The following is a 113,849-nucleotide window of genomic DNA, read 5'->3' as shown; positions in this document are numbered from 1 at the left end:
GGTTATTTTTATTTATTTATTTATTTATTTATTTACTTATTTACTTATTTACTTATTTACTTATTTATTTATTTATTTATTTATTTATTTATTTATTTATTTATTTATTTATTTATTTATTTATTTATTTATTTATTTATTTATTTATTTATTTATTTAGCACTTGGAACTTTTAGTACATAAATATACTACCTATAACACTATACTGAACATATTATGAACAGCAACTGGGCTATCTCGGCTTGACAAGTTCTGACAGATAAAATAGTTCAGACAATCACTTAAAATAGATAATTCTGATTCTGAACTCGGTAGAACGAAGAAATTGCTACCGCAAGGTGAAGCAATTTCATTTTTAACGATAGAACATAGATTTCCAAATGGGCATAAAGTATTTCAAGTTGAGAGCAGAGCACGGGCGGAATTGGGTGCGACATGTTTAAGTGCCGAACTATAAAAAGCTTGTCCAGGTCAGTAACTCAGTTAAAGTCGGATTGAAGGGTTTGAAAATGTAGGGCACATGTCTCTCCGAGACGGCGATTTGGTAGAAAACGTCTGTGCAGATTTAGAATCGTGTTTAATATTGGACATACGAATCAAATGTTTTCATTGCACAAGAATAAGTATTAAGTATATATATTATTATAAGTAACCTTAATTATAAATAATATTATAAAAAAAAAAATTATATAAATTAATAAAAATAAAAAAAAAAAAAATTAAAATTATATATATTGTAAATAGACGTAATATTTAGTTTTCTTTTTTCATAATTATATTCTAAGCACAATTTTCTTAGGGAAAATAATGAATGCATCACTTATATAAAAGATATCACATTTAAAGATAAATATAAAACTTAAATTAGTTTTCTTAATAAACTTAAAAATATTCTATTAATAAAAGATTATTTTTATTAATAGCTTGTTAGTAAAAAAAGTTCGTAATATTTAGTAAATACTAATAATTATTAGCAAATATATTATTGGCAATGTATACAGTATGAATTATAAATAAACGAATATGATTGTATTTGCACCTGCCTGTATAGAGCTAAAGGTCAATTATTAATTCAAAGGCTGGCATATAAAACTTCGTTCCGAATAAATGCCAGTATAGTTTGTAAGTCTTGTCAGGTACAAAAATTGTACTGAAGCGAAACGAACTAGACAGTGATTCTGCTAAATTCAATCTGTGGAACTTTTCTTGCTTGTTCTGAACAAGTTGCTTCTTGATTTAGACGTTGAACAAGCTTTAATTAAACGCAGGTTGTAATTATGGATCACATTGTTTAATTGTTAAACACTGAAATGCCTTGTTAATTAATATAGTCTATTGCTTTAATTTTGAAACAGATTGTTGCTTTATTTTATTTCGCCTTATAAAATTACACGGCAATTTTTTGCTCCGACGTATTTATAACCTGGCTTTTATATAGCTCAAGGTGCTATGTATTTATTTACAAAGTAGGAAAATTATTTTGTTACATACACATAATAAGAATACATTCAGAAACTTGTTTATTTGTAAAAAGGTACATATTTATGTAGTCGTGTGATAAATTCTCTTGAGTGAAACATTTCTATTACACTTGTCGTACTGTTCTCACTTTGTTAGCGCTTCAAGGAAACCCAAAATTGCTTGTGGAAATCCATAATGACCTTTGCGCATTGCTGTCTACTTAGGAAATGGAAACGGAGCACACTCAATAGAGGACAATGCTATCGTATAATGTTAAACTATACTTTGACTATTAAGTTTGAAACAAAAGCAAGTCGTACTGTAAGTTAAGTCTCCTCCCACGGTAGCTATCGGCTTTCACAAATAAAGAAATACTATTATTTGCAATACGAATGTAAGTAAATTATTGATAAACGTTTTCTTTATTTTAACAATTCATATATGAACACTATATTGTACATAATATATAACATTAACAAAACTTGAACTTTGATACTTACGTAGGTAATTTAATATCGTTTTTTTATCAAGAAGTTTTAATTTTTAAAATTATAAAATGAAGTGTTTTCGTATTTCTCGGCAGCACAAATTCGAAATAAGAAAAAAAAGCTCATTAAATCATCGACTACCTCGCGGCTACCTTTCAGCGTTTGTGTCCAACGTTTGCCCTTATGAATGTTGCATGATATTGTTTGCATTCGTATCGGACAGACGGTCGTCGGCCCTGATATCCGTTTAATATGATAATCCGCATGCAAACAAGCGGCGGATTGCCCGGCTAAATTATTTATGCACCCCGCCCTGTGGGTGATGGTTTCACTTGTCAGAGAGGCTTGACTTTTATTGAACCCTAGAATTTTGGGTTGACAGGTGAGAAGTTTATAAAGTTTTCACGAATAAAAGCACGTATAAATCATTTACGTAAATTCGTGGCGTTGAAGCCTGCATATGTAACTGACTGACCGAAAGCCCACATCAAAGGATTAAGTTTGCATTAATTATTTTGGGACCCCGTTTTTAATAAGGTAAATTGGATTTGTAGAATATTTATGTTTTCAAATTAAGAAGTGCGATTGATAAAATAAATTTAATGTATGTGACCTTTAAATATGTCGGTTGAAATGTGTTTTTAAGTATACATTTTTTAAAAGATAACTAAACATAAAAGTGTAATGAAGTTGGAGCTACATTTTTGCTTGTTGTAAAAATATAGAATTTCTTAATTTAAATTATTTGAAGCAGATTAAACAATAGAGGATTAAAACGTTGAATGTCTTATTACAAAATTAATGTATATTAGAAATAGGTGAAGACGCAAGCCTTGGCTTAGGAGGATAGTAGTAATCAATTTCGAAGTAATTGAATCTGGTCAGGCGGATGCATCATCCCAGATCCCGTTTAGTCGGTAGGGACGTCTTAATGAAATAATGTTCGCTGTAATTTGATTGTACGTCTGCAATGTTGCCTCGACCAATGGATATTGATCGGATATTGTCTAAGAGATATGTAAATCTTTATGCATATAGAGAACAATCGTTGGTAAACGTACCAACGTTTAAAATTACAAGGTCACTAACGAGTGACCTTGTAATTTTAAACGACTTGGGAATAAAGTATCCCACGATGTATATTATTTTGTTAAAACTTTAGTTGTCTCGTATAATATATTACACATCGGTTTAAAGGGTGAGTGAACCAATTTAACAGGAAAGTGACATCATAGATCCCATGGTTGGTGGTGTGATGGCGATGTAAGGAATGGTTAAAATCCTTTACATCGCCAATGTCTGTGGGCAGATATTTTCCCGTCCGTCAGCCTATATTATAATAAAGAAAGATATGCACTGTGCAGGTACAGTAAAAGTACCCCCGACTTCCTCTTTTTCTAAGATTTTTTATTTAAAAATGATTTTTTCAGTAGCACAATCGTTGACACTGTAATTACCCTAGATTTCCAAAAGCATCAAATTATGAACAATTTAAATTTTCTAATCATTGAAATATTAGCTGTGTGCCATCAAACATCGTATAAAAGTCAATAAACTAAATACCGAACTAAGAGTCAGAATCTTAATATCGTTAACACTTAAATGATTTAGCTAGTATCGTGTTGTAAAATATTTCCCGAATGTTGGTGTCTTGCAGACGGTTGGCTCTGAAGTCTGTCGAAAATTTATCTTGCAGTGCTATACACAATGCCCTACCTCGGGATGTTTGTTAATATTATAAAATAACAATCTAAGTTACATAAACAGAATAAATTATATTGTTTATAACATTTAAATACTAATAAAATTTAAAAGAATATTATTAGTTTTATAATAAAAAAAGTGTTTTATTGCATCATAGTAATTGATGATACAAATGCTTTCCGCGATGCGTTTATTATTATTGTGTATCCGTAACGAATACATATAACACATATCAACCACTGATGTATGTAGTATAAATATGTATATATGATAATGTATAAAACCAAAACAAATCGGTTAAAAAAACCGTAACGTAAAAATAATAGATAAAATGCAGCAAAATTATACCAATCTCTTGCACGTTACGTATGCTAAACTTCCAGAATGTTCCAAGGTTTTCTTGTAAGATTTACAAAAACTCCTTTAAGAGATTTAAGAAGGATATTTATTCTTTCATGATGCACCGCTGCGGTTTTCTTTACGTTGCTATATACTCCACATTTATCTTCAAACTAACCGTTTCAATTTTTTTAGGTTTCGTCGTAGCGTACATAAAAAATACTTTTAAAACTCTAATTAAGAAAAGTAGCGCTGCTATCGCTATTAAAGTCTGGATATTAGACACCAGTAGCGTAGTGATACATGATTTATAAATACGTTTTTGTTTTCTTTTTATCGATGAAAACTTTATTACTTCATTACATTCTTGCAGGAAGTGACCAGGACGCAAGAAGTGTCTTATTCTCATTTCGAAATAATAAAATATTTTCGAAGCCAAAAATTACCAAACCTTTGACTACCATCATTTTAATTATGCATATATTAAACGTTTAACTAAATCTATGACTATCGGTTTTCCTACAAATAATGACTAATCTTTTAATATTTGCGTTATGTATTTTGGCAATTATTATTTAAGGATCTTTGCCAGAGATGCTGTCTTATGGACTTCAGATATAAGTACATAGATATAGTTACAATTTCCTAATAGTACATATATAACGAACTTGCTGTAAGAGTCTTGTATACGCCCGTCTGTGTATCTACCACTTACTCCTCATAATCTGTCGCCAAACAGCAACTTAGTATTGTATGTTGGTAAGTTTAGTGCCCAAGGTTGGCGGTGCATTGGTGATGTAAAGAATGGTTAAAATTTGTAATGGCGCCAATGTTTTTGTTCAGCCAATTGTTGGTGTTAATAGAGTATGATAATAGTGATTTTCTATATTTAAATATCAAGAATTAATATAAATATACTCTAACTTATTAGAATAAGTGATTCAAGGAAACTTTATGAAATAAAGATAGTCAAACATATTGGAACACATTTGGGCCACAGATGACCCAGATGATCATGATGATGTTGAGGTAATTACAAGGTCATCAGTGCCCAAACAATTTGGATGGGCTGTGTTAAAGATTTTATATTCCACCAACCCACACAATTACACTGGCTGACTCAAGTTTAAAGAATGGTTCATACTACAATAGGTACAATAATACAAAATTTATTCGTGTTTTTGGCGATAGAACAATTAACAATCTAAGCGAATGATATCTACTCAGTCGCTTTTACGCAAAGCCAAATTTGTTCACACATTAACATTATTTAAAAAGCAATATTATCTGTATTATTTCTACATCGTACAGTATTAGTATTCAGTTATATTTTCAATGCAATGATTAATTTCCTATAGTATGTATTTTTTCCTAATGTGTCAAACTCGTCAAAGTGAAAGATATTGATGCATTGAATCTCCGTCTAAATTGCATTGCTCGTTGGAACAAACTTAAGCATCTCCAAGGATTTGAATCCAACATGATTGCATGAAAATGCAATATGTAAAAATGTTTCTCAGAAACGAGTTTTTTGTTTTATTTTCGCTGAAAACTTAATACAGTAGGTCCTTATAATAACATTTTATGTTAATGAGGACGTAGCGACAAAAAAACAAGCTTGTCTGGTTTACGAATAACAGGCGAATCCACTTTCATTTTTTTCCCCAACTTCCGGCGCCTCGCTATTGTTCGCGTTGAAGAGTTGTTGTTTTATTTCAAAAATCATTCACTTTAAAAGTATCCTAAATGCATTATACTCATTATTTTTATACCAAATTCGTTACATTAATTTTGAAAACTTTAATTTCATTTTCGTTAGTACAAATTCGGGTAGTGATTAGTTCCAATGTTGTTGTTCTTCTTTTGGATGTCAAAATAAATCAATCAATCATTTAACGGAAGAAAAAAAATAGTATGTACTCACCCACTACCACCCACACAACAATATTTGATTTAAATTAAGTATTGATAAAAAAATACCTCAGGTATTGTTATTAAGAAAACATACATATTGTATTAATTAAATCACTGCCAGAAACGATTACAATTTCACGAAAATTACATGTCAATTAGAAAGGGTATTTATAATTAATTACTGGAATATAATGTAAATACCGTATTGCTTAGTAATTCAAATAATTTTGATGACACATCTGTTTTTTTTTATAATAACAAGATAAAAAGATCGAAGGATAAATTTTAATTATATCAATTGAGGTGAAATTTAAATTTATTATCAGCTAAGTGAACAATGATTGCATTCAGAGGCGTCGTGTAATTATGATATATTACATATTGTGTAATTAAAACATTGCATGTAAAAAATATGCAAGATTCGCATCAAATTACTAGTCTATTACGTAAGCTCCTTCTATATACCATTAATTTACTTGAATAAATTTTGATGTAACGTGTCTCTACCAGCTAATATTTGAATAACATTACAATTAACTTAAAATGTTATTAAGATTAAAATTGAAGAATCTTATTCAACATATAAACAGTCTAATTGATGTCAAAAATCTACCAAAAGTTTGGAAAGAAACATCGCAGATCTGAGAAAAACTGACCTACCTACGTACATAAGAAATCCTCAGATATGAAAAAGTAATTAATAACTTTTTGGATCATGGCAATGATATATAAATAAATACTCCTTTACATTAATAATAAGTAAATAATGTTATATAAACCGGCTTTACTTATCTTTTGCGAAAGTTTTCATTTTAATAAATACAAATCAATTCAAAGGAAACGATATTTAAATATGCTGTTACAAGCAGTTTTGAGTTGTAATTTTATAATATCAATTAGCAAACAAAAAGCGGACACTAGATCGCAATGTTAATTAGACCGAGAATTCTCTGTAAGAAACTTAGCAGTTATTCTTTTAAACGGATTATTTATTTCAGATACATGTTCTCATTAGTTTTAACTAATTAAGCAGACTTTTATAATATAACATTTAAGATTTTTTCTGAGCTGAGATGGCCCATTGGTTAGAACGCGTGCATCTTAACCGATGATTGCGGGTTCAAACCCAGGCGCTTGTCTGGTTGGTGCTTACAACTATATTATATGTGCTTAATTTGTGTTTATAATTCATCTCGTGCTCGGCGGTGAAGGAAAAAATCTTGAGGAAAATTAGACATATGCAGGTTGCATGTGTCTAATTTCATCGAAATTCTGCAACACGTGCATTCTACCAACCCGCATTAGAACAGCGTGGTGGAATATGTTCCAAACCCTCTCCTTAATGGAAGAGGAGGCCTTATCCCAGCAGTGGGAAATTTACAGGCTGTTACTTTACTTATTTAAGATTTTTTTGGTTTATATGAATGTAATAATTATACAGTACTTCTTATCTTAGACGATTCATATATATTTTGATAATAATAATTTACTTTACTATCAAATCGTGGTTTACGTACTCTTCTTGAATTGATATTGACTTTTGTTTCAAGCAAATTTTGTTGTCTTTTAGAGATCGCTCTCTAGCCGGAATACTATACGTGTATCATAAATAATTTTATGCAACTTACATTGTAATATTCATCTCTGTTGTATATTCTTAAGAATATTATTAAAATTTAACACAAAAAAATATTCGAGTAACCTTCGTGTTAATAGGCAGTAAATATTAAGAGAAACGTTGTAGGCAGCTGCCGATTGTGCCATCAACTCTCGGTCACAGACGGCGACCTTCGGAGAAAGCGTGACGTTTGATCGCTTGGTTATGAACTATGGAGTTATCAAATCAAGTATGCTTATTTCTTTTAAAAATTGCTTTATAATTATGTAAAAGAAAGTCTTCTACGATGTTGTGATACCTAACTTTGACACGTGCTAAATCTCTATTTCAACTTTTTTGAATAATATGTCCTTTGGTGGTAGGGCTTTGTGCAATACAAAGCTGAACCGTTTAAATATACAGGCTGTTGATGTAAGGAATGGTTATTGCTTCGGACAGCACCATTTTCTGAGTGGGCGTTGACCATTAGGTTCCATTTGCATTTTACGTCCGTCTAATTACATAATAAAAAAATAGATGCACTGTATATTGACAAACGTTATAAATTTTATAAGTTAATATAATCATTAATATTATTTAAACAATCCATAACATTAATATTACAATTAATTTTAATGAATGACTATATTATATTCCAAACATGTTAACTCAAAACACCATCCAAACTCGTTCAATTGCCCTGACTTATGTTAGGAGGATCGTTTCATTTTTTGCTTAGAGAAACTGAATTTTGAGTTAATGGGGAGATGCTTCTAGCATTATTGCTAGCATTCATCGTGGTTCCGACCTCCCACTATTTTAGTCCTCTTCTTCATTTTAGATTAGTAGCTTATTCTATAACACCTCTCCAATGCGGCTTGATTGTTGTACAAGTGAGAGAATTTTACTTCTCCGAGCACGAAATTACCCATAAATACAAATAATCCTCATTAAATTTCAGTAATACTTTTCCGGGTTTGAACCTAGAGACCTCGATAAAGATTCAGATGTTAAGAATAATTATACTAGTCCTTAATATAAATCTTTATTAATATTATAAATGTGAAAACAACTCTATCTATTTGTATGTCTGTCGTTCTTTCACGATCAAACCGCTCAACCGAATTTGATGAAATTTTGTATGAAGCAAACTTGAACTCCTAGAAAGGGCTACGTTTTTTGCCTAGCACATGACAACCATCAACCTAAAACGCCAGCGAAGCCGCGGGCGACTACTAGTATTATATAAAAATGAATCGTATTTGTTATTGTTTATGAGAAAGTCGTAATACGACAGTTAAGACAAATCGATTTGAATGAAAGTTATATCTGCGAAGCCTACCGCAATGCATGATGTAACAGTATCCGTGTTCTTTGTAGACTAGTGGGAGGCGCCGGCGCCGCGCGGCCTTGGAGAAAGTGTAACTTGTATATTGCGTTTCACCTACAGCCTTTATCTTTGTTTTTCAATCATAAATCTAACGTGACACCCAAATATCTGCCGGACTCATGTAGATTTTAATCGAATGAGCGCAAAATATTTAATGACCGTTACGGTCAAGTTTCAAGAAAATTATTATAAGCTTATGAGTTGTGATGAACAAATACTTTATTTGACGTTATCTATTTAAATAATCTAATTAAATTGGAGTGTCTGTATGTATGGATGTGTACACGGTACATAATTGTACCAAAATAACTGTCTGTCCGTCTGTCTGTCTGTTTATTCCGGCTAATATCTGGAACGGCTGAACCAAGTTTGAAGGGACTTTTACTAGCAGATAACTGATGTAAGGAGTATAAGCTGTTTTTTTATTTTAGAATAATATATAAAAAAAAACAGTTTATTTTAAATACACACGAAGTCGGAGGTAATAAATAATAAAGAATGTTTTCAACTGAGGACTGTGTTTAATCTGGGTATTAGGTATTGGTATCAAAGCATGCCTAGGGATCTATTTCTTTATGAACAACATACATACATACTCTGATAGTGTCCGATTTCGAACTGAAAGCTTGGAGCAATTTATTTGCCCAGATGTTGCTAATGGACACGACAAAACATAATGACTATCATAAACTAAAGAGAAGACTAAACGCTACATAGATATTTCGCTAGAGGACGCTACCTATGATATTTGTAAGATGAATTTAATAAATGCAGAAGTTTCTCAGTTTGTTACGTCATTACGCCAAAAGCGCTGAACCGATTTAGAGGAAATTTGTTATTGATATTTTTTTATTAACCCCTTGAGAGAGTAAAATGGGAAGGGGGTGAAGGTTTGTGAGCTATATACAAATTTTTATAATTTTCACGTAAGTGAATCTCAGTTCTAGCTACTATTCTATAATGAATTGTGATAACACTGAAGTTAAAAATATAAAGATTTATCGACATTTTGTTATTTAAGCAATTGAATTATTTATACACTTAAAAATAATAAAATCTCATGTAAGTTGATACAAAATAACGAATATAGCCCTAGAAGTAATCGTAAATGCGACTCTAACAATTCCCAGCTATTTATTATGAAGCTTTATAAACTTAATGTCAAAGCCAACTACTGTTAGAAATTCAAATAATAAAATGTTAAAAAATTCTAATAAATATTTATTTGCATGATTAAGCAATGTTTTACAGTGTCGGATATTAAAATTTCATACTCTCTGCCGCAGCTTGAGCATATTATATAAGCGCTTCCGAGATTATTTTTTTTAATAATTTCCGCGGCACAAGTAACTGTTCTATACGGTGTCTGTGCAAAAAGTTCTTAAGCATCTATCTAGATATTAATTTCGTGACTAATTATCAAGTTTTATACATAACCAGTTCATTAAACTATTTACATGTTATTGCATGTTTATATTGCAGAATGATCAAAATGTAAAATAAGTTTTTTTTTAAACATTTTAAATATGAAAGTGAAATAGTACTTTCTTTACTGATTTCATTAAAAATACTTAGGAAAGTTTTAAAATGTAATTATTACGATTATGAAAACATCCAAAACATAATATACCTGGTTCTATATCAAGCATATATACAAAGGCATATATTTTTTAACTATTGGGTCTCCCGCGAAAGGAAAGGAAATTCCTAACCTATGACAGGTTTTATTTGCAATTAACTCGTCAACATTGGGCGCCAAAATTACGAAACCTATTTTAAATGTAAAATAGTATACATATCTTCAGTCAGAATTAGAGTTTGTCGAAAACATGTTACTTTAATTTTGGTGTCGTTTTTTTTTTTCTTATACTGCTCTCCCGTCTCTTCCGTAGTACTGCTCTCTAACCAGCCAGTAACTTTTTTCCGCTCTCTAAAATAAATTCTTTGGTAAATTATAACAGTAAATTGCTATAAAGAATCCTCATTCATTTTCTGCACATCTACAGCTGGAGTTTTTCAAAATGAGGCCATAACCGATTTTTAGATATACGGCTATCGTCCTTTAATCACTTCGACAAAAAACGGCTTACGCTATTTATATATAAGATTTATTATGTCTGTTGTACATAGTCCTTCACAAGTACCGTCGCTATATACATAGACGTTTGCAACGTAGGGAGGTGGATTTATTGCCGGCCTTGTAGGCACCTTTAAGCTCGATATTTGAAATACACCATATTTATTACGTATTTATAATATTTTATATCTGTTTCAATCGTAGGAGTAAAAATGTACAGGCAACTTTGACATGGAATTAAAAAATCAGGTCAAGATCTAAATTATGTTTTGGTATTCACCATGCGTCTTATATAAATGTGAGCGAAATTCTCATTGGAACTTCGTAAGTAAATACAAATGTTTTCGTAGTATATGAGACAGCAGAGGAATGTATAAATCTTAGAAGGTTAAAGGTACATATTTATTTAAGAAATTATAATTTAGTACAAAATTCACTTCGGAAAATATACATAAAATATTTATGTACCATGAATACATAAATAATTATGTACATAATGTTTTCCGAACTGATTTGTGGCATGGCGGTCGATCTCAGGATAAATATGCCAATTAGAGAATAACTACGTGCGCAAACGCAAGGGCACTTTCTAAGTCAAGCAAACAGTCTAAGGGTACCACTGATGAGCTGAGGTCTCATCACCCTCTGATTGAACTTTGTAGTTTATGTAACCACGTTACCCCAATGCGATTAATGTACGCATGGAGGTATTTTAATGATGTTTTCCTTCATTGTCGAACACTAGAAAAATTATCAACTCAAGTACATATAAATACAGTAGTGGTGACCTGGACTTAAGTCCTCAATCATCAGTCAGATGACCGCGGTCCAACTTCTGGGCCATCTTGGATTTCCATTCCTTTATTATCAAATCTGATGGGACGGCAAATCTAACACGACTGAAGGGAGAGCTTTCTGTAATAAAGGTTTGTAAATTATTACCGACTACTAGACTTAGGAATGCTGAGAGTTTTTTGACGGAATTAGCATCCTAGATTAAGCAGTAGTATAAAATAGCTACCGGTCGAACTAGGAGGATGAGTAAATATCGGGGATTTTATTCTTTATGTTAAACAAAGACAACAAGTATAGTCATATATTTAAAAAAAATTCCTAGAGGAACAGATAATACTATTTAAAGGAGATGATCTAAGATTATTTGAACTACATAACGATGTATATTCATATGTATGTATAAGCAGTTTACATGCACATATTTTTTATAAAAATTATTGTTAGTTATTAAAAATTTTGGACGCATTTTAAATGAGATACAACTCATTATATTATACTTGACTGTAAACATTTTTTTGAAAATGATTTACATTATATTATGTAAATATAATTAAGTATTCAAAATGTGTCAGTAAAAAATGCGGAAACATAAGTTATTTATTATAAAAATATAAATAAGAACAACATAAATATTAATTTTATAATGTAACTAAATTTATTGAATTACTTATAAAATATTAGAAGTCATTTACTTATGACTATATTAATGTAATGATGCCTTTATTTTGTTGTTTATGTTGATGTTTATCTGTTTCCTTTTATAGATACAATTTACCTTTGATTGGTTAAACTAACCAATTACTTAATGGTTTTGATCATACAACAATGAAAAATGCAATTTAGCAAATTTTTATTAACTATGAAAAACAATTTTACATTCATTTCTATGAGTGGAAACACTCAACGGTATAATTAAATAATATTTCGTTCCGTCGACGAATTTTATTTAATTAAACTTTATTACGTACGCGTTACGTTTTTCTTCGTAACATTTTAATAGATTATTTATATAACATATATTTTTTTACATTTATATCGTTAAAAAGTTTATTATGCGAATAAAACATGAAGTTCAAAAGATAGCTATAAAAACGTTATAGCTATCGCAACGTCAGCGAGGGAAATCAGTTCGGACATGATTATTATATAATTCACTTTAACGCCTCATACACACATAAGTAAAAGGGATAATAAAATATCCGTGCTGTGATGCAAATAAACCGCCATGAAAGAAATCGTAAAAGCAAGTGGTGAACAAAAGATTAGAGTCGGAACAGTATGAGTTAAGTCGAGCGAATTCGAATGTTACGTAATAGAAGAAAGTACTCAAGCGAATCACGATACAAAGTAACACGTACGTTGTTTAACAAGCCTTTATTATGTAGAGAGCGATTAAATAAACGTTACATAGGATTATTATGTTGATTGCAGTATCAAGTAAAAGAATAATTATAGGTAAATCTAACTCGTGTAATTACTTCGGCCGAAGTAAAACTATGCATACCCCGGACGTTGATGTATTCCAACTTCTCCTGTCAGTAAACTGCTGGTAATTATATTAGTAGAGCAATCTGTCTTCGAAGTTTCAACTAAAAGCGTACAAACAATGTAGTACCGCTTTTCAGTAAACAGAACAACGGTGCAATTATTTCAGGCTATATATTACTGATGTATTTGGTAAATTGATAGCTTAAAATAAATGTAGAGTTAATTTTTGTTTTGTCTCTATTATACCAGCTGCATTATTTTGTATCTCGTTGACATGTTCTATAAGTGTTTTAATACAATAATGATTAGTTGCAGTGTATTGATTAATATTACATGTAATTTTATATTGTAAGGTGTTGTAAGAGTACAGACAGTCTAATAATTGTATAATCCAATACTTAATTATTGTACAGTTCAGGAGTTTATTTTTATATAATAAGTGAACTTATTTTGAAATGAAGTAAAATTTAGTTAATGTGTGGTTTAGGTAGAGGTGGTGGCGGGTGGCGGGTGGCAGGAGAGGCGCGGCAGCGGAGCGCAGTGGCGAGATGAGCGCGCCGCTGTCCGCGGCCGAGGCACTCTCAGCTCTACTGTGGCAGCCTTACGATTGCCGCTCGCCGCCCCTCTTGCGCTCCCGCACCGATGGCGCTCTTGCAAGCGTGTACGTCGTCGGCGCGGGGGACGAGGCGCACACGCTCCAGTCGCCAAACGGCGGTCGTCATGCGCGCGCGTCGTACCGCGCGAATACTCCCCGTCACGAGATGCGGCTGCCAGTACCGGCGCCCGCTCCTCTGCGTAAGTCGGACTCGGTCTCGGTGCGTGTGCCCGGCGAGCCGAGCCGATCGAACGAGTGCAATGTGAACATAGTGCAGGTGCAAGATGCGCCACCAGGTCCCAACGTGAACAGTGAGGTGCAGACGGAGAGAGAAAGGAGTGTAGCGAGCGCGGAATGCCAGACGGAGGAGCCTGCGCGGCGGCGGCGAGCGCGGCGTGCGCGGGCGCCTCGCGTGCCCGATCTGCTAGAGAGTGTCCCGCCGCCGCCGTACAGCACGCTGCCGCCGCCCATGCACCCGGTGCCGGTGGCTGTACCACCACCACCCGCGCCCATCGTGGCGCCTCTTCCTCCACCAGTGCATCGGTTTCCGTTCCAACCTATACCTCTCAGGTGCAGTTTTTTAAACACTAAAGTTCTTAGCATATGCATTAATTATCGAAGAGATAATGAAAGAAAGTATTGAGTCATCAAAGTCTATACAAATCGGTCACATATCGTTACAAAATACTCGACTCTCAACACCTACACAAAAACAAAAGATTCTTCAAGTAGATACTAACACAATAACAATAGACCATAAATGTTCCGCCATTTATGGAGCGATCGACTGTAAATAGAAACGCCTCTTTATTTTGCTTAGTCGGTCATGTTAACATGCGGATTCGGAGAAAGGCAAGAAGCGATACATATGTTGCAGTACCCGCTACTCATATAAAGACATTTCGACAAAAGTAGCGAAATGATTTGCAATCTTTGTGAATAAAACATAAATAACGTATAATGTAAACAAAACGTTTAACATCTCTGTGAGCGCCTTCGTAGCATCGCCCGTTGAAGTCTTTTGTTTTTGTTTATCTGTTCTTTATTCGTTATCATTGTTTGTTATAAAACACGTCGACAATGTAATTTATGAAATATCATTTTCGTTACGGCATCATGTATATAATGTATAATCATTACGTTTGTACGATGCATACTCAAATAAAATATTATACTAACGAACCTGTTAACATTACGAATTCAAGTTGCGAACAGAAAGTTACGGTGAAAACAGGAGCAAAATCCGCGCCGACCTTGGCTATGAAAGCTACCGAATACGTGCGCCGTCATTTTTGATGTATATGCAAACTACGCCAAAATAGAAAACAATAATTTTGAATGAATAATATTAAAAAGATTTGGGAATTTTTCGTCAAAAATGGATTAAGTTCTTGTTCCTAATATTTTTTGTAAAATATACTTTGATTTCGTTTAGTGAGTCGACCTTGTTATGTACGACTATTGTCTAATAAACATATTTACCAAACAAGGCCATTCACCAGATGCTCTAGTAATATTACAACATTTTAATGACTTGTGACGCATATTCATTTCCTCACTTAAGTAATTGTGATACATTGTAATTATTTACGTTCTTGTTTTGTTTTAAACTACATATTTATTACAAGAATATTAAACGCAAGCTTGTCACCTGAAAACTCTCAATTTAAACTGAGTGAAATTGCGAAGCGCAGGAACTTGTTTAAAAATATGATATAGTAAAACCTTCACTGAAACATGCTGCGTCTTCTGGTACATGTAATGTACATTTTGGTTTTGAAGTTTCATCTGATAAGCACAACAAAAAAGTTTGCACTGTTTTTATTATAGATTTTTTCAAAACAGTTACTACGTGTTTTACCACAATAAGTTTTTATTCGTTTCCAATTTAAGTAAATAAAAAAAAATAGCAAAGCGTGCTAGTAAACTAATGATTTATCAGTGAAGTGGGTTATAAAGAAAAGAATGTGTCTGTAAATGTAGTAATGTACATAATTAAACAGGTTTAGTGAAGTGATAATGCAGCAAGCGGTAGTGGTTGGGACTGGTTTCAGAACACATGGTGGAAAGCGGCTTTTTAGAACATGGAGTGCATTTAGACCTCATTTTTCTTTCTTTCAATATTTTTACTATAATGATAAAATTGAACAAGCGCTCAAAAATATAAAACATTAATATATTTTAAAATAACAAGTCATAAAATGAGTCTCCCTATGAAATGCACCATATTTTGGTGCATTCAATCTTTCTAGGAAATGCACTCATTTCAAAACACGAATTATCTAAACTTTTATGATAGAGATAAAAAAAATACCACCATTATAAACTAAAATTCAAAGTTAAATTAATTGAAAAGGTTATCAGGTACGTTGTACCTGAACGTTATCATTATCGGAGCGAGTATCATCGTGTATTAAAAGTATTGCTCCGAATAAGTGCGTGAGAACAGTGCGACACGGCTCTGCAAGTTTTTACTCTCGACTTTATTGAGACGAGCGTCGACGTGGAAAGTAGCGCGGCCTTTTTACTCGGTTCACTTTAACAGATGTCAGGTTTTAAGTTGATACAGTATCCGTTGAAGTACTAATAACAATATAAAAGATAAACATTTAAGCACCTTATAATGTTCTAATAACTCTTAATGTTAATACAAATGACGATAACATTGTTTATTCGTTATTTTTGATTTGATAAATATATGATTGAATATATTATAGTTAATAGCAATCCTCGGAACCATCCGGTAATTGTGTAAACAAAACTTGTTTTGTATAAATATATAATTAACATGGTGTTACATAATTTTGATTTATTATTGATTTTGAACAATAAATAAAACAATAATAAACATGTTTTGTATAACACTTCAACTTCAAATGCAGCTTAGGAACGTGATATGTCGCAAGTTTGTAATTTTATAAGTGTCGGTTAATCAGAGGACAGTTTATAACATAGGATTTGATTGTTAAGCAAGAATACTGTGCTTCTTTCATGTCCCACTTAATGTCGAGGTCCGTGTAGGTCGGTCTTGTGACACAGAAAACTCGATAGTCGGATGTGCAATGTGCGTGTGTGCTTGTGTGTCGTACGGGCAGTGCGTAAGCGCAAACGGCGTTTAAGTCCAATATTAACTTTGAACAAGTCATATTCTAGTACGATTTATTGTATTACTGTAATTATCTTTGAAGATAAATTTCTAAAATATTAATTATTGAAATTTTATTTTGAAGTCTTGAGCGAGATATTGTGATACATATCATATGTTTATAGTACACATAAGTATATGAATATGGTTAAAATCTGGATAGATAATATACAACAAAAAATGCACTTCACACAATTATGTGGTACTCAATTATTGCATTTTCATCCGAGTAACATATACTTGCTAGGTTTTAAATCAAGAAGAAGAATTAGGTAAAATCGACTTTCTTTATTTATTATTTCAATAAACATATATATCAGTTTCTACGTGTTATGTGTAGGTTAGTTATGTTAAAGTTTAGCTAATGTATAACGTAATGCTTCACGCTTCTTAAATTTATATTGTTAAATAATATCTCATCTATTAATTATTTTTATGTATACTTATTTTAATTTTATTAACCAGCGTTTTAAATTATAAAAGTATTTATTTTTGAAACGTATTATATTTTGAGATTAATTTTATTAGTGAGTGAGCATAGTTAGACAAGCATAGCAGTTGTCACGAATAGGTGTTTCGAAATATAATCAGTGGTTTTCTCTAAGTATGTTTTGCCCAAGTATATATATATATATATGTATAGAATTATAGATATATATAAGAGGTTGTTTGATTTCCTAATATTTTTTCGAAAAATAATCAACATTAAACAGTTTTTATACAAATGCATTTACAAATCTTAATTTAAAAAAGTGTGTAATAAGTAATTCATATTACTGTTATCATTGGTACCTACTAGTAATTGTATTATGCTTACATTCAATTGAAATAAATAATTGAACAATTGACACAGTATATTTTGTATTTTGTGTATATTTTTTAATTATAATGATTTCATATTTCGAAGTGTGATATGTAACACGATAAGTAATGAATATTCTCTCATTATAAAGTATAATAGTAACAAAGGCTGTGTAATGTTTTGCAAGATGCGCTAGCGCACGTCAGTCAACAGTCTTGCCCTCGAAACGTTTTATCGGTCAATATCGCTGTTTTGCGCAACATCGCTTGTAAAATTTTATAGCACATTCGACTCCATGTGAAGAAATCGAATTTTGATGTTAAGATAGCATGTAATTAGTATTTTGAATGAAATTTCTAACCAATTACTTTTGAATGACACATATATATAAGTAATGGCAGTTAGTATATGAATATTAATCAATTAAAATAATGTATTAATTTCACTTGCCACGAAATTCCTCGTTGAACACCTCGCTATAAGAACTGGATTTATTAATAATATTTTCTTTTACTGCTAAATTATCAATATAATATACGTTCTTATTAAAATTTATAGCCTTCCAAAAAACCCGTTAAGTGTACCGTCTGTTTGGAGCGCAAATCCCCCGTTTATTTATCGAGACCGGTTCGTCATTCCATGTGCTTCTATTCCAAGACTCCACACTTCCTTGAATGCTAAATGTACAAATATACTCGCACCTCGGACGCCGTTGGCTCGCTGCCAACATCCTAATGGCCGGGACTAGCGCCAAAGCCACCAGAAAATCTTCTATATCGGAAACTAAACTTGTATCTGAAGTGGATGGACTTGTTAAAAGTCGTTAATTTTAATTTAACAAACTGCTGTGCTTTTATGGGAACGCTCGTTATCAATGTTTTAATATTTATCGTAATTAAGTTGTTACGTAATAGTTACTTTAACGCCTTTTATGGAAATTCAATTTGATATTATTTATAAATAACAAAGTTTGATTGCGTGTGAATAACGTCAAGTGGCTGGATGAATCCTTATAAAATGAGTCTAAAGATCAGATACGTAAATAAATAAATAACCCTTTTTACTTTGCAATAAATAACATATATTTCTTAAATTTAATTTATGCGAGTAGTTGTTCATAGTATATTAGTTCATAAAATCAAAGCGTTAAATAAATTTATTTTGCATTAAACCTTATACTAAGTATGTAGATTACAAAAAGAACCGCATTTTGAATTAAGTGTAGTCATATATTGTGAAGATTTATATTTTAAAAGTGTTAAGTAAATCTTTTAAAACGTCCGGTTTTCTAAAGGTATAATATATATTGATTGATTTTAAAAAAAAAAAAAACTAATACAAAGAAATAAACTAATTCGCTGAACCTTACGGGTTTTCTTGTGTAATCGTAGAAGGTTTCACAGAATACTTAAAGAATCCATGAGCGAATAAATACAATATAAAATCCATGACCAACATTTACAACATTTTTTGTTGGTTGTTGAGCCATTGTGAGGTAAAAAGAAAAATACAATAACAATACTTTGCTATACTGATCCTTACACCAACAAAACTTCTACATAGAATGATGTCCGAAAGACTTACCTATAGCGGCCTTATGAGATATCTTCCAGGTTAGTGGAACATAGAAAACTAGGGAGCAAGAGTGTGCTCGTTATTTTACAGCATTGAAATAAATGTTAAGATACCATCGGTTCGGAAAGTAAATTATGCCGAGAAGAACCGACAAGAAATTCAGTAGTTACTTATTTTCAGCTCTATGGAATTTATGTTTATATAGTAAATACAAATTCAGAATAATATGATATCGAAAAGATATACATTTCTTAAATCGTTCACATCGGAATTTATAAGCATTTGTCAAAGAGAAATTGGTACAACTAACTAAAAGATTTCCCAACAAACTATGAGCTTTCCAAATATTAGTATTCGCTTAATATCATCATAATTCTGTTTGTTTCTCGTATTGTGGTTAGGATTCGAGCACGAGATTGCACATGAGTCGTAATTCGAAGCCAATTACGAGTGCCCTGATCCTCGCGGCGCTGACAATCCAATTTGCGAGCATTGTCTGACTGTCCGCGGCACAAGTACTATACGAACCCTAAAACTGAATACGAATATAAAATTTGCAGCTCTATGACTGTAGCTGTCATAGGTATTTACAAATCATCCTAATACAACAAAAATAAAATTTACATCACGTATAAAACATGTTATCATGCTAAATTATGTTGTTAAAATATTCTATTACTAAACGTATGTCATAGATTACGAGTTTTGCAATTTTAATACATTGCGATATTCTAATGCGGGTTGGCGGATGTGTTAGAACTTCTTAGAAGACAGATTTCCTAACGACAGACGTTTCGCTTTACTGCAGCGCACCGGTTTAATTACGGACACAGATTAACAAATTGAATGGCGCAGGTACTTGTCCATTTTCAACCCACCTTTTGTTAAGATTCATTTCTGCTATCCCCGAACCTTTTCTACAATATCTCTATAAAGTGCAACTTAAATAAATATTGTAACATTCAAAACCTCGCAATAGTATATTCATATTACACGTTTTGTGCCGCGTTGATGTACGTGGTTTTACTGATATTTAGTAATACAAATGTATTACGCAAAGCCACACATTTTAAGTTTCAATTAAAGCTTGTTTGTTATTTGTGAAATAAATTGTAATTTATATTTATATATGTACAATACTAAACTCCACACGTAGACATATAAATATTGATGGTACTATGCTAAACACGTATACCATTGTTGCTTAAGTTAATTCAAATATACACTGCAACTAAAATTATATTATTATTTATAAATACTATTTATATATAAGACTAATCTCTAGTTTCAGAAAGCTCATTTGAGCTTTATTTGTATAGTCAATGGACAGTGACACAATGGCAATCCATGATGCGTTCGATATTTAGTTAATATGATTTAGCAGCTAAATTTTAGCTCATCAGAAATTGCATTTCAGTAACTAATAATTGTAAATTCACAAATTTCCCATTAGGCACTGAAGGCTTGATACAAATACTTTTGTATGAATTTGATTATTTTGTCATTTAACTGTAGATAAATTAACGTTTAATAATTATTATGTTACTATGTATATGAATAATCACAAAATAGTACTCATACATGGGATATTTTATGTTAGTATTTCATTCAAATGTACATACATTACTTTCTCTCGATTTTAGTGCGTCATTATTTGTTACAATTTGCGCGCCACTTATTGTCTGTGTTGATGGTACTGTTACCGCTTTACGCTCGCGTCAACATCAACTATACAAAGTTTCAACTAAATTGGTTGAACGATACGCGAATGCATAGATTACGAACAAAAACATGCACATCTATAAATAACAAAAAACATGCGCTTGTCGTACGCACGTCAATGCTCAAATTTAAGGCCGTTGAAACTGTGAAATGCAACTATTGTATACTAAAACTTTTTTTCAAAATTCGCTACATGTACTTGTATAAGTTTTATTCCTATAATGTGTTTAGTCATATTTTCGGAAACGAATTACAAAAAAACGTCCCCTCGTTAATCATCATCGATACATGAGATTTAACATGTATTTGCAATCAATGCTATCCTTATTGTGACACAAAATAGAACTATTAATTTAGGGGCGTTATTTTTTGCTCAGTTGACAGTCATTTTATAAAAACGAGACAAAATCAAGACATCAATGTGATATGTCTGTACAATATTGTTGAGTGACCCTCATACAGTATCAAAGACGTCGTCTTGCCGTTTGAATCACTTTATGCAATCACCGTACTTGTTTCGTCGGGATTTTAGCAGATAAGATCATTGCCGTTTGCAACTGTATATAATGTTCTTTAGTACCACGATTATCTTATCATTTGCAATTAAAGTTATTCTTAATATCCGGTTGCAATTTACCAGCTTATGTAATTGTTTATTAAGTGTTGCTTTGTTATTATTTATCTGACAATGAATTTTTTTTATTTATTGCCGTGAAATACACGTGAAACATATTCGAAAGTCGCGACATCGAATTACATTACATTTTTTTGTTTAAAATTCTTCCTATTCTTAGTAGATAGATTATTGATGAGAAAACATAGCTGAAAGATATTCTTTTTTCTGTAATAAGATTAAATACTTTCATTTAATAGAAGAGGCATTTACCTAACGGTATGACTGTGGTAACGCTGGAAACATATTACTGTTTATGCCTACTTTTCTTTCTTGTATTATGTTAGAAGTGTTTATGTATATCGGCGTGTAATTTGAAATAGTCTCCAATATAGATATAATGAGTAATTGCATTGAACTGATGAGGCCATGTGGAGAGATAATGATGTATGTTGTAATTGAATTAATTAAGGTTAGTTTAATTTATGATTCAGTGATAGAAATGGATCGTATAATCTATTTTAGAGATAATTAAAGAGTTAATTATTTAAAATAAATTATAAATGGAAAACAAATTTCAACTCCATTAAAGTATTTAGAAAGTTTAAAAGTATTTGGAAACAATTTTTGTCTACATTTTAATCAATTTTTTGCTATTTTATGGAGTTCATAATGTTATTTCGTGTCATATAAGATGACTTGGGATTCCCATGTGTGATATAGTGATTATATATCACCTTACCATACTCAAAATACACTTGTGTAAGATATGTAGAAGTGTACAATCTTACACGACTGGAGATCAGGTACGAAAAATGCACTTTCAATTTTCGAACTCCAAACTCTTAGAGATAATTGATTGACAATAAAACTAATTTATTACATTCTAACTGGCAATCAATTAACAGCAAACGTTGAAATAAAAAAGAAAAAAAAATGGTAAAAATTAAAAAAAATATTAAATAGCGCGCAGGCTCTCGTATACACGCGCTCTCCCACTTTTCGCGGCGGTGGCGGCAGTGCGGCCAAATCAATCGCACATCGACGCTTTCGAGAGCGTCAGCGCGTGGTCTCCTAATGTACGCACTGAGCTTCGCCTAGCGTGTGCAGCACGCAAGACCGGCACGGCAGGTATAAAATTTGCGCTAACAGCTAGACACAAACGCGTTATGATACATTACGAGTAATTGATTATATTACGTACACTAACTGAATCCAATTCGCTTAAAACATAGCCGATTGGTTTAAAGTTTGAAGCCCATCGAGATGACTTAAAAATGAGATGTTAAAAAAATAAATTTGACAGTTGCTGTAAATTTTCATATTCTTTTTCTGTTCTTTTACATCTATAGCGTTCGAGAAACTGTATTTGTACAATTTTGCGGACGATTGCATCTTTCGAAAACCAAACATTACGACAAAGTAATAACTTTTAAGTGTTTTGAGCAAATAGTTATTTGTAACCTGAATGATGAAACTTTACTATTTATTGCTTGTTATATGTAGATACGGAGACTGTTCTATAAATTGCTTAAATTAAAGCGTTATATTAATGAGATAAGCAATATTAATTGTATTTCAGACATCCCATTACTGTGATCATTTTTCGTAGAATATTACTTTTCATATGTAGGTGTGTTATAAAGTGTATGTTTATTTTAACACTGAAACCGGATTAGGATTACTCATTGGTTATTGAATATTTTGATATTTTGCAACAAAAGTATTACAATATAAAATCGAACTTTGAAAATTTAAAAACTTCGACCACTTATAAAAAATGTTTTGTTACCTTCCCTCGCAGGCCCCGAAACGTTCATTACTTGTTATTTTCAATACAACCTTTTTGTAATAATTTTACCCGTATTTGCAAAAAAGTGTATTATCTACGTTCAAAGGTTCATACAAAATGATGAAAAATATATAAAATAAATCTCTGTAAACATATAATATGGACACAAGACAATGAGCGATATACATATAATTAATGTACTAAATTAAATTGTAATTTCAAAACTAGCACAATATTATTATTGGATCATAACAAAATACATATCTGTCAGTATGAGGCAATGATGTTTTAGTAAACAGATATGTCATTAACGCGCAAAAAGTGAAGACTAGAAAACGTCCTAATTGGGACGTTTGCGTTTAGTCGTTTTCATCATAATTATGCCAGTAATACCTTATAATACATCATAATTATGTAGTAATACGTTTTGCGTAATTAAAACATCTAGTTATCCCTTTTACTTATTGTTTTTTATCAAGCTATCCTTTTTACTTGTAACGAAATGTAAAATTAACGGTCCCCGGCGCGGCACACTTTTTTCTGTTGTTTAGTATAGGTATAACATATCTGTTTATTAGAATATACACCAGTCATTGGCATGACGTACAAAATATTTGTTTTTTTTATTCAATACATTTGTAATATGTTCTATACTTAAATAAAAAATTGAGAGCTCATCGTTTAGTAGTGATTTGCTATTTTGATATTGCGATTAAGAAACAAAACCAATGCTGTCAGAAAATGTCAACGTAACAAATTTCGTGTCTGCCAATAGCATTACTTTTAAGTGTGTATTGCTTATAAAATATTCCCTGTAATAATAGTGTGCGACACGCACAAGAAAATGTCTGTTTCATAGCATCGCTTGTAAAAATAACTCCGTGTCGTTGGCCTGTAACATGCAATATGGACATTACGTGAAAATAAAAGGGATTGCCGTCTTTAAAACTTTCGTTTGCTTGCAACATCCATCTGAAAATAAGATACTTATGTTATTTTTTTTCAATTTTCCTTAACTTACATAACATGAGCTTCATCTGTGAATAGATAAATGGTTTATCTTAACGTGCAAACGTGCTAATAAAAGCCCCGGTATATTAGAGAAACTTATAACTAGGTGGGCAACCGTCGAGGCATCACGGTAGCATACGCAAGCGATCCCGAAGAGATCAAGTGGGAACAGCTGATTTTTTAGTAGGTTTCAACTAAATGTGGGGAAACGCGTAAATACGATTTCGAGCGAGGTAAAATATTCAGCTAGAATATTGCCTTAAATAATAAAGCTATTATGAAATAGCGTTAAAGATAAACTTAGACGATAATTGCACAGCTTAATAATACTTGTGTTAACGTTCAATGAACGTAGTTATTTGCGTTTGCACCGTGATTCGAGATAAATCCTCTTAGCCTTTCTAATCGAAAACTATGATATTCAATTAACTGTACCAGAGATTGTTGCAGTTTAATAAAATCGCAACTATATACCGAACAATGCTATACATGAGATTACGTAATTCCGACGGGTTAACAGATACGTGAATACTCGTACGTAACACACAATACTTTTGGTATTATTCAGTCAACAAATAGCATGTTACACAATAACATTTAACACTTTCGTTTGTTATCTAAGTAAGGTTCTTTAACAAAACCATACGCTTGTCATGGATTCCGACCGGATTACTAATGTTAAACATTTAATGTGACCTCTTTAAACCGTTATGAAATATTTATTTTCTTCTATTACAAATCAATATCGTTTAAATAAAGAACATGTCATTATTAAAATTTTAATTGTCTGATATTTCTCTGTAAAAATAAAAGAGACTTTTTTGTAATGCCTAACTATACCTAACTGTAGAAAAAAATGTTCAGATTTTAATTGTTTTTGGAATTAACGTATCCAATTATATAAATAAACTATATTTTCATAACATAGGTACATAGATAAGCGAAGGAGTAAATGGGCGTTATATACTCGAGCTATAAGAAATGTTAATCATTTCTTACAGTCTTGATAAGCCAACCTTAAGAACTGGGTTTTCATGACCTTTGTGTTTCCCTAAAATTAGCTCACTCACTCTTCCAATCGGATCACAATACTATTTATTGCTGCTTGGAGTTAGGTTATGAGAGAGTACGGTACCAAACAGTATACTATGTTGTTACTAACTTACGCATTTAATACGTTCACACAAATCCTTAAATATAATACACATGCCTGTCTAATTAGATTTAGGACTCCGAAAAGGCCTAGAATGAAGATTATTTTCAATTATAGTTCGATTATTCTGCTTGATATGATAACAGTAGTTGAATACACAAGCATTTTAAATATACAAATTAATTATCCTAGCAAAATCTCCTTTTGAAAATAATGATTAATATAATTATCATATGAGGAATTGTGTAAAATGGGATCGCTAATTTTTGTTTTGTGTCTATGTGCATGCACAATTGTGTTATATTATATTGACTAAAGATGGCGCGCTCCTCTACGCTAAATTATCGAAACGAAAAATGAAACAGCCCACCTGCCACCCGTGGAGGCAATAATATGCTTCTATGCCTAATATTTACTACGAGAGAGAATACCAGTCTGCTTTTCTTTAACATGTTTTTCTTTGAGTATAATTAATTTTTTTCGAGCAAAATATTCTGGTATCATTCACCATTTACTCTGGATACTGCAATAAGTATAACACGTATCCCTTTGTGCCTGTAATAATAATCTCTAATCAAGGTCACTTACCTTTTAACCAGACCATAACATTACAAAGTACTGATGTTTATGGTAGGCTAAGATAAGTGAATGATGGCAATCAAAATGGGTCACCACATAACTAACCACTAGGTGAATAAAAAGTTGCTACATTATTAATATAATCAGTTTAAGAATATAAAATAAATTTACACTTTTTCTAGTGTCACGATTATTATTTTATATAAATAGTTTTAACTTGACAATATTCAGTATATGATACTGGCAAGAATCCGGCTGCTTGATATTTAGATTTGTGACCTCGTTGAAACTATCCGAGCTCGCGCACTTTGCGTTGAAAATTGCATATAACTATATTCTTTAAAAATATGTACATAGAGCTCACAATAGTGTGTAATGAGGATCCAAATACGACCAACGAGAACCGCTTCTCGAGCCGATTACAATTTGACGTGTGCAATTTGTACCTATTACGAAATGTATATTTCGTTTATGCACTTGCAATTCTTGCTAATGATCAATTGTTGGGACATATAACAGTTGTTACCATGTCCACGACCGTCTATTTATAACAGTGTTATAATTGTTCAAGGTTAAGTTTATATGCCAACATTGCACAACGCCGAAAGCCGGAACTTAGAACCTAATCAGGGTACTTTACTATAATACGATAATTTTTTACTTCTGCAATCCCAAGAGATATTAAAATTATAGGTATATAAAGGTTGCATAAAATATTATATCTTATACTTCAAGATTAATAATGCTTACTGTACGAGATTTTATTTACACTTAATTGTCTTTTTTCGTCCAATTTTTAAACTCGCGATTCACCTCGTGAAGGCATGAATTTTGTAATACTTCTTAAATGCTTGGATACTTTAGTTTTTTAGCAACTATTCTATGTGATAACCATTCAATGTCAGTAAACATCTCACTAGTCTTGTATAAATATTTAGTGAAAAAAAATATGACTATTTAGACATGTGTGAAGTAAACATTATTAAGTAATAAACTTTTTTGTACTCAATGTTAGTAAGCGGGCTGGTAAATGGGCTACTAATGGTAAGTTGTCGCCAACGCCTATAGATATTAGCGTTGTGAGACACATAAACCATTCTTTTCATCGTCAATGCGTTGCTATCGTAGAGAGCTAACATGATGTCCTTGTAAAAAAATATAGTAGTTGACTTTTAAATTATATTTTTTTAATTGTTCAGAATACTTTTAATATTATTCAATGATTGTGTGTTTTATTTTAAAGGGTGAGTGGGTCAATGTTATTACAGGCATTAGAGACATATTATTTTTCATAGCAGACAGCGTGTACCAAGTTGACCTTTTGCTTGGAGGCAGGTATTCAATATGTTAAAAAAAAGAAAAAGGTACGATCATAAATATGAACCAATACAAAGTAACCTTTCTGATTTTATCTATAAAAACTAGTTTCAAAATTAAGCGTTCTTTAACGTAGCTTAATCAAGTAAGATGTAGTACTTTATTGAAAGTAATATTCGTGTAACGGAATGCTCAGTGAAGACTGGGATGAATGGGACGTGCATCTAGATATAGCATCGCTATTGAGTCGTTGCAAATAAATCGTAAACGTTATACATCCGAGCTTCATAAAGCGCGACGAGTTCAAACGACATTATTCAGAATCCAATCGCTTTCCACTTTTAAGTCGAGTACAATATGATTTATTTTTAAACGTTAATGGATTCTCCTTTCTCAAAACAATATATTATTTTTAAAATATTTTTTAAAAAATAAAAATAGAATCATCATCGTTCAATATTCGAATTACAAAATATCAATTTTGTTTTTTAATATTATATACTTGTATTATTCAAACATTAGACCAAACCAATGTAGATGAAACTGATACCAGATAATTCAGAACGTTTCCGAATATACTCCGGTTTCAGCATATAAAAAATGATTATGTAACCCTCTACTTTAAAGTTAATTTTGACAGGGTGAGTGAAAATTTTAATGTGATTTATAACATACTATTACTTGTTATCGCTCGAGTCTTAGTTTGGTGATTGTCATGAATTAGATAAAATAAGTAATAAGTAGCCAATGTGCTTTCATGGAGCTCAAGCTCGCTTCAAAGTAAATTTCATGAAATTCGGTTCATTGGTTTGGTCGTGAAAAGCGACAGACAGACAGACAGAGCTACTTTTGCATTTATGAAAATAATATAGATTTATATCTAACTAAACAACAACAACAACAAACAACAACAGCCTGTAAATTCCCACTGCTGGGCTAAAGGCCTCCTCTCCCTTTGAGGAGAAGGTTTGGAACATATTCCACCACGCTGTTTCAATGCGGGTTGGTGGAATGCACATGTGGCCTATGAAGTTTGTCACATGCAGGTTTCCTCACGATGTTTTCCTTCCTTGAGCACGAAAAGAATTATAAAGACAAATTAAGCACAACAGCGGTGCTTGCCTGGGTTTGAACCCGCAATCATCGGTTAAGATGCACGCGTTCTAACCACTGGGCCATCTCGACTCTGACTCTAACTTAACACCACAAGATAATTGAAATAATTATAATTTTAATTCTATTTAATGAAAAAGAAACGCTATAGACTATAAATCAAATTCATATTAGACAAATAATAGTTATGCCAGTCGTAATACAACTTTGATGTAGATATTGAATGGGGAAACGGAGGAGCGTCGTTGATAATTTATGTTCTCACTTCATTAGTGCTTTACTGGCTTTGTATACAAATGGTATATTATTGGGAACATACCTTGCAACGGAAAAACATAAGTCTAGATGAGAGTGCATAATTTTTTTCTCGAAATTTGAGTCATTTTTAATTACATTTTGTATTGTCTGTAATATGTAATATATTTATAAGTAATTAGCTTAGTTTACTATATTTAACATTGTATAAAATCTAATCAAATTTAAGCCATTTAGTCAATTCAATATATAATAATTTCACTTATTTTATTATTGTTGTCAAATTAAAGACTACAACGGTGTGTAAGATAAGTTATCATGATAGAGAAGAATACTGGCCCCTTGGCGTGGTGTTGTATAGCTTATAATCTTTTAATATTAGTAAAAATAAATAAAATACATGATTATTAATAAAGTTAAATTAAATAATAAAAACAACACTAATAATATTTTATTTGTCTTTAAAGTTTTAAGTTACCTAATAAAATAATATGATTAAACATGAGCATGTATTTTTTCGTATTTTATATTATCATTAAAAAATTGTCTAAGTAAGCGTATAGGTATACTATACTGTGAATGATTATACGTCACTGACAGTATAAACAACAATGGAGTTTTATTATTGCCAGCAATTGCTTGGTACAGCTTGTGGAAACTAAACACAATATCCACGAAACAGCCCTCCCATAGAGCATTGTACGACGCGCTTGATTTATGTTCATAATTATCTGCGGGGGACGAATTATCTAAATGTAATGTTTGGGGATACAAATTACGGCTATTGTTTCTCATTGAACATTTAACAATACACTTATTTATTTAATTACAAAATTTCCCACACATTTCTAATAAAATATATCAATTTAATTTTTTCGCTCGTGTGTGTGCCTGCCCTAGCTTTTACATTATTCGTTAATCCTATTCCTCTTTCAAATAAATAAATAAATTACTGCTTCGGTCGTACTAGTACCAGGCGCTTCTAAGTTCAAATACTGAATCGCAAATAAGTTGAAGTGTCCGCTCGGCAATAGTGTTGGATCATTTTCCTGTATAACTTTGACAGTGTTCCTGTGTTTACACACAGTGCACTTTAATATGTCCTGTGTAATTGACTAGGCTTTGAGATTGGCTACAGCTGTCGAAACCCAGGTCATTGTTAGCTCAGATTACTCTTATTCATTATTAGAACGATTAACGGCTAATTACCAAAATTATGTTTTTAATTATATTTATTATATATAAGTTACTAGCGACCCGCCCCGGCTTCTAAATATACAACAGAATATCTTGATATGCAACATTCATTGCTTTATTGTAATGTGACTGCATTTAAAAAATGTAATGTCATCGAAAATAATTATTTAGATGATTTTTGAGAGGTTAAGAGATCGACATAGACCATCGCGAATTTTTTTGTAGTCCCTACCAGGGTGTAAAATATTGTATAACAGTACATTACTTTGATATATATTTTAGAGTTCAGCTAGCGTATGAGCTCAAATAAAAAAATGAGTTAATTTCCACTACATTATAAACTTCTAAAATTATCAGTGTTCCTCTTATATATTATGCATATAAACATTCCTCTTGAAACACTTATCTATTAAAAGAAACCGCATCAAAATCCGTTGCATAGTTTTAAAGATCTCAGCATACACAGGATCAGACAAACAGCGGGAAGCGACTTTGTTTTATTCTATGTATAATGTATTGATTTTAAAATGTTTGTAAAGTGAGTTGTAAAGGTTAGATATCAAAATTTTCTTTCACTAAAAATGTGGTGAAAACGTTTCAAAAGGTATTACAGCATCATTAGCAACGAGTGGGTAATATGCCGGGGGCGGAACGTTCCTGTATCGATTGCTACTTAAACCGCAAGCGTTCGGAATTAATTAACTTTTGTGGATTTTAAATGTTCAAGTGTATTCAAGTTCAGAATTCAATTAACGAGTGAGTTTCATTGAAATCTAAATTATCTAGCGGCACAAAGTCATTTAAATCCTTTACGTCGAATACGAAACAAAGCTGTGTTTAATTATACTTTGTCGTACGTTTTTTTTAGCAAATATTTAATAAGATTGGAAGAAGAAATGGATTTTATTTATTTTAAGCAAAATAAAATTAAACAAAAGATACTTTTACAATTTTTTAATATTTTGTGCTTTCAAGAGCTAAAAACAACACACTTACGTTATAGATAAAGTTCGAAATATAAAGACTAGAAGTCTAGTAGCAGTGCAATTAGTTGGAGAATCCTTCATTCATAGCTTACGTGCTTGCAATTTTAATCCTACTCCATCGTATGAGTCGACAAGACATTACAATATAATTATTTTCCAATTCAATTTAATCAGCAAATTAATTTTCCAATAATATTAATCCTTTGCCATTAGCCAATGTTATTAAATGTGTCGATTCATTTATTTAAAATTATTTACAGTAATTATGACGGCCCAGTAATTTATTTTTTTATAAACGCCTCGAAATAGTGCTAGCATACACAAATATAAGTAAAATAAAATAAAAGAAAAGCTTAATAAGGCATATAATATTACTGATTTTATTTACGAGCTATTATTGAAAGACAAATTTAGCTAAATAAAAAGCAATTCCTAAATAAGTTTATATATGTAGTTTAAATAAATCAATAGTTAGGTGACGTTTTGCGGGTATCTGTATCGTATCCTTTGTATACGTGAAAGCCTCAAGCTGCAAGATTTATTAGCGTCGATTTCTTTTTTTTTATTTTATTACATGTTAGATATACCTATTAGATGTATACAATGTTACGTTTCCATATAATTGAGGATTAAAATAACTTTGAATATTGCGACAAAGGAATAATTATTATATGCATTATTTATTCATATTTCTCCATTAAAATATTTAGATAGTATTTATGAAATCATCACAATTTATAAATATATTTTCAAAATACTTGATATTGTTTAAAAGAAAAGATTGATATTTCGTAAAAATATATGAAATATTAAAGTTTTAAAACTACGTATGGCGAAACTGTACTGAATGCAATAACACCATTGCAACTGTACACGGTATCATAACAACGACGCGTCTTAAGCCGAGCAATAGAAAGTAGCTTGCCTTCTTTGCCATTCTTCATTCAACCAAACCGAACAGGTTACGGTCTCGCTTAACACACACAGACATCATCAGATACAATCTATAAACTTTGTACTCACACAAGCAAACCGATACGAACTTGCGGGTACGCAGGTCAGCTCGACGCATCTTTTTTATACGAACTGGTTTTCGTGAGCGTAACAAAGACTGAGTCAGAGCGGGGTGTTTTGTAAGAATTATAGAATGACTTTTTGCTCCATTTTCATTTAACTCACTGGGTCGTTGAATTGATATTTTGCTTGAAGGGTCTTTATATATTTGTTGTTTTTCTTTTGTAATTTGCTTCATATTGTACTACGATCTCCTCAAGAGGAAAGGATTCGGAGAAAATGTTTCCAAATATAAAGCTTTGTGAAATTATACACCATGTTGTTTTAATGAGAGAATAATGACAAGAAAACAAATAACTGACTTGAAAATTCAGTATTGGTGTATGTAGGATGCTTTTCAATCATTAAATTGTTCTAAACATATTGAAACTCCCACACGTAGGTAACAATTTAGTGACAACCTTTACATGTTCCCTTACGATACAACAGCTAATAAATATATCGACAATTTAAACATCGGGATCAGTGATTTATTGTATTGAGAACACGTGTGCCGTGGTCCGTATCTTTGACAAGGGCCTTCTACCTGCTATAGATTTACCCTCGAAAGTTGAGACATAACAAAACCGTATTCAAAACGAGATTTCTCATTGAAGTTCGGTTGCCTGCCTAATTAGTTTCCCGATCGAGGTGTGACCTATATTACAGTGTTAATTACTCTTTGAAAACTATTGCATCGGTTCGATTTTACAATGCATATTTAATGACTTTTCAGACTAAACCGGAATATTTTATAATTAAAACGATCTGGAGGAGTAACTTTATTTTGTTGTTAATAGTTGTTACACTTTACAATTACTGAAATAAGTTTTATTAGTAAAATAAAATTTATAAGCAACCCGATTATGGATTTACCTAAATGTAATGTGTTTGAGAGTAATTATTAATTTATATATTATTGTGTATATATATATATATATATATATTATGAGTGAAATGGTTGTAATATTGTTGGTTTGTAAAGGTCTAGGTTAAGTATTTGTGACATTCAAAGGAATCCTTCCTAAACTTGATTTGTATCATCTTTGTCCGTTCACGTTATTGTATCGCATCCCAATCTCGGATATTTATTGTGTAATCACAATGCTCGTCTACCTGGTATCTATGAAACCGTGCCATCCGTACCTAATATTGTACGTAGGAAATTTTCTTTTGTTAATTTTGCCTTTTGAGTTGTCAAGAAGTAAAAAATGTATTGCTGCAACATTAAATAACACATAATTCGAATATTTTTAAAACTAAATCTAAGCCTATTCTATACGATAATATAATATATTACCTTTATTAAAGAAATTTTATACATTCTTTTAAACTTGAGCTTCACGTTGCTGACATATGCTTATGAGCAATAAAACATACTTCGATGAACTTCTTTTCCTTTCATATTTTATACTAAAACGTATGATAGAAAGAGATGGATGATGTAAGCACAAAATGACTCGTGGGAAACGATGGTAACAAGGTTTCTGTCCTTCCTTTCGCTAGTCTTTGATTAGCCTTTGTTCTCTGGATGCGTATATTTTCGTTTTGTGAATGTAACATAATATTCACGACACGTATTGTATACGATTTTGGACGTATACTTAAGTATCTAATCTTAAACACAGATAAAATATACAATTTAAAAGTAAATTGCATTTTTTTTTAATTAATTTAAGCTGACACGTGTTAATTAGCAGCACTAACATCAAACAGCGATCACGAGTTATAAATCATATAATATAATTTTTTTATGTAATACAAACCTCGAAAATGCGAATATCATTTTTATATAAACTAATATATAATAATAATTAATTATGATATAACAAAAAAAAATGTTATTTGTTATGTAAATAGTTGTTAGTGTATTTCGTAATACGTCAGTGAATAGATGGGCTTTACTTTGCGTGACGAACACGCGTCGCTGGATTTAAAACATTCGCGGTATTATTACTTTATTCAAAGAAAAGTTAAATTAAAAAGTCAGTCAGTAAATCTCCATTTTATCAGAATGGAAATTGAAAGAGTAAAAGGTAAAAGATTAAACATTGTTGAACGGTATACAAAGCCTCGTTCTGGCTGATAGAATGTCATCCCAAGTCAAAGCTTAGATATTGCAAGAGCCGGGTAAGGGTAATTCTGTATTAACCTAACCCATTAATAAAACCGGTTAGGGATTTAAAAAGACGTATGGTTCTGGGAAACCACCTAAATAGCGAAAGCATTCCCCAGGAGGATTGATGTAAGTGAGGCAGCCATCATATCTGGAAAATTATTTTCTTCGTATTTCGATGTAATATATTGCGCTGAATTCAAATAAATGGGATATAGAAAAGTGACAGATGATGACGATTATATGTTTGACATGAAGGAACATAAGCAATTCAAATATCTTAAAGCTTTTGCCGAAGAATTTTTTATGATCATTTCATAAAAACAAATACCTTTTTAAAAACTTCCCTTATATCAATAATGTTATGGCCAAACATCATTGTCATGATATGATCACAATGGTTACAATTACATGAACTTCATAAAAGGCATGATATTGTATCATGGAAAAGCTTAAGCATACGGTGCCTCAATTCCTTCTTACCCTTACAAGTACAATTAAAAATACTTTGGTACACTATAATTTAGGATAAAAAGATTATAGTTACTTATCACTAGGACATGATTTCGTTTTATTTTTAACAGAACTTTGAGGATATAATCATAAAAATTTTCGCAAGTTAAAATTCAATATTGAAATGTTCTGTGACAATTTCAGAATAAGTTTTTCAACTTTTAATAGGAGTAGCGACGCGCACCGATCCGGAAAGTCTGGCACAGCCAAGTGCCAATACGCAACCAAACTCTTCCGCACTGTCTTCGTACCCTTTGCATATATTTTCATACATAAACTTGTTTCACATACTGAATAAATAACACCTAATCCGTTCCAATATTGTCGTCTGGTCTTATAAAATGTTTATAGTGTACTCTGAACATTTTTCATACAAGTTATAGTTTCCATTCACAAATGTCTGTCGAGGGCTAACTATCTAAAAGCTCGGTAGCAAATATTGTGCAACAGTGCGATTCAAAGGCTGCAAACTGTCCGCTTACCCGCATCCGATGTTGTACAGTCAATGAACTCTTTATACCGTATTTATGCTCGTAGTAGCGATCATTACGTGCTTAATTCGTTTTACTTACATTTGTAATTACGCTTGCAGTAAACGACTCCAAATTTACATTTAAATTTTAACGCGTACTATTCACTGTTACATTTTTACAGTCGATTAAAACACGGCCAACAGTATGTTACTAACAAGATTGTTGCCTCTGTGATCCGTGGCATTTGTATTAACATTTCAAACTGACGCTTTTTTTATAATGATAAATATCTATAGGTACATACATATAACAAAATTGGAGGGTAGGGAGGCTCTTTGTAATATTAAAATAACCGGTTTTTACTACATGCATATGCAATATATACGGTACATTTACCGAAATAACATTTTTTTACAATTTTGATCTGTCTTTCAGTATGTTACGGCTAAAATGACTGGACCGATTTTGACGGGACTTTACTGGCAAAGAGCTGATGAAGTAAGGAGTAACTTGGCTTACTTACTACCTACTTTTATTTTAGAATTATGTATAAAATTTCAGCACGCACGAAGTCGCGGGCACAGCTAGTAAATATATAAGTTAGAACTGATCGGAATATGATTGATTATAAACATACAATTTATCATTATTCAATTTGATATGCTGTTATCTAATTACATTAATACAAAAATTTAAGTTTTTAATTATAATTCATTTTGTTGTTGCTATGGTAACCAACAACGTCGGGGGTCTATTCAGAACAGTTGATTGGTATAATTTTCGAACATGGCCGAGAAACAAAGGTAATAAAATGGAGGTATATGATCGACTTGGATAATTGGAGTTGTGTGTTTCGGGGTACCTAACCGGTGTTACGCACCCGATGATGTTCAAAACGCTACTAGCTATATATGTAAACTGGTGATTACTCGCTATAAGTAATTTATTTCTGTACAACATGAGTGTATAACAATTTTAAACTGTGCTCGTGCTTGTGTTAACCCACATTGACGCCCATTAAACTTTACTAAAAAAGTATAGACAAATTTAGCCTTTAAGCTTACGTTACGTACGTTTGCTCAGAATGCTCTTATGAGCACGTTCTCACTAACACTGAGCTATAGTATTGAGAAACCTCATCATTACCTTGGCTTAATTCTGCTACTTAATACTTTTCGATGTTATGCAGTTTTTTTGTGTAAAAATTAAAGAAGCTTCATTAAACAGCAGCCGAGCAGTTGGCAATCGTTCGATTTTTGAATAGCATCTGGTCCGTTACGGTATCGCAAATAGCTTCGAAGTGTTCTGTAGCGTGAGATATCTATCGTGAGAAAGCGTTGAAGAATGTCGACTCAAGTAATACAGAGGCATTATTAAAAGTGAGAGCATTCAATCACATTAAGGTTGAACTCACGAAACGGTCGGTGTTTCACACGAAACTTACCAAAATTACCTCTTTTTTGGTTGCTTCTCAGAACTCCTGCCTTATTTTAAACTGGTTTATTGGAGTTTGCTAAAACGATAGTCAGATGTGTGGTTCTGTAAGAATTCACTTAATATATCATGACGACCTCCATGGTCGAGTGGTGTGTACACCGGTTTTCATGGGTACGCCACTCTGAGGTCCCGGGTTCGATTCCCGGCCGAGTCGATGTAGATTACCATTAGTTTTCTATGTTGTCTTGGGTCTGGGTGTTTGTGGTACCGTCGTTACTTCTGATTTCCATAACACAAGTGCTTCAGCTACTTACATTGGGATCAGAGTAATGTATGTGATGTTGTCTCACATTTATTATATCTCACTTGTAAAATTTTGATAAACAACTTACTATAATACGTGTATCCTTTAATTTTTATAGTTAACGTCTCATACCACATTCTAACATTTCACGTTCCTGCTCTGCGGTGAGTGGTGAACTCCTTCTTACAAAATAAATATATCTACAGTTCTTATTTGCATTAAGTGTCGATTGGTTTGAATAACTATTAAATTTTCATTTTCTACTTCTTGATATTTATCATATAACATTACGTTTAGAAAGCTCTCGCAAATTACTATGAATGTCTAGGCTGGTATTAAGGAAATCATTTGTATTGTAAGAGAAGAAACACATTAAAATGATTTTATTGAACTTACTTCTCTAAGTACTGTTTTCATATCTTGATCATTTTAAGACTCTTAAGTAGTTCGTACTCATAAGTTAAACTAATTGTAATGAGGCAATAAAAAAATAATCTTCAAAAAGTATTTATTTATATCGCTGTAAAATAATAAAAAGTCACAACGAATACTATCCTTTTATTTTATCTGTGCAAATGTCAAACTGACTCAATATTTAAATTCAACGTAAACATATACGACCTTATAATCCCGAGGAATAGTTTTAAAATTTGTATCCGCACGTTCAAAGTCCAAACAAATTCACGGGCACAGCTCCGTGAGTAATAAATATGAAGCAATATCAATCGTGTTAATTAAAAATCAGCAGACCATCTAGCCAGTCAGTATTTCCAGTATGATAAACAAATTCAAATTGGAAACTTGTCCTGTATTTCGAGGTTCGTTATGCCCTGTGGCTGGGTAATTTCACCAGTGTGCTAATTTCACCATTTTCCATCTAGGTAATCACGGCAAAATATCAATTCTTGATAATTACCAACGTAATCAGAATATACAGGATATCAAGCGTGATTTTACATTGTGATAAACATACTCGATGGACTTTAATCATTTCTCTATTAAATAATTATTACCAATATAACACATAATAATTTAACATACTAATTAATCATTATTACTAAATTTTGATGACTTGTATTAGAGAATAGAACTTTTGCAATATGTTAAAAATAATTATAATACATTACTGTAATTATTACTGTTTAAATATTTTATTATATTTTCTATATGTTATTAGTTAATGTATTTAAAATGACACTAATTTATTTTTATTGTTGCAGGTAATTTATTTTTTACTTAGTAAATGGTGAGCGAAAATCTCTGTTCTATATAATAAAGAGTTTTTATTCATTGAAAACCGCAACAATAGTATCGTTGTTAGCATAGATTTTCTCTGCAAGAACGACGGCCGTTAAAAGGCCGTAATGTGGCGCAGTGACTTCGTTTCCTTCAAAGGCCTCTCGCTTGGCTCGAGCTTTTATAAAAATTGAACAGCCTAATATTCAAGGACCTATTTTGCAATTGCATGCGCCTTTTCCTTGGTAATATAAACGCTCGGTAAGTAAAACACAATACAATGAATTACTTAATCATTGTAAATTACTTCATAGTTACTTATTACGTAGTCGGCATTTGTTTTTGTGTAAAATTATTTCCAAATGCTCGCTAGATATCTATGTTAAAAGTGATCCTGTGAAGCTCGCTGAAAAGACTGAGTTACCCCTGGTTTTAGTGGGGTATTCCGGAGTACTAAGGCGTAGTCCTGGATACCGGCGGGTCCCACATACCTTCTCATTTTCGTGGGGGAATAGCGTAATGACAAGAGTCACAAATATAAAAATAAGTAATAGATTTTACTATACATATAATTTCATGCTGTACATTATGCCCATCCCGTTTTCGTACGGGTAAAATTGATATAAATTCCTCTGATCTCTGACATTTAAAGTTCAATTTACCTAAAATATTTTCGACGTTATTAAATAAAATTGTGTTCCAAATTTCAATTTTCTAAACTCGGTAGTTTTGACTGTTCGTCGAATTTCAATCGAATATTCGGAAAAATCAATTTTATAATAATCGTTACTAATATTATAAATGCCAAAATACAAAAGAGACCACCGACTTTTTTAAAGAACCGATATTTTTAAAATATGGTGTGAAGCAAGCTTAAACTTCAAGGAAGGACTTAGCTCTTTATATCTAATACAGGTCAACCAACCTCTATAGATCATTTTATAAGGACATTTAATAGGTAATAAATAGTAGGTACTAAAAAAGTAGAGCCACACTATATATGTCGAATTAAAATAATTACAGACTCAAATAAACAAACATATTATTAGAGTAGATTACTGTATTATTAAGTTAATACGTTGATGTCTTTAGGGTATTCATTTTGTTGGATTATTTCGCGATGATATGATTAAAGTAAAAGTTTCAAAAGCCATACTCTATCGTGTTTATCACCTATAAATACCGTGACCTGGTTCAAAATAACTCGCTCTTAGTGATCAAGCTTCATAATACGGGTCTGTATGTCATCTATAGTTCATGTGGATCTAAGTAATCATTTGAGTGTTATGAAGTGGAATGAATTAGGGTTCTCACTTCTAAAGGTTACAGAACTCGACTCTGACCTTTTACGTTATAAAGTCGTTGGCTAAAATAAGCGACTAATGTCTCATATTATATTATTAATAACTAGAAGTAATCTGTGTTCTCTCGCGTTTTAGGGTTTAGGGTTCGGTATAAAAGTAGCTGATGTCCTTCATTGGCGTTTGATGAAATTTTGTATGAATTTCAAATTTTATCAACTTGGTAAAGTGGTTTGGCTGTGAAAGAGTAACAGAGAGGTAGATAGACCTCCTTTTGCATTGTGTTTTATAATATTTGCGCGCGTAAAGCCTCAAGTTTAGCTAGAATTATAATAAATTAAGCGCAGCAGAAATTATTTATTATATTATATACATTATCTCAATGAAAATCTTGAGTTTATAAATACGTACAATTGAGCTTATACTTATGTTTTGTAAGTACATAAAATCTCCTGGTGATGATAATGTAAGAAAAATATCATAAGAAAAACTGCATATGAGAATTCTGCCATTCTGTTATTGACCTGCATTAAAACCGAACGGTCGTATCAGCCAACAATTCAAACAAAGGAAAAAGGGCTTTACCCACTAGTAGGACAGTCTTGGTTAATATTATTGGATCTATAGTTACTTTGTTGTCATACTCATACGGGAATGCAATCGGCGACTATTTACATTTAAATCACGTAATGTTTCGGAAGGTATCAGTAGAATAACAAAACAACAACAATATCCAAATTGCATTTGTGTTTATCATTTATGATGCATACAGTTTGAATAAGTTAACATTAGTAATAATAAGAAATATACATATATTCTGCACGCACAAACAAAAGCAAAAAGTGGAAGACTTAAGGCAAGTGCCGAGATAGCCCAGTGGGTAGAACGCGTTTATATCAACCGACGATTGCGGGTTCAAACCCAAACAAGCACCACTGTATATTGATGTGCTTAATTTGTGTGTTACAATTCATCTCGTACTCTGCGGTAAAGGAAAACATCGTGAGGAAACCTGCATGTGTCCAATTTCATATAAATTCTGCAACATGTATGTCGTATTCTACCAACCCGCTGTTCCAACAGCGTGGTGGAATATGTTCCAAACATTTTAAAAGGGAGAGGAGGCCTTCGCCTAGCAGTAGGAAATTTACAGGCTGCTGTGATTGTTGTTGTTATTGTTGTTGTAAGGCATTCGATATTAAAGAAACATTGGTCGTATTGCTCTTCTTCATCTCTTAGTAGTGATCTCTTCATTCAATTGTATCAATTATTTATTTTTTTTAATATACAACGATATATCTTATGGCATGGCGTTAAGGAAAACAGTCAAATCATGGAAATTTCACATGGAAATCGCCTCGAAGGATTATAGCAACTGATATATAATTAGATGGGAATTATTTCCTAACTCATTATTTTTAATATTGTTTTTAAAGATTATTTGTAAAGTCTGATTCAGATTAACTATGCTTTATATCTTCGTCTCGTCTTAAGTCTTAAGACTTCGACTATTTCTCGATAGAGTTACACTGTAAAAGATCTATAAGAAACGAGCCGACTTCATTATCTTGTATAGAGATCTTAGGTCTTTCAAATTAAAGACTTAAATAAGTTTCGTTAATAATATATTATTACAATTAATAGTTGTGTCTTCGATGTATGAAGCCAGAGTGCATGCCGTTATCCAGCCAAAGTAGTCGCTGTGATTGGCCAACGATTTTGATTGGTTATCGCAGATTTAGTCAAATTAACATCTAATAATCAAAATATTAATTAATTTAATGAAAACCTACATAGTTATTAATAATACTGTTTTAAATTGATTCATTTAATGAATTTGCGAAATCAAAGCAATTTTAAGAAATATATTGTCACAATATACAAATAACTACGCTATGCAAATAGCTACGCTGGACACTTGTCAAATAATATACTACTCTACTAGAGTGCGTATACGCACTATAGTCAATGGCCAACTGTTAATAACTAAATTTTTCGTTACGGTTCTCAGTATAATATATACATATAAATAAACAAATCATAAAGATTTTGTTAGGATTGGGATGAGTATATTAAAAGAGGTTGAACCCACAACTTATATTAGCCTGACGCGATATCCGCACATCGTTGACGCTTCATGTTGTTATTAAAGCATTGTCATTTGCATACAGTTTCAATTATCCGCCAGCTTACGTAATAATTATTAATTTACATTATTACAGCTGATACTGTGTTATCGTAGCATTGTTTATGTGCATAAGGAAATAAATGATGTAAGCAGTATTTGTGTTCGATGGAAACAGTGTCTTAGGACATTGACATAAGATTGACAGTCTTAAAACATTATTAGATAGTTCATTCATTTACTGAAGCCGCTATAATCAGAATTATGTTCTAATTAAAGGTATCTATGTCTGTACGTTTGTTACCTCATCACGACTAAACCCCTAAGCCGACCGTTATAAAATTTAACGCAGATGCCAAATAGAAAAAGAAGTTGAGATAGTAAAAAAAATTATTACTATATATAATTTGATAATACATCTACTTACTATACTTTGAACTGAAAACAGTTCTTGATAAAAGTATCTTTATTTATGAAACAAAACTGTTCCACTTAACTACTTACGCCCACTTAGGTTACTTTCAAAGTTTCGATAACAACTTCGCCGACATTCAAAACGACATTTTCTCACCAATTTTTCACCAGTGATACTTCGTCAATTCAATTTCCAAGTTGTTTTTTCGTATTTACGTCTTCTGTCATTGTGACAAGCATGTTAATCAGGGGTTTTACGAAAACAGAACTTGTAACTATTGCAAATAACAAAAAGTCTTTGAAACAATTTTTAAATTCAATAATCTGCCAAATTTTATAATGGTCATCCTTAATATGACTCATGTGTTGTCCTGTTTACCTATATGGTCATAAGCGATAACCGATCAACATTCGCCGTATAATAACGTAATTTGCTTTGTGTAAAACGGTTGGTTAAGCACAATAGTTTCCAATATCGTTAATTAAATTGTAGCTAATTGCTAAACTGTACTGTAGACAAATAAATATTTTGATGGTTTTATTATTATAACTACCTGTAGCAAAAGTATTTGATGCATCTGTCACTATTACTTTTAGTCAAGACAAACTCATCCGAGGAGATCACTTACGAACCAGTTATTATTAGAAAACGAAAAAGATCGAATACCTTCTTCAAATACCTTCATGGAAGAAGTTAGACAAATTGTAAGGTATTTAGGAAGCAAGTAATGATTAATGTTTTTTTTATACAGTAATGCAGAGGTGAATGATTTCTTTTAAGCATGTTGCTTAGTAGGATGATATTAAAATATATCAACAGATTGTGATAGCAAAGCCATACGGACAAATTACTTTTTTTATTCTTTTTAATATAATGATAAATTTCATAGTATGACATGATCTATTCAGATGTTTAAAAGCGGGGGCAGGAGTCTTACGCGATACAAAACGTAGCACTTTCCATGACAATAAGAAAGCATAAAGCTGCTTCCACAATGAGATGCGGCAGAGAAGCGCAGTCACGTACGAGTTGACGGTTTATCCCACTTTCCAGTTTTCATCGCGTGAATAATAAATAATAAAATACATTTCAGTTCAACTCAATCCAACTTTGGTATTCTCTCTGAATTTACTCGTGGAAAATTTTTCACGAAGTTTCAAACTGACATAAAGTGGAGGCAAGTTGTTCATTTATCTCGTGAAATGATCTTGTATTCCGGATAATAAATAAATGTATTCGACTCGCTCCCTACCTCTAGACGTGATTAAATAATATACGTTTCAGTCATATAAATAATGGAGGACCTGTTATTCTAATCAGTTGACGGTAAGAAGTGGAACAAACCCCGAATCCCTGTCATTAAAGCAAATCAAGCCTACGTTTGGGATTCAAAATGTGTGCCCCGCGGGGCTGCGGCTCAATTACGTCCCATGTACCTGGGAAATAGTCGATCCATTGCCTCTACACAAACATAATGTATAAATTCTACGAAAACCAGCATCGTCATCAACTTGTGTCCAATAGTAAACAAATGAGAAAAAATATTAACAGATATATAAATGCATCATCAATAGAAATAACTCTAAGATGATTATTTGTTTATGTTTCGTCGTAATTGATTATTATAAATAACAATTGCAAACAATATTTAATAGTGGGAACTGTTTGCGTTTTATTTATTATCATTTTAATGTTGTGTCTAAACTAAAATTATGTATGTAAACCAGACAAACAATATTTCATAACTATATTTCTAGGTTTTTATTAATATCTTAATTAAAGAGATACTATTTTAACGTTCAGTCTTAAAAGCATTTTTATAAGATTATAAATAGAACTACCTAACACTATATTTTAATATAGACTCAGAGAACCCCTCAATTGTAATTATAAAATAAATACACCAATCATTTTTAATCACATATTCTCTTATAGACACCACTAAATATATTATTATCATCTATATATAATATTGTATGTAATATAATTTCTTGTTCATTTATATATTTTCTGGCATGTTTTATTGGTACATGTTAAGCCAAGTCATGTCACAAAGTCCTTGTAACTTTATGTAAAGTACATTACATTACGGGGACTATTTCGCATAAAACTTCTTAGCGTTAGTTCCCAGTACTGACTAGATCTCATCAATGGAATTCCACAATGTCTTATGATACGGTACAATGCTTTATATATCCGTAAATAGCGAATATATTCTTGATGTTACTTTTCCAGACGGCTCCAATACATATTCGACTAGGACTGTGAATATTTTACACGTCAACGTAAACGACTGGGGCCCGAGATCCAAGCGTTTGCGTAAGGCGTCTCGGTAAATCCCGTGAGATCCAATTTTCGCAGCCTACTCCTTCGTGCCTACCGAAGCTTGCAGATACACGTTTTATGTTTCTCGCATTTTGATTCACTTTTGCCGCAATAAAAGAACTGAGATTTTGGCTTTTGAAGATTGTTACACTATTTTAGCCTGCCCTAGCGGTTTTATTTATCAGGCTAAAAGCTTGCAGAATTCTTTAATAAGTCTGCGGAGGCGTTTGTTCGGTCTAAGTTTCGAAGTGGTAATATTATGCCGGATTTGCTTCGTCGTAACGATATGAAAATTCAGAGAATTTTATTAAAATTTTGCTAAGAAATGAAATAAAATGTCAGGCTAATCTTTGATAAGAAAAAATTTATGAATATTACGTCTTGATTGTTTATTATTGTTTTCCTGCTTGTGGAATTGAAGTTGAAATTGTTTACGTGAATTAAAACATGGCCGAAAATCTAAACTATCCCAACAAACATTATGGACATCAAAATGAGTTACTTAATTGTTTGTTTGTTATAATGATCATTACATTTTTGGATATAGAAAAAGTTTTAGGGGTACTCTTTGTCAGCTATGATACTTGGTCCTGCCCACTCCCAACCGTCATATTTTCAGAACAATTAAATATTTAAAGTTTTAACATAAAACCTTCGGCACTTCCTTGTATTATTTAATCTGTGTGATTATTACATAAATCAAGGGAGGCAATTTACCCACGGTGTTTATTAAAAATTTGATGTTGTGATATTACACGGATGCAAAATAATTGTTTATTATATCGCAATTGGCCTTCATTGCTAACATTGGATCATATTACCGCCTTGCTGATGGATATCTTATTTTTGTTGAGTAACGCACAATTTTCCCGTTTGATTGTTTCGATACGTTTCGAGTTTATTATTGCTGTAATCAAGTTACTGGCTGGTTAAAATTAATTCTTGTACCTTTCAATAAGGTTACTATATAAATTTACGATTTTATTTTAAATTAAATTTAGATGAGACGAATGATCATTTGCAATAATGTTAGCTATCTTAAAATTAGTTTGTATGTATTCAAACGAAATATATAAAATTCGAATTTTAAAATTATTTATTTTCTAAAATAATATATGTTTTTAGTAACGTCTTTGGAAACAGAGTAACAATAAATATTTTTGTTCTTTTTTTGAAATCCCATATAAAACGTCGTTATTTGACACATATCATTGTGTTAGTGTAACGTAAAATAAAATAATGTACTGGCTTATGAGTGAGTATGAATTGAATCAGCTGCATACAGTTTCCGGCATGCGGTGTGAATCCATTATGACAGTAAACATCATTATTACGGACTACGGACGTCTATGATTCTCGAAATCAACGCGTGTATGTTAGATCACATTTGTTTTGAATAGTCTCGATTCAATTCAATCGAAGTACATAACTATACTCTGTGTCATTTTTGTCTTTGTACCATTAAAAATGTCACGGTGAATACACTCTGTATTATTAAAGAAAACCAATTAATCTATTCTAATATTATAAAAATGAAAGTAACTCTGTCTGTGTGTCGATCTTTCACGACCAAACCGCTGAAGCGAATTTTATGAAATTTTGTATGAAGCAAACTTGAACTCTAAGAAAGGACAACGGCTATTTTTTTCGCCTGACACATAACAACCAACACTAAAAGGCGAGCGAGAGTTATATAATATAATACATGAAATTAAAATATTAAGTAAAATATTTTCCTTATTATTATTATAATTATATAAAGTAACTAAGCATTTATTATATGGTGCATGCGCACAAGAAGCAACACGGAGGGTGCATACAGGCATACTAGACCGTAATGTCGTTTGACGTCACGACACAAGTGTCGATCAGATTAACAAGACACTTCAATAGGTGTTGCACAAACAAAGATAGGTTAATAAATTGTAAGAATTCTAGAATCTATAGGTTCGACAAAATGATACAAACTATTTCCGTAAAGTTGGATGAGCATATAACAGATTCAATGCCAAATTCACTTACCATCGATGAATATCGAGTCAGTTAGTTATAGCATAGGTGTATTTTGTGTAACAAAGCCGGCAGCTGTTTTATCGTCGGAAGCCATGCGTTTATTGTTGGCACGTTGGCACAAACTGGTCCATATTAAATAACACATTATGAGCTCATATATATTGCTAGGGGTTTTACGTTAATCGCCGTGATTGTGTAAATATTAGAATCGTATTACATTTGCTCTGTTAAATTCATTTATGAAGTATCATATTTTAATGTGCTATTTTCTTCTTTCATGTTCATGCATTAAATAATTTACTAGCATTAACTAACCAATGTTAGTTTTGTTGTTTATTTATTTCGTTTAAAAAATAAAACTTCTTTGAACGGGACGATTGTATGAAGTTACAAATCCTACAGCTGCTCGCTTAAAAAGTATATTTCGGTAATTTGTTGCTTATTGCCTTACAAAACGAAGTCTCCTACAAATTTTTACTCTCCGTCTTATATTTAAAGTTCTACATTGATAGTCGGTCAGTTGGCACATTTTGAATATAGCAATTTGAGCCGAGATGGCCCAGTGGTTAGAACGCGTTCATCTTAACCGATGATTGCGTGCGTGTGCTTAATTTGTCTTTATAATTCATCTCGTGCTCAGCGGTGAAGGAAAACATCGTGAGGAAACCTGCATGTGAAAAATTTCATAGAAATTCTGCCACATGTGTATTCCACCAACCCGCATTGGAACAGCGTGGTGGAATATGTTCCAAACCTTCTCCTCAAAGGGAGAGGAGGCCTTTAGCCAGCAGTGGGAATTTACAGGCTGTTGTTGTTGTTGTTGTTGAATATAGTCCAGGAATTGCCTTCCATAAATTTTAGCTTGGATGACTGGTAACATGTTCTCCCTTTTGCTTGCAACGAAGAAGTGGAGCCTCAACGCTTGATAAATGCCGTCTCTATCTCTATCTACAACGTTTAAAGCTTATTCTACATCGCAGCTCAATTGCGAAATGTCATCCGTGCTTACAATTGTAATAAGTATTTCTTATTTCATCTTTTATAACTATTACGTTCTCTCTGCTTCGTTGGTGCTGTGGCATCAGATCCCAAGGTCCATGGTCTAATTTGAAATTTTTCGACATTTTGGCGGCTATTTTCTAATGGTTGTTATGACACAATAATGAGATAATAATAATCTTTTATACGACTATTATTAACTCTACGATCGCCTGTAATTATTGAATAAGATTTCATCTAATATAATATTAATATTCAATACAATTAAATTTTAATGAAAAATACTCTAACTCTTATAACTGGCAACTTTCATGCCGATTCGAAGATCTCTTTAATAATATTTAGATTTGAAATAAGAATGAATTTATCGACACATTCCTTTTTAAGCCGTCATCAATATACCTATGTATTTTTAACAATACAAACTATCATCGTAATACAAGGAAATAAGATTAAAGATGATTGTTTTTTTTTTACTTTAAATTGTAATAGGTATACATTTATTTCTTAATATTTAAAAACAATTAGTTACAACGTAATTCAAATCTAGCGTACGGCGGTTATAAAGCGGTTTAGTAATATTATCATAGTGAAAGGCAACCATGAAGCAAGCGACCTAGCTCCGTAGATCCAACGTCATCTATATTTATGCCGCACGGATTTCATTACTGACTTCTCTATTATAAAAGTTCTTTTTATACGGTACAGGTATTTCGCGAAAATATATTTTCATGTTGATGGCATAAATCTTGTTTTTATTCATAAACCGTGTTGAATTTCATTCTCTATGCTTTTAGTTTTGTTAAGAAGAAATACGATTTATTTTCGTTTATCCTAAAGTACTTATAATGGACCTTTAATTTATAACGATGAATCGAATGCGAATTTAAACAATTCTAGTACAATTTAAGAAGATTCTAAAGTCAGACGTTTTAAAAAGTACGACGAAAATATTCGGTAAAGTTACTCTCACAGGTCTAATCACGAAGCAATCATGCAAAACGTTAAGCAAAAAGCGTGAAATCGTTATATTTTTAAAGTCTGAGTAATATTCATGGAAGTGTACGGGTTTGCGCTTTTGTTCATTATCAACGATATATTATATTTGGTACTCATAATATAATTGTTGATTGACAAATTCAATATGGTTCTAAGTTAACTTGGAACTCTTTCCACAAATAATACGTATAGCTGACTATCTATAGTATCGTAAACTCATTGATGTCTCGTACTAATAATAAAAGTATAAAAAAGATTCTTAATCTTATCTAAGGATGTATTGTAACAAAACTCTGTGCGTTTCACGAGATTTCTTTGGGAAATTAAGTTCCAAAAATCCTCGCAAAAGATTGCCATGATTTGTTGGCTTTGACCGCCTCTACACAATACGCCATTCTTTTATAACTTAGTCTACAAGTCACAAAAGTATTCAACGAACATCGCAATAGGGAAACTTTTAGCGGAAAATACGAGCCAAGTTTCTGGCTTTACCTTGTCTGGCGAAAAAAAAAATTCAAGTTAGTCCCGTCGGGCGGCCTCCCAGACACGATAAAATTTACATGTTTCGCTTTCAGCCTATATTTTATTTTAAAAGGGTGAAATAAGATGGCATTACGTAAAGAGAATATTCAATTAGAGACTGCTTTCAGATTTATGCAATAGAAAGGGAGCCATTCGAACCTATTTTTTCTCCGAGCGCTCTTTGTGTTGTTCTCTACTTCGTTTTATGCCGCATTTTTAAGCAGACCCTACAGACTTTACGGATCTTTTTACTTTATTTCACAAAGTACTAATCACCGTCGTTTTTAACCGAAAATAATAAAATTTAATTTCAAATTACGTTCTTAAATTTGCTTTATCACCTCTTGGCTTGTATTTAATAACAACGATTTTATTTCAGTGAAAGCACTTATAGCAGAATAATCTTAACCTAAATTATAGGTACTCATAGCGGTTTGCCGTTTTTGATGTCTTTGCTCGTGAACCCGTTAAATCTTTTATCGGCAGTTAGGCTGAGCGCAGCCACGAGAGCCTCGTTTATATTTCACGAAACCTAGTTGAAAATTTGCTTTAAACTTCCATCGAATATATTGCGAGCGAGCCACGATTTGGTGAAGTAATAAACTTTTAAGTTGAAATACCAAAATATAAAATTTTGTCACCTTTAGTTTTTAATTGGACTGACCTTATTTTATATTCATAAAAATATTTTACAAATAAGGCTGACGAATTTGAGGCAATGTGAATACCTTCGTTAGTACTGTAAGTGTATAAATTTGTAGATTTTTTTATTTATTAATATATTCGTATATTCAAAACTCGTTAAAAGGTTTCTTTGTGTCGAAACTAGCGAGTACCAGCTTGTTTATTTTATTAGTATTTAAGAATAAGTCGTAGCTTTTGTTTAATTTCAAATAAACAAACAAAAATGAGCAAATTGGTTTCGCAATGTGTGAAAAATATTTATATATTATTTGTACTGTAATAAATAACAATCATTATTTAAAATGAACGCGCCATTAGTATGAGATCTTCGATCTTAATAGGTTCTTTGTGCTTGTAACACTGGCTCACTAATTATTTAATGCGTAAAGCAGCAATACAAATTTATATGAAAGATTAATGATGAGTTGGCAATACGAGACAGGCTTGCGTAAAGTTCTATTAGCAGTAATGAATTGTGCGTAGTCATATATATATTTAAGGTCAAAAAATACCTATTTCATTTATCTCGGTCACCATGTGTGTTATCGACACCTTTTTTAATGTATGAGCTTGGCAGGTGTCATGTCACACATTGTTCGTTGAATGCCCAAATCACCGTTACGATACCAATTTATTTTTATTTAAAGAAATATTAATTAATTACTATTTTCATGACCGAAATACCGTATAGACCGAATGTCATAATGTATCATAGTTATTTATTCTAATGAAAAAATTTAAATATAGAATAACAATTTCTCAAAATGCTACAAGTGTATTTTTTAATTTATTGTTTAAAACTACAAAGTAATAGATAATATTAATAAGAATAGAAAAATCAACAATTAATGGAAGATGTATAATTCTTAAATAATTAATTCGTAGAAACTTTTATTTCAATTTTTTTAGTAGTTCTGAATTCTGCTACGATCTCAAAAATTAAGAAATATAAATGAACTAAGTCTATGTCTATAGCTATACTGATTACTTATCCTATTGCGAAAGTTCTATAATATAAAATGATTAAAAACTTAAAATATTTGTTGTTATATATAAATATCATATAACACTATCAGAAATGTCTACTTAGTCTTATTTCATAAAATATTTGACAAAGAGCTAGAGTTCTTCATGTCTATTTTATTTATAGATATAAATTATATTCATGAGTTATATAGTTATAAGAAAGTTTCCCTTCAGAATACTCCAAATAGAATCATATTTTTCTCGGGGATATTACGTATGATATATGAAGTAGGTGTATTAAATTGAAGGTGATTTATCCTAATGACATTTCTGAACTAGGCAGTCGCTGTAAATCGTAGAGTTGATCCCGTAGTATAAATATTATGAAACGGCGCACAAACATGCCGGAGCGTAGCGCACCGCGGGCGCAAACAAATTATCGCCGACGACTTGAACTTGTCATTTGTTTACTGAAATATGTTTATTCTCGAATTATTGAGACTGGTGTTAGTTCTAGTTTGAGTTATAAGACAAATTGTTTATAAATTCTATTTAATCAGTTAAATATAGACAGTAACAATTTCGTACTGTAGTGCTGCTTATTTTTTTTATGTTATAGGTTGGCGGACGAGCATATGGACCACCTGATGGTAAGTGGTCACCATCACCCATAGACAATGACGCTGTAAGATATATTAACTATTCCTTACATCGTCAATGTGCCACCAACCTTGGGAACTAAGATGTTATGTCCCTTGTGCCTGTAGTTACAGGCTCACTCACCCTTCAAACCGGAACATAACAATAATGAGTACTGTTATTTGGCGGTAGAATAACTATTAGTAATTTGAATTTCACCTCAATTGATATAATTAAAATTTATCCTTCGATCTTTTTATCACCGTTATTGTAAAAAAAAGTAGATGTGTCATCAAAATTATTTGAATTACTGAGCAATACGGTATTTACATTATATTCCAAGAATTAATTATAAATACCCTTTCTAATTGACATGTAATTTTGGTGAAATTTTATTCGTTTTATGGCAGTGATTTAATTAATATAATATGTATGTTTTTTATGGTATAGGTTGGCGGACGAGCATATGGGCCAGCTGATGGTAAGTGGTCACCATCCATAGACAATGACGCTGTAAGAAATATTAACTATTCTTTACATCATCAATGTGCCCCAACCTTGGGAAATAAAATGTTATGTCCCTTGTGCCTGTAGTTACAGGCTCACTCACCCTTCAAAACGGAACACAATAATACTGAGTACTGTTATTTGGCGGTAGAATAACTGATGAGTGGTTGGTACCTACCCAGACGGGCTTGCACAAAGCCCTACCACCAAGTCATATTCATTTATATATTTACTCGTATCTATAGGTAAGTGTAGAAAGTAATCTGAAATAGCGAAAAGACTAAATTGCTATAGATACAGCCTTCATTTTGAGAAGAAGGTTTTGGTATTTATTCCATTACTCAGCTCCAATGCTAATCGGTGGATACTCGTATAGCATATTCCCATGGCACGTAAGTTTCCTGACGCCTTTTTACTTTACCACCGTGTAATATTAACGTAGATACTTCTTTACTAGGATAGGTTATCTCGAAAGAGCTAATTAAGTAATTGAAAGTTGTTTAGAGAAAGATACTTTAAATACAATCGGTTTATCAAATTGAAATATTTAATCCGATGCAATGGTTTTAATTTTATTCGAATATCAATTTGATAGATCCATTAATTACATTAACGCTGAAAAACCAAACATAAAACAGTCGAAATAATTTAACTAGATTGATTTATTTACTCAGATACATATCTATCTTTTAATCGTGCAATTAATTATTATCATTTTATATAAATGAACTGTTGATTTACATTTTAATTCGTTTACATAATTACTATATTTTTCCTACGAATTAATTCGATAAAAACCGTGAGTTTTAATATTTAAATAAAAAAAATTAAGTGAAAGAATCTATTTATAGATTCAAAATCGATTTTGTGAAAAAACAAGTAGTATAGAGCTGTGTATTCATTTTCGATAGCGGCATAACTTTAAACCAATTAATTAAAAAAAAAAACTTCACAAATGGAATCAATTTTGTATTTTTTGCTGTCTTTACTACTTTAGTATGCACGAACGCCTCCACACATATTAATGCAAGCAGATAATAATTTATCGTGGTGGTTTCTCTATATAAGACTAACTCTATGGACATTCATCTAACTGGCAACGATCTCGTACAATGACGATTCATAAGTGCTTATGAGCAGCTATTTTGATAAATTGTTTGAATTAAGAATTTATTCGTAAATCATACGGTAAAAGGGTACAAATGTAGCAGTAATTTAATGATAATAGGAACTTAAATGTATTACTTGCGTATATCGTAATAGTATTTTGGGGAGCGACCGCATAAGCGCAGAGTCGCGATGTGACGCGGCACATGTGGTTTTAATGGAGTGCACTAAAGCAGAGGTGCTCTATTCTCTTAGGACTCATTCACACTACCGTCGAGTCAGATTGATGTGTTAAAAATATCAAGAAGTTTCCAAGCAATATTGTTATTACAATAAATCATCATAAGGGGTTTTTTATTTTTATTTCCTTCGACCTCCCTGGTCGAGCGTACACCAGTTTTCATGGGTACGCCGCTCTGAGGTCCCGGGTTCGATTCCCGACCGAGTCGATGTAGAAAATTCATTAGTTTTCTATGTTGTCTTGGGTCTGGGTTGCGACGGTATCACAAAACGTCGTTACTTCTGATTTTCCATAACACAAGTGCTGTAGCTACTTACATTGGGATCAGATTAATATATTTGATGTTGTCGCAAATACTCGTGGTGTTCCTATAGATATTAGCCTTATACAAAATATTAAACAACTCTGACATTGGGAACTAAGATATAATGTCCCTTGTGGCTGTCAAACATACCAGAACACAACTATGAAACCTAAGTATTTAAACGAACGAAACTTGTAAACACATTCGTTTGGCGATAAAAAATAGACTGGTTTGTTCAAAAACTTTTAAATTTAGAACGAATTCTATAACCGTAAACTATTAAAAAATGTTTTTATAACAAACTATCATCACTATAAACGCACCCTTAGTGAGTCCTTTATGAAGTACCGCGGGAACTGGAATGGGCGTAAGTAACATCGCTAAGAGAATGGCTAAAGAAACTCGACGAAGAACGAATTTATAACGTTGTCTACGGAAAGTACATTAACAAGTACTGATATCAACGAGTGCCTGTTTACATCTAAAGAATGAGATAACGCCATTGTAACTTGCGACACTAATTATTTTATGTTTTTGTTGCAGTTTCTTCCTTTATAAGTTTTTCTAAGAAAAATATTTTTATTGTAAGAAATATTTCTCATTGAAACTTATTTTTTAATAAACGAGTCGGGATGTAGCTTTCGGTAGAAATGGTATTCTACTCTTAGTTTTAAATTAAACAGCACGTTGTCGTGCTTTATTTCATCGGTGGAGAAAACATGGCGTACCATGCCTGTCTGATGTACATCAACCAAACTGCATTAGAGCAGCGTGGTGCAATCAGCTCCAACCATTGATTGAAAAATTTACGGGCTTTACTTTTGAACATACTTCTAGAATTAAATCTTTTTTCAAGTATTCCATGCAGTATAATCCAATAACGTTTGGAGTGAAGCCATTCGTAAATGAAATATATCTGGCGAACAAAGGCCGAGCGTATAACGTGCCAGTCAGTTGTGTAATACCTATTCCTATTCACCTGTCACGTTGCACCGAAAAAAAACCTCATTGGATTCGATTAGCGTAATGAAAAGCAGAAAAATAAAGTCGTCCGAAACGAATCTAGCCACACGAGCGACTTTGGAATGGTGCGCGTTTTAATCAGACATTCCGAAATACATTTTTTTAAGGCCTCCGAGCGGAATGGCCTCCTCTTAATTTTTTCCCCGGCTAAATTTATGGACCTTTATTCGCTGAGGCACCTAACAGGTAACTGGTGTTATTAAAAATGTTAAAAATGATATGAAATTTTCCAAATATTTAAATTGTTTTCGTAACAATGGTAAATTTTTAATATTACTTTCACACATTTATAAATATTATCTCGTTTTTTTAGCGTACGTCAAATTAGGACTATATTTCGGTACAACATTATTATCAAAGCCAAATAAAAAAAGAAATGCGGGAATATATGTTAGGTTACGTTTTGTTATTTTTATTTTTTTAATATATAAAATAAATACATAAAACCCAACCTACCCTAGCATTCGAAGATTTTTGTGCCGCTTCACGTATACGTAAATACCGATATTTCTTAAAAACAAATCTACGAAGGATTATTCTTATACACATTCGGTTTTTTAAAATATGTATATATTTAACCTTATTGAAAGTCCCCGCAGCTTGTTTTAAAGCTACTCCTTTTTTTATTTAATTAACGTCTACTAAAACTACTAAAGTATGTCTCTGCTCTGATGCTTACTACTAGTGTCTAGCAAGACACTAGTAGTAAGCATTTTGATATACTAAATACACTATCCCGTTTATTAGTTCAGCAACAGGCTTTAAAATTAGCGATCTATGGAGCAAGATTAATTTTATACTAAACTTTGTTTTCATTATGTCAACTCTACAATAGCTGCCTCGTCTATTGTTCAAAGTTATATAAATTATGATAGTAATCTATTCACTATGACGGCTTAAACTTATTTGTCTTCGATTGAACTATGACCTGATAACAATACAGTTTCAACGAAGTCACAGTACAATATTTATATAAACTAAATAGACAATAGGCGCTAATTGTCAAATAAATTCAAATCTACGCAGACAGAATAAATATATCAATTTATTTTGACACTTAAATAAACACAGTGTTGCCATAAAAATGACGTAAATAAATTCAATATTCAATAACTTGAAATAATGTTTACGTTCGAAAGATTTATTATCTTAAAAGAAAAAGTATTTTCTACAGCATAACTAAGAAAACATTTTTCGTATTAAGAATATTATTTCGAACTACAATAATAAATATTTGTTAAATGAAAGTAGAAATACTGTAATATTATAAAACGAAGCGTTTGGAATATCTACTCGTTGGAATGACAGAAATAAATCACTGAAAACATCTAGATAGATAGTCTGCGTCCCGGTTTTAAGCACAGCCATTTTTTCCCGGAAAATAAATAAAATACATCTCTGAAAATAAATTACATTGTCAACGCGAATGGAACTGGACAATAGTTGTTTAATTGATATAAAAAAAATGTTGCGGAAGCGTTCTTTTACTGGATCATGATGAAAAATGTTATTGTAGCAAATTTTCATTGAATCCTAGCCTAGAAAAAAGGGCTCTCCTTATCTTTAAGGATAAGATTTGAATTTTATTCCACCACAGTGTAGTCTATCCACCAGATGGTGATGTCTTCTTAACTTTTTTGACGGCTCACTGGCCATAGGAAGGGTAATACGTTGCTCAAGCTTTTGCAAAAACACACACGTGCATTCTCCGTTCCCTCATAAACCCATGTAACCACGTAAACCCAATATTTTTTTCATCTAGTAGACTAGACTAAAACCCAGGGCCATGCACCCTGGGTTTTAGTCTACGGCCTTATATGCTACATACAGGATTAACGATATAGTCATATACCCTGGTTATATAAAACTTGTGAGGTGGTTTCTGATATGTATATGATCTCGATGTATTAACTACTGTAAAATAAAATATACGCAAGATATTTCGACAACACGTGTTTCTCAACTTTTTCTCAAAATTTTACTTTATGTTCAAAAACAATAATTAAATAACTTACATTTATTTTCAACATTAAAAGTAAAAACAATATACAAAATATACATATTTGAACAAATCAAGTCGCTTTAACCGTCTGAATTTTAACTAAGTTCAAACCGTTAACTAATTTTAATCCTGGGGCGAGGCGACTAACGACCGGATATTTTTGGTTAAAGTTGTTTCGACGACACTAAAAAGATAATTATATTGGTACGTTCGTGCTCTCTTAACTTATGGGACGCTCCGACTTTATCGACAAAGTAAAATATTACTAGATGAAAGTACTCGTGTTGAAGAACAGAACAGATAAAGTATTATTATTCTAAACTTATTATTGATATTTGAATGATGTATCAACTTTTTAGTTAGTTAATAGTTAAGTTTCAACAAAAACAAAAATCAATGTCTGAAATTATTAGCTATAAATATAATAAATCTATTATTACGACGATAACAAAACAGACTATTATATCATTCATTTTAAAATTCTAAAATTGAATATTTTCTGTGGAACGTCAGATATGTAACAAACGTCTGTGCAGCATTGAGAAATTTCCAACTCCTCTTGAACTTGCCTAATTGTACAGGCGAGTGACGGGCATCGCCTCTTGTATCACAACTCGGGTTTATTCATTAAATATATTTTCCAGCTAAGTACTAATTTGTTTGCGCTTTTATTTATGCAAGGGAAGCAAGCTGTGCAGATGTTTATATTGTTCACTGTTCCCAGATGGTATTTCTTAATTGAATATCGTCGAATTTTTAATTTAATTTCGTAAAATAATACGTTTTAAATATTCCGTTACCGAGGATCAGATATGATACTTGAAAAATTTTCACGTGAACTGCTTTACATTTAAAATAAAATAAACATTTATACCGAAACATAAACAGATTTAAAATTATTAAGATAATAAAATTTTCGCTTTTATAACATAAAATGTATTTTCGTATCATTTTTTAATATTTATGCAAGATTAAAACTGAAAGCGTTACTATAAAACTTTTAAGTTTCGAGTATATCTATAAAACAATGTGTAAGATCCAAGAGATGGTTAATTAAATATATATTATGAATTAATTAATCAAGCTAACAAAAGACCTGAATATATTATAAGTTAGCACTTTGTTAACTGGATACAAAGTAATTAACTGTGAAGTCGTTTCTTACGAGTTTAAACTTGCTCTGGGTAACACCGGAGAAATTTATAACTCTGACAATTTTATATGCTACTAAAAAAATATACTTAATTATTCATTGATTTGATCTCCTCGTGTTCTCATTTGTTTAAGAGCACTAAGACTTTCTTATATATGCCATACTTGTTTATTTATGAATAAGTGAGTGTGATATAGTTCTAAATAATTTTATAGTGAATTGTAGAAATGTATAAGACTTATTTCGTTCAATGAATTTATAGCACATAAGTATAGATATTAAGATTGAAATTTTATTGCCACTAAATTGCTATTTCCATTCCGTTCTTAAAGCTGCCGACGATCTTTAATTGATTTTGCGCGAAGTCGATGTTAAACAAACTGCAATTTCTAAAAGCGAATTGTGTTTATGTATCTGTGATAGGATTTTCATACAGGGTTTAATTAAAATTATTCACATTACAAAAACATTTTTTTTATTGAGTTTAATATCAATATACAAATAAATCAATCGATTTTTTTTTATATATTAATTCTATAGGTATATATATGCAACTAACCTTTGTATATTTTATTATTTCATTATTATTGACGCTTTGAACCAACTTCTGGAGAGATATACTGTAAGAACTCACTTCGAAATTCGAACGTAATTTTTTGAAAACCTTTGATTAATTTTTTTTTTGTGTATAACCTATCGTTATATTCAATTTTGCAAATTGCTTTCTAACAAATCATGATTGTATTTGTGTGAGTTTCGAATTTGTCCTGACGGAATAGCGCTGCAGTTTTATTTGTCCTAGATATAAATATTGATTAGAAAAAATAAAAACTTTTTGTACGTTTCAATAAATGAAACATTTTATTGGCAGTAGTATTGATAATTCAAAATGGATGTAGCGACAGTGTGGTTGCGTTCAATATAAATTCAGCCGTAGTTGGTAAATGTGTCATGGCGATAGGACGAGGCTATCGTGTGCTAATAGAATAATCGTATTGTGCACATGATTACTGAACTCGTATTAGATTAGCCGGTATCTAGCTGTCCATTTATTTGTATCCATGTGATTACATAAACAAAACTTTTTACTGGATTATCAATAACTTTTAGGAAGAAATTATAGAGAAGCATCCTAATTAATACATCACTGATGTTGTTTCGATGGGTTTAATCATAAGTGTGGCTTTGGATTTAAAGATCTATTTAGTCATGAAAGTACACCCCTCCACGTGTAATTAATTATGTTATAAAAAAACTTAACAACTTTTATCTATATTTCTTTGCTGTCCATACCTTTACGCACACTAAGACATATTGTACGCACGCGTCACTTACACAAATACAGGATGATAATAATTTTACATGGCGTTGCGCGCCTTCGTTAGTGAATAGATTTATACCTGTGAGTTAAGCTAGATTTATATCGCCAGTATTAGTTCAAGAACGACAAGATAGAAAAAAAAAAACAATATAAACCGTAAAATATAATGATTTCTTATCGTTATGTTTGATGAATGTCGAATTGTATGTAACTTTCGCCGCTCGTTATATTATTTCTTAAATTGTTTATTGCATTATAACATCTGCTAAATTGACTGCTGTATTAACCGTTAATATTAAACGGTACAATAAGTAAGTTTAAGGTGAGATTTTTGGAAGTAGTGAAGGTAAAGATAAATTATCACTATAGAGCAGAGTTTATAAAATTGTAAATAATAAAATCAATAATTATGATACATGACGAATTTTGATGAAACTTTTTGTAAAAAAATATCAAATTTAAAAAATCTCGCCGTGAGTATACATCTACTTGTCAATTGAGAGGGGATTGAAATATATTTAAAAAAGAAAAAAAAAAATATTTTTCACGAATAAAAAATGTGAGGTTCGATGTTATTATATATAATGGCTGTAATGGAGAGCTGAGATGGTCCAGTGGTTAGAACGCGTGCATCTCATCCGATGATTGCGGGTTCAAACCCAGGTAAGCACCACTATATATATGTGCTTAATTTGTGTTATAATTCATCTCGAGCTCAGCGGTGATGGAAAACATCGTAAGGAAACCTGCATATGTCTAATTTCATCGAAATTCTGCCACATGTGCAATCCACCAATCCGCATTGGAACAGCGTGGTGGAATATGTTCTAAACCTTCTCCTTAATGGAAGAGGAGGCCTTATCCCAGCAGTGGGAAATTTACAGGCTCTTACTTTACTTCATATATAATGGGGAGTTACTTTTGTATGACACTAGAAGCGTTTTTTCTACTACTGTAATATATGATTTCAAATTCGAAACTGTATATGTCATGATATGTAAAACGAACTAATCAAATAATAGAATATATAAGAAGTATGTGACAGAGACTTCGCGAAGCTATCACCAATTATCATATAGGTTGATATTATCAATAAAAACACGATGAGATACCATTGACACGATAAAAACCGGTTATTTCATTGCACTACATAAATACTATATAAGTATATTTTACGAAAATTCGATAAATAATTTTTAATAGCGTTTTTAATTAAGATATGTGACACGGTGAACCGATGGTGATCTGTGTCACGCGAAACTGGGTTACTGGATATAATTAACGAGATATTTTCTTGTTTATCCGACAAATATATCAAAAATAATATATATTTCGGAGAAGTGATGTATTATGTTGTCTTATTAACATCGATATCGAGTCCTTTCAAAGAGGCTGGTGTGGTAAACGAGTTGTTTAATAATTTTAATTGCTTGTATGTAGAAGACCTAGAAGCACGAAAACCTAAATGCTTTGATGTGTGTCGTCTCCAGCGGCACGTCTATTCTGTACTGAGTGTATTAATTCTTTTAAGAACGTGTTAACGATCTTTACACATATAACATACTCAACGTATACCTGCAAAATTTACTTAAGAACTAAAGCTTACGTTTTTTTTTCCTATCATGTTAACTACATGATCTGACGATGATGATTTCTCATAGTCAACTACAATAGCATGCAGATCAGGCGCATAAACAGCTATAAGAGGTTTCAGAGATATTTCATTGGATCCGTGATCTGTTTTTAGTTCAATTACAGTAGGTACATTATGTATAGATAGGTTGATATGAAATGAACCAGCTGTACTATTAAGTAAGAGCCTGTTAGTATCCCACTTCTGGTAAAACTTACTCCTCAAATTTTCGAGCTTACTCCACCAAGCTGTTTCAATTCGGGTTGTTGGAATTATAAACATAAATTCAGTGGTGCTTGCGTAAAGAACTCGGGATCATTGGTTCATTCACGCCTTGTAACCACTGGGACTTCATGGCTTTTGTATTATGTACAGTCGGGAAAAGAAAAGATTCGTCACCTTAAGGTCTATTTTCATGTGCTCAGTATGAGCGATAATCTGCTTTACCAATCGAGAATGACATATTGCGTCGCAATGATTGGATGTTTAGACTCAAAAGGTACTAAGATTATAAGACTAGATAAAGGAATGGATTTGAAAACTGACGAAGGTTTTCTTACTCTGACTGTACTTGCATGCATAATTTTACGTTACAGCGAGAAAATCTATAAAAACTGTATAAGTAAATTGAATTAACCGTTCTCTTGATCGTTACGTATTATTCTCTTTCAACACTTCCCATAACCTTCACAACAAATATACCATGACAAATGGCTTGGGTTTTACAACTGTCCTCTTTAGACGTAATCATTTATTCTTTGTGAAACCAAGATTTGAGCATTTAAAATTTTTTTTATTATTATTAATAGTCGTCGAAGTAGATTAAATACGAATTGTGATTAAAATATATTTCATTTAATAATATCAAAACCAATCGTCTTTTTTAATACATTATTTCTTTATTTATCTCTGTATTCTATAACGTCGTATGTTTTATTTTCTTAGAGAATTAGTTAAAAAACATAAAAATATGTTATTATATATTTACTATTTAATAAACTATAAATGCGTATTAATTAATTATTAGCTCTGGTAATTAAATGTTATGATACTAAAAAAAAAAAAAATTGTTAAGTTAATCATATTATTTACGTAGTATAAACAAATATACGTATTATATATAATTGCATTTCTTTCAATGTATACAATTGTATATAATAGATACAATCATTTTCCTTTAATTAAAATCGCTCTGTTTGTTTATGAAAATTACTGATGTCATGAGTCAATATAAACGACGTGACACTATTTGATCCTCGTTCTCATGCTTTGAGCACATTCAATGTACTCATTGAATGACCTTTGATCCTAAATGAATATACATACATACATACGAATTCGTATTTATACACTTTATAAATATTCAATCTTTATAAAGTGTATATTTAATTCATATTAGTCATACGATTTTTGATACACATATTCGAAGTAAAAACTTTTTCCAACAGATTTTTTTCATTTTGTAGCTAACAGATTTACAGTACAAAGGCTTCGATAGGATGTCGTGATTCAATTTTAGCTGTTTTTTTTATTTAATTCAACAAAGTAAGAGTCTGTAAAATTTCCACTCTTGGGCTAAAGTCTCCTCTCTCCATAAGAGATTGCGAAGCGTTGGATAGGCATGTGTTAAATTTTATCTGACACATGGGGTTATCCTCGCGGTGTTTTCCTTCACTACCGAGCACGAGATGAATTATAAATACATACAAACACAACACAATTCAGCTGTTATCTAGTAATGAACCGGAAACCTTCGTAGACTTCATGATTTCGGATTTCATGTCAATATGACTTAAAATAGCTACATACATATTATTGCACTTTTGAATACGCAGACGTATCATTTTAAAGGTATCAAAAACAATGTGCTAGTTGCTTTGCTCATTACATAATTAATACAGTATAATGTCGGAAAGTATTAATAAAATGCGAATTAGTAATGTTTTAAAAAAACAGTTGTTTCGAGTGGAAATATTTAATGTAACGGAATCTACAATAGAAGTAGCGCGCATGAAGCATTTGTTAATATAATCAAGCTCATGACGATCGCATTTTTGGCATATTTTATGTGATATTATTTTATTGTAATATGATCGTTCCTTATCTTCAAGTAAAGCATTTAATTACAAAGAGTATCAAGATTTTGTACTAATTAAAATTTTGAAATGACTCATATATTACTGGGTGTTGATTGAGTTGATTATGTAAACAGCGAATAATACATATTAACAATATTCAAATGTGATCTTCAATTATATTTAATGATCTTTTATTTTATACTTATGTAATGATAGGAACAAAGAGCTAAATACGCAAAAAAATATTCAGTGAAGTTCGCAAAACCAGCGCAGTAATCAGAGCGTGGTATGCAAAACCGAGTCAGTCCAATGTAGAATAAAAAATGAAAACGTAGAATTTTTTTTAGGATACAAAAACAAAAAGACATGATATGTTCTCAAACTTTCGAAATTGGAATTAACGATTTTGTTTTTTAATTATTTTCGTATAACAAAGAAATATACGTTAAGGCTGCGTGCGTATATAGTGATAACCAATGATATTCTAATAAACAGATATGTTATATCCATACTAAACAACAGAAAAAAGTGTGCCGCGCCCCCGTTTATTGTTTATACATTTCGTTAAAAGTAAAAAGGATAACTTGATAAAAACAATAAGTAAAAGGGATAACTAGATGTTTTAATTACGCAAAACGTCATTATGATGTATTATAACGTATTACTACGTAAAACGACTAAAGGCAAACATCCCAATTAGGACGTTTTGTAGTGTTTACTTTTTGCGCGTTAATAACATATCTGATTACTAAAACATCATTGGTGATAACGATACCTCTATTTCGTCAAATTGTTTACAGGGACATTTTTGTATTGATAAATAAAACGTAAGAAATATAATGCAAACGTAGATTCATATCTGCTACACTTAAGTAGAATAGTGCTATATTTTATTTGAAACCAATAAATCTATTTTTAAAATAAAATGTAATTTTCGAGAATATTAATCAAGTAATTTGAATATAGAATTAATAACTCAGTAAAATACAGAGAGTTAAAATGATCAAAATATATAGGCAAAGAGAAATGATAAAATACTCTTCGCTGTGGAAAATTATCAAACACGACATTGACAATTTCACTAGTTTAAATTGCGTTTAAAAAAATCAATTTAGTTGCTATGAACAATAAATCAAATAGAAATTACTAGCGTATATAATTACCACAATTATAAATAATTAATATAATAGAACTAACACGATACTACTTTTAAGACATATTTTTTTTTTAATAAATGCCGTTATTTCAATAACCTAACTATTTACAAATCAAACGAAACATTTCATATACACAGCGAACAATTTTCGAAAAGTTTTTACAGCTTACGATAGCGTATTGAGGCATATTTTTTCATTTTATTGCAATGTTGTTACAAAACCCATCGAAAACGGACTGAATTTTGCAGCGCATGAAATTCGGCATTACACAAATTGAAGACACGAAAGGAGGTTGTATATGTAATGAAATAAAAAAGTATATCTAAATAAGATCACCACTACACATTTAACGTACATTAGCTTCTTAAAATTGTTTTGAAATAAAACTGTTTATGCATATATTTTTTTTCATATTTCCTGGATTATAAAGCAGAAGTTAGAGCATTATATTATTTTACGTGCAATTTTAACGTCAGGGTCATTTTAAGCAAAACATCTTCATGAGGAACGTTAGCACAACAACATATTAAATAGTTTTGCATAAAATTAAGCTTTAAACGCTAATGTTTAGCTGAAGTGCACTTCGGTGTGTTGTTGCTCGGCTCTTTAGTTACACAATATTTTAAGATAAAATTGTAGTTAACATATCTTAATGACATTAAAGTCTTACGAAATCATTCTTGTCTATGCTTACTAAAGATTATAGTTCTTCTTCTTGTTTATGGCGACTTCTTATGTATACAAATATTCATAAATAAATAATATTTAAATTGTTTAATACATTAACACACAATTACAATTATATTTTATTTTGATGATTATGATATAATATCAACATAATTGGTTCAACGGTTTGAGCATGAAGAGGTAAAAAACTGAGTTACTTTCTCATTTAAAATGTTATTGTATATCTTGATAATTGTAAAATAATTTATAGACAATAATTAAATTATAATTGGAAAACATTTTTATGTTCATAATTTCTAGATATGATCTAAGTTGTTGTGTGTCGCAACTCAATGCGTAAAGTCGAAATTATGGTTACCATGACACGGCGGCTGATTTGGTGTATGCTTGTTTACGTAATTGGTGTATACCGTTTATTCAGCGCACACTTGACCCGGTTACTCGAACCACATCGACGTACGCGAATTGTTTCTATGCACGTGTTTTAAAAACACTTCCCTTTGTTTTATCAACGTGTTTTGGAATACTGAACATAAGTTTGTCCAAGTCATTGTTGAATTGTGATTTCACGTACATTTTCCAAGTGCCAGCACACTGACATTTGTTAAACAGTTTTATATTTAAACTTTTAAAATTTTCCTTGTACTCAATTGCATTAATTACCTTTATTTGCAAATGTAGAATATCTAAACAGAAGACAATGAAATCTAAAACATTGCGCATTATACATATTACATACTTTTTATCTTTATCATAACATATAATAATAAAAATAACATCGAACCATATAAATCAAAAGCAATTATTCAAATTATTCTATTAAAGTGCGTAACGTAACGCGTTTGGACGTGTGAAGCATCGTTAAAGAATCAAACGCAATCATCAGTAATTACGTATTACAATGTATGGAATATTACATATACATATATTATAAGAGCTGAGATGGCCCAGTGGTTAGAATGCTGGCATCTTAACCGATGATTCCGGATTCAAACCCAGGCATGCACCACTATATATATGTGCTTAATTTATGTTTATAGTTCATCTCTCGCTCGGCGGTGAAGGAAAACATCGTGAGGAAACCTGCACGTGTCTAATTTCATGTGCATTCCACCGATCCGCATTGGAACAGAATATGTTCCAAACCCTTTCCTTAATGGAAGAGGAGGTCTTATCTCACCTTTACTTTACTTTACGTTACCTTACTTTACTTTTACTTTATATATTACAGCAACAAAACGACTATTACTTACAATGAGATCTTAACTTTACAAATCAATATTATGAATAGCTACTGTTTAAATGTTTTTGGCGCAGAATGATGGCAAGAATGCATGTCAGTCCATATGATGACAATTCTCCTAACAATTAGAGGCAACAAGTTTAGAAAATATTTTGTTCTATAATATCATATTAACTAGCATATTACTCTTTACGAATATAAATACCAAGTGATGAGAATATATAGTTTCTCAAATCGTTTAGAATTAGTTTGGGTTGATATATTAAATCCAATAATCTAACAATAAATAAAATTAATTTAACTTTCTCATTTATAATATAAGTGAGGATATTATACATATATCTGATATGGCTGATATCAATATATATCAGACGGTATTTGTCTTTGCAAATGAATTTTTTATATATTTTTTAATTCATCGAGCATTGTGTCAACAAACCAAGTTAATGAAATGCAATTTTCAATAATAAGGTTAGTTGGTCTGTGTTTATATTTTGTAATACGCGGTCACTCATCATAAACCATTCATAAAACAAATATAATATTAATAACATTACGCAATTTTGGAGATGGATGATATTATGACATTAGTATAATAAAGTATTCTGGATTTCGGTAATCAAATGTAATATAAATTGTATCATGTATGTAAACTTTACGTTTAATAACGTATCGTTGGATAATTGTATGCTAGATGGCGTTTAAGCATATTTTTATGGATATATATGTATTTTTTAATTTACTCTGGAAAACAATCGTAACATCGAAAGAACAGTACATTTATATTGCGTAGAATTATTTAGAGGAAACAGTTAACGTTAAAAGCTAGATTCGGGACATAAATAAACCCTGCCAAATGTTCCGTTAACTTTACGACTCTGCGCACTTCTTTTTATGGATTATATTACATGTAATAAATATTTTTTTTATTTTTGTTACAGGTAACAAACACGTAGCTGTCGCAGGTTATATTTATTTATAAAATAAATATGTTAAATACACACAGGTTTTCAATCATCCTGATTAATTTCCTACATAGATCTTCTTGGATACAACGGAGGTTTATGTTTAACTTCTATCGACTAGGAAAAGGTTCATCACCCAAGACCTATTTTCGTGTGCTCATGTATGAACGATAATCTGCTTTACCGAACGAGAATGACATATTGCGTCGCAATTATTGGATGTTTGGTTTCAAAAGGTATTAAGAATTTAAGACTTGATAAATGAATGACGAAGGTTTTCTAACTCTGACTGTAGTTACATAAGTGACAATGTCTTGAGTAAGCTTTTACACTAATCGCAATCCAACTTGGATCTATTAACTATCCTATTTCATGACCGTGACCCTTTTGACATTTGTTAAAAGTACAAATAAATTATCTGAAGTTCTTAGTATAAATTTAGTTATGAACCCAAATATCATAAACATATTAAATTATATCATTTTTTTTTTCAGTTCGCGTTTTCGCTGTCCTTACCTAGAACATAATCCGTAATATATTTTGAAACTTTATGATACACTATTTATTAAACGATAACTTAAAAAATACTTAATTAAATTAGCACGTGCAATAGATTTTATGAAGGTAATTTATTAACTTCTACAATTCAGTAATCTCGTCATTATGTAAATTTTATTAGAAAAACCCTTTTGCCGATAAATTTCTTGTGCGTTTCAGTATAAATAGTGCTTTATATTGGGAAAAATACTAGGAATCGCTCCAAGTATTTCGAGGGTATTTTATGATTTTCATTGGTGCATATTATATTCTAAATTGGAAAGAGAAAGAATGAGTATTTTTTTTCATTTTTTAAAACATTCCAATGTGAGTCTCACAAAATTCACGCAAGGAAACGTTCTAGATCTACAATTTTTTTTTTAAATATGAAATTTAAGGCATACAAATGAAACAAAGATGAATTGCAAGTCCTGTTTTTTTAATGGAACTCAATTCGTGACAGGTGTTGTGTTTATTTTATTTCTTAAAGTTCATAAGGAAAAATTTAATAATTCATTACTATCACTAATGTAGAATGTCTCACAAATAATACGTTGGTTTTAAGCGCCAAAATATCAAAAATAATAGGACAATTCTATCCAAAACAAAGATTAATGTTTTTAGAAATATTTTAGATTATATGAAACCCTATCTTATAATACATATTGGTAATTTTTAAAACTGTAGTGTACGTAACCCATTTCATATTTTTTGCATATCAGCTTATCGAGTTATTTGCTTTACAAATTCGTCAAAGCCTAAAAATAATATTCGAAAAAATATAGAAAGTTATTTGAAAATATCAGCTGACACTATCTATCTCGTTTCCGGTCCGAACAGATAAAAAGTCCAAAATGTATGTGTTCATTTATTGAGTTTATCGTGTTAGGCAATTTTAACAGTTTTGTACACATAGAGAACATATTTTTTTTTCTATTTGTCTAAATTGTTGGAAAACGAAATTCAGGGCTTGTTATCATATCGATTAGATACTAAGGTTTAACTATTACAAGACACTTGGTAATGGTATATTTAAATAACTAATTTCCCGATTTATTTGCATATCTTTGATGATATTTACATTTCTAGAACTTTCTTCTTTAGGAGGATTAGTCATCATTTGGTCCCATATAGAATATCTGTATCGTCTGAAGTTTGTCTGATAAAAAAATCATAATGATTTCATATCCGCCTCGTGTATTACCATAAGTTTTATTTAAGTGGTTTAATAAATAAATTAAAATTGCCCTCTCGGTCTTTTGGTCTGCCCACTCAATGAAATTAAAAGTCGCTGAAAAAGGATAAAAAACTCCACATAAAATAAAATTGTCTTAATATTTTTGCACTAAAACGGCGTTTATTGCTTGAAGAGACTCTTGAAATTTGTTTTCGATAAATAATTTTAAAAACGAAGGTCTTCTTAAACACACAAAATCTAGGTTTATAACATGAAATATAAATTTCAATGAAAATCTAAATCTAAATATTTATAAATCTAATAAATTATATGTACGTAATTAATTAATGTATGTATGTAAGTATGTAATTAATTGTACGTCTCCACTAGTGATAGGCGGACTTTTATTTATATTAAGGTTTTAATGCCACTAATTGCCATGTAAATTAATATAGTTTCTTCTTATTTAAAAATCTGTGAAACATTTACGAATACGATATTTTTCTTTGTTTCAAATCACAATGTGAATTGCGATCACATATTAAGCACGGCAAAGCAGAGTTTTGAAACTACATTTATACATTCAGCTGTACATGATTGTACAACACGTACAATCCTTATGTATGAGCTTACTATTTATGCGAGTTTTCTGTCCCATGGGCACTATCGGCAAACACAATATATTTTCATAACACATTTTTACACGACAAAGATTAACACGCAGTATTCGAACGTCTTAATAAAAAAGTAATTTTGTTACAATTACAACGTAACTGTAAATGATTTAAATGTTTCTTTTCTTAAAAACGTTATCTTTGTTCGATTCGGAAGAAACCGGTTATTTATGAGTCCGATTAATATACCAATTACGAATCTTTTTGTTTTTAAAACTGTACAGAAAAATAATAACGGAAATCGTTATCGTTTAAATGTAAATTAATCAACAAACAAATAATAAAAAATGTAATACGTTGTAATTTAATTTTAATTAAATTATTTATGTTATCAGCAATGAATTAATTATGAATGTGCCTTCATTCAATCGATTCTCGTGTATCACCTTGCCCGCATTTGTAGTATCTATTACGTGAGATGCATTGAACATATCATACATGTTTTCTCGATATGGATGTCTAAGGACAAAGCATTGTCAAATAGTTTTAATTGCATTATGACAACGTCGTAATTTTTTTTGATTACAATAAGTAACTTACGACATGCGTTACATTTTATTCAATAACAAAAGTTGTTCCATTTTTAAATAGCAATGTAATACTAAATATTTCGAGTTAAATTCTCTCAAACAATTAAGATTCTGGAATTTATCCGTATAGTTCGTTTATTTTTATACTAAGCGTCTATGTTTTGTTTACAAACTTTAAGCCAGCGTTTAATTTTACGTGTGTTTGTTTTACGAATCTAGAGATTCTTTAATGACTTCACGTCATTCATTAAATAAAATAAACTAATAACAAATACGGTTATAACTGTTTTACTTACGATTGTATGCAGAATGTTAATTATATATTTGAACTTGTTAACACCTAATAAATTTTCAACGTTAACGCGTTCTCTAGTTTGTATAACATACTTCTCGAACTATATGATATACGAGTTTCTGCTCAGCTGCATAATATCAAAAGTGTAATTTATTAAGCCGGTGCAACTTCTGCGGGGAAATGAGTTCGTGTTGCATCGTTACGTTTCGTTCCGTCCGACGGTTACGCAAAACTGCAATTTTACCGCAAACAGAAATGTCTACCTCGATCTCGCTTACTTTCTATAACCTTTCTAGATGTTAGGATTTAATAGTGTAGCATTGAGAATATTGCCGTTTCTCTCACCGTATGTCGTTTAGTATTATTTGTACTCAAAGCATAGTTACGTTAAATTTAATGCTAGCGACGTACCCTTCCTTTACACATGTGCGATATATTTATAAAGAAAATTATGAGAGATTAAATTAACAAAACAACAAAATTGTATGTCTTTATATTTAGTGTAGAGATGAAACCTATTTTGATATAAGGTATTATACGTATAAAATAATTAAAAGAATGCAAAAGTTCAAACCATTGCGGCCAATGCTAATTGAACCCACTTAGCAAATGTCGTATTGTTGTCCAACGAGGTTGATTTGTCAATCGACAGCGGACTATTGATGAACTTAAATCCGCTGTGGGAAAATAGATCGTACACCACCACACAAAGGCTCAGAATGGTGTGACGGGATTAGGTTTAAAAGATTTTCGAATGTGAATTACCAAAGGCCAGCTTAGAATATCAGTATGATCTAGCCGACAAATTTCAACCATATCACGTTAGACTAAAGGTCAAACTTGAATAAATAAATTTCTCATTTAACCTCATGTGCGTTTAGTAGATACAGCGGTTGGTCAAACCGATGCGACGCAATGTTGTAGGGAATTACGCATGTAGTGGTAATTGCGAATCTGTTCATCTCTGTGATGCAGAACTGTTTACCTCATTAAGAGTTTATAAAGCAAGAGAAAATTTCAGTAAGTAATGTAAATGTTCTTCAATTGTTTTTAATGTTTTTTCTCTTTATTTAAACAGCTGTTCTGTTTCTTTTTTCAAATGCCAAATCAATGCTGTCTGAAAGAGATAAAACAGTGTATACCTGCTAATGAAAATGATTTGGAACTTATTCCATTACACTAAAACTGTAAGTCTAAAGAAAACAATAATATGGAATTTTATTAGAAATATGCATATTTTCTCATGTGGTCATCCTTTACCGTTGCGCATGTGTTACGAAGGATTTACATATAAAAACACTAGATGTTTGATCGATGAACAACTTAATCTGGACACTGGGTCATTGCAGATCATATTAACTGAATACGATCTCTATGCATGTAATAAAATTGGAGTATCTGTTTGTAATATTAAAATAAACGCTTTTTATTAAATGTATATGTATGTATACACGGTACATATACTAAAATATTGTTTGTACAATTTTTATCAGTTTTTCTGTATGTCTGTTTGTTGCGGCTAATCTCTGAAACGATTGGATTTAATTAACTAAGGCTGCAATAAAAACTTTTTTGTTTAATTCAAACGCTAACGAAGTCGCGCGCTCAGCTAATCATTCATAATATTTACAACTCGCCTTATTAAGGATAAAAATCAATAAATATAAAGTGTAGTAACTCTAGGCTAGTCACGATCGTGTTGCAATGATGTGGTTCAGCAATGCTGCGTGTTGGACCATATTCGGAAATGGACCACTCTTGATCTACCGACCAGAGGTTAAGTAAGACATATATTACCTCAAAATCTTATTCAAACATACTGAAACATTTGTACTATAATGAAAGTTTTTCCGAATATAAATTTCGAAGGTAACATTTAATCTTCTTATTTACGGCCAGTTCGTGAAAAAATCAATAAAAAGTTTAAATATGAAATAAATTTAATTGGTACGAAATTGATTAATTTGTTCTGTATTACTCAATCAATAATTTTCTATTCCGATGTTCCGTATAAAGGGATAAACTTCTCCATTTGATTTTATGTAGCCCACTTTTTAGCTGTCGCTTTTACGCCACGTGGACATAAAGTTTATACGGTTTCTTTATAGGTTTTTAAGACCAGTGTCAACCTTTTTATGAGCAGTCGATGAAAACTCTACTTCTGTACAATACGCCGATTCGCCTTTGATTTCATTCAAACTAAACTAGGTTAATAGATTTTGCTTTTAACGCGTGGTAAAAAGTGGTATATAAAAGCATGTCCATTCATCCGTTTATTTTCCATTCTCGTTTAGCTAAAGCGAAAAATAGGAAAATACAAAGTAAGCCTAAAAGGCTCCTAATATTTGCTTCCTTTGCCCTGCTTACTTTTGTATGGTTTATTCAAATAATAGTTGCGACGCTGGCAAGGTTAAGTTACACAAATGTATGGTAATTTGTTACCTTTTCTAGGTCGAAAGACTTTAATTAATGTTATTTGCATTTTATGAGGGAAGTGTTCATGTTAATATGTGTATCGTCAGTTATTTTAAACTTATTTTAAATAGACTATGAATCGATTAACGTAAATAATAAATCATATGAAATAGATACATAAACTAAGACTATGTAATCGTTTAAATATATGACTTTAATGTTAATATTTTATTTCAATAATTCTTTATATTTTAATAGCCCATCGATATTTTATTTTAAAAGCCTTATTCGCGTTATATTCCTTGATAGTTTATTATTATTTGTTACCCATGTAAAGTCCGTGAACGGTACTAAATGCTACAAATATAAGAAGATAATGTCTAAAATTCAAAACGTTGACTATTAAACACCACCGTGATACTAAAATAACGCTTGTGCCGCACGAAATGTTGTTCGGTGCAATTTAGAAAGTTCATGTATTTTGTCGGAACGATGCCAAACGCAATAAGTTTAAGTACGGACTCCATAGAGTACAATGTAAATATATTTTATCAATTCATACAAATAAATAATAAAATATCATGTACTTGGAGTGTGACTTAATCCATTTTGGTTCCATTATGTTAATAGAAAGAGTATTGAGGATATGTGAAAGAAAAAATAGTAAAATAATGCCTGTAAACGTCTTACTGACGGACTAAGGTTACCATCTTGATGATGTTTGAAGCTGTATCCATTATGCTCCTGCAGGATGCTGCTCGCTGCGGATTGGTGGACACGCAATCTTATCTTAAGACTCATGCATTCAAATCACTGGCATATATAGCTAATTTAACGAAATAATTATGCAAATTAACAAGTCATTACTTCCTAATCTGTTTATATAATGCGCATAACACCCATATTGTACTTGGATATTATCTGTAATAGAATCTTAAAGGACAACAAAAACAGTGTTGGTATTTCCCACTTACATGATATAAAAGCAAGGTCGTTGCGTTCTCACGCTATAAGTTATAAGACTTGTTTTACTCGACATGTCCATAGAAAATTAAAAACAAAAAAAAAAAAAACGAAATAAGTATATATTATTTCAGCCTTGGCTCGCTTAAAGTACGTATATTGTCAAAGGAGGTTATATAGCTGTCATTATTCCATGAAGACTTTTAGATCCTAAATCAATAATTGTTAGGAGATTACGGTACAATAATATGGATGCGTTCAGTGACGATCAAGGCGCAATCACGGACGTGACGCTGAAAACACAATGGAATAACAATTGAACTGCTATAGATAACGAATAGTATTAATACGTTCGATATATTTAACTAATAACAAATATTTTTTTACTACATCCAATAAATAACCTTCCATGAAGGTAAATTAGGTTAGCTCGTTGATAACGAAGTAGTATTAACCACACCTTTTGTTGAATTGAATGTTTTTGTGCAGCAAATTACTTATACGAATAAATACACGATAACACCTATACGGCCTGTAAAGAATTAAGGACCAATTTAAGTGATCGATCAACGTCGAACTTACAACCGAAAAGAGCCTATGAATATGTATAATGATATATTCATCGGCTCTTTTGCGTGTCTATGTATGTATATATTCTACCTATTTTAAATATGTCTATGTGTGATAATGACAATGATGTCATTCTGTAAATGATTCTGAAATAAGCTGTAAAGAAATATTGCGTAAGAGATCACACACGGGCACACGTGTGTGCGAAACCCTAGTGAGCGGTGCACTTTCTAATCCCTCATTGTAAAATTGACGAAACGTAAAAGTGTATAATAATGTCATACAAAAGTAGAATTATGTAATTTCAAATATTGTCAGTTGCTTCTTAATATATTCTAGACAATATATGTTCGTAACACTCAAATTTTCCGGATGTGTGTGACGTAGCTACTGCTACTAACTATTAACGCGAGAAAAAAGCATGAATAAGATATGAAATAAAAAAAAGAAATTGTTTTAATTAGACTGTCATTGATTGGTTTTAATATTTTCATTGAATAGTTTGCTTCTTACGGCTATTAATAGTAAACAGGTTTTTCGTACAATTTAATGTATCCAGTAAATACATATTGACAAACAAAATGATCAGCCGTTAAATAATGAATCGTTCCATAAATTCCATAATACACCAATATCTCGAACATATATAAATAACATAGTTAAAGTATATATCTGTTAACGTAAAAAAAAAAATATTTCGTTCCTTTTCCTTTGTACTTTACATTTAAACCGCAACATTTTTATTATGCAAAAAATATATGAATACAAAAAATACCTACATTTCGACCTTTAATTTTTTTACAATATAAATTATTCCTAAAAACAGCAAAATCATAATATAAACAAAAAATAAATCAAGATCACTGTCAATGGTAATTATATAATCTGTGACCACAACTGAGGTCAGTAACAAGGATAAGAGTTTTTTATATATGGTAAGTCATAAAAATGTCGAGACGGTTTTATGAACATAATTTTTTGCCTAAGAACAATCAAGTTCTAATTTTCATAAGAAAAACAAAACAATGACTATTTTTTTTAAATATACAATGTATTATATTGGTATTAAAATGTTGCCAGTAAATTTTTTTTTGTTTTATTGATTGAATAAAACAGGCTTTAAAGTCAGTTTCAATATTAGAGATATTTCTTATTATTAACAGGTGAAATTAAATAATGACTTGTAAAATTGTTTTAAATTTCTATTTTTATTATAAATAATCAAGTAGCGATCAATAGCATCCTGTCTGATGTGATCGTAACTAAAAGTATATTGTATTGAAACGTGTCTTGGTTAACCTTGCTATTTAATAAGGCTACGTAGGCAGATATGGTAACAAAAGTCGCATATATGGCAGACTGTTTCGATGCTTAAGGCCACGAATAATTAAAAACTAATTTTCCGCTTAACAGAGTGGAATTTGGACTTAACTAAATTTAATATGTAATAATAAAAAAGTCAGCCGAGTTAATTTTATTTTGGAAGCTATTATTATATAATATTATTACTCGTAGGCCACCTGTTATATTCAGATAGTACATTAATTTTCGCACAATAATAACTGCATAAATTTTCAACTAGATGGGTAAATGGTTTACGAACGCATACAAACCAAAGAAGAAAGAACATTATTTAGTTTCATATATTATTGGCATGAATTTCATTAAACCATACGTACTTAACTTTTAAACATTAACGGTTTTACTTAATGTTGTTTAAGAGGCGAATCGTTAAACATCTTTTTATCTTCGTCTTTCTAATGTCAAATTAATGATAATAGAAGGAAAAAAACAGTGTTTGACGAAATAGGTACCCTACTGAAATAATTTAAGGTAACAGTCTAATTAAGACAAATATTATTTTACAATGAGAGTAAAAAAGATTTTTCATTTATTTTTTGTTATCGTTCGAGATAAAAACTGTCCATTCTATAACTGTCAGTTTGCGAATGTCATTCATCAATTTTCAATAGAACCTACGCGCACCTCACCCATTTATCTTAAACAAGCTGCCTGGTCCGGCTTTATCTGTGAAAGAAATATAGCCTTCGTTATGTATAGCCACGTTATGTAACTGTCGAAAATATTTTCGATTAGTTGAATTGTATATATACTTACAACAACAACCACAGAAACCTTTAAATTTCCCACTGCTGGGCTAAGGCCTCCTCTACCTTTGAGAAGGTTTGGAACATATTCCACCACGATGTTCTAATGCGGGTTGGTGGAATACACATGTGGTAGAATTTGTATGAAATTACACATGCGGTTTAATTAACGATATTTCCTTTAAACACAGAGCACGAAATGAAATGTAAACAAAAATTAAGCACATGAATATTCAGTGGCCTGGGCTTGAACTCTCAACCATCGGTTATGATGCACGCGCTCTAACCACTGGGCAATCTCGGCTCTGTACATACACTTAGAAACTTGAAAAATATTAAAATTTAGTAAACTCGACGTATTATTTGAGTGTAACTAAAACACAGTGTAACATTGTCTTTTTATTTTACATTCAAAAGGCCTTCACAAGGAAATGGTGTCAGTCCGGAAACCGTCCGACCAAACCACAGGAACTCTGGTCACAACCCAAAAAAAATATTTGTTTGGAGCGTGGTTTGAACCTTCCTATTGTTTAAATCTGTTAGTACCAACCAGCACAGAGCTAGTCAATTTAAAATTATATGGTATGCAAGACCCGGACGTTTTTTAGCAATTGTACATATTATAACAATAATAATGTCACGGGAATCTGTTCAACGGTATAAATTAATTTACGTGACAGCGCCATCTAGTGGCGAGTTACAAAAAGCAAAAACCTTTTCCATATTTAAAAAAATGCCACTCATGGTTATTGGTAAAAATCTTCGAAATCTATTAATCCAAAATAAATACATAACATCTTATAAATAAGATAAATGCTCGTCGTGTATTTAATATTGAATATATGTTGTATCGACATGCAACAGCAAACAAAGATCTAGTAACACAAATATTATGCGTAGTTCCTTAAAGTGATGTTCAATTTATTAGTGCTGTCCGAAGCCGTATCGGTGTCAAGACCGCGTTATTGTACTTGCTAGCAGTTATGCTCGCTCATTTGTCTTCTTTTGATGGTCAAATATCAACACGAGGCTCTTCAAGCGATCAATATTATAAGGTATTACATTACGAGGTAGAATTCGGCTAGGGTATTTTTGTACCCTGTCAATAAATGATCTAGGATGATTGATTAAAGCAGTGATTGAAATATATGTAGCATAATTGAAGATTGCGGGTTCACTCCCACGCAAGAAATGATTTTTGTATTTGTATTCATCATCTCATCCTTCGTGTCGGAGGAAAATTAATGAAACGTGTACATATATATATCAAAATATCGTACAAAGGCAGGGTATGGAGTTTTAAAAAGCCGAATAAACTTCATAAACAAATGCTTCAAATAGGAAATGGATTTTTTATGCGTTCATCTGAATTTAAATTGGTATTAATTAACTTTGACCTGGTTTTAATCCTAGCATAATTTATAGTCTTTGTTCTAGAATCACATGGCCAATTGCAAATAACTAATGGAGCATAATACTGCAACGCAATTCTATTTATAACGCTGAGTAAATAATATAAACACTATAACTACAACGTTATTCCATAAGAACTCACATTGTATCTCACTTTTGAAATGTTTTATACCATAACACTTTACGATTATGCGCAATCTATATTCTATATTAATATTACACATGTGAATGTCTGTCTGTCTGACTAAAGTAACAGCCTGTAAATTTCCCACTGCTGGGCTAATGGCCTCCTCTCCCATTAAGGAGAGGGCTTGGAACATATTCCACCACGCTGTCTGACTGTTCACGACCAAACTGTTAAACCGAATTTGATGAAATTTGGTATGAAGCAAACTTCAACTCCAAGAAAAGACATGTCTACTTTTTTGCCTGACACATGACAACCAACACCATAAAACGCTAGCGAAATCGCGGGAGATTACTAGTTTGTGATATTTGTATCATTTTGATGTGATATTATTGTATATCCCAAATAATTTCAAATTTCACGATCGTATTCTGAGTTTCAAGTTTGTTTCTTGTGTCACAGAATATGTATATATACCTACCAAACTGTTTCGAAGAATTATCAAACCTATACACTTAATTTCATGCAATTAATGTGTAAAAACTGATTTAATTTTTCAATTGGTAAAAATTATTTAAAATAAGTTTCTCGTTCTCCTCGGTGAGACTCTACCGATAATAGCTTTGCAATATAATCTTGTAAAACATTTTACAAACTCGAAAAGTTTTTAGGAGCGTACTTGAATAAAGTAGTATTTTGATTTTAAAAGCAGTCGATTCTTATATCAATATTGTCTTAAATTCTACCTTATAATTATATATTACTTGACCTCAATTCACGATCGTTAACAATCGTTTCCTCTCTGTTCCTTTTTACCAGATTCATCAATTTTATCATATCGTAATTAAGACAAGAAAGATAACGAATGTTATTAAATGTTAGAATATTTTGTTCGAGATAATTTCGTAAAAAAGAAAATTCTTAATTGCATTAAATGTGTTCAATTAATAAAATTAAATATTAATTGCATCAGTAGATACTTTTTTTTTATGCGATAACGCTGATGTTCTCCTGATCGATTTTTGACACGGTGACAAAATCAATGGAGACTGATCAAGACATTAGTGCGTGCTCTTTATTCCCTTACTCTCACAATCCGATGGGATGGCAATCCCACACAGCCGGAAAGATTTCTGACGTAAGACCGACAGCTTTATGTGTTTACCGAACCATGAGAATGCTGACTGTTTTTCTACAGCAAAATTCAATGACTTTTATCGGACCGACTTAGTTCTTGAACCCAGGATTGACCCAAAGACTACGGCCTTACGTAGTCAATAGATTAACGAGGAAATTATTTAAAAAAAAAATACTAAAAATAAGATTCTATTTTCGAATTTAGAATCAAATCAAGTCATTCGATTGATTGATTAATAACACTTTTTATTCAAAGCACATAAGAGCACTTTTGAAGTGAATGTAGAGCTACCATTGGTCCGGAATGTGGATGTAATCGAGAAGAACCTGCTAGAAGCTCGGATACCCTCTTCAATCATTTTAGTTATAGTTTATGTCAATAAATTACAATAAAATTTTATAAACAATCTGCCTGGCAATCAAATACTAAGTTCTTTTTTATCATTAATATAATTTTCTATTGAGTAATATGCCTTATTTATTATTTTTAATTTTTTTTTGACTAGAGATTTAAATATGTACTGTTCGTTACTATATTCGTTTTCCATAAAAATACCGTGAAGACAAAATGCGAATATTTCATTTTAGTTGCTGGAATACATAAAGGTTTTCAACGACATATGAAATAAAAAACCTTGACGGGGAGAGCCTAAAAACCGTACTCCGAGTCAACAATTCCCGAGCACAACGAGCTCGTTAAAAAAAGCTGTTCATTAAATCAAGTACTTTTGATAAAAAAAAAGTAGTTTCGAAACATCTGTGAAGCCGTCGTAGCCGCGCGGTCGGGAAGTGGTGTCCCCGATGCGCCCCTGCGTTGCGACGCTGTCCGCAGGATGTAATGCTCGGACGGCCCGCAAATTATTGGTATGCGAGTTTTTATTTTTCACGGTGATTGTTACTATCAAACAAAAGCATTATGTAACGGTACTTTAGTTTAACACGATGTAAAACACTATATAATTTTATAGGTAAAGTAGGTTAAGTAGGTTTGTGTATTCGATATGTAATTAGTGTAAGTAAAGCTAAATGTTTTTATTTATATTACGATCGATAATTGTCTAACTCCTGTTCTTTAGTTAATGAAAAGATGTACTTGAATTGAAAAATGTGATGATGAGGTATGGTGAGCAGAACTGTTTAATTTTAATCAAAAGATCTCGGGTTTAAGTCCGAGGCATCACATTTAGTTTTATCAGATTATCAATAAGTTTATTTCCAATAAACAATGCTCAATATTAGGCCTGTCTTAATCTAGGATGTAGGGATTATAACCCAAGATTCGCAGATGATAGTAAGGACCATTGGTGATGAGCCAGAGGAGGTTTCTGATATTTTTTTCAAAAGAAAGGGGAAGGTTGCACAGTGGCTCTTGTTGTGCTTCAGACACAAATATCATACAATTCTTGTATGTATTTGTATCGATATGCTTAGTAGGTACTAATTGGTATTGGTAGAATGTTGTATAGGAATATCCCTATAATAGCTTCATTCCATGGTATAAAACGAACCACGCATGCAGACGGGGGTCAAAGCTGGAGGCTTAACGTTACTCACTAATTGACGTCCCAGAATTAACTAACTCACGTTATATAGGAAACTTTGGTAACAAATGATTTTGTTTTATTTAGCCGACACATACTATAAACTATTCTGGACGCCTTAGAGTTCGTACGATTATATTCACATTATAATCATTTCTTTACTATAACAATAATAAATTATTAGACACGCAACACGTAAAAACATATCTTTTTATATTATACTAGCGAAACCGGCTGCTTTACACGCACGAAATTTATAAAATTTTATCGATAGTTTACAAACCGTTACACCTATTTCATCCCCTTGAGGAAGAATTAAAAAATGTGGCCGATGCCTTTCCCTTGGAAAAAATCAGTCGGCGTCATGGCGTCAAAAATCATGGCGTAGCGTGGAGGAGTATCAGAATTCAACTTTCGCATTTACATATATAATATGTAATAGTATTTAGTACACCTCCTCAATTAATTTGAGGAGGATCTTTTGCAAATGTAATATATGTATAGTATATTTTAAAATTATAAATTCAACTTAACATAAAACCGGGATAAAACATTTTATAAAATGGTTAAATAATTACCCGGGTGCGGGTTTATAATCCTGGATTACGGAAAGCCTAACGCGAACGTCAATACCTCGAATGATTAATAGTCTCACGATAATCCCTGAGGTCGAAGCCTTCGTTTTTCCTTGTAACAATGAGCTCCACGAGGCTTTAAACTCGCTAACACAGGTATTATCGGAAGATCTTGAAATTTAAACATTAAAACTAATGTGAAAAATTGTATACAGCTTAGTAATAGTAGTTGTATTTTAAAATAAAACTCCGGAACAATAACTAATTTCATCTACTTAATTAAAATAGAAAAATAATAATGACGTATGATACGTATTACTTGGTGGTAGGGCTTTGTGCGAGCCCGTCTGGGTAGGTACCACCCACTCATCAGTTATTCTACCGCCAAATAACAGTAGTCAGTATTGTTGTGTTCCGGTTTGAAGGGTGAGTGAGCCAGTGTAACTACAGGCACAAGGGACATAACATCTTAGTTCCCAAGGTTAGTGGCGCAGTGACGATGTAAGGAATAGTTAATATTTCTCACAGCGTCATTGTCTATGGGTGATGGTGACCACTTACCATCAGGTGGCCCATATGCTCGTCCGCCAACGTATACAATAAAAAAAAAAAAAAAAAAAAAAAAAAGTGATGATAGAATTGATATGTACAATATATTAATATTAGTAGTTTAGTATTTCAAGCAGAAGAAACGATTGGTAGCGATTAATTAGATTTTTCTTAATATTTCTTTGTTGCCTAATCGTATTTTTGATCGCTCCGATATAATCTCTGGATTGCTCCGTACGAATTAGTCTCTCGTGCGTCTTTCTCAGATGATCTTCATTTAACCCAGCAATCCATCTTTATTTAAGTCGAGAACTATTCAACCTATTTGCTCAGTGTCAAAGGAGTTTAATTACTTCTATGAAAGGAAGAAACTTAAAATATAATCGAAAGAAAAAGCCTTTCTTGATTGATAGGACGACCTCACGCTTGAAATAATTTACGATATCCGTTAGGAAAAACAAGTCCACCGATAATTTAATTGATGAAGTCCGTGACAAGGGTATCGCCGTCATAATTTGAAAGGAAATTTTTCATCAGCCTGAAGCGTTATGCCAAATTGAATTTGGAACCACGAATATCCGAGTTGGCGGAAGTTGTCGCCTGCGTCACTTAAACAGATAAAATTACAACGGCATTTATAGAAACAAAATCATTTTAGAAAGATATTCGCATCTTGTCACGACTTACCGAACTAATTCGTTTAAAACTTGACAAATGTTAATTTAACTTTTGTGTCAACAGCGTGAAGATATAACATCTTTTATGAAAAATTATATCGTTTTAACCTGAGCGGAAAAAAAAATATATTACAGCAAAACCAATGACTACAACTTATTAAACAGCTAAATAGGTACTGTTTTTCTGTCGCAGTTGCGTTTGGGATTTAGTGGTTAGTCGTCTGGTTCTAGACAAAATAAAGAGGCTCGTGTCCCTTAGTTAAAGATTAAGCTTCCTCTTTTTTTTATGTTATAGGTTGGCGGACGAGCATATGGGCCACCTGATGGAAAGTGGTCACCATCACCCATAGACAATGACACTGTAAGATATATTAACTTACATCGTCAATGTGCCACCAACCTTGGGAACTAAGATGTTATGTCCCTTGTGCCTGTAGTTACACTGGCTCACTCACCCTTCAAACCGGAACACAACAATACTGAGTACTGTTATTTGGCGGTAGAATAACTGATGAGTGGGTGGTACCTACCCAGAAGGGCTTGCACAAAGCCCTATCACCAAGTAAACCTCTTCGTTCCTCCATATGGAATTTCGTCAAATTCGAATCAATATTTTGACTTTGAAAGAGCTACAAACATAATTACTTTCGGGTTCATAATTTTAGTATTTTGCAAGAATATTATAGAATTCTTCAATTCTATTATATAGGTAAAAGGTTGTATACGTTCTTGTATGAAGATGTATAACTTGTCGTGAGATTCGATATGCTTTTATCGGACCACATTTACGCTGCCTTGTAGATGAGGGTTCCTCAATTTGTCGACGTTTATATAGAATGGATTTCGATATTCTTCTTGGTGTATTTTACGAAGTGTTGCTACGGATTTTGAATGAAATATCTTTACTTGATTTTAGGCGTCCAAATATTTATATTTTAATAAAAACTTTTTGTATCCACTTCCATTTCAAAAATTAGAAAATAACGATAATATTAACAATGTTTGATTGTTTTAGTTTTGAGTAATTTTAGTATTAAAATGAATAATATTCTAACAAAATGTTATTCAAGGATAAATTCTGTTATATATTTACTAGTTTGTCGTTAACTTAACGCATGTCACAATTAACTACAACAATTTGTTACGCGGTCCAGTCTATAAATATCAATGGCCTCTAAATAAACAGACAATAAATGGCTCAACGAGCTCTTACGGAGTGTCACATCTGGTCCTTTTAATTCATCAGCTGCATTCCAACAAAAAATACAACTCGAAATCTCAATGGTAAGTCTCCCTCGGGATGGGACTAAACAAAACACAGATAATGTTCTATTTTTTGTACAAGAAATATTTTTACCTGCGGACAGATAATACAGACATAGGTTTTTGAAGCGAAATCTTGAAGTGAATGCGTCTATATTTATGCGGTACACAGTTTGAAAGTGATAAAGTGTTTTACCTTATAATAAATAAACATGATTATAAGTATTATACATCTATGTTAATGTCAATTTGTTAATTTTATTATATAAATGAGAAAGTAACTCTGTTTGTCTGTCTGTCTGTTGCTGTTTCACGACCAAACTGGTGAACCGATATTAATGAAATTTTTGATGAGGCAAACTTGAACTCCAAAAGGGACTAGTACATATGTATTGTTATGTTTTCCTTTAACACCGGACACGAAATGACGAATAAATATAAACAAAACATAATATATCGTGCATAACTCAGTAAAGCTAGCCCAGATTACATCCCGGATCATTAGTCAAGATCCATGTGCTTTACCTACCGCCATATCTAAGTACTAACATAGATACTTTCGTGTAATTTTTTCTTGATTTTTCTTTTTACACCGCTTCATATAATTCTCTGAACTCCTACGTCCTTTGTAAGTTTAATTATTTTGACATACTTTTCAAAAAATTAAAATGAATTCAGATTAGAAGGCTCTTTATTTCTTTTAATTTAATTGAATAACTTCGCATTTATATTGCGTCGGATTTTATTGTTTTATTTTAAATGAATTTATGGTTGTATTGAAATAACATAAAGGATTTTTACCGTAAAATTTGTTAGCTCACATCCAGACGCGTCATATGTCTGTCGAATACCAATTTATCTGCTTATTTAACTTTCAAGCCAAAATATAATATAAATTAACAGCTTTTTTGCAAATAATGATTTCTCTCTTTTTGTTTTCATCGATTTGACATTCGCTAGACAAGGACAGCATTGTTTAACTAATCAACTTTTAATCATGAAAAATATGATAATAAAGACTATGTCGTTACAATACCAGAAGTAAATTTAATATTCAATGTAGAAGGAAAAATAGTAATATCATCTTCTTTCAATAAAAATTCAGATGCGCTTTTTATATGGATATCACGTACTATGAATTAATAAACAGAATCATGTACCGATATCTGAAATGTTTCCGCGAGTCTAGAGCTTTATCGGATTATTTATTGAAATGTTTATAAGACAGCTCGAATAATCTGCTTTCGATATTTTGTTATATTCGTATTAATCGTTGAGGTTTGTTACCGGTTGTTTTAGTGATGTCCAATCATCAGTATATCTGCTGACATACATCAATTAATTGTGTCGATTAAAACGGAGATTGAGCCAATATAAGTCCTGTGTGTATAGGCATAAGATTTAATTCAAGATTTTTTTAGTCTAGTAATCTATATTAATTTTTAAATGGTGATTAATATTTATAAAAACAAAATTAAAAAAAAGTATGTATGTTATAAATAAGTATCTTTTTCGTTTAAATAAAGTTGAAATTATTATATCTGATAAGTTACGCTATATTTTAAAAGGGAAAATAGAAGTCACATCTGTTTTTGCTCAGCGACGTGCGTGGGTTCGAACAATTAGTCACAGGATGTTTGTGTACAGTACAAATTGCTCTGGTTCACAGACAGCTCGGCGTTATTCTTACACGTAGACAACGTATTGTAATATTGCGACATGTCAGACGTATGACATATTTAGACATACATCACAAACACACAAAATTGCTCGAACGCGAAGAAAAATCATGAGCAAATTAGATTAATTTAACTACGTATATTTATATAACAGATAAAAAAACATGTCGCTATAAAGTCCCGTCTACACACACATTCTTTTCTGCACTTTTTAAAATGCATAGTAAAATTTTATAAACGAAAAAACACGGAACATTGACCACACTACAAATAAGTTTGCGCAAACCAGATTTGCGTAAACCTCATTGTACTTCGAGAGTTGTAATGTCAAAGCTTTTGCGATATAGCCACAAAGAAGGTTTTATTACGGTCATTGTTTTATTGTTTTGATGCAGATCGCTAATTTTAACAGATTTTGTTGATACGTCAATTTATGTCATTTTTTAGCATTTTTGTCGAATTGAAAAGGGCTTAAGTGATATCCATCCTTACGCTCGATAAATCATGAAATTAGAAAACTGTGTAATAAATAATCACTAGGAGGTCAACGATTGCACAAGTTGCAAAGGTCTCAACTCTGTGCTACTTTTGAATTTTGAGATAAGGCCTCCACCACTCAATAAAAATAATTATCAAAGAATATTTTTTTTACGTATTTAAAATTACTCTTACTATTGAATATCGCAATTGGTTTTAAGATAAAAATCAGTTGCAATTGTTTTAATCTAAAATAATATGTTTGTTTTACGTATAATTTATCTTATGACTTGGCGTTATCATCCGTACAGATTTGCATAAATTTAAATCGAATTGGTTTCAATAATTCTCTCGGCAAGATAAATATAATTTTAATTTGACTAATTAATATATAATGTGGTTACACTGAAATGATTTATTATTTTACGAATGCAATCAACAGAGTTGATACAATATTATGTGTCTAAATCGATGCAAGTGTTTAAGCCGTATGATGTAAATTCTTCAACTAGTGATATTCTTTTTCTACTAATCGTTCCATCTGACTCCACAGCCTGTAACATATTTACCACAGATTCTTAATTACTAATTTAAATATCCTTATTCAGTTTTCATACCTTTCTGTTATATTTCGATTACCAAGATAGCTTAGTCATTACAATTTTCCTAATGTAATATCTGAAGTAAAAAATAAATATGTTTTTAAATTGAAAGCAAAGAATTTAATCTTAAAAAAAAAGACAATACAATGCAGTTGAAATATATTATCATCAAAGTTGTAAACTGTACTCGTTCACTTTATTAACATATTAAACCTATAAAATTAAGGCAAATAAAAATTCACATTCACGTCGTAACAGCCAAACTGTGCTAAAATTTCAGCTGAAGGGGCGCTTTTGTGAGATATGAATGGGCAGCATAAAGTTTGATTAACTAATCCACTCAATGTTAAAACGTACCTAGTGCCTAGGTATTACTCGAACTTCCTAAATTGTGGACTTGACGTGTGTCAACCGCCACGCGTCACTAACAAATAAGTTTCCAGCTGACAGCTTTCCACTAAAATACAGAGGCTTATAATTTAGGTTCGTTTCGTTTCACGTTTTTTCATTTCATAAAAAAAAAGAAAAACTATGAATGCAAATCGAGTTCATTTTATAGAAAATGTAACTGAATATTTACCGTTGCGAAGTAAAACAAATGATTTTATGAAATTATTTAAAACTACATTTTAACCGTCTGAAAAATATGATATCGTCAGATATTATTTTTTTTCTTAATTAAGAACATAAATTTAAATTCGGAACGTCGATACGGAAGACGCAACTTTACGAGGTGTAATGCGAATTAAAAATAGGATACAATTTATATGTAAACCCAACATATATTGGAATCATGTCGAAATGTTTTACAAAGAGCTCGTATGGTACCCATCTTTACGCGTACCTAAGCTATCATTTTTCACACCCTAATCCGAAGACGGGCCTCGTCAAAGGGAGCGCTTATCGAGGGTCCCAATTTATTTCCTGGGGATTTCAACGTGATATTGTCATAGTCTTGTCATCCTACGTTTCAGGCAAAACGTATATTGGACATATTACTCGTACAAATTTGCTACATTTGTTGGAGCGCGGGGGAAAAGATTACAAGGCTTCTAATATGGAAAACATAATGTAATAATGTTGTACAAAATTATTCTCTATTTGTTGACAATTCGAGATTATTATTCTTTTGTTAATCCTTGTTTCAGAATATAAAATACGACTCGCGAAGATAATAAGTAAATATAAAAAGGCGGGATGTTTTTCCATTATTTTTTAATTCAAGTTTGATTGAGCTGCTTATATACGAGTTAGTTACACTTAGTAACAGATCATGCTATGTCTGATTATAATAACATTTATTGTATAGATACTGGCATTCGTAGCATTCAGAACAAAAACCAGGAAGAGGAAACGATTAAATAACGATTAAGATAGATCGTCTCCAGTTCAAACACATACGCACGCAATTTAAGGCGACAGAATGATCAAATAACAACAGCGAAGTAGCGCATCAAAAGCGCTATACGTACAGCGAAAGGAGCTTAAGCACAGCGCTGACGGCGCTTTTAGATTAGATTTACAAGACGTTGACAGTACGAGTATATATTTCATGCACGAACTATTAATGAAATGGATTTCAAGGTTTAACGTCTATTGCATTTAAATGGAAGAACACACTATCTTGCATTTCCATTCCATTTCACCATTCGAAAAGGTTGAGCTTTTCATTTTAAACGTCAGTTATTTGATAAAATTAAGTTATTTTATCACTTAATTTGATTAAACGGTAAATAAATTCCTCAATTAATAAATAAGTATTGGATACAATAATAAATTAAAATAAGTTGAATATGTCATTAGGTTAAATATATATGACTAATAAGCATCCACGGCATTTAGTTCGTCGTCAGGTAGTAGACATATAAAAAGGCTATCCTTTCTTCGAGCTCAAACTAAGTTTATATCAAATTTCATCAAAATAGGTTCAACAGTTTGGCCGTGAAATAGTAACATACAGCCTCTTGTGCATTTATAATATTAGTATAGATTACATACATAATAGATTAATGAAAGGCATATATTCAACGATTGACAAAGTAACAATTGATAATCAATTATTAAGTTTATGACGTTTATAAATTTGTTTCTTTTTTTTTTAAATACGTGGCTCGTGCATGTAAGCATTAATATTATTATATTCGATGAAGCTCACGGATACTCCTGAGCCCTCGAAGGTATAATTAGCGTGTAGTGAAAACTCGCCGCTCACCGCCACTCGCTAGTATGAAATGTCATACTCTCATGGGAATAAAAACGTTGTACAGATGTTCGTTTTCATTTTACTACACGTAAAAAAAGAAATAAAGCAATGTTCTTTTTTATTGTTAATCGAAAACTTGCAATTACTTCATAATATGTTTAAGTTAGTAACGTTTTAAATATAATAAGACGAATTACATGTGTTCATTTATTTGTTACCAAATTTTACAAATGGTAAAAAGATAAAGTTTCTATCATAATTAATTTCTGAGTTTCTTCTACAATTCATTACAATACAAAGGGTATTTTAATCGTACTAACAATAACAAATAAACAAAGAGAAGAAGAAATAGGAATAAAGTATACACTCACGTCGATTATTTTTATGGAAATCACTTTTTAATTCTTAAACACTCAGGTCTCAGGCGAATATAAAAATATTTCATCAATTGAAGAATACTAAAAGTTTTCTTTATATTTATGATTATTTCTGATTTTACAATTTTTCTTATATTACTGAGCTACAGCGTTTTTTCTCTCAACTCTAAAAGCCTTATACACAAAACGTTGAATGTGAACAATACATATTTAAAGTTATAACTTTATTTAATCTTTATTTTCTTCCTTATATTGAAAAATTGCCCAATAGCTAAAAACTTTTTGGTGATTCAAAAGTGACAGCACCAAAAAGTTTTTAATCAACGAGGAGTTTGATTTAAAGTCAATCTCCTACATAACCCTACAGATCGCTATTTAGGAAAACTCTCGAATGCATAACATTAGAGAACAATGCGGAGGATAAATATATAAATTTTCTCGATCGACAAAGGATATATTATCAATGATTATGGTTTTATTGGTTCCGTGGTTGATGGAGCGTGTCTGTCTGTCTGGATGAACACGAACAGGGGATTCCGTTGAGAAATTACCCTCTTTAAGCCAAACATGTATTGTTCGCATTCAACGTTTTGCGTACTATTACGATACTGTTTTTAGAGTTGAGAGAAAAAACGGTTCAGTAGTTATAAGAAAAAGATATACACTTTGATATAATCAGACAAAGAATGAAATATAAAGTATGTAGATACTATCAGTATGCCGGACGAAGCTGTTATGTTGGGCTTTTACTTACAAACACATATCAATTTTTATATCTACTTATGGGGTGAAAAAAGGCTAACTCTCACCTCTGATTTCACTTATCAAAGGATGAAATTTCAAAAACGCTATATCGACTATCTTTAACATTTAAATCTGAATAGCAATTTTCATACTTTAAATAACAAAACAAAGGAATTCCCTAAAAATAATTAAGTATCACCCTTTTAGCTGACGAATTATAAAAAAGATTTAACTTATTAACATATACAGAAATACGATTTCCACATTTCAAACAGAAATGACGAATTTATTTACAAAATTTCAGCCCCAATTTCACTCACTTAAGATATGTTCTTATAAGGGAGTTTCTGTATTATTTTTTCAGCTTTAGTTGTATAAATAGTTTAATTTTGTCTTACTCAGTGCTAATATCACACGAACACATTCCAAAACCTCAGCTGAATTACATAAACCATATTAAACATTATTAACGAAAGAGGTAATTAAATATTCAATGTCAGGGAGGGTCATAACGACGCGTGCGCAAGTGTGGTAATAAACTCATAAATCAGATAATTAACCCTCCAGTCCCTATTAACATCGTAAATTTTACGGTCTACCGCATAACATATGTGTAGGCTTAGTATGCACATAACGTTACCAGCGGACTTAAGCAGTGAGCTAGTATCGTCTAAGTCCGGGTATGCCTTAAGCCAGATACTTTGGAACAATATCCAGGCTTTAAATTGTTTCGAATTTGCATAATGTTCCTAATATTGAATCATATTGAACTAAGTTAGCGGAGAGATAAATTTCAGATTATTGAATCGTGCGATTTCTATAAATTTACCGTTTTGAAATCTTTGAATTTATCGTTTATAACTTTTATTTGTTTAAAAAACGTATTAGATTTACAGTTTAATTTAAGACATTGTAAAATGTTAAATAATAGCCTACATCAATATATAAACAAAAAAAAGTAAATCAGAGAAAGATTTAGTAACGTAGTAAATTTATTAATGTTATTGAAGATGAATAGTTAAACATTAATTTATCTCTATCTGTCATCAAGGATCATCATTCGTAAGAAGGAGACAGCATTGTTTAACAAATGACCGCCTGGATATCATTCATAGGTAAAATATTTGTAAACAAATAAAAACCTAGATTCCACTTCGATATTCTGTATCGAAAGTTCAGGAATACATCCATAAACAATAAACCAGACCCGGTTGTGTTAACAGCCGCGATTGTTAGTACAGAAATTATTTCGAGCGCTATTACGACGATTAACGAACGTCGGAGCTTGCAATGGCTATAAGACCTTACATTATTAGATTAGATTGAAAAACGAGAAACGAAATATTTCGAGAAATTTCTAGAAAGAACTGCAAATAGCTGAATCGTCTTGAGTATCTATTTTTATATTGTATAACCGCCTTTTACTAAATACCAACTAACTAAGTAATGCGTACACGGTACGCACAAACTATCATTTTTTTAATGTTTGTCTGTTTGTTCCGGCTTATCTCTGGAACGGCTCAACCGATTTTGACGAGACTTTCACGGGCAGAAAACTGATGTAATAAAGAGTAACTTGAGCTACAAGAATAACTTTTTGTTATATTCATTTATAAAATTCTAAATGATCTTTTTTCGCATCAATATTCTCCTCATTATAATCACTTAGTATAGAACAAAGTAGCTTACCGCTGTCTGTTATGTGTGTGTAAGTCTTTAAAATTGCGCAACGGATTGTTATGTGTTTTTTTTTTTAATAGATAAAGTGAGTCGAAAAGAAATACATTAGAAACTTCAAAAATTAGATGTCGTAAATAAACACATCTTTTGTAGTATATTCATTATCAGTATTTTACCCAAAGTGCAAAGCTGGGGCGGGTCTTCAGTAACGAATTTATAATATATATTTTACGAATGTAACACCCCTATGAGTAAATTTTATTAGAGAATGGAGCTCTTTTAAGGATCGCGTGACCGAAACTATCATGAGCATAAAAAAAATGACTCATCCGATTTTCACTTTCAATTCGAACACAACATATGGTGCCATCTGACCATTACGTAATGCTGTCACTAAAGCTTATTCAACAATTTATTATCTATACATATAATAAAATTGGATTGTCTGTTTGTGATATTAAAATAGCTCTTTGTAATTCAATGCACATGTATGTACACGGTACATACACCAAAATAACATTTTTTACAATTTCTGTCTGTCGGTCTGTTTGTTCCTGCTAATCTTTGGCACGACTGGACCGTTTTTGACAGGACTTTCACTGGCATATAACTGATATAATAAGGAGTAACTTAGGCTACAATAATATATATTTTTTGTTAAATGTTAAATTCAAACGCGTACAAGGTACGCGCACAGCTAGTACAAAATAATACTGTAAGGAATTTTACAATAAAAAAGATAAAACGTTCTATTTATAAGACAAATAGGCCACTTTTAAAAACATAAACAGACGTAGGGAAATGAAACAAATACCATCTTATAGACTTTTGGACTTTGGATTGGATATAATTTTTTTTTATTGGCTTTTGTTTGTGCCAAGAGGGCACAGATTATTTCGCCAATGTCACGTACAATGGAGAAGGTATAAATCTTACTTATACATACTTCTGGTGGACTGTCAAATTTATATTTTTCTCAGCAGTTTTATATTCAATAGATCAACGAGACAGTCAACTGTACTAAACAATATATGTATATGATAAAACATATTTCAAAAGCAACGATGTACGAATGGTTAAAAGTAATCCATTCATTATGATGTGACAGAAATAATCTATTGACTATTTATTTCAGTGTGATCCATAAATGTCATTCACAAAGACTAATAGAAATCATACGTGACACAAACAAAAGGTTTTTGTATTAGTAATCTTCGTAAGCAATTAACATTATGAGGGTTCTCGTATTAAAAGGGTCAAATGATATAGGTCGATAAACCCCGGTGCATTCAGCCGTATCTCCGGCCAATCACTATACGCTGTTAAATCTCTTGAATATATTCACAATTGTATTCATTCGTGTCTGTTACTCATTCATTAACGCATTTTTGAATAATACAACAGAATAAAGAACTCTTTCGTCTAATACTTTTTGTTGCATCACTTTTTAAATTAAGAAGCTTTTTAAGTCAGTGAAAAGAAAGAAAAATAAGGACGATATTAAAATCATACCATACCATAAAAGCGGTCAAAAGACGTTGTATTTTTAATTGGTTAAAACTTTTTCAAGTACCAATTTTGAACTTGACTCATGAACGAACGTAAAAAAATAAACCTATTCTTTCTCATGGTCTGTCTGTTTCACGGTCTTCTTGAAATATTCTCAGAACCACAGATAACTAAGATTTTTTTGTGTTTATAATTAGTTTACCTCTTCATAAAATTTAATGTCATGTCGGATGACATTCTGTCAAAATGATTACCCAGCAACCCGTATCGGATCATGCGTGATGTAAGCGTCAATACCTTCCCCCTAAAAAGAGACAGAAATCATGAGTCAGCTGTTGAAAACAATAAATTGTTGTTAATAATATTTGTATTTTTTTTTGTGATAATATTACCAACTGGGTTTCTTGTTTTTTTTTTTTAATTATCGTAATCAACTCCGTTATTATTATTATTTTATAAATTGTCACGTCCCAACTTCTTAGATCTAAATTAAACGCACATAATGGTTACTTACTATACTTTTATTATTAATTATTTTTCTTTCAACTAAAAACTCCACATCTGTAATAAAAGTCCACCACGGAAATGAAAATGAAACTTTTACATTGAAGTTCCAATCATACGGTGGACATAACTCAGATGGTTTGAAATCTGATTAATAGTGATGTACTGGGTTAAATGGGATTTAGGAGACAAGCCCTATATCATGCATGAAAGTCGGGTACATACGTAATGCGATCTATTGTTTAAGCTGGTTATCACAGACTTTGAAGACCTATACAGTTTCCTAAATCAAATTAACTATTTATCTTTTTTACACACAAAATTGCAAATAAATAAATAATTTTATATGTAAACTCACATATATTGGAAGCGAATGCTTTCATTTTTAAAAACGTTAAGCCTAGTTTATATGAACGAATAAAAAATGTACCAGCTTTATTTGAACTCTTGTTTTCGTTTTTATTCATTTTGAACAAGAGTTTGATACAATATTTGTACAAAAATTATATTTTATACAGATCGTTACAAATGTACATATACATTCAGCAATAACTTTACCACAATTTTCTTTTTATTACAGATCAGGAAGAGGGGCAGCATATGCGTGTTCAGAGGGGGAGGGCAATGCTCCCAAGTCGTGTTGCGGTCGACCCCCACTTAGACTATGCGTCTTGTTCCTCGGTGTTGTTGGCGCCTGTCTTGTGGCCGCCGGTGCTGTGTTGGGAGCACTGAGGCCGCATCCAAGAGCACCACTCACATTACTATTACTTATGATAGGTAAGCACACAATTCCGTACTTCCTGACACTAAGCCTTTCCTCAAAATATCAAACTAATTTATAAATTGGAAAGGTTGGTTCGTTTATTTAAACAACCTAATCTTAGGATCTACTTTGCTTGATGTTACTGAGGAATATGAAAGGCTGTTGATATTTATAAATACCGATCACAATCCACGTCACAATCAATATTCTACCGCCAAACAGCAATGGCATGTAATGAATTTGTATTGGCATGCAATGTAAACGAAGATATTACGATTTTGTGTTATGGATGCTCGGACATTTGCTATTAATGGTGTTAGGTTAAGTATCGATGACTTTAAGCAAATGTTTAACCAACTGTATCTTGTTTTTTATAGTTGAAGAATGTACAGAAAAATCAATGGTACCTTTTCCATTAAGGTGAGAAGATGTGGAATCTCATACACGTCACAGTAGTGGACTCTTGCAAACTATTAGGGGTAATTTTAATAGAGATGCTTATACCTTAAGCTAATACAAAGTAAAATACGGTTTATTAACATTAGCCTATTAATAGTTCCTCCACTAAGAGATGTGGTCAGCAGGGATGTTATTTTATAAAATAAACTTTACATTAAATAATAATGATTTATTTCAAAAATAGGAGTAATTAAGTGAAGAAGAATCGAAAGATTTGGTAATACTTGGCTAATACTTGAATTAATACCTGATTTTTATGGTATCCTGGTACTTTTTGCTAATAGCCCACAGCAAAAAGTAATTCGCGTAAACCTCGAACACAATTCATAATTATTACGCATTATAAAAACTAATATGGTTCGTTAACTATATGATGTGTGGAACAAATACTCAGTATTATTTAGTACAAGTTTCGTAAAAAAATGTATTTTATAACAAAAAAACGGTCAGCGTAGTTTTATAAACGAAAGTTAAATAATGATAAAGACTTTATTGAATTTGAAACCGAACACATTTTAAATAAAATAAAGGCAGAAAATTACAGCGTGGTTAACTTTATCAATCAAGTTTTTTTTTTTGCTTATCAACTCGTTTGATCGCTGAACAGTTCACTGAACGATCGAGCCACAATTTTTATTCTTTTTAGGAACGATCAAATTTAAACTGTCCGTTATAGTATGGGCAAACTAAATAAGAGTGGCTATAAATACAGCCGCCGACAGTTGTCCGTAAGCGTTCGAGTTTTAATAAAATTTAGGTTCAAAGCGACACCGCTAACAAATGGCTGTAATTAACCGTGAAACAATCCGGGGAGACTCATTGGATATTCGCTCTGCATATGACAATAACAACTCTGGCCAAAACCTCATTACATCATTCACGAAGTCGCCTCCGCCCTTCATCGGGCGAAGTTTTCAATTAAACTTCGAATGAGTTTTGGAGCTGAATTAATTGGATTTTCATTAGCGTTGGGGACAAATGATGTTGTTACAGGCAAGCGATCTATTGTTTTGACGCTAGAGCAATTTGTACGCGTCACTCAGTGAACTTCACACATCAACATGGAGTCTGTGCCGGAGATTAACGAACTAACCGAATATTCGTTACACCATTTGTACTGGAATCGTTGAAACTAATATTTAAACTTCTAAATACTATTTTATTATTACTCAATCTAATGAACAAGCTTCGGCCTCGCATGCGTAGTCATAGTCTTCATGGAACCTTTACCTTGAAAGACAACCATACGAAGAAAACGTTATCACAATAGGATAAATGATAAATCTTCCTACGAAAAATTATCAAATACTTACCATGACCGAAAGCGTTGTTGCAACACTGCCCGGACCCGATAAAGGCCTTTTACAAAGGTAATGCTGCTTTTCTCTATGAACTTCAATAGCACAGGTGCGAGCCATTAGCGCGGGAGATCAAAGCGGAACGTATTGTCCGTGATCACGAGTTCGAAAATAATTATCTAAATAGTCGCTTACGTACTCCCATCGCCTTTGTGCGTTAGATCTGTTAACAGAATATGTCAATGTAAATATGAGTTGCATTATTCTTTTCATTAGGTTTATCAACACATTTTCCTTACCTACTTGTTAGTACAAACTTTCTAGTTTTATGCATAAAATAGAACACATATTACTTTATAATTATATAAGTTAAATATATTATTATATGAGTACAAATATTGATTTTTTTTATTTACAATTGTATATACATTGTAAAAGTGTTAAGACGTATTTGTTGTACTTCCTGCATTATTAACGCTGTAATTGATCGGGTTTTTGGATAAATAAAACAGATCAAATACGTAAAAGTATCCATTAATAATTAACTTGACACAACAAAAATTGACCAATCAGTGTTGAGTTTTGAAATACACAATTAGTAATTAATTTCGTCCACATACAATAGAGGATATCATCAATACGACAAATACTTTTTAATATCTTCAAGAGTCCAGTCCTTTGTTAAGTGGAATATAAATACTCAGTTTCTATCAAATTCTTGAGATCTGTAAGTAAATATAACTGTTTATTTTCAGGCATCGGTGTCGTGCTAGTGACAGCGGCTGGTTTAGCGTGGCGATTGGGCGCTCGGGACGCTCCCTGCGCCTTGTTGGGGCTCCGGCGGGCATCGTGTCGTCGCTTAGTGTCCCGCCTTCCACCGAGCTACGCTCGCCCGCACCATCCTTACGCGGCCATGTTGTATCCGGAGTTTCATTATAGGCCTCCACCGCCCACCTACCAAGCATCTATGCAAGAGTATAGACTCAGGTAATTTGAGTTACCTTCGGATTATACAACAACAACAGCCTGTAAAATCCCACTGCTGGGCTAAAGGCCTCCTCTCCCTTTGAGGAGAAGGTTTGGAACATATTCCACCACGCTGTTCCAATGCGGATTGGTGGTATACACATGTGGCAGAATTTCTATGAAATTTGTCACATGCAGGTTTCCTCACGATGTTTTCCTTCACCGCTGAGCACGAGATGAATTATAAAGACAAATTAAGCACATGAAACAGCGGTGCTTGCCTCCTGGGTTTGAACCCGCAGTCATCGGTTAAGATGCACGCGTTCTAACCACTGGGCCATCTCGACTCGGATTATAACTAAATCGAATTTAATCCAAAATGTCATTATATAATTTATTTTAACTTATGTTTACATTATATTGCCCTTTTTTATGTTACCAGTAACCCTTTCTGCATCTATACTAGTAAAATAAATGCGAAAGTAAATATGTCGTCTAACTATTTACGCTTAAACCGCGTACACAGGCTACTTTTTTATATAACCCCTTGAGGGTGTAAAATAATGGGTTTCGCGCGGTAATGCCGCAGGTTCAGTTAGCATAGCATTTATTGAGACTCATCAAAGATTGATAGAATCTGATTTAGCGACAAATCTTAAAGATGCAATAAAACTTGTATGTATAATACCTAGATAATATATAACTAGTAATTTATTGTAAATAAATAAATTGACATGGCTTTAGTCAGTAGTTTTAATTTATTCAAGTCAATCAAGCAAAATAATACCTCTAAAGCAAAAAGCAATATGAATACCATAACGTGTTATTTCTAACAACATGAATTTAAATCATGATCATGATTCCAGACCATATTCCCTTTTCTTTGTACAAAGTCCACGTCATTCAATAGTTACGGAACTTAAATTGAATTCTCAGCTCCTTGAAATATTCAAACTACAGATAACAATTGCTTCGTGACTGTCGAATGTTACACAAGTCTAGTTCTGAAGTAGTTAAACGTTTGTTTCCAGGTTACTTCTCCTCGACAGAAGTGCGCCAGCGGTGTCCCCGCCACCTACATACAGATCCAACTCAGCCAGTCTAGTCAGGTACTGCGCTAATCGTTAATCGATACACTCGTTAGCTAACAAATCAAGATTAAACTTTTCGAATTTCATTATTTTAATCTCATAAATTGGAACACTAATTACGTTTTAGATTTAAATCTTCGGTGCGACCAAAAAAATAAAATTTGCAAAGGATAATTATAAGGACAAAAATATGGGTCCAAGCTGGTTCAAATCCTTAACCACCAACCAAATCAGAAAGTGAAAATAATTATGTCACGTTCATTTTAAACTATGGTGTTTTAAACCTTTCTTTTTTTTAATAGAGGGTCAACAGGAGCGGCGTGGTGTGGCTCCGAATACAGCGGACCGCCATCATACCGCGCTCCCCGTGCGGACCCGCCGGTCACGGTGACAGACGCGCTTCCCACTCTCACTCCCCTCGACCTAAAATACGCCGACGATACGATAGAAGCCTTACCTAAGCCTACAGAACAGGAGAAGGATCCGGACGAACACCTCGTGACTATCGTCCACACAGAAGCTCAGCCTGTTATAGTGACGGTGTCCGGCTCTGCAGCACTAAACGAAACGCACATGCAGACGCAACCGCCCTCCGAAATCGACATTTTAGCACATTTATAACAAACCAGTGGACTTCTATGAAGCGTAATGATTGAACCAATGTGCTTGGTTTATAGTGATACTTGGAGTGCTATTTGTGAGACGTGATTTATGCCCTTAATACCATATATAAGTGAATATATTATGTGTTATAATTGTGTCTTATGCAAATATATGAATGTATTGTACGATATTGTATGAAATTAAAACACTATTTAACTGAACGAATGAATAATACAATTCTCTACATGAATACTATTTCCAATTCGATTAATCTCGAATCGTAAATAAATCAAATGCACTTTGGGGAGATCGTATTTCCCGTTGACTAAAACAAAGCCTTATAAACGATAATTTTGTGGTATCGACAATGTACGATACATTCATTTGTCTGTATTTTGTTTGAATTGAAGTGGATTAAAGTACCTTATGTAGATAAGTTATATAATGTAAATAAAATGCACTGATGACTAGGTTTTGATTTGCTTGATATTAGGTTAGCAAAATGTGCCGTGTATATACGAATAATATTAGTTGGATAATCAAACCAAAAGCTTCACCGTAATGTACAACATACAAACATGTTAAATATATAGTGCCAATGGTTGTTTAATACACGTATAATATTTGTTAATTATATTTCAATTGTAATATTTACTGTTACATGCTCTGATATGCGGAGAAACCTCGCTATGTATTTGGGTCGAGAATTTGTTTGTATCTCATTTGTAATATTCATTTAATATGTATTTTCAGCTTTTATCTAAATTTATCTTCTTTGTAACAAGCTATTAATATTTAAATAGATTTTAAGAGGATAGCTGTTTTAATCGAATTGTAAATATTATAACGATGAGCACATGACAATCCTTAATTAAATTATAATTAGGCTTGTAACGAATTCGAAGCTGGCAACACTCAACTGTCAGCTAGCTTTAAGGTTGTCATTTCTGAAGCTGAAATTTTCGACAAATCGAGAAATACCAAATGATAAATTAATAACTTATAACGATTTAACGATAAAATATAATAAAAAAAATTGTTTATTATTGTTTGAATGTTGGGTAAAAAATGTAGCGTCATACTGAGAAATGAATGAATGAATCATAGCGTGAAATGATTGATGAAATTCGTTAGAAGTCTACTAATAATAATGAATCATTAATTATTATTCCTTATTTAAATCGGCTACCTGTCACGTATAGTATTATTAGATATAGGTATTTTTATTATCTTTGAACTTCTTTCATATAACAAGATACAAAATTTTTAATGTTTCCCACAATTCGAATTTTTCAAGTATTTTCTATTATAACAATAGCAAAATTTAATAATAAATATGGATACGTGACGGAACCGTTTTACTCATTGATTGAATAGATAACAAATAAATTATCAGTGCAGATCTAAGATAGATAAGTTTCATGTATCATATCTATTGTTGCTACTAACCATTGTAACAATATATGTAATTATTATGATGTACATAATGTTAATTGTAATATAAGAACAAATAAAGATCTTTAGTGAAACATATTTGAGTTATTTCTATTGAAAATAAAAGAAACCGAACGACAAACCGTTGCTACCATAATTACAACATTACTTAACAAATTCACATTAGTTATTACCTCTTTGATCTTTTGCAATCTGTCTTAAGTATTTATTCTGTATGGGTCAGAAGTTTCGACCAGAAAAAGGTTTAACTGTAACTCACACCGATGTTAACAATTTATGCTCGATAAAATGGTTTTCAAAACATTGGGGGTAAATTTAAAAAAAAAAATCCTACTAATTATGTGAAATTATATGAAAGAAATAAAAATACAATCCAGAAAAAACCTGCTAATGCCACTGTTAGGACTCTACTTATTTTTTTAGTAGAAGGCTTGTTTAATTTTCCATGCGGTCCCAATACAGACTGGTGCATATGGTAGAATTTCACGCGATACCAACTTGCAACAAATAATTAAAAGAATAAAAATTAGCTACTTCTTTTCATACATACATTTAAAATATTAAACTTACTTTTAAATGCAATTGTTAAAGTTGGATTCGTAAAACAAAGACCTATTCATAATAGCTTCATTATTACAATGCATTTGTTCACGAATACTGGCATTTATCAACATTTTTCAACGAAAAATGTATTGGTAATTAATTTTGAATTTTCATTCGTGTGCAATAAAACAATAGTATTCCAACGGATTTAATGTTGAAATGAAAACAAATGAAGTAGCGAATCCGCACAAATTGGGCCATTCTAAATGTAAATCGAAGCACGGCGGTATTTCAGAACAATGGCTCTCTGTAATTATATTGTAAAACAATTTCGGCTACAGTTTTCTGTTGCGAAATGAAAATCTGTACGGCTTAATAAAATCTGCAGTATAATGTTGCATTAATGTTTTAACGATAATATTTATGAGTTTTTTGCAAAATTGTTTTATATTTGTAATTAATGTTATTATAATAATATTAACCTTTTTAATTGCATTTATAAAGTGGATGTCAATAAAAGGCAAGAGATGGGTTTTCCATAATAAATTAAAACTTATCAATCACCATCACCAATACAATGAAATTTAGATGACGTGTATTTAACCCAACAGAAAACAATTATTTAAATAATTAAAAAAATTCAAAGCAATCATAATTAAAAAGAATTGGTATACAGATCGATTGAGAACTTTCTCCTTTTAAGTTACAAAATGATGTCTGCTTTAAAAATTTTGTAAGGTTATATTAACTTTTCAAATCGAAAAGCATCATTTAATATTTCGGGTACAGAGAGGAGCTATTTGCGCATTTTATAAAATGGTCTATCATTATTACTACTAATAGTAGTATAGTAGTAAATATAAGGGATTATATTGGTTATTTTATTGACTGTCACTTATTAATGAATATTTATTAATTCTATATATGTTCTTAAAGGTTGTAAGTTACTCACCACTGGCTAAAGTATCTACTTTTGTTTTGTTCCTATGTGAGTTTGTGGATACATTGGTTTTCATCCTGCACATATAGGTCAATCACTTTCATCATCTAGCACGAGATGAAAGTGTTCGTAAAGTGCAGTACCTATTTGTTTTCGAATTATGACGTTCGTGCTATTAATTCAAGGAACAAATATAAACTTGTTAATCACAGATTTAATAATTCTTTTGTGAAACCATGCGTACATTTTTACACCGACAGAAGTTCGAAAATTTTCAATGTTAAAGTACATTAAACTATTACGAAATGTATGTATGTTAGTTTCTACAAACCACAGTGCTTTATAGTCAATATAACGCCCCGGGGAAATAACACGATCGCCTTCAGGCCGTATCAAATAATAAAATGCCATTGTAAAGCAATCATTGTTACAAAAAACCTGTTGAGTATGTTATCTTGTGTACAAAATGATATAAGATGTTTTACTATCAATAAGCGAAAAATGATACTTCTAAAACGTAAATAGAAAAATAATCATTCTGTAAGCATTTATTAATATATATGGCAAATATATTTTTACTTAAATTAAAAAATTTGATGCTTGGTTAATAAGTGCAAAAAATCCGTTTCAAGTAGAATGGTAGAATGGTCTACGAGGTAATGCAAAAGCACCCCAAATAAAAACGTTTCGTAATTTGCGAAAGCTCAAGTAGTTATGTGATGTAAAAACTTACGACTATGGTTGTGTATTACTCGTAATTCAAAAACGATCTATTATTAATGTACAAAGATGGTTCGTTAAAAACTGGAAACTGGAACTGGGCTTGACCCGATTGTAATTAATTTTGATATAAATGATATATTTTTCAAAATAATACTCATCAAAATACAGAAATTATGTGTTTTTTTTTAATCTTTGATGCAGTCGCGGGTATCAGATTCTAATTAGCACTTAAAATTCGAATATTTTAAACATGCAATTATTCTCCAGAATACACTTATAAATGAATAAAATTAGATCCAAATTGCAAGATATTTATTGCGACTAAAGCTAGTGTACACTATGTGAAAGTGAGACGCTATTAATCCTTTCCTTGCTCAAAGTAAATTAATTGATATTCGTAAATCACTTTAATTACATGAAATATTTAAAATCTATCGGTACTTGCGGCTAAATATTATTTGGAACGTATGAAAGACATGCATTACCTTGATAATTCTGTGTTCATAGAATACTGCTAAATTATAATGCTTTAACTATAATACTAGATGATTATGACGCATGGTACTTTTACTATGGGACTGTTTTTAATTATTTAACGCTTTTTGTTTCCGAATTTTAAGTTTTTTCGTAACGTTTTGTCGTCGCGGGAAGTTATAATAATGACAAAGAAACGGGTTGAACATTTCGCGCGACAATTATTGTTGACAAAAGAACAAAAATATACATTTTTGAAAGAGCTGATATGGCCCAGTTGTTAGAAGGCGTGCATAACCGCTGATTGCGGGTTCAAATCCGGAAATCGCCACTGAATTTTCACCACTTAATTCGTGTTTATAATTCGCCTCGTATACGAAAACCTATATGTATTTAATTTAAATGAAATTCTGTCACATGCATCCGAAAATCCCAATTGGTAGAATTAGCTTCAAGTTTCTCCTCACAGGGAGAGATGCTCCCAGAAGAGGAACCCAATAACTATCACATTGTAACTATTGTCTACTTTGTCAGAAATATTAACGCACCTGCCAAAAAAAAATCAATGATGCACGAAAGTGAATTAACGAACAATAATTAACAATATGCCTTATATGCCACAAGAATGGTCCTTATTCACAATAGTCGGTCGAGTTTTCCTCCACGGACGGTTGCCGATTGTGTATGCTGTATTACAACAACAACAACAACAACAGCCTGTAAATTCCCACTGCTGGGCTAAAGGCCTCCTCTCCCTTTGAGGAGAAGGTGTGGAACATATTCCACCACGCTGTGCCAATGCGGGTTGGTGGATGCTGTATTAAGCATATGAAAATTCAACGGTAATTCGAAGGAACTCTAAAATTTCAGTATCCACATGACCAATCGTCTGTGCTTTACAAAGCGTATATAATATAAACGCTATATATAACGTTCAGTGTGGTTATATGTTTATAATTTTATTTATTTTCACTCAATCTTAAGTTTACAAAAGCTACTTATCCGTAACTACGTACAGAATTCGATCGCACATAGTAGAGTGGCAAAATATCAAAATGTTGAATGCGGCTCGCCTCTCCGCCTCGTATCCCCGGGGTACCTGAGTGGCATTCGAGCGCAAACTATGCATATCCAATACAAGCCCCGATTCCTTATGCAATCTGGGTTGTTTCCACGTTAGTTGTAGGATGAAGAGATTTAATCTATAATTGAGTACATGTGCTATGTATTATAGATAACGTTATGTTATTTACTTCAGCGTTAAAAAATGGCATTCATAAATCAAGTCTTCATTAATACGTCTTTGTGTGAGGAAATTCAGGAAATTCTTTGTCCTAAATGGTTAGTCCGGTAAAATTATTTTTGCGCATGAGTGGGTTGGTGGATTAATTTGATTGGACGGTATGTAGTGCTCCAATGGTGTATGATTTATTTCAAGGATAGGATTGACCCGTACTCAGGACGGGCAGCCAGTATTAACATATTCAATTTTTAAAAGAGCACTGTAATATTTACCTAGGCATGGGTATAATCTACACTAATATTATAAAGAGGAAAACTTTGTTTGTTTGGTTGTAATGAATAGGCTCAAAAACTACTGGACCGATTTTAAAAATTCTTTCACCATTCGAAAGCTAAATTAATCCCGCATAACATAGGCTAAATTTTATTTTGAAAAAAAAAATAGGGTTCCGTAAGATATTTTGGGTTTTTCGGACAAAAAAGGAAAAAATCTACTTGATATATCTTGAAATATCTTGATTTTTTCCGTATGATGCCTAAACTATAAAAGATAGAACTATAAAATGTTCTAACTCCGGTCCTTAGAGGGCATAATGGCCTCCGACCCTAAGAACCTCATCAGATTCGTGGCTGATGTTGGTCTGGCTGAGGTGTTGTGATCACGAATTTGAGTCACAATAGATCCAAGCGCTGGTTGCAGTAATTCTTCAAATGTGACCGTGTCTCAGCAGTAGGGATATTAGAAGACTGATTATGAACCGTTATCTACGCGGGCGAAGCCGCGGGCGACCGCTTGTAATGTATAAGGTAAGAGAGATGTACAATAAATAAGTATTGAGATAACTGAAACCAACATTTGTGCAGTTATATACATTTTGAATATTTAAAGTCTTAAAAATAAAGTACATATATAAATGCTTCTACTAAAGTCTATATACTATTATGGATAATAGTATCGTAAAAGGAGAATAACGGTTTGAGTTACAAGAAAGTAAATGCATGAGACATTATCAAAGGTGCAGATGCAGAGATGCAGATCTATGTAGCAATTTGTTTGATACTTCTCTAGTCAGACCAATTTGTCTCGGCATTGTTCGAATGTTCACAAGATTGTCTTGCAAATACGAGAACATGCTAAACTATTTTCATCTCTTTGTATTTCGCTTGCCAAGACTTCAAGATCTTTTTATTTATCATATATTGATTAAATATAAAATATTTCGTAAACTATTGATATAAAAAGTAATTTCATAAGTCATCATTGAAAGTATTAGTTAGTTTCATATTTTTAGTCTCTGTATGTATGCATTGTGTGCTTATTTATCAAACCATACTTTTTAAATGCTTGATTATATTTGGGTGTATGAAGTAATGTCAGATTCCTTACACCGAGTAATATTGTCTTTTTTTTTCAATTCGTATGGTAGTGCAGTATCATTATGCATACTAAGTTTTTTTGATTTATGCCTTTTAGAATATTTAGATTGCTGAAGACATAGTCGAAAAGGAAATTGGCAGTTGTATCATATATTTATCGGCGGAAAAAGCTTTTATAGAGTTTTAGTAAAATGTTCAATTATACGTGTCCCTTCAAAAAAGTATTTTGTTTGAATTTACATTTTATTTTCCGACGAAACCTCATTGGTTTCCACAAATATACATCTCTTTACTCTCTGTATAGAGAGACTTTGTAACAAATATCCACATTGATCTCTACATGAAGAATCCGTCCCCAAAGATTAATAATCCTTTTTAAACATTTCATATCATAATATAACTGAGTTCATATTTAGATTTTACCTTTGTTTTGTAAACACCAATTAATGATATCATAATATTATTAAGAGAATAATGAAAATTTTGACACATGACAACGTATATATTTTTTTATTTTTTATGTTTAGTATCACCGGAAATGTCGAGCCGACCTGACTTATTGTAATATTTTTTAGTATATTATGTATATTTCTAATAACGATAATTAAATTAACAGTTTATACTTTTTATATTACTGGAGGCATATGTTATGCTTATGATGTATAATCTGTTACAAGAATAAAATAAATTAAATAATTATGTAACTCATGCGAGGACAGATGGAGTTTCGAGTGTTTAATTTATTTACGAAAACACACAATATATAGTTCTAGTGTCTATCAACATATAAAAACATAGCTGTTGTATATCTAATACAATAACCTACCTACAAATGATTTGATTACTTATATTATAATGACTTAATAATAACAATACCAAATAATGCTAAAACAATACATATATTCAGAATTTTAACAAAGAAAACAGAACAGATTCAAAAGAAATCCCTGTGTACGACTTAAAATTCAATAATGCTGTAAAAACACGCCAAGATTACAAGGAAGTTTTATTTCCCACAGGCGCATTAGGCGCTTTAAAAGCGGCAAGTAAGCGCCTCGCGAATAAATCGCTATTCAATGAAATCGACAAGAAATGCCTACGCAGAGAAATGATTTATTGACTTGTCAGCTTCGAGCCAACCGATGCTAATGGTAGCTGAATAAGCAATCGTTTTTGATGTTTTATCTCAAGTAAATATGTAATAAGCTTGAGTGATATAACACGTTTCTAAATTGATTTCTTGATATAAGTATAGTACGACACAAATTAGATGTAGCATCGGAAAATGCAATGGAATGAAAATAAAACCGATTACTGCCGATTTACACAACCAATAGAAATAGCTCCCTATCGCGCCATTCGACGCTATTCGTCGCTAGAGATTCACACGTCAGAGAAAGCAAGTGCATGTAAATCGACGCGTCAAATTGACTAATATATTAGGTCATATAATACTACAAGTTATTACGTTTGTGTAAAGATCATATTTGCATGAGAAATGAATATTGATAATTTGGGATAGCGTGCTCAATTCGGATGTGATCGGTTTTACGAATTTTGTCGATGCGACATCTATGTTGTGTTGTACTTATATTCGTTGTGTCAATTTTGAACAGTAACAGCATAGTGCCGCTGGAATTTCGCTGTATGATTATGATAATAAGTTATCCGAATAAGCCACCTCGTTAAGGATTTTCAGAATAACGAATCCATTACGGTGATTTAGTTTGAACGCGAAACAAATAAAAGGAAAATATCGGTCAAACTTATTTACTCATCAATTGAAGACGAGAAAACATACCCTAGTTCATGGTGTACTGAATATCTTGGTGGTTCTCAGGTCTGTTATTGACTGACTGGTGGTAAATTATTTACCCATTGTTTATCTTAATACTAGGCAGTTTATTCTTATGAAATGTGTAATTTTGAAGCGAAAAATCCACTGTAAATATTGCATGATTTTAAAATATTGTACTCAACAATATATGACTAAAAGATCATTTCATAAAACATAGCTTTAAAGTAGGTTACTGTGTCAGAGCATCATTTAACCTTCAAAATTGAAATCTGGCAGATTTATTCATACAATTCCAGAAAAAGCACCAATATCAAACTAATATGGAAGCATATTACATAAAATTTTTGGTATACGTTATTTAAAACATTTCGGTATTCGAATTATAACTTGCGGGGTGCTATCCGAATAAAATAAAATGTCATCATGTCGTTTGAACATATAACGAAAATTTAAATATATATTTCAAAAAGAATCTTAATAAATGTAAGAGCATACAAATCAAATAGAAAGCGCAATAACGTATGTCTGCTATCTTGAAGTGAAATGCTGGGTCCGTTGATAGCCAGAAATGTGTAGTTGTGTACCTACTTTAATCTCACAGATACTCGACCCATTTCCATCTTCGCCCATTTTATCTCCCTACATATATGAAATGACAAATACTCAGCGAAATCAGAGATTTATAAAAAGTCATCTAAATATATCTGGACAAAGTTGAGGATCCGTACAGAGAATATAGTATTACATAGTATATTATTAAACAATATCCTTGGTAAACAAAATTAAAGTCTCTGCATCCCACAGCTGGGCAAAATACTTTACTCGCTCATATCATGGGGAAGTTTGGTGATTATCCGATCATGCTATTCAATCGGAGTTTTTGGATTATGTGGCAGAATTTTATTGGACAGATACAAGTTTCCTCCACAATATTTTATTTCATCAACGAACAGAAAATCTGTAATCTCAATGTATATATTTTTTTCTTTGTGTCTAACGATCTGAAACTATGACTAATTGACGCTGAAATATCCGTGGATGGGTATCGTTTGATCTTTCTCCCTTTTTGCCGTGCAAATCGGCCGGGGAAAAGTTAGCGCATTATAAACATAAAGTGGTGCTTGCCCGGTGTAATAAAATTGTGGTGTAATATAACCACTGGGCTCTTAACATATATTATACTAAATCTTATACCTTTAGGTGCTAAGACCTTAATGATATATCTCAAAACATAATTAAAGATTTCCTAAAAATATATTTACATACATATTTATAGAATTAGTATTCGTTTTCGTCATCAACTTGTTAGTGTTATTGATTGATTGAATATAATATTAAATTATCAATGAATTTAAATTTGTTGTGGGATTAATAATGGGAAGTACATAAACAGATTATATTTTCGGTTTCGAATTATACAATTGTTATTTTTTTTTATATGGTATAGGTTTGCGGACGAGCATATGGGCCACCTGATGGTAAGTGGTCACCATCAACCATAGACGATGACACTGTAAGAAATATTAACAATTCCTTTCATCGTCAATGTCGGTACATTGGGAACCAACCTTGGGAACTAAGATGCTATGTCTCATGTGATACCTGATGAGTGGGTGGTACCTACCCAGACGGGCTTGCACAAAGCCCTACCACCAAGTATTTAATTAAATATGTATTACGAAATGTAAAATATAGAATAATAAATGTAAAAATGTCATTAATCAATATACGATACGATATAATATTTTCATTACCACAGACTAATTCTACTTTCTACTAAATACAGTAGTCAACTTTTATGATTTTGAAACATGATAATATTTAAGAAGTGCGAACGTTACATGAATTTGAAAGGCTTCATTTTAGAAAATGAAACTCGAATATTGAGGCTGCAAAATTTAATGTTACTCATTTAAAATATTTGCATAGAAAGGTTTTAACATTAGAGTAATCCGATTATCATATTTAAAGCTTTTAATTTAGATGTAATCAAAGCTATTTTAGAATCATATTCGCAGAGTACCTACCTACATTCTAATGTAGTAAATTATTAAATAATACAATTTTTAACATTAGTAATGCTGGAAGAAATGGCTTGTTAGTCGTGAGACTGCCCAATTGAAGTAGTACGACTAAAACAAGTAGGTATTACGCCATAGTTTGTTCTGCAGCATTTTTCATAAGAAGTACTTTTAATAAATTTTTGATAAGTCGATTATTATTGCGATATGTGATGCGGTGAATTTTAGAAAACTTGCTTTAATTGGACACAGGACTTGATGTAAAGGTCCGGAGGCCCTGGTGAAATAGTTGAGTGGAGTTGGTGGAACCTACATTTTTTTTTAGAAATGAATTCGAAAATTTTCATTTCTGTCAATAAAACTTTTGATATCAATAACTTTGAAAACACTAGTCATATTTTTAGAATTTGACTAAATATAATTATATTTTTATATTAAATTGTTAACTCGCCGGAATCTCTATGGTGAAGGCCTAAGGGCAGATGCCTCCCATAAATCTGGCCCTGATTTAATAAATAAAACATAAAATTTATAAAAGACTCTTGCTATATCAGTAAATCAATACATTATAATGATATTGTTAAGAGCAAGACTAAATAATTTTAAAAATAGAACTGAAAATAAAAACAGAAATTAAAATTTATCACTCATGCATTATCATATTTCACTTATTATAAGTGTCCCCGACCGTGACATTCCCAACCGCTGAATTCGGGAGGTGCGTGAAATATAAATCAGCAAGCTGTGATTTAGGTGAAACCTCCTGCAAAGTTATAATTATATTTGACTCAAACGTTCGACCATTTCATTTATTTATTATTTATAACAAACAGGAAATATCAATTTCATCCATTTCACGACTAATAATGTTTTTGATCAAATTGAAAATTCCATATTTTTAATCATTATTGTTATGTTTGATTGTTTAGGATAAATCTTGAAGGTCTTTTTTTCTCGCTGGAAAAACGTTTTACGCGATTTCCAGTTTTAGTGGATGGTACGGAGTCTGAGGTGGTTAGTAGGGTTCCGAAGACGCCTAGTGTGTCCTAGTATACCGGAATACCCGCTAAAAACCAGCGGTACCCTCTCTGTCTCTTTGGTAGGCTCCGCGGGATCGCTTTCGCATGCTACCAAGACGCCTTGACAGATTATAAAACATTTTTTATCGATGTGGTGATTTGATTCAACATCCTAATTGCTATAGTCCACAATAAAGACAAAATTTAGTATAATAAAGCTGGTTTCGAAATAATATTTTTAAAATATTAAAAAAATTTATAAGTCGCAGACTGATTCAACAATTTTGGGTTCCTTTAAAAAAACAAAAAAATGAATCAAAATTTACTTTGTTCACGCGTCATAAGAAAAATTAGAACAAAAAAAAAATCCTTTTTCAGCGTAATAATTTCACAATGTAATTTAAACATCGAATATTTAATTCGTTTCTGAGTACAAATTCGGAAAACCAACAAAATACGAGTCCGATATTGACTCAAGCTCGAGCGGGTTATACTTGTTAAATGTTGAAATTAGTTTCTCTCTATGTAGTATTTCGGTACTGAGAGCTCAACAAATTATTTTAGTTTCCAATAATGACACAAAATAATATATATATCTTAACAATTGCCTCATTTTGCATACGCAACGGCGCAGAACATGTTCCATTTTTAAAAGATAAACTTATTTATCTTATTATTAATATAATCCTTAAAACATCTTATTCATATATCCTAGTGTACTGCAGGTAGAGCTCATGGGAGGTGTATGTTAAATTAGCATAGTTTGACGGTTGCCGCGGGCAGTGTGAGTATAATGAGAATTTACGGCCTTTATGAACAACGTAGTCAGACTTTCAAGCACGTAGATATATTAAAATATCCACCGGAGCTTGGCTGGCCCGTTTGCATATCACAGCTTTTGTAATTCCATTATAGAAAAATCCTTTTTTATAACTTTTAACGCTCAGAGTAGCAAATTTATTTTAATTACGATGTATATTTTTGTCCAGCTGAAGGAAAATATATATTTTAGTATGTTTTATTTAGATAAACGTATATAATACGCTTATATGTAATATTTAAATTACTAAAACATAGTTGAATGGTAACTAAATTAATAACACTCAACTTTGTACTTGCATAAATACTAAACATTAATTAATTCATGTATATAAATGTATCAGAGATGAGGGTTACGAATAGTGACGCTACAAAACCTAGTGAAAATAAAAACTCGTCGAAATTGAAATAAATCCGACAAAATTAATAATAAATGCGACAGTCAATACCTTCTAGTTGTCATAACGCTACAAATTGTATTATTTTTGCGCTTCAAATTATAAGTATGTCAGAGTAATTGCAGGCTTTAGGACTTAATATTTCTTACTGTCCCGGTGTATCATGGGTCCGTTCGCTGTTAACTGCTTAAAATTAAAATAGTTAAAAAAGTTGGAAAATCCTTCACGAAAACAGTTATTTTATATCTTTATTATTTCATTATATATACAAATTAGATATAACCTGATCACGTATCTAAAAACCCTAGACTTAGACTCTAATAAAATTATAAAAGTATAATTAAAAATTATTAATTTACACAATTAAAATCAGTTCAGAATTCACCTTAAAATCTAAAGTTCTTTCTTTAAACATGAATTAAATATCATTATGACCACTATACCGACATTCAACAATAACAACCAACCACGGCGCAGTAATTTTTGTTAAAATTTTACGCTGTACCGTAATTTGCGGCCGCTTAGTTTTCCCCTGGGAACTATGCCATATTCCTTATATAGCTACAAAATGAGTTAACGTAGAAGATTCAACCGCAAAATTAATTTTTGCATTGCTTTTTAAGGTTTTCGGTACCTTTATATTATAACAAAAAAAAATCTTGACATTTTGAGGAATATTTTGTTTACAAAATAATGAGTAAAATATTGATGAAGTAACATTATTTATTTTCTGATACTATTCAAAAAAATAAAGTGAAAATTATGTCATTATTACACGATAGGATTATTTTTCAACATTAAGCAATCGGATTTAGTATAGATATCCTTATTGACAATTGATTATATTAATAAGCTGCATTGAAAGTTGAAATTATTGCCTAACAGAAAATACATATATTTCATTTATTACCTTATTATTAATAGGTATTTTCAGCTGAATGTGCTGAATTAGTAAATGAATATAAATATTATTTTCAAATATTGTTCACAACAATTTCAGGAAGGAATATACACACCGTATCACCGTTGCCATATTAGGTGGAACAAAAAAAATCGTTCGTTGCGAAACTGTCGATCTGACACCAAAACTTTAACCTTGACAGTTAAAGTTGTTCAAATTTAAATCTACATCTAAGCCATGGAATCATTTTCACCGTTTCGCAATTAAATTATAGCCCATATTGTTTATGACATAGTTATATAAACGCATAAATAAACAAACTCTAACAAATAAGTGTACATATATAATGCATTCTTGCTATTTTGTAATTGATAGAGTAGGTATAGCGTAAGTATACTATTTAAAAAATAAACTAAAATAGTAAAATATTAAAGGTCAAAAGGACTATTATATAAAATATTATTAAGCCAAAAATAAACGCGACGACGACCGACAGGCTTTTCAATTCATGTCGGATTCAAGTTTAAAAACTTCTAAATCAGTTAAATTGCCTCTAAAGTAGATGGGAACTTGACAAATACTTATTTTATCGACGAGATAGTAAACTGAAGATTTATTGGAAAACTTTCAAAAGTACAGCAGAGCCATGTGTACGTCTTTTACTTTTATACTTTGGCTGTTATAGACTAAATAAAGACTTAAAAATTTCATTCCTCATTAAAATACATAGTTTCAAGTACTGAGAGTTTTGATCCACAGATTGACAAGTCCGCAGATTGGCTGTTATGGGCTTGTAGAACATGCCTGGTTACGGTGGAATCTACTAAACCACCGGTCGGCAACCACTTGGTAGGCAAGGGCCATAAGGTAGCAAAATAAACTATATGCAGGCCGCAGTCATGAAATTTACCTTATAGGCCCTTAATTAATTCGAGTTAATTGTCATATACAGAATTTAATTCGTACACATAATACTTACATTATGTTTATGTGTTTGTTTGGTTTGGAACTTTATTGCTAGAAAAATAAGAAATTAACACTACAGACGACCTAAACAGAGAACAGATTTTACACAAATTTTAGTGTAATGTCTGAGGTTTGCATTTGAGATGCTATTTCCTGAATGTTACCTGCCATTTTTGTCAACTTTTTTACAAAACAGTCACGGACCGCAAATAAGATGTTCGAGGGCCGCGTGTTGCCAACGGCTGTACTAAACGAATCCAGTCGAGTTTGAAGTTATTGGGTTTCTTTTCTATCACAAAAAAAAATCCTTTCAGCCATCTGCACGCTTACATCTTTTAAGTTACTCTTTAAAAGCCGCAATCATTTTTCATCAAAAAAACAACGTATTTCACGAAGTTTGTGTAGGTAGATGATATATGCTTATTATAGTAGTGAAGAGCTGATAATTTTAATTTTTCTGGCACAAAAGAAAAAACCATAACCAACATGTATATACCCTTATTGTAGTGACGGGTAGCGTCTTAGGAACAGAATTTATGAAAACAAAAATACAGTGACGCTTGCCGGATTTAAACCCTTCGGTTGAGATCCATCCATTGCATTAATTGTGCTATATCGACAGACAGATGACATAAGTACCTAATCCTGGACCGACGCCGAAGACGTAAATTTCAAATATAAATTTGAATCTAGATAAATATCTCGACTCTCGGATTTGCCAGGTCAGTGTTATTAAAAAAATGTGACATAAATAAGGATTCTCGACCGAACCGATCAATCTCCATCGTGTCTTCTCTATCGCACGTGACATTGGCGAAATAATCTGTGCCTTTTTGACACAAATAAAAGGAAAAAAAATAAGGATCCTTACTCAAAATATATGTTGACGTCAATTCTAATCCGTTTAAATCGACGATACCTGTATCACATGTCTTATTAAGCCTGCACACAATTAACTACAAAAAATGGTATATATGGCTCATAGCTAGTGCTGAGAGCCTGTGATCTGCTTATGCAT

General features: G+C 31.7%; 1 protein-coding gene across 1 annotated transcript; it reads left to right on the top strand.

The window, feature by feature from the left end:
- The first annotated feature begins 13,786 nt into the window (after positions 1–13,786).
- On the top strand, positions 13,787–99,688 carry LOC124529744. The gene is made up of 5 exons (XM_047103646.1): positions 13,787–14,418; positions 93,556–93,752; positions 96,251–96,482; positions 97,493–97,570; positions 97,855–99,688. Exons 1-5 carry the CDS (start codon positions 13,802–13,804, stop codon positions 98,171–98,173), a joined length of 1,443 nt encoding a protein of 480 aa, XP_046959602.1. The 5' UTR covers positions 13,787–13,801; the 3' UTR covers positions 98,174–99,688.
- The last annotated feature ends 14,161 nt before the right edge of the window (positions 99,689–113,849 follow it).

The sequence above is a fragment of the Vanessa cardui genome, chromosome 5, assembly GCF_905220365.1.
Source record: "Vanessa cardui chromosome 5, ilVanCard2.1, whole genome shotgun sequence".
Lineage (NCBI taxonomy): Eukaryota > Metazoa > Arthropoda > Insecta > Lepidoptera > Nymphalidae > Vanessa > Vanessa cardui.
The sequence above is the reverse complement of the archived record's forward strand: the minus strand, read 5'-3'. Positions and strand labels throughout refer to the sequence as shown.

Bases quoted from the DNA above. Each gene is read 5' to 3' on its own strand.
- LOC124529744 (XM_047103646.1), top strand. From the start codon at position 13,802: ATGAGCGCGCCGCTGTCCGCGGCCGAGGCACTCTCAGCTCTACTGTGG. The intron at 14,419-93,555 runs GTGCAGTTTTTT...TTTTTATTACAG, and splicing joins TTCCAACCTATACCTCTCAG to ATCAGGAAGAGGGGCAGCAT. The intron at 96,483-97,492 runs GTAATTTGAGTT...GTTTGTTTCCAG, and splicing joins ATGCAAGAGTATAGACTCAG to GTTACTTCTCCTCGACAGAA.